This window comes from Callorhinus ursinus, unplaced genomic scaffold (genome assembly GCF_003265705.2).
Source record: "Callorhinus ursinus isolate GAN/ISIS: 27379988/994484 unplaced genomic scaffold, GSC_fseal_2.0 scaffold16, whole genome shotgun sequence".
In the NCBI taxonomy this organism is placed as follows: Eukaryota; Metazoa; Chordata; class Mammalia; order Carnivora; family Otariidae; genus Callorhinus; species Callorhinus ursinus.
Genome location: NW_027397078.1, coordinates 29,476,953 through 29,621,131, shown reverse-complemented (window position 1 = coordinate 29,621,131; position 144,179 = coordinate 29,476,953). Strand labels below are relative to the sequence as shown.

General features: G+C 40.3%; 2 protein-coding genes and 1 long non-coding RNA gene across 16 annotated transcripts in view; all 3 read right to left on the bottom strand.

Moving 5' to 3' along the window:
- Positions 1 to 8,486, bottom strand: part of BEND2 (BEN domain containing 2) — a 132,074-nt gene extending 123,588 nt beyond the window's left edge. For 4 of the 7 annotated variants that reach the window (XR_012381054.1, XM_073902034.1, XM_073902033.1 and 1 more), the window contains exons 1-2: positions 8,287 to 8,486; positions 4,492 to 4,671 (exon numbers count right to left, since the gene is read on the bottom strand). Coding sequence is in view for 6 of the 7 variants with exons in the window: in XM_073902034.1 (XP_073758135.1) it covers positions 4,492 to 4,671; positions 8,287 to 8,302 (196 nt within the window). In the remaining variant the exon portion in view is untranslated. Of the gene's footprint in view, positions 1 to 4,491; positions 4,672 to 7,607; positions 7,704 to 7,959; positions 8,085 to 8,286 lie in introns of those variants that run through there. The other 3 variants (XM_073902035.1, XM_073902036.1, XM_073902038.1) reach the window with 3 other exon arrangements.
- A 16,442-nt stretch (positions 8,487 to 24,928) lies between these two features.
- Positions 24,929 to 116,993, bottom strand: SCML2 (Scm polycomb group protein like 2). Of its 8 annotated transcripts, none has more exons than XM_025857861.2 (15): positions 116,918 to 116,993; positions 99,922 to 99,967; positions 96,206 to 96,274; positions 89,910 to 89,980; positions 88,806 to 89,040; positions 83,960 to 84,048; positions 72,758 to 73,001; positions 46,701 to 46,909; positions 42,457 to 42,580; positions 40,257 to 40,460; positions 39,383 to 39,565; positions 32,229 to 32,342; positions 31,317 to 31,568; positions 27,817 to 27,968; positions 24,929 to 26,742 (listed from the first exon to the last, which is right to left on the bottom strand). In XM_025857861.2, the coding sequence occupies exons 2-15, from the start codon at positions 99,941 to 99,943 to the stop codon at positions 26,614 to 26,616; spliced, it is 2,097 nt and encodes a 698-aa protein (XP_025713646.1). In that variant the 5' UTR covers positions 99,944 to 99,967; positions 116,918 to 116,993; the 3' UTR covers positions 24,929 to 26,613. The 8 variants fall into 8 exon arrangements, with proteins under 8 accessions (XP_025713646.1, XP_073758131.1, XP_073758130.1 ...); XM_073902030.1 differs by having other exon boundaries at positions 40,314 to 40,460; XM_073902029.1 differs by having other exon boundaries at positions 96,227 to 96,274.
- A 10,809-nt stretch (positions 116,994 to 127,802) lies between these two features.
- Positions 127,803 to 138,011, bottom strand: LOC141374326 (uncharacterized). The gene is made up of 2 exons (XR_012381102.1): positions 137,881 to 138,011; positions 127,803 to 128,611 (listed from the first exon to the last, which is right to left on the bottom strand). It is a non-coding gene; the product is annotated as an uncharacterized lncRNA (long non-coding RNA).
- Between the last annotated feature and the right edge of the window lie 6,168 nt (positions 138,012 to 144,179).

Below are 144,179 nucleotides of genomic sequence, written 5' to 3'. Positions count from 1 at the left end.
GTGGGACATTTATATGGCTTCCAATTTTTCACTATTTTGCTATAATGCTATAAATACAATGCAAATATTTATGCACATCTCTGAAAAGCTCCTTATAATGGATTTTTAGGAGAATCACTAGGTTAAAGGCTATGAACATTCCAGGGGCCTCTGACAGGTGTTGCTAAAAGGATTGAGTAACTTATATTTGTAGAGAACTGCAATGAAATAGTTTTTCTCCATTATCAGTAAACTGAATTACCGTGTAAAAATTGCTAATTTTGTAGAGGAAAGTTTAAAGTCTGTATCTCATTTTAATTTGCATTTCTCTTGTTACTAATGCAGTTGAATATTTTCTGAATGTTTTCTATCCATTAAGATTTCTTGTTCTGCCATCTGTTATTTTTTGTGTCCTGTGCTCATTGCCCAATGTTTCCTGTTTGATTTGTATGAGGTCTTTTTAACTTAAGAATAGTAACCCTCGAAAATGTATATTTTCAGCAAATATTTTTCTCAAGTGCTGATGTGATTTTGAAGTCTGATATTTTTAAGATTGGGAGGGGTTCTCTGTTTTTATTTTACCAAATTCATTAATATTTTTACGATTTCTTCAACTGCTGTTACACTCAGTCTTTCACTAGGAATAAAAAAACATTCAACTAGATTTTCTCCTAGTTTTCTATACTTCCATTCATTAGATATTCAACTCTTTAATCTATCTTGAAATTATTTAACTGTGTGATATGAGGTGAAACCCAATGGGCTTTTCCCCCCAATAGTTAAGCATATGTACCACCATGATTTACTATCTATGCTTCTCTTCCTAAAATACTACAGTATATTAACTCCAAATTCTTTGTTTTTATGAGCTTCCTGCTACATTAAATCTGGCTCTTTATTTCAAAACTAGTAGCATCATATTTTAATAATTGTACTTCTAAAATGTTTTAGTGTTTGATATGGTAAATTACCACCTGTCCTTAAACACATTTTCTCAAGATCTTTTTTTTTTTTAAGTTATATGAGAGTGTTTTTTCTCCTCTAGGAACAACTTATATCTCTCCACTTAAGCCTTATTTTATGACCTTCATTAAAATATTTGCTCCACTTTCATACAGATTCTGCTATTTTTATTCATTTATTCCTTAGAATTTTTAATATTTAGTTGTAGCCATTATCAACTGAGTTTTCATCCATATATATATATATATATATTCTTTTTTTTAAATAGGCTCTATGCCCGATGTGGGGCTTGAACTCACGACCCCAAGTCCAAGAGTTGCATGCTCTATCCACTGAGCCAGCCAGGTGCCCTAACCCTATATATATTCTAATTGCTTGATGTTGGTATGTAAGAAAACAATTTGTTGTTGTTGTTTTTTAAGATTTTATGTATTTATTTGACAGAGAGAGGACAAGCAGGGGGAGCAGCAGAGGGAGAGGGAGAAGCAGGCTCCCCACTGAGCAAGGAACCCGATGTGGGGCTTGTTCCCAGGACCCCGGGTCATGACCTGAGCTAAAGGCAGACACTTAACCGACTGAGCCACCCAGGCACCCCAACAATTTGTTTTTATAATTTAAAAAAGTTATTATCTAAAGCGACTCAAGAAAAAATAGAAAATCTCAACAGACCTATAACAGGTAAAGAGATTCAATCAGTCATCATAAACCTCCCAGCAAAGAAAAGACCTGATCAGAGGGCTTCACTGGTGGATCTACCAAACATTTAAAGAATTAACACCAATCTTTCTCAACCTCCTCCAAAAAACTAAAAAGAGGGAACACTTCCTTATTCATTCTATGAGGCCAGAATTACCCTGATACCAAAGCCAAAGCCAGAAAAAGACATTAAAAGAAAAGCAAATCTAATCCAACAGCAAATTGAAAGGATTATTCACCATGACCAAGAGGGATCTATCCCAGGAATGCAAGGGTGGTTCAACAAAAGAAAACCAATCAGCATAACACCTCACAGTAATAGAACAAAGGGAAAAAGCATGATGTTATGTATATTCTACCACAATAAAAAATTACCTCGCCACCTTTTCTGAAATCCCTTATCCTAAATTTTTGCATCACTTAGAAAGATAAAAGGGATCAGACTATAAGTAGTGCATTGCATTCTCCTTTTTTTTTTTTTTTTTTTACTAAATATGTATTGGTCTTTCCAAACTAATACTTTTAGATATATTGCAACCCCTATAACAGCTTCTTAATTTCCTGTCATGCAAATAGGCTATGATTCTTTGAACTAGTCCCTAATTCATGGATATTCAAGTTACTTCTCAAGTTTTGCTCATGCAAAGCACACTGCTAAACAGTCTTACCCTTCTGCGAGTAGTTCTATGGGATAAAGTCCTAGAAGTAGAAATAATAGGTCAAATGGTATCCACATTTGAAAAGTCTCTTCTAGTTCTCTCCCACTAAAGAGGGCTATCTGAATAAGCCAGACGTTGTGTAACACACTAGAAAGTATTCTGCTGGTTCTGCACGTAGTTTTCAAAACCAGAACAGAGGACAAGTACTGTCAAAAATTTTTGGCATCAGTTAGATCTGGGGTTGGCAAATGACAGCCTACAGACCAAATCCACCTTGCTGCCTATTTTTACTTAGCCCACAAGCTAAGAATGGTTCTGTTTTTTTGTTTTTTTACATTTTTAAATGATTAAAAAACGGGCGCCTGGCTGGCTCAGTCGGTAGAGCATGCAGCTCTCGATCTTGGAGCTGTGAGTTCAAGCACCACATTGGGTGTAGAGCTTACTTAAAAAAAATTAAAATGTAATTGGATTTGAAGTGTATAAAATTTGTGTAACTCCTAAAAATGGAGAGTAAATATAAAATATCAAAAAACTATTTCAGGGGCGCCTGGGTGGCTGTCGTTAAGCGTCTGCCTTCGACTCAGGTCATGATCCCAGAGTCCTGGGATTGAGCCCCACATCAGGCTCCCTGCTCGACAGGAAGCCTGCTTCTCTCTCTCCCACTCCCCCTGCTGTGTTCCTTCTCTCGCTGTGTCTCTCACTGTCAAATAAATAAAAAGAATCTTTAAAAAAAAAAACTATTTTAGTTATTTTAATATCAAAAATTATTTTTAAAAATGATTAAAAAACAAAACCAAAAGAAGAATATTTCATGAAATGGAAAAATGATAGGAAATTCAAATTACAGTATTTATAAATAAAGTTTTACTGAAATACAGCCACACTCATGTTTATATATCAGCTGCTTTCTTACTTCAACAGCAGAGTTGAGTAGTTGCAACAGAGCCTTTATGGCTGTAAAGCCTAAGATATTCACTGTCTGGCCCTTTACAGAAACAGTTTGCTGATCTCCAGTCTAAGCAATAACATTTGTTTTTAAGGATTTTATTTATGTATTTGAGAGAGAGAGAGCACAGTAGGGGGAGCAGCAAAGGGAGAGGGAGAAGCAGACTCCCCACCCACTTAGCAGAGAGCACGATGTGGGGCTCAATCCCAGGACCCCAGGATCATGACCTGAGCCAAAGGCAGCCACTTAACCGACTGAGCCACCCAGGCACCCCTAAGCAGTAACATTTTTAAGGAGTAGGAAACCCAATTCTCTAAACAAAGGGCAAAGAACAAATTGTCATATAGCTAACAAAGAAATGTTCCAAGGGGTTAGTGTCTCTTGGCTCTTTGTGTGAGTGAGGAGGTGAATGGCTTCACATTTCCTTCATTACTGTGAGAAGCAGCCATTGGAAGGCCAAGTAGCTACCGCACTTCTGGTTACAAGACTCCACTTTCCGTGGACTATTTTTTGGGTACTAATGTAAATGCTGCTGTGTTTTTAATTTCAAGTTCCAGTTGTTTACTGCTGGTATACAGGAAAGGGATTGACTTTTGCATATTAACCTTGTATCCTACAATCATGCTATAATTGCTTATTAGTTCCAGTTTTTGTTGATTCCTTAGATCTACATAGACAGTCGTGTCAATCTGTTCCATGAACTCTTGATCCAAGTTGTTTTTCCCATAAATTCAGTTTTTCCTTTGCCACCAAATAGTTACAATTAGAGATGCCAGCTATAGGGCGCCTGGGTGGCTCAGTTGGTTGGGTGACTGCCTTCGGCTCAGGTCATGATCCTGGAGTTCTGGGATCGAGTCCCGCATCGGGCTCCCTGCTCAGCAGGGAGTCTGCTTCTCCCTCTGACCCTCCCCCCTCTCTTGTGCTCTCTCTCTCTCATTCTCTCAAATAAATAAATAAAATCTTTAAAAAAAAAAAGATGCCAGCTATAAATAATTTTTCAGAGATAGAGTATATTCTCCCAATGCTTTCTGAGGCTACCTTCGCACTCGATAGAGCAAAAATGGAACAGGAGACGTGACAAAGCTTAAATGAAGAGAAAAAGCAAGCACACATAAACACTGACGTTACCATGAAACTTGCCCTGATTAGAACTGACTAATGTAAAAGTTATAGGATTATTTAAGCAGTTTACCAGATATCAGGACCAGGGAGCAAAATTTTGCAGAGGAGGAAACAGAACAAAATTACCATATGTCATTTGGGATAGTTGCTGATAGTTATCATTGCTGGCTCGACAATTTGGTTCTACAGTCAACATGCCATCAGTGGAAAGTGTGTTCTCAGTAAGTTCTGTTTCAGAATCTTCCATTATCACAACATCAATATCATTGCCATCACTGTCATCCTCAACAGTTACAATAATATAATCTAGGAATAAGCAAAGAGAAAGTTTAGATACCACATAAATCAGTGTCTAGAGGAAACCACCTTATAAAGTTATGGAGTGTTTAAAAACACATTTTTACTGAAAAAATTGCACGAAATATTTTCATGTCTCTAATCCCTGCAAGTCAGCTAAGAAATAAATTGCTTAGTATGAAGCTTTAAGATATATATGAATGTTTATATGCATGTATATACACACATACACTAGTGTCTCTAGTACTTCCAGTTTTATAGAGCAATAAATTTCTTCTTTAAAAAACGTGACCACCTGGCCGTGCTGCTCTGTGTTCAGTGATATGTGTTTAACTTTTAAATGCTACAGCTGATGTTACATAGCCACACTCTACTGACCAAGAGTTCCCAAACTTGGTCTCTAAAACTCAGTATTAATCTTTGATAATAAATAATGTAGAAATAAAGTACAGTCATAACTGTTGTTATGAAACAAATTCAAATTGAATCTCACAGAATGTAAAATAAATGGCCACATATAAACTAGATGTGAAATATCAACTCCATAAACCATTTTAATGAATATGACAAATAGCACACCATGCATAATGTATGCTATATAAACGGGCTTTTTTGCTTTTTACAATTGGCCTGAAAAAGAAGAACATGTTTAAGCTCGAAGTATTAACTCGCCGATCACATGTACACTGCATCACAACTTGGACTCTACATTTATTTGAAATAGACCAAAGCATTACAATCAAGTAATTAGCCAGTGTGTGGGAATGTGCTGGTGTGAAAATGATACTGAATTAGGAATCACATGATGTGGGTTCCAATTCAGGCTCTTTAGCCATCCAGAGGCATGACCTTTCAGCCACATACATTTATTCTTTTGCCTCTGTTTTCTCATCCTTAAAAACATGGCACTGGGTTTGGAGATGTACTGTGAAGTCCACTTAATAGTCTTCATGGAAAAAATGGAACATTAGAAACTATCTAATTATTCAAACAAAAGGGAATTGGTTAAATAAATTATGGCATTTCCATATGATGAAATGGCATACTGCCAATGAGAAACACATTCTCATTTAGTGATATTAGAAATGCTAGTGAAATAATGTCAAAGCAGGGAGAAAGGCTCAAATAGAAAAAATACGATGTAATCCTAACTTTGAGAACAGAAGGAAACATACTAATTGTTATCTCTAAGTCACTATCTCTGGGTGGCAAAATGACCTTCATTAGACTTCTCTGTATTTGTTAAGAGTCTCTACAATAAACTTTATAGAATTCATAATCAGAAGAAAATAACAAAGGTAATTAAAGTCTTATTTTTAAGATAAGCTTTTATATGTCAACAGATTTTTTGCACTGGACCCAGTAAAGCTACTGACAATTCCACCCAGGTTTCTCAGTAAATTTGTAAAATTCCAATTAATTCCTTTAGATATATACATAACCTTCATAAGCCATTTTTAGAAGACATTAAAACATTTAGAAGCTTTTGGAAGGTTACGCTTCTAAGGTGCAAGGAACCAAGTTGCCATGAACTTAATCAGACAAGGCACAGTTCAGAAAGATGCAGGCTGCAACTTTCCTTTCAGATGAGGACCACTGCAAGAAATCCACCCCAAAACACGGCAGATGACAACGGCCAGACTGGTCTGCTTTTCTAGCAAAACTGTGTCAATACATTGAACAACCACTTTCTAAATCTCCTAGCAGAACTCTCAAAAGCAGCCCTTCCACATCCATATCGGAACTTTAGAGACTACGAAGTTGACCAAATGAGAGATAATGCCACCAAAACTGTATCCCAGAGCCCAGCACTTGCTGCAGGCAGGCTTAAAACTGAATTGAGCCCATGCCCTGCTTTAGAAAACATTGTGCAGAAGAGTTGTTTGTAAAATCATTATCAGCAAACATTAAATCAGTTTACCACTTAATGTCTTAAAACCACAAAGCAGTCCCAATTTGGGGAGAGCTAGGTAGAGGCGGAAAGGGGGCAGTTGCCAACACATTAAGTTAGAGCCTTTTCTGTCAAACAACGGTGCTCAGTCGTACAGCAGGTGGGATGGGCCCTGAAGTATGCTTGGAAGTGCACCCCTATGTTCTAGGGGTCCTAACATTTTGTAGTATCCTCTGACTCCTTTTTAAGTCTCATCTGCCCTCTTGAAGCAAAGAACTGGCTCTTTACCCAGGGACTTCGCCACACCTACATCTTTATTTTCTTTCTCCTTCTGTATGTTTTCACAATAAAACAGCAAAGCTGCACAGTCTTTGAGCAAACGCAGTCACCACCAAAGCCTCAAAAATCAACTTCTCAATTTCAAGAGATGTCATAATGAATCAACTACTAATCTGTCAATCTTTTAAACTCAAAATTCTAATAGTCTAAGAGTCTTCGTCCTTTTTTTTTTTAAGATTTTATTTACTTACTCATGAGAGACAGAGAGAGAGAGAGGCAGAGGGAGAAGCAGGCTGCCCGCTGAGCAGGGAGCCCGATGCGGGACTCGATCCCAGGACCCTGGGATCATGACCTGAGCCGAAGGCAGACGCTTAACCATCTGAGCCACCCAGGCGCCCCTGTCTTCGTCCTTTTGGACCCCTACTTCCTCCGACAGGGAATGAGAAAGGATAAAGGATCAACTCGTCCCAGGAAGTCAGCACCAAGTACTTAACAAGTAGCCAAATCTCAAAAGCTTGCACGCACAAGCATCGTAGGAGAGGTGGTGAGAAACAGCCCAAACCACCCCACCGCAGCGCTGCTGAATACAAGGCTGTAAAGTGCAGATTTAACCTTCCGCAAATCAAATCTTCTCCTCCCAGGAGTTCCCCCCCCCACTAAGCCAAGTCACTTTCGTGCCCTAATGGTCCATGCTCCACAGCTGTTTGTGCTGTGCACACATCCCACAAGGCCTTTTGGAAAAAAAAGCTCAAGGAAAAAGCGCCGCTGTACAGACCTATTCTGGCGCCAGTGCCCACCACACTACCTTGCAGAAGGCTCAGGAAAACAGATCACAGCGCCCCCGCCTCCCCTGTGGAGACCGCTGAGGCTGTTTTATGACCACGAGGGGTCCTAGAAAGAACCAACGCCCTCATGCCGGAAACCAAGCCCCGCCTCTCACAATGCGGCTCTCTCGAGACTCTCAGACACCAGGAGCCCCGGAAACGCCATGAGCCCCAGGGACCCCTCAAACCCCAGGATCACCTCAGGCTCCGAGGATACCACTGAAGAATCCAGTGAGCCCTAGGGCCAACTCAAGCCCCGAAGTACACCATTAACCCCAGGGACCCCTCAAATTCTAGAATCACCTTGACCCCTAGGATGCCATGAACTCCAGGGACCCCACGAGCCCCAGGATCAGCTCGAGCCCTTGAAACACCATGAACCCAAGGATGTCCCGGACCCAGGGCCAGACCAAGCCTGCAACACCTCGGTTCCTATATGCCACCAAATGGGGACAGCAGTCCAGAGGTCATCACCGAACACGCCATAGCCGATGACGAGACAATGCCTTAGTCGCCTGCAAGGCCCTCTAGGTAGGCACAGGGCGAACTCTCTGTTTCCCTTCCCCCACCACCCGGTAGGGTGAAAAAAGAAGCAGAAGCGAGTGGAACAGATTTGGAAGGGCTTCTTACCCTCCTCTTCAGACATCGTGAGGCAGGGAGTCCCACTCTGAGTGCCTTAGGCTCGGCGTCTGCGCTGCCCCTGGATCGGCTGGATCGTGACCGTGCCCACGAGGCAACTGCAGCAGAGAGAGGCGCCAAGCGGAAGGCGCCCAGCGGAAGGCGCCCAAACTTCCCCCCCAAGAGAAGTTTCTGCGACTGCGCAGTAGCGCCCAGAGCCCGCCGTGGGAGCACAACTGTTGGGGGGAAGGGCAGAAGTGGCGCCAAGTGTGGTGCCTTGCCTGGCTCCGTTTCTATCTATATGTACACATTTTTAAGCGTGTTTCCCCCTTCCCCCAAAATGTGAACCAGTAGCCACCAGTGTAATTCTGCTCTTCTCAAAATGCTCCTCACACAATACATCATAGAAAAAATGTACAATGTCAGAATTCAGACTTTGTAATGTTTTCCGGGTTGTGTACTCACCGAGTCCAGCACCAGCTTTGGGAACAAATCCGAACACAATCCAACTTTTAAAATGTGTCCGTAATAAAACCCGCTAAATCCACGCCACCCTGCGCTTCAGCTGTCCTACTCTCTACTTGCCGTTTTCCAAAAAGCCATGTCCTTCATCCCAACTTAAAATAGTAATAGCTAACAATTTACTAACTGCTCACCACAAACCAGCCGCTTAGTATGGCTCACCTTATGTGGTCCTCAATGACTATAACAAGTCAGTATTATTGTCCCATTTTATTTACTTTTTTAAAAGATTTTATTTATTTGACAGAGAGAGACAGCGAGAGCAGGAACACAAGCAGGGGGAGTGGGAGAGGGAGAAGCAGGCTTTCCGCCAAGCTTGGAGCCTGACTCGGGGCTCGATCTCAGGACCCAGAGATCATGACCTGAGCCGAAGGCAGACACTTAACTGAGCTAACCCAGGCGGCCTTACCCATTTTAAAGATACAGAAACAGATGCTTAGAGAGTTTAACTTGCTCAAAACCACAAGGCTAGCAGCAGGATTATGATTTGAACACACATACCCCACCCCACAAAGCACATGCTCACATCCCCTATATTATCCTTCCTCCTACTCAGTTGCTTATGGAAATTTTCCACACCCTTCAAATCTTGTTCAGACATCTATTCTTTTTTTTTTTTTAAGATTTTTTAAAATTTATTTATTTGAGAGAGAGCACGGGTGGGGTGAGGGGCAGAGGGAGAAGTAGGCTCCCGGCTGAGCAGGGAGCCCAATTCCCACCCATTGGGGGGAGGGGGGCTCCAGGATTATGACCTGAGCCACCGAGATGCCCCTGCTACACGCACATCTATTTGAATAATACCTGCACCAAGACACTTTGCTACAGCCCCCTGGTAAGAATGAGGACCAACACCATGCATTATTTATATTAAATAGCAGTTCCATCACAAGGTTCGAAGAATTAAAAGTTAGGAAATATAAAGCACCCAGCACAGTGCCTGCTATTCTAGTTCATTTCGCTGTGTCAGTTACACAGTGACTCCTGGCGCCATGCATCTCTTCATCATAGGGGAAGGGAAATCTCTTCGCTTGTGAAAAGGAAAAGTACATTTTGTTAGGTGGAAATATACAGTTGTTTCCCTGTTGTAAGGGAGTGTAAATGTGTGCAGGAGGGTGCATAAGGAAGCTCAAGAGAAGAATGTTTGCACTATACAGTTTGATACATTACCTCTCAGCCAAATTCAGCCCTTTTTCCTGCTCTGAGAAAATGGATATGGGCCCTTTAAATGTTTTCCTTTTGCCAGTAGCACAGTTGAACACTTTTCAGTAGGAAACATGGGAAAGAGAGTGTAGAAGAAACAAGTTGTGCTTCCTAGTCCCCGTTTGCTCTCTAGGCAGGCTGCTGCAGAGTGCAGCCTCCCAACCCAAACACACACCCAACTGGGCATGTTTCCGGCACGTTCTAGAGGGCAGCTCTACAACAAGTCCCACCAATGCTGCACCTACTTACCTCACTCAGTGAGTCAGAGTGGAGGCTCCTTCGGTGTAAAGTCTAGTCCTAGAGGTAGTAGCTCTTGTTTGTAGGTCTTATTACTATACTCTTTTGAGTTTCCTTTTTTTCTTACTAGCCAGTCCCGCATTACTCCAATCCTGATACACTTAATACTTCCTTGTATTAAACATTCTCTGTTCAAATTACTGTGTGGTCTTTCTCTTCATCTTGGACCCAGACTGATATACTCACCCTTTTGAGTTTCATCAGCTAGTGCTCAATGGGAACACAAGGTCTGTTCCTACACTGTAATCAAGCATCCAACAAGATGTTCAACAACCACTTCAGTTTCATTTCTAGTCAATCCTCTCCATTCATTCCTCTGACCCCTTTTCTCTATAGAAAGATGCAGAATGGAAGGATAGACTTTCCTACTGTCACTCCTAAGGCTAGCTCTTCTTCTGGGCTACCTAGGCTGCATCAACCTGAGTAAGGCAAAGTAGAGTGACCAACGGGCAAGGGAGACCTGCCGGTGGTGAAGGAGAAGCAATGGTGGTAGTGCCATCTACATGTGCTCCGTGGAGAGATGATTCCCACAAGCTATTGACACAGCAGTGTTTCTATCAAAACCCTGTGCAGCCATGGGAACCTGGAGTTCTAATTCTTTTTTTTTTCTTTAACATTTTATTTATTTGAGAGAGCAGAGCGACAGACAGAGCCCGAGTTGGGGGGAGGGACAGACGGAGAGGGACAAGCAGAGGACCTACTCAGTAAGAACCCTGACGCAGAGCTCAAGCCCAGGATTCCAAGATCATGATCTAAGCCAAAGGCAGACACTTCAGCGACTGAGCCACCCAGGTGCCCCTGGAGTTCTAATTCTTGCAGTGATGAACTACATAATACAGAGCCACCAGGCCCCTGAGAAAGAACTAAAAAAGCTGGATGAACTGTTATTAAAATACTCTCAAGAACAACAAAAAGCAATTACTGAATTAAGAGCTCTGAAAGACCAGAAACCTAGAAAAATGTAAAAAGCTGGCAGGACTGCTTTTATTCTACGACATTAATCCAGAAAAGTCAGAAAGAGGCCAGGCTGTACTTCTGGTGATTTTGTAGGACTAGAGGCAAAAGTCAGAATCTGGGACCCACCAATGGCAGAGGGCTGGTAAACCACCCTCTGCTTGAACAGGGACCATAGTCACCCCGTCAGAGTAAAAGTGATCAAGGGGCAACTGGGTGGCTCAGCTGGTTGAGTGACTGACTGCCTTTAGCTCAGGTCATGATCCTGGAGTCCTGGGATGAAACCCCACATTGAGCTCCCTGCTGAGCAAGGAGCCTACTTCTCCCTCATCCTTTGCCTGCCGCTCCTGCTTGTGTTCTCTCTCTCTGTCGAATAAATAAATAAAATCGTTAATTTAAAAAAAAAAACAAACAACAGTTAACGCAGATTATGGTTCACTCATATTATAGAAGGATTTAACACACCGAGGTGCCTGGCATAAGCAAACAAAAATTCTTGGCCATGAATATAAAATCAAGTTATTTTTACAAACGGTATCTAAATAGAATATCCAGCACAAAGTAGAATATAACCAAGTTTAGGAGAAGGAAAGATGGAAGAGATAAGCAATAAAAACATCTGTGCTGAGTGACAGCGCCTCCTGCTGGCAGCCACCGCAACAACCACACGGCGCTCGCCCGCACGGTGGTCCTGACAGCCGCACCTTGCTAATGACGTTGGTCCTCTGGAAGCAGCCTAGTCCGTGAGCATCTTAGGACATCCGGGGGAAGGATCCAGATTGAAAATACCCAGGACCCCAAGTTTTCAGGAAGGCGCCTCCTCACCCTTTAGGAATGGATGGAAAACCTTGTTTCGGCAAAGCCAGGGAGAGAGGCTGAACTACGAGCTGGAGGACGGGCGCCACAGACTCAGAGTGCATGGAGCCCAAGCGACAACCCCCCCAACCTTGGTGGGGAGGAGAGAAATCCAGCAGGTGCAGGGCGGTGGGGCTCTTGGAAGGCAACAGGGAAGGACGGAAGGTGAGGTCTCCAAGAGAGCGCGGGCCCCAGACTCGAGCCCCTGCCCTCGAGGGAGTTACACGTTACAGCTGCCACGGGTCACTCTTCTACATGCCCGTTCTTCGCCCTGGCCGCACGTGGATCCACCAGGGGAGCTGTAAACACTGCTGGGGCCCAGGCCTGGGCCCCAGACGTTCCCACGGCCCTGGTCAGGGGAGGCAGGGTGCTGAGCTTGACGGCGTCCAGGGGATTCCCACGGGCACCAGGCTGAGGGCCACTGCTCTGTACGCTTCGTGGGGCCGGTCCCAGGACCATGGCATTGAATTCTCGCGTCCCCCGGGCAGGTTCACGTTACCAGCCTGGTTTATGGGCAGCGGGAGAGGGCAGGCCATGGCCACGGCGCAGCAAGAAGAGGGTGTGAAGTGACCGTAAATGCGACCGACGGGACCATGACCCACTCTGCCCACGAGACAGAAGGGGTGCGACACTCAGAGAGCAGCACTGAGCTGTGTGGTGCGCAGGACACGACCGGTCTTATTCAGCTCCATTAAAACGGGGGCGGGGGATGGATCACAAGGCACGACTGATGACTGGATGCCACTTCAAGATGGGGGCACACGGATGTGTCTGTGTGTGTGAGAGATGGGAGTGTGTGCCTGTGTGTGTGGGGGGAGGGAGGGAGGTAAAGAATGTGTGGGAGAGAGATGGAGGAGACACAGAGATAGAGGGAGGAGGTGGGGCTTCAGTGGGGGCAGAGAATAGGAAAGAGACTCGCAAGGAGTCCGTAAATAGAAGCGGACACCTCCCCTTTGCTGTGTGAGTCTGACCACAGCCAGTCTGCCTTCCAGGCTGTCTGGGCCTCAGACCCCTGGGAGGCTCCCAGCAGGGAGCCGTGGGGACAGCAGGGTGGCCCAGCTCTGGGGAGCAACGTGGCCACAAGCCCCCCTCCGCTCCAGGCTGACACCTTGTCCTGCCCATGGGCCACACGCTGGCCACCAGCTTCACAAGTCAGAAGCTCTCCTCCCTTGCCTTTTTTCTGGTGGTGACGCCAGTCCCACGTTGTTTCCCGGCTGTGGTCCCAGACCTTGGGCAACCCCGAACATGATTCCTTCTCGCATTTTAAAGACAAAGGTGGTTGCGCTTGACTGTTTGCTGGCTATCATGAACCCAACACCTCGGGCCATCCTCAGACGGACACTCCTCCTCTGACGACAGCCCAGAAAAAGGTAAAATGAAATTGCCGGAGTCGCCTCCCAAAAGAATACCTGAATGGGATTCCATCAAGGGCACTGTGCATACTGAATGATGGATTCTGTTCGCTGAGAGCTCGCCCCCTACCCCCAGTAGCTGCCAGAATGATCTGTCCAGAATGCTGGTCTGGCTGTGTGACGCCCACCCCCATTTATAATTCCTGAATTGCTTCCCACGGGCCTTAAGATACCATCCGTAGGTGACCCAAGGGCCTTCCTGTTCCAGGCCTTGTTCAGCTCCCCAAGTTCATAACGACTCCCCAACATCCAGCCCGCGTTTCAGTCTCTCGCAACGCCTTTTGGTTTACCAGATGCCTCAAGACTACACAGCCTGGCAATGACCTGGATGGAATAAGGGAAACTGTCCCCCTTTAAGTGTGGCCCCAAGTGCTCCCGTGGTTGGCTGAGCAGGGGTTCTTGTGAAGATGGAGGATTTGAACGGGACCCAAGGTGGATGGAGGGAATGAACGCTCACAGGCAGAGCCAAGATTCTTCTTTAAAATGTGGGGTTAGCTTTACCTCGCAGATAAATAAAAGGCCGGCCGCTCAAGAGCCCATGTCCCGCGGCCAGAGGGCTAAGGTCTCACACTAACACGGAGGTCACATGAGGCCTGCACGCACATTTTGCTTGGCCTGGGCTTTCATATACTTATGCCTACATCTTACAGTTGGGAGACTTCACATGAAAATCTGCCTTGCTACTTGCTTTGGAAAAATTGGAAGATCTGTAGCATAAGGCTCAAAATTTTGCATGTCCACCACTGCCAGGACCACTACTCTCCTTGGGGGCAACAGGCGGGCTCCAACCAGACACGGCCCCCTCCGGTCACCTGTGCGCACGTAGGCACTGCACCCAGCCAGCTCCTCGGCGAGGCCGCCAACCTGGCCCAGCCCCAAAGCCTGTCTGCCATCACTTTAGTCTGAAAAAAATGGTGCACAGCCTCGTGATAGAAACGATGCTACGTGTTGCCCGAGTCTTCCGTTTTCCTCTTCTTGGGAAAACCACCGTACCCAGCTCTCTTGCCCTTGAGCAGGGCCACACGCTCGTTCTACCAGTGGGCCCTGAGGAGAAGTACCAGGGGTCACCTCCGGGCTGAGGCAATGAAAAGATCCTTGGAGGCCACGTGTTCTGTGAGCAGTGCCGCAGGAAAGACGCAGCAGCCACGGACCCTCGGACGTTGCCTGGGAGAAGAGGGAGACAAAGCAAAGGCACCGAGATGTCAGGGTCCGCTCGTTACTGCAGCAGAGCCTAGTGTATCCTGACCAGTCTAAGCACAGTGACCGAAGCCACACCTTCATCAGGCAGTTTACTTGTTATGACATAATAACAAAGCTTAAAATCTTCTGCACTATTGTCATAAGTATATCCAGGTAGCAGGCAGTTCAAACATGTGGCAATGTCCGGAGGGGTGCTGATTACCAACACTCCCTGCTCGGACCAGTGCCTCTCCATAGCCGGCTGATGGAGGGAGGCTCCTAGTGGCTTTCAGGAAGGGATTGCCTCAGAGCAGTCTTAACTGACCAGAGTCATTTCTGGTGTACCTGCACTTTTTCTAACAGAAACATTGCTGTTGATTTTGCCAGCATCCATGCTACCTTCAGAAATATATTGGTACATAAATTAGTAAAGAAAGGTGCAGGAGGGGCGCCTGGGGGGCTCAGTTGTTAGGCATCTGCCTTGTGCTCAGGTCATGATCCCAGGGTCCAGGGATCGAGCCCCGCATCGGGCTCCCTGCTCCACGGGAAGCCTGCTTCTCCCTCTCCCACTCCCCCTGCTTGTGTTCCCTCTCTCGCTGGGTCTCTCTCTGTCAAATAAATAAATAAAATCTTAAAAAAAAAGAAAAAGAAGAAGAAAAGAAAGGGGCAGGAGTGCCTGGGTGGCTCAGTTGATTAAGCGTCTGCCTTGTGCTCAGGTCATGATCCTAGGGTCCTGGGATGGAGCCCCGCATCAGGCTCCCTGAGGAGCCTGCTTCTCCCTCTCCCTCTGCCACTCCCCCTGCTCCTGCTCTCTGTCTTTCTCTCAAATAAGTAAATCATTTTTTTAAAAAGGTGCAAATCAGAAACCAGGATTTCTCACTCAGTGACTCTTTCCAAAAGCTGACACTCATATGCTGATTACACATTATACGTAAATTTCCCATGGAGAAATGAGATATATACTCTTTGTTTTTGATGACCTTGCACACCGTCCTCTTCGGAAGGAAGTCTACAGGCCCACACGTAGGGCGGGGGCAGCATTGCTCCACCCCCTCGAGTGAGAATCTACAGTATTTGGGCTTCTGCACAGATGTGTCTGTTCCCCCCCCCATCTGTTCATTTCTTCCATCACTTGTTCGCAGCAGTACGCGCTCCTGGGGATTGATTTTATGCTTTGGGTTCTGAGCCGATACTACCTTACTTGTTGCTCAAATCGTTCCAGACTGAGGTACCGGGAGCTCTTCCAGCTGGCTCGCGCAGCCCTGTGAAATGCCCCATCCTTGTGCTTTTTGGGGCACATCCTTCCCACACGACAAGATGCTCCAGACTCATCTGGAATATTCCCTGCCCCGGTCCTAGAATGAGCCATTTCTCCAAGGAGCCCTGGTACCTGTCAGAGAAGAGTATCAGAAATGAATTATTCAAGTGTGACAGTAGTATGGTTCCTTTTGAAAACATTTCTTTCTCTTTCTGATATACATACTGACCTATTTCGATTAAATGGTAAGTCATATTGGCTTCAAAACAACGTGGAAGTGGGGGATGTGGGTGGGTGTATGGATGCAACAAGATTGGCCACGAGTTCGTAATTATTGAAGCTGGGTGAGGGGTCCGGGGTTCCTTTTCCAATTCTGTTTTTGCAGGTGCTTGAAATGTACTATCACAGAGCTTTTTAAAAAGAAGGGAACATTTGACAGAGCCAATGGAAACAGGTGTTTTATAGGAGATACCAACACCAAAAACAACTTTGACCTTCTATGTTTTTATTTTTATTTATTTTTAAAAGATTTATTTATTTATTTGACAGAACACAAGCAGGGGGAGCGGCAGGCAGAGGGAGAGGGAGAAGCAGGCTCCCCACTGTGCAGGGAGCCCCATGCGGGGCTTGATCCCAGGACCGTGAGATCATGACCTGAGCCGAAGGTAGAAGCTTAACTGAGTCACCCAGGCGCCCCTATATTTTTATTTTTAAATTCCAATTCCAAAGCATAAAAAAGTGACCTCTAAATTGTAGAGAAAAATATTAGCCTGGTTCAAAACAAAAAGGGCACCAGCCAGCAATTGGTTTGGAGATAAAAGATATAAATTGTCTGTAGGACATAGGACAGAGGTTGAGTGTTTACAGGTCATAGTTAGATCTTGAAATGCTAGTTAAACACGCACACACACATGCACACGGACACGCACTCGTGCTCATGCGTGCACCCAAAACAGCAAGCCATTTCTTTAAAGCACTTGGTTTGTGTCTTGGACAAACCTTTCAGTAGGAGCGTACAAGGTCAGGACTTCTTCAATTCTCCTACAAGCCCTGTCTGCCTTTGCCCCGAGAATCCCCGGGAACACTCGTCTTTCATTACTATTCAGACATCTGTGAGATGTGTCATGGTAGTGGGGGGGGGGGCACGCGTGGATTATTCAAGTACAACCATCAATAAAAACGAGTTTCTTTCAGACTGGGAGATGTACTGGAAATGGGCATGTTTTTCAGAAGAAAGTTTGGTTTTGCGTTCTTTTGTTTCTTCGGCCGACATTTATGTATCTCTTGTGTAGGTGATACTCTGCTAAACCCTGGGAACACAAGATAAATACGAGCGTCAGCCGTGGAAGTGCTCCCAGGGAAGAAATTTAGCGTTTCCGACATGGCCTCTGGCAGCCAGCTCAGGGGACGACAGACCGGGCGACCCAGGGGGCCAGAGAGTCGTGGGAGGTAGGAAGTGCGGGAGCTGCTGACCGCAGGGCTGCAGGGGCTGTGGGCCAGGAGGCGGACAGTGGCCGCCACCCCATCAGGGGCCTGGCTGCGAGGGCAGGTGACGTGCTGTCAACAACGCAGGACTGGAGAGGGCTAGACTTGGCAAAGAGAAGATGGGAAAAGATTTAGGTGTGATGAGTGGGAGATGTGCCTGGGAGCTAGCAGGTCGGGGCCCCTTGAGGACCACGGGATACACAGCAGTCCCCCTTATCTGCAGCGGATACATTCCAAGACACCCAACGGGCGCCTGAAACACTGTGATTTTCCTATACATACATGTCTCTGATAAAGTTTACCTTATGAACGAGGCACAGTAAGAGATGAACAACAGTAACTAATCATAAACCAGAACAATTACAACAACGTACCGTAATGACAGTTCCGTGAATGTGGTCTCTCTCTCTCTCTCTGCCGCTCAGAACGTCTTATCGTACTGTACTCACCCTTCTCCTTCTTCCCGTGATGATGCGTCAGGATCGTCCGCTTCCAGAGCCGGGCTGACCTCGGGAACCCGAGGTCCGTGGATGTGGGGAGACCACGAGATAGATAGGCGTAGTACCGGAGGAGAATGTTCAGGAGAGAAGCTGTAGCTAGAAAGGTAGGGACGATTATTGTTTTCATTGTTAGTGTCTCAGGACTATCCCCTTAACCTCTAATTTTATGGCCCAGCCTGTAGCCTCTACTAACCTTGCTTTCTGTAATTCAGGGGGTACTTTGTACCTTAGGATGCACTCGATCTTGTGCAAGTTCCATAGATTCCTGAAAACACTGAATTCCCTTTTCCAATCTGATGTCTTTCACTAATACCTTTTCCATTATGTCAGTATCTGCCCTTTAATTTTGCTTACTTAGGTCAAAGGCTGAAAGGTACAGTGAAGTCTTTTTTTTTTCGATTGCATTTCTAGTAACTGATCTGTATGGTCTATCGGGTGTTGCTTTCTACTTGCTGATTCGATGTCATTGGCCATCGATGCCAGTCCATGATCTGTCGTCCCTGTACTCGAACTTCTCACCACGTAAGGACTCCTGATGCGTTGGCTGCTTTCTGCCTGCGATTCTATGGTGCAGGGATCAATATTATCACTGGGCCCTACTCTTGGTTCATCTGCAGATCCCTTTCTCTCTAACCCTTTATTTTCAATGTTGAAAGCAAATGACAAGGTGGGTAAAAGCATATAATTGTTTTGAGAATCCATCCTTGAATTTTTTTAATATGGCTGTTTAATCTGTTCATACGTATCATTAAATTAAGGTGGCCTCCTGACACGGGTTATGCGTTTTTCTTATGCTTCTGCTGTTTCTGCCTTCCACTACACGGCAATGTGTTACTGCCTTTTATCTTCCGCAGGGATTTGGACATGCTATGGCCTGTGTTTCTGTAATTAAACAATCATTATAAGAGCAACACACTGCAGCCAGATCAGAACGAAAAGAAAAGCAAAATGAAGTGAAACAGACCCGGAATCCCACCTGCCCAGGGACGCGCACCGTAAACATGTTTGTAACCGTCTTCCCAAATGTCTTGTAGATCTGTAAACACATCTGTGTATAAACACACAGTAGACTCCTCCGGGGAAGTCGTGCTACCCGTCCGCTTCTGTGACCTGCTTGGATCGACATGTACTGCATGCCTCCCCATGGGAATAGGTCTCCTCGACTTAATTCTGAAAATCCCCTTGTTGTGGACCCAGTCAGGCTTCTTACAGATATTTATTTTCAAACTGCCCTTTGGATATGTTTGTACCAAATTTACTTCTCATCAGCATGAATAATTAATACTGTTTTTCATCTTTGCTAATTTGATAAAAGGGGAGGAACAACATGCATCCTGTTTTCATTCATGCTAGTTTCAACCCTAGGCAAGCTGCACGTTTCTAGGTTTTCTTGGCACTTCTCCTTAAGGATTTAATATACGATGAAGGTGATTTTTTGGAACCAGTTGGGAAAGGAAGCAGTGTTCAGCAAATGATGTGGGAACCACTGATTCACCATGAGGACGAAAGGTTTTTGATAAAATGCTCACCAGATGTATTTATGATGTCTTCAAAAGAACCACAGATCTCCTAGAAGAGACATGGGTATGCTTACAGCAGCTCAGCCCTGCTCGCCGCCCCTGGCCGTGAAAGCACTCCGCCCTGCGCGCACGCATGCGTGTGCGCGTGCGCGCGCGCGCGCACACACACACACACACACACACACACACACACACAGAGCATCATCCTTCCGGTCTGGCCTAAAGCGGCACCTCCTTGGGCCGTGGCTCATCCTCCGCTCCACCAGGAAAACATCATCTGGTGGATCTCCTGCCTACTTGAGTTCTGCCACACGTTGTACATTTATAAGTGACCCAAGCCTTTGGAGCTTTTTCACGCTCTCTTCCCACAGAGGCCGTTAAGGTGCCTCAGGTCAGGGACCTCGCCTCTTTCCGTCCCTCTTCCCCGCCCAGGAGCCTGCCGATCATTTAGCCCCTTTCCGGGGATGCTTCCTCCCACCTCCACTTTTTAAAGTAGTACACGTTAGACATACCATTGCCAGTGCGTGCTCCCTTCCGGGCTGTTCCTGCTTGGGCTTCCTCCTGCAAAGCTCTGCCCGGGGGGTCTCTGGCCCACCTCCCCGAAGAGTGGCGCTCCCCTCCGCCTCCTTCCCGACCAGGGCCGCAGTGCGCTGGCTGTTTGGGAATTGGCGAATGGGAAAGCAAGGGCTGGAGCGCAGCACAGCCACGAAGGCGGCACTCGGGGAAATCTGAGGCCGCCCTGGGGTGTAATGCACACCCAGAAGTCAGACCTGTGCGCGCGGCGGGGGCGGGGGCGGAAGTACCTGTGAAGGTGGAGGTCAGGCCTTTTTTCACGGACCTCCGAGTGAGTAGAAATACTTCCCAAACTCTAGCAAACGCAGGCCTGCCCATCTTTGCACCCAGGAGCAGTGTGCGTTTTCCTCATTTTCCTTTCCTTCCAGATATTTCATCTGGATAATAGGATATTTCATTTCCTATTCCAGATATTTAGTGGGAAGGCAAGAATGAGGGACTCAGGGGCTGCTGGAGAAATGTCATGTTAAACTAGATGACTGCTTGGGAATTCCAGTGTATCACTCTCTTGGGAGCCACGCTGTTCTCCGGTATCTCTCTCCCTACGGTTCCAGTGCTTGGCACTCTGTCCGTAAAACCAACCGGAAAATGATCTGAGGGCCAAATGGTAAGTTATGGTGCTAACCCCCAGACTTGGGGAAAGGCTCAGGGTGACCCTGGTACCAAGAAAAACTCAAGCTAAATTTGATTCCCGGGAGGAGGAGTCAATGCACAAATAGGTGGGCCCTACTCCGGGTCAGGTGCCCATCGGCACACTGCTGGCGCAAGAAACGAGCTGGTGAGACTCACTGCCCTTACGCAGAGTTGGCTCTCGTGGGGAAGACCTCCAAGGCGCCAGTGAGCACGAGGTCAGCAAGGGCCTCAGCTACATTTCACCCTATTTTTGAGTTGTGCTGTCAGGTCCCCCAGACCCAGGAAGTTGCACCCATTGACTTCTTAGAACATTCTCTGCAGGAGGCGCCAGGATGGCCTGGCCCAGCCCCACACGCCTTCTTGCTCCAGAAGCCAGTCTGAAGGAGCAGCCCCTGGGGGGCATGCGCTGTGCTCGGAGCAGAGGGGAATGAGAGAGAGAGAGATGAGCAAGAAGCCACCGGGAAGCTCCTGCTGGGGCTTGATGGGCCGGAGGGCCACTTACGTCTCGGCCAAAGCAGGGTTCAGGGGCAACGGTGGCATGGACAACCGGTTTTGCCTGTAAGAAGGAACTGCTAGCCCATGCTAATGGATGGGACGCAAGATCCTCTGACGGGGAAAGGAGGAGGCGAGGACTAGGCGCAATTATATAACCCACCCCAAGTGTGAGTGCTACGGAGAGGATCAAGCAGGGAGGGAGGGTCAGAGGAGCTGGGTGTGTGAGAGGGATGGGGGGAGGGGAGTACCCGGGAAATTGGCAGAATTCGAGGAGGTATGAATGTCTTACGTTTTGCCGTTAGGATCACGAGGTATGCTTGAGACGGCTGGCTGTTTACCAAAGATCCAATGCCTGGTCTTGGGCACAGACGTTTCTCTTTCTCGTCACCATTTCCGTCTGGTGTGGCCACGTTGTCCTAAATGAATAACTCTTTACTATCATCTCATAGCCACTGGGTGCCCACCTCTCCTGGACCGTCGCATAGACGCCTTTTTACCGTCGGCTTCTCTTAGGCCGGATCTAAACAAGGTCCACGCGTGGCATCTGGATGACATGTCTTTAAGACTGTGTGACTCTACCATCATGGCAACTTCCTCTTTCTTTTCTTCGGTGGATGCCAGGAAATTGTTAAATGACCCGCTAAATGTGATGGCTTCTGTCTAGCATCAGCTGATGCCCGAAGACAAAATAGACACTCATGGCAAGACCTTCTGCTTATGCCATTGGCTACACTTTCACATTTCAAAGTCTCGAGAGTTGCGAATTTCCGGCCGATCTGATTAGATTGCTCTGTTTTACTTTGTGCTGTGGTTGTTACTAAGCTCAGACTAGCGCTGCCCTTTTCCTGCTGTCCACTGGGCTCACATGATCGGTCTTTAGTTCTCCGTTTCTTTGCTTTATCCCTCTAAAACGACCTGTTCAGCTTTTGAGTTACCATTTCATGTCTTAACCCATCCGCTTTTCCCCACCTCCTAACATCTATGAAATCGGCGGCATCGATGACCATGGCGTGTGATTTAAGAGGCAACCTTCTTCTCTCCCGTTTGGTCCATGAAACGATGGCGCATCTGACAGCCAAAGGAGTCTCAGACCTGATTACATAAAGGCCCCTCGCTGTGGACCTTCTACTCCTCCCTCCCAACAGTGGGCAGCTTCTCCGGGGCAACCTTCTGAGGGGGGGTAGACCAGTCAGGGTTTGAGAGGGCACACACGACATTCTAGGTCTTCAGAGTGGAAGTGGTTGGATAGAGATCCAGAAGCCTCTGCGGCTGCTGGAGGGCAGGGGGCCAAGGCGAGGGAGGCAGTTCCCAGAGATCCAGGCGCGCAAGGGTTGCAGAGAAGCCCCCCTCCATGGTTTCAGCCTCCTGCGTGCCTGACCTGGGGAAATCTCCAGACGACATCCAGAAATGCACGTCTGCCTTCTGCTCGGCCAAAGGCCTGTCCTGAACAGCTACCGGAGGGAAACTGCTTCTGCTTACCTCCCACCTTCTCCCTCGCGGGGGGCTCTAACCCCCACCGCTGGCAAGGGGGCCTGGGAAATGCCGCCTCCGGGCTGCTCGGGGAACTTAGAAAGGCTGGGGGCGGGGCGGGGCGTGTCAACACCGCGCAGCGCTTCGGAACACGTCACCTTTGTCAGTCCATACATTCAACGTAAAGGAGCTTCATTTCTCTCATCTTCTCTAAATGTAAAAAGAGCGTGTTGTATATTCTTCCCCTCCCACTGGATTGACTTCTTTCTGTGCCTCATGGACTATATAGACCCCCACCCCCCGACATCGATGAACTTGAGCAGCGCAGGCCAGCCAAAGGCAGGTGCCACAGTGAGGCCAAAGGTGGAGTGGGGCTTCCTGAGGCCATAGCCTGCCCCGCCTGCCCCCTCGCCCCTGAGGGATTAGTTCCCCAGGCGAACGAGCTTAGGTAAGGGCTTTGGTTCTTCAGCTGAAGAGCGGGACGCAGGATTACTGCAGTAGTAGGACACTTAGCACTCATAGTCGCTAGGAACTGGCTCACGTGCTCTATCATGAGCTTCCCGAGGCTCTTCCTTCCCATGAACGTTGGGTCACCTCAGTTATGGTCTAGGCAGCTGGAGGGGAGGACGTAGGTCGCTTATTCCTTAAAGCTCGTCCCCTGGGTTGCGAGCGCCCCTGGAGCCAGAGCAGGGGGCCCCACATGTCCAGAGTGACCTCTAGTATAGCAAGGAGAGTGGGGAAGCTCGAGCTGAGGACGTGCTCACTGTGGAGAGTTGCTTTCAAGGTGCAGTTTCATCAACCTTCGGGAGAAAATTGGGGAAATGTCGGGAGGTAAGGGAAGGAACCCTGTCTGCCGTGCATTGTGAACGTGGGCCCCGGGCGGCACATCCTCCATGCCCGAGAGTCCTCCCTCGTTCCCTGGATCAGCGTCAGAGGACTGAGAGATACGAGCGCGTCCCGGCATCTCACCGTACAAGCAGCCCCAGAATTCCAACCGTACTTCATTCACTCAGCCAACGGTGAATGCAACCCCTTCGTACTTGAAAAGCGGTGCTTTTCCTCCCCCACGACATTGTTCCTAGTCACGAGGTTTAGCTTTTCATTCCTAGTCATGTTACAGAAAGGCGTGGCTTTTTCATGCTTACAGAGGGGGCCTGGGTTTGAAAGTCTGGGAAGTCCTACTCTGGAACGCATACTCTGAAGACGTTGCAATGATCAGAAATCATGCAAAGACGAAAGCAAACGCTCCATGCGCCCGGAGGGCTGCCGAGGTCAGCTTGCAGAATTCCGCCAGCTGGTGTTGGAAGGAGGGACTGAGAGGCAAAACCAGAGGAAAGATCATTTTAAAAGCCTGGAGAGTTCACAAGAGCCTAACGTGGCATGCTCTCTCCGGACTACAAGCTGACAAACCTTTCTCTTTAAAAGAGCAAGTGGTTCTGAATCCCCCAAATCCCAGACGAGCACAGTGACACCCCCGTTCCAGCCACTAGAGCGGCAGCCCTGGAGCCTCGGTGAGGACCCTGTCGTCTCCCAGTGAACTAACAGACACGCTGTTGCAGCGGGATGAGCTTCCGGGTTCAAAGGCATGGAGCAGAAGCTCCTGGCCTAGGGGAGAGGGGCAAGGGGTCAGGTACTGAAGGCGATGCAACCCCAATCCCGAGCCTCTAAGGCTTTTCCGCCCTGTAAGCTGGGAGAGCTGAAGGCAGAAAGGCAGTGTGGCTCCTGGCCCCCGGGGGTCAAAGGGCAGCCAGAACTGCGAGGCAGACGTGAGAACTCGGGGATGGGGACGATACGCGGGGGGCCCTGGTCGTTTCCAGCGCGCTCGCATCACCAATACCATTGCGAGCAACAAGTTTTGAGCAAAGACAAAGCTCACCGATGGAACTTCGTACTGCTCCCCTGGGGTCTCGTTTAGGCCCTCCAAGAGATCGGCCCTTTTTTTAAAAAAAAAAAAAAAAAAGATTTTATTTTGATTTACGTGACAGAGAGAGACACAGCGAGAGAGGGAACACAGGCAGGGGGAGAGGGAACACAGGCAGGGGGAGAGGGAGAGGGAGAAGGGAGAAGCAGGCTCTCCGCCGAGCAGGGAGCCCGGAGCCCGGAGCCCGGAGATCCGCCCTTTGCTGCTAGCGATCTGCTCATCTGTAGAATGAGGGCAAGTGTTCATAGTCAACTCTCTGGGCGCAGAAAACCACAAACTTAGTAGAGCGTTTCTTTATCAACTTTATCAACTCTTTATCGACTCTAATAAATTGAATGCAGTGAGAGCAAATAAAATCAAATCTGAGGCTTTGACATTACTGTGGTTTTAAAACTTTATTATATTTTAAAATCTGAAAACTGTAAAACATAGTATTCATACAAACACCTGAGGACTGTTGAACTGGGCACAGCATCTTCACACAATTTGAGAGAAGACCAGGTTTAAATTAGAATTTTGTCTTCTAACACAAAAGGAATAACAGATAAAACCACCCTTTAAATAGTTGCATTCTTATATAAAGTACATTTGGTTTTCTGAAAATGTACATTCATGCCCCTGGTGTATATTTTATTGGCATTTACAACAAATGGCTAAGACTTTTAGCACAGATTCTCATAGCTTATAAACATTACACCAAACTTATACAAAGTAATTACAACATATAGCACCATTTCCCCTTAAAAGTTCTAATTTTAAAAATAAAGCCTAAAATGAGAAGTCAGAATTAATGCATCTTCCAAAATTTAGCAGAATAGATGGCTCAGAGCTAAGCAAATTAACTAGAAACATTGCATAGGACAGAGAGCTTCCCTGTATGAAAACCAACCTACGGATTGTTTCTTATCCCCTGAAGACAAAGCTGAGAGGTAATAGTAATAGCAAATGATGCACATATTTTTTTACAGAATAAAAACCTCTAACTATATAAATAGTTCACCATTACCTCTGTGGCAGTACAAAGTGCCATATTAAATTCAAAAAGAACAGATTTACTTGTTTGTATACCTACAGTTATAGAATAATACATAAATACGGTATAGTATCCTTATGAGGAATAAACAGACAATAAAATATCTATCTTTAAAAAATTTGGGCACAGGTGTCTTCATATTGAGATGTGAGAAATGAATGCCCAGTTAAATGTCTACACTTAGCGAAAATATGTAATGTTTTAAAATAATAGGTATATTATTGAAAAAAATTTAATCAGACTCCATCCAAACCACCCTTGTAGTATAATATCTCCTGCATAAAACAACCATTCTATTTATCCTATAATTGTTCAAAAGTTATCAAAAACTGATTAAGAACACTTTATGAAAGTTTATAAGCTTGCTTTTTTTCTTTAAATATGAACAAATACAACATACAGAGAAATAATAAACAAAAGGAAAATAACTTATATGGCTTTCCCTTTCTAGAGACTGGCAGGACAGGAACAGAACTGGTAGTAACAGACATAAAATATCTGGAGAAAGACAGTATATCTACAGCTGCATCTTTAAATTCTCTTCTAAGGAAAACTTGTCACAGATTTCATTAGAGAACTTGTCAGTCCCTGATACTTCCCCCTTTGGGATTTAGCTGTTTTGGTTCTATATATAAACATTAACTTAGTGGATCACTACATCAAAAACTAATGATGTATTGTATGGTGACTAATAATAAAATTAAATTTAAAAAAAAAACATTAACTGAAATCAAAGGTGTTTCTCTGTTTCCAGCATGAAAATACATTTGTAAACTGTACAAAATGATAAACTGTAAACTGTAAAACAATAAAAAGACATAACTCCCAATTTGAATATGCTAATACTAACAGGTAAATAGTTTTTTAAAGAAGTAGATTGGACTATCATGTTGTTCTGCAATGCTGGATATAACCTATATTTAGAGGAACTGTCTACCAAACAAAAGCTGCTAGGGGAATTAAAATATTTTTAAATTAAAAGTTATCAGGATAACAAAGAACTCTGTCCAATCTAAACTTATACATTTTTTTTCAATTGTATTTTCCTTCTTTAAGTTTTTCAATGTAGTAACATAACTTTAATGCTGGGCCCAGCTTCAGCCCCATGTACTTCATCATCACATCACTTTTGAGTAGTAGCAGAGCCTTCCCATCAATTTCCTACAGAGAGAAAGAAATTACAATTAATAATGCATTCATATTTTTTCAAGTTATATATAAGAACATGTAAAATAGAGAGCAGTTGTATATTCTCGATATATATTCTCTGAATATGCATTTATTTCCTGAAAACTATTAAAAATATAATTTATACAGCAAGACATCATTTGATAATTTCTAAATTCACTTCAAATTTTAAGAAAAAGGAAATTTAATCCAGTATCTTTCAAAATTGGCCTAAGCACCAAACTATCTCATTTTAAATACTGTGTGTTGAATAAAATACTACATATCTATGACAAAGGTTAGAAAGCTATGAATTGTAGAAATGAATTTCAGACGGTCATTAACTTTCTTAGAAAGGCTGGGAATATGAGGATGTCAGCATCAATGCAAACTGTAAATGTGTTATACAGTGTTGTCTTTATGTTGAAAGCTAATCAGTTAGTTGTCTGAAGCTAAACTAATTAAATGTAAAACTAATTACCGATTTTCTTAGAATACTGAAAAGGACAGAAGATACTTGGTCACTGATTTGTTACAAAAGACTATAAACATTACTTAATAGACACAAGGCATCCTCCTAAAATTTTTTACTTCCTTAATTGACCAATTTATGTCGGAGAAGCATATTATTTGGTATTCATGAGCTCCTATTTAAAATAAAACTGCACTTAATCTTACACAGTTGCTGGATTCATTGGGCAGGACACCCTGTCACAGCTTGTGGTTACCCCCTCCTACTCACGGTCCTGGGGCCGAGCAGGGAGCAGGTGGGGAGGAGGATCCTTGTGGGAGAAGACATCTGAGAGTGGCCATTGCTGAATCATCTTCTCTTGAGAACTTGAAGACTTGTAGTATTTTAGGTACTCGGGTACCCATTTAAAGCACAGATCCAGCCTCTACCATTTAAGAATCTAACTTTGGGCCAAGTAACCTTTCTCACATATGGAAAAATCAGTTGATAGGGTTCCCCCACCATCCACACTAATCAGCATCCATCCAACTGAAGGGCCTGCACAGAGGTCATTGAAAGGCATTACGGCAGGAAAACCGGATCAAAAGATACATTACATGTTGCCTGAAGAGGTCGGCGAGGGGGCCTGATATCTGAGGATCTTTATGTTTCATAAACTGTATCACTTCATCCACAGACCAGGTTGAAGGGTCCTTAGAGAAGCCTTGTTTCAGGACACTGGGGTCAGGTACAGCTATATAACTTGGAGCTTCAATGGGGGGAAAAAAGACAAATCATACTTGACCTGATCATTATCCTGAAAGAAGAGATGTTAGGTAGGGAGAAATGGTCCCATTCCTGGAACCTTCTATTAAGCACCCCAGCAAGGACCCAGGACTCCAAGTGTAGAATCCAGTGAAAGCCTAGATTAGGATGACCTGAGGATGGCTACCCAAGAGCACCCCATCTGACCTCCCCCAAACAATAAAAGCAGCTTCAGAATTTACCTTAAAGCCTCAAAAATCATAAAACAGACTGATCAATCTGAGTCCTTGTGGGCCACAGGCAAAGACAGCAAAAGATCTGGTGCTTGGGGTAAATGAGGTTAATCTAAGCTCACCTATTACTCTTGAATTTCTCTCAATCTCTCTCCTCTTGGCCTGTCTAGATTAGGTTTCTTTTACTAGCTAAATAGAATGGAAAGTCTCCAGATTTAGTTTCATAGTTGCTTAAATTTATTCACTTTAATCAAGGAATCTCAATAACCCCATTATCTTTGAGAACCAAATGAGTTTTACCGAATCTCTCCCATGTATTCAATATGGATAATTTTAGCATCACTTTACTCTTCAAATTCCTGTCTCTTAAGGCTTAAATGGTTATCTGAATTTTGAAGAAAACAGGATTATTTTCTGCTTGGCTAGGTCAGAAGTAACTTTAACATTATACTCGATACCTCTCTCAAGTTTAATTGCATAGTAATAGATACTCTGGTTGAATGTTTATAGGTCGAAAAAAGAAATAATTGAGAAAGAGATTTAAGCACTCACACCTCAAAAAGTTTTAGCTGTGCTGTTCACCAGGTTGTGCTGTAATTTCTTTGTGTCCCAGGTAAGTATTCATTCTATTCAACCAGAGCACTTGACTCTCTAAAGTTAGTGTGTGATAACAGAAGTGAGTTTTGTAATTTGCCGGGAAAATCTGTTTCTTTAAACAAGGACCGTCAACACAAATTTGGTCTTTTTTGGTGTGATTTAACCAAAGATATGTTTTCTTTCCTATCATCTGGGCTCCAGCCATTTTAGGGGCATTTTGAGTATTTACCCAGGTAAAGGGCAAAGAAAAACAGAAGATAAAAGAACTCAGAATGTACGTTTTTTTTGTGTGTAGCTCAAAAGTGTACTTATTTTCTCCTTCAATATGACAACTCTGATGTGAAACAAAAACTCTTTACTAAAACATATCCTCCCTTTCACTTGTCAGAGATAAAAATGTTGGTCCTATCTACCAAGAAATGCTACTGCGCTATTTCAACCCAAATAAAAATGATGATGGTATAGACCATGCCATGCCTAAGGCATTCTAACAATTTAGGCAGAAAAGTCTTCTCCTTTAGTTCCAAGAAAGACTTAAGATGAAAAAACTATTGGCAAAGCTAATCAAGCTAATCATACCTCTAAATAACTTTTTTGTGGCATTTCTGGTTTATGTCATCAGAATCTGATACTGTTATATCTTAAATAACATGCAACCAGTTTTACAGATTACTACAGAAAAACTATAGGCAAATATGTAATTTATGGTATAAAACTAATTTTATATTAAAAATAAAACAACTATAAGATCACCTATTTTTAATTCATTATGGAGAAATCATTTAATTGGGCGCATACCTTCAAAACAATCAGAGAAGTTGTAAACATTAGTGTTATTCAAATAATTACATGAAATAAACTATGTGAAAAACAATCAAAATCCAGTCATGCTTTTCTCCTGAATGGCTTTGTCTTACACTAGAGTATCAATAAGTGTTTCTGAAATGAATAAAAGTGATTTGATTTTATCCACAACGTTATTGGATTTCTTTCCTATAATAAAAATGAACAATTTATTTCATTCAAATAATGGGGCAGGGCAGGAGGTTGTGAGAGCATCACCAGCAATCGGGGTGGACTCAGCTTTAAGTAACAGTTCCAAGACCTTAAGGAAGACAATAGTAATGACACCTCTAGACAGTTTCCAAGGGAAATGCTTACCTATTCTCTGGAGATGGAAGCAGCCCAGCAGTTAAGCGTACAGCCTGGAGTCAGAGTGCCTGGATTCAAGGACTGACCCAGCCACTTTCTAGCTGGGGACCTTAGTCAAGTGACTTCTCAGATTTCTCACATGAAAATGTTTACCAGCACGTACGTCTTAAGGAATTGCTGTAAAGGCTATGTAAAATATTACATGCCTGGCACATGTCAGAGAGTGATGAAGATGATGCTGATTTCTATTACTAATAAGTAAATTACCAGTAAGTAATGTTATTACTCTTAGTCTTTCCACTCCTGGGAAGACCAAAAGCTAGACTTCTCAAGCTCAAATACAGGCTACTTTGGCATAGTAATATTAGTCATACATTTGAAAGTGAGCAATTCAGTATCAGGGGTAACCTTTTATAGCCTTTTGCTGAGAAGGCCTGTCTTCAAAGCTCTCATTTTGTGAAAATACCTAAAAATTCTGGGTATACCACCACTTGATGGGATAAGCATCTACCATCAGACTCCTTGCAAATGTCACTCTGAAAGCAGAGACGATCTACATGAGGTGGAAGATGGGGGGATGATATTAAACATGTCATGGCATGTATACAGCGCAGTTGCCCATAGAAAACATCCATTAAGAAAAGCAATCAAGTTGGATGGTTCCTACTGCCTTCAATACTCACCTTGCCTAGATGCCTACCAAGGAGAAAAAGGACAAAACACATTCCCACCCTTACCCCACCTCGGCCCACCCCTACCCCCACCCCCTTCATCCTTAAAAAGGGTAGAGGGTAACTATCTTTGCACATGGAAAACTATTCTGGCTCTTTCCAAATGGCAAAAGGATGCTGCCCTGTTTACACATGTTATGTATTCCTGGTGGGTCTGAGGGAGTAACTGAAGGTGTGGAGAATGGAGAAACAGCTACAGCAACAGAATACCAGAGCCCAGATCTGGGAGCCACACACAGGCTGGAGTCAGGAAAGGTCTCAAAAGAGACAAGGAAGAGAGTACATCAGAAAGGAGAGGAAGTGCATCTTTCCAGGCCTCAGAGTCAGGAGGTTTCTGAGTCCAGACAGGATCCAGTGAAGTGATAAATTACAATGGAACCATTAATAAGAAGCACTGATCTAAGATGTCTACGAGAGACATGGCTGGTGACCCAAATCCCCAGGGATACTTCTATGCCGCCATGAGGATCGGAGCATCTGTAGTGACTTGACCCTGACAGTAACATAAACAGGGAGGACTCAAACTCCTCAATCTTGGCACTTTCTCCAATGTGATACACTCTCAAGGGATGTTGTTGGGCAAAGAAACCTTAAGGAGAAAGAAACATGTTGGTTGAGAATCACTGTTTTTAAATATACCTTCACTTTTCCTCTGCATTTGGAATTTAACTTCATGGTGACTGCTCTTGGTAGATCTGGTCCCCACTAGTGGTGAACTTGAGATGCCAGGCACACTTGGAGAAAAATTCCTGGAGACTACAGTATGAGTGCTTACAGGATTTCTGCTGGTAGGGCTTAAAGAATTTGCTGGATTTAGTGGTGAGTTTTTGGAATCTTCAGGAAGCTTTTCCTCTTTGGGCATGCCATTTCCCTCAGAAGACAGTAGTTCTTCTACAAGAAAAAAAGACAAGGGCAATTATCTTCAGTAGACTTATAGCTTAAATACTACTAAAAGGTCAAAACATCTCCTAATCTTCAACAGTTCACTTAAGCCATGCTATACTGAACCATAAACCTCTAACATAAAGTACGTGGCCACCCCTCCCTTGGCATTTATAGTAATGGACACTGTCTTAAAATCCAAATTGATTCCACTATGTCACCTGTATTTCTCATGGCAACTGTCCCTTCCCAGTCTTGCTACCAAGGCTGTGAACACCTCACTAAAGCATTCATTTTTAGGAATGCAGTTCTTCACAACCATTATAATATGATCACACAGTTGGCTTCTAACATTTGCTTACTACTTGGACACTTAAAACTTTCAGTGCAGAAAGGCACTAGGCACTAGGTTTTTCTATTCACTTTTTATCAGCTTTCAGTAATACAAAACTGAATGGAAAATGTTACTGTAATTATTTTACTTTTATCTAAGGAGAAATGACAACTGTGTACTTCTGAAGAGAATGAAACTCCTGACAAAGCTACCAAAGTAGTAGCCTAAATGCTCACCTGATTTGGGCAAATACACACCCCCACCCGAGAGCATATAGTTAAGTGGTAGTAGAGTGACTTTTCTTCCCATTCCAGGAACTTGTAAATACTATTTACCTTTAGAGGCATGCATCTTTGTTTTGGGGAGCTTAGGTGACACAGGAACAACATAAGGTATAGGTTCCTGAGAAGGCCGTTTGGGGCTTTTCTTTTCTGTTATGTCTTCTTTTACTGTTTAAAAAAAAGGTGTCTCTTATAACTAACATTCCTCAAGCATTTTCAGATCATCAGCATATAACACTTGTTTCTAAATCATTTGCCTACTGTAACTTCATCAGCAATTTATCAATTACTTGATTATTTATGAATAATATGTGTTGATTTCATCCCATTAAATATTTTGGTGACATCATATTCAACAGCTAAAAGAATTATATACAGGCATCATTTATTCCAGGATCATCAGATATCTCTAAGTATCTCAAGAAGCAGTGAAGCAATCAATTATAATGTGTCTAAAAAGGCCTAGGAAAACTGTTCCCATGAACAAAAAAAGTTAAGAATTCAGAGAAGGAGAAGACAGTGTACAGTGAACATCTCATTTTATAGGCAACAGTCCTGGCCCAGAGCTACCCTTCCTATAACTCTACAGATTATTAAACCAAATGCATTTTTACCTAAAGGACCACTCTTTAAGGCATGATCCTGAAAGTAACGACATCTCAAATTATTAAACTCTAAATATCAATCAGTATCTTGATTTAACCTCCAACTAAAAGGAAAAATTAAGTATAAAAGAAATCTAAATAGTCTGATAATAGAACTTGCGTGAGAAGATTGCAGTGAGAATGTACCAAAGTCAAACTTCATCTGGTTCAAAATAGCTGGGGGTCAGGCATGCTTCTTAAGATCATCTGATAAGCAACTTTTAGCCATCTGGTTACTGATTACTAAAGAGTCTAAGAGAGCTCTTACCACTTGATTTTATTTTTAATCATGGACTACAAAAACCAATAGGCAAAACATATTTCCGTAAATGGCAAATATTTCTATAATTAGGACATTTAAATTCCTATAAAGAAAAAATTGGCTTTTTTCATACTCATTTAATGATATGGAAAATTCAAATACTAATGTATAGTTTTCTACAGATAGATGTTACCTCAGAATCTTAGCAAGATCAGAAAATCTTTTCTTTTACTTGTAATATTTTAATGCTTTCTTATAAAAAGTTAATGAAGCTAGAGTATGGTCTACTATCTGGGGCTGATAAAACATAGAAATGACTCTTGACTTCTGCTCCTGGGTATTGTAGTAAGCTCAGGCATGAAACTTTTCCTGCAGGGATAACTAGAAAAAGCCATATAATTTACAAAATATTTTAAAAGTCATCATAGAGAGGCACTTCCAGGATGACTGATTAAAGACCTGCAAAATCCACTTCATAAAAATAACAAAGAGATTGGCAAAATTAATTTTTCAAAAACTCTGGACATCACATAAAGGCTTACAACAACCCAAAAAGCATTTGTTCAAGAAAAAAGTGGCTGAACCTCAGAAAGAACAGCAAATTCTGTGGCATTTTAGCTTCCCTACCATCATCCCCTTCACTGTTTTTGCAGCAGCTTTGCAAACCAACAGGTTCATAAGTACTGTAGTTGTGAAAGCCAGCAAATCCTAGCAGTCACTGGAGGGAAGACAATGGGTTTGGGGCTCTCAAAAGGCCCTATCCCCAGAGAACTGGCACAATTTGAACAACCTTGAAACTCAATGGAAAGCTCTGATCTCAGGCTTTGTTTTATTGGACCTAAATCAGAGCCTGCTCTGTGTGAACAGTCCTATCTCTAAGGCATTGCTCAAACAATCAAACAAACCAAAAAAATCCACCGTAGTAATTGTTTAACACTATAGCTGCCTGAGGCAGCATCATCATTTGGGGCTGATGGGAAACTGACCAAAAAGCTTTAAAAACAAACCTGGAGAATAAAATGTCCATTAGGAGACTTTGAAAACCATAGAGATACTCCTGGGAATCTAGAAGGCCATATGCATGTGCAAGGCAGTATCCATGCCCAGGAAAGACCTAAGACCTTAATCTTTCTTTTCTTGCTGACCTTGAGGCTCTGCACAAAGCAGACTTGTAAACTGCCTCTTGGAATGTTCAAGGTAAGTTCCAACACATACATGAACTCTGTGGCAAAGGATGGGAGACACACTGGTTGCAGGCATTTATGGAAATCCCTGTCCAATCATTTGTTGAACACTAAGTGAGCAGACTTCAGTGGCCACATATAATAAATGAGCCCAGGAAATCATTAGGTTAGTCCAGGAAAGTCACTATACAAAAGCACCAGCAACAACAAACCCTAGGGAAGAGGAGAAAATCTGATTTTCAGAGTTACTGCTTTACACTCTTTTAAAATGTCTAGTTTTCAATTAAAAATTAGGAGACATGCAAAAAACATAAAAGTATGGCCTATACAAAGGGGGGAAAAACAGTCAATAGAAACTGCCTCTGAGGAAGCCCAGATACTGGAGTTAGTAAACAAGGACTTTAAATCAGCAATTTTATTTATGTTCAAAGAACTAAAAAATAATAATCATGTCTAAGGAACTAAAGGAAAGTACGAGAACAAAGTCTCACCAAATAGAGACTATCAATAAAATGATAAAAAATTACAAATCGAAATTTAGGACTTGAAAAGTAGTATAAATGAAATGAAAAATTCACTAGAAGGGCTCAAGAGCAGATGTGAACTAGCAGAAGAAAGAGTCAGCAAATTTAAAGAAAGGTCAATTGAGATTATAAAGTCTAAGGAACAGAAAGAAAAAAGAATGAGGAAAAATGAACAGACTCCAGACACCTGTGGGATACCATCAAGGACACCAAAATACACATAATGGAAGAGCTCCAGAAGGAGAGGTGACAGAGAGAAAGGGCCAGAAAGAATATTTGAATAAGTAATGGCTAAATGTTTCCCAGATTTGATAAAAAGCATTAATCTGAATATCCAAAAAACTCAACTATCTCCAAGTAGGCAGGATAAATTCAAAGATAGCCACACCTAGAAAAAACACAGTCAAACTATCAAAAGCAAAAGACAAAGAGAATCTTGAAATTACCAAGCGAAAAGCCAATCCCATACAAAGGATCCTCAATAAGATTAACAACTGACTTCTCATCAGAAACTATAGAGGCTAGTAGGAAGTGGGATGATACATTCAAATTGCTAAGACAGTCAACTAAGAATTCTACATCCAACAAAACTAAACTTTAAAAAATGAAGGAGAAATAAGAAATTCTTCACAAACAAAAAGTGAGGGGCACCTGGATGGCTCAACTGGATGAGCACTTGACTCTTGGTTTTGGCTCCCATCATGACCTCAGGGTTGTGGGGTCAGGCTCTGCCCTGCGGGGAGTCTGCTTGAGATTCTCTCTCTCCCTCTTTCTCTCCCTAATCTTTTTTTAAAGAAGTGAGAAAATTTGGGGCGCCTGGGTGGCTCAGTCGGTTGACCATCTGCCTTCAGCTCAGGTTGTGATCCTGGGGTCCTGGCACTAAGCCCCAAGTAGGGCTCTCTGCTCCGTGGGGAGCCTGCTTCTCCCTCTCCCTCTGCCTGCCACTCCCCGTTTGTGCTTGCTCTCTCTCTGTCAAATAAATAAAATCTTTAAAAAAAATAAAGATTTTTTTTTTAAAAAGTGAAAAAATTCCTCACTTGAACAGCTTACCTACAAGAAATGAAATTACATTCAACAGTAACTCAAATCCACAAAAAAATTAAAGAGTACTGGGGTGCCTGGGTGGCTCAGTTGTTAAGCATCTGCCTTCAGCTCAGGTCATGATCCCAGGGTCCTGATTTTGAGGCCAGTGTTGGGCTCCCTGCTCAGCAGGGGAGTCTGTTTCTCCCTCTCCCTCCCTCTGCCCATGCTCATGTTCTCTCTCACTCACTCTTTCTCTCAAATAAATAAATAAAATCCTTAAAAAAAATTAGAGTACCAGTTAAAATATCTGTGGTTAAATATTTATTTATGAGAGAGAGTGTGCACGCAGGGGAGGGAGGGGTAGAGGGAGAGAGAGAAAGAAACCCAAGCAGACTCATGCTGACTGTGGAGTGTGGAACCCAATGAAGGGCTCAATCTCACAACCCTGACATCAGACCTGAGCAGAAACCAAAGTTGGATGCTTTACTGACTGCGCCACCCAGGCACCCCAAATACATTTGTCTTTATAACTCTTTTCTTCTTCTTCTTCCCTTAAAAAAACAAATAGGGGCACCAGGCTGGCTCAGTCAGTAGAGCATGTGACTCTTGATCTCAGGGTCATGAGTTCAAGACCCATGTCGGGAAGAAAGCTTAAAATACAAAAAAATGATAATAATGAAAAAAAAATTACAAAATTATATTTTGGGGCTTATAATGTATAAAATATAATTTGGCAATAAAAGAACAAAGAAGGGAGCAGGAAAAAGAGCTGTAGTAGAGCAAGGTTTTTGCATAATATTAAAATTAAGTTGGTATTGGGCGCCTGGGTGGCTCAGTTGGTTAAGCGACTGCCTTCAGCTCAGGTCATGATCCTGGAGTCCCGGGATCAAGTCCCGCATCGGGCTCTCTGCTCAGCAGGGAGTCTGCTTCTCCCTCTGACCCTCTTCCCTCTCGTGCTCTGTCTCTATCGCATTTCTCTCTCTCAAATAAATAAAATCTTTTAAAAAAAATAAATAAAATTAAATAAAATTAAGTTGGTATTAATCCAAACAAGATTGTTTTAAATTAAGATATTAATTGTAATCCCCACGGCAGGCAACTACTATGAAAATAACCCCTGGACAGAAAAAAAAGAAAAAAAACTCAAAAACTTTAGTAGAAGGAACAACAAAGGAATTAAGATAGTATATAAGAAAACATCTATTTAAAACTAAGATTCAGGGGCACCTGGGTGGCTCAGTCAGTTAAGCCACTGCCTTCAGCTCAGGTCATGATCCTGGAGTCCTGGGATCGAGTCCCGCATCAGACTCCCTGTTCGGCAGGGAGTCTGCTTCTCCCTCTGACCCTCCCCCCTCTCATGCTCTCTCTCTCTCAAATAAATAAATAAAATCTTAAAAAAAAACAAACTAAGATTCATATACAAATAAAAATAAAAACAGAAAAAAAACATTTAAAACAAGAGGAAAGTTATCAAAGAAAAGAAGAAAAGACAAAAAGAAACACTAAGACCTAGAAAACAAATAACAAAATGGTAGATGTAAATCCTACCTTATGAATGAATGAATTCTTACTAGTAATTATATTAACTGTCCATGAGATAACACTCCAGTAAAAAAATTAGCAGAATGGATTAAAAAAAAAAAACCATGTTCCAATTACATAATTAACATAAAAGATACACTTTAAATTCAAATATACAAATAAGTTCAAAGGGAAAGGTGAGAAAAAATATAACACACAAACAGTACTTAAAACTGGACTGGTTATAGTAACATCAGACAAAACAGACTAAGAAAATCCTAAGAAATTCACACATACAAAAACCCCAATGGTAAGTAACAAATTCAGCAAGATCACAGAATAAAGATTAATAATACAAAAATCAATTGCATTTCTACACACTTGGAATGAACAACCCAAAATTTAAGAAAATAATTCTATTTACAATAGTGTTAAAAACAATAAAATGTTTAGGGATGAATTTATCAAAAGAAGTGCCAGATGTGCTTTCTGAAAACTACAAAATATTATTGAAATAAATTAAGGAAGACCTAAATACACTGACATCCCATATTCATAAACTAGAAGACTCAATATTTTTAAGAGATTTTATTAATGAATTGATTAATTAATTTGAAGTGGGGGAGGGAGAGAGAACACGCAAGCAGGGGAGAAGCAGAGGGAGAGGGACAAGCAGACTCCACATTGAGCATGGAGCTGGATGCGAGGCTCAATCCCAAGACCCTGAGATCATGACCTGAGCTGAAATCAAGAGCCACCCAGACTCAATATTATTAGATGGCAATAACCCCCGGACTGATCTACAGATTGAACACAATCTCTACTAAAATCCAGCAGAAAATGATAAGCTGAACTTAAAAATCATACGGAAACTCAGAATTGCCAAAACAATCTTGAAAAAGGAGAACAAAGTTGGAAAACTCATACTTCCTAATTTCAAAAGTTACTACAAAAAGCTACAGTAATCAAGATAGTGTGGTACTGGGGTGCCTGGGTTGCTCAGTTGGCTAAGTGTCTGCCTTTGGCTCAGGTCATGATCCCAGGGTCCCACTCTCCCTGCTTGTGCTCTCTCTGTCAAATAAATAAAATCTTTAAAAAAAAAAAAAAAGGATAGTGTGGTAGTGCCATGAGGATTGACATACAGATCAATGAAATACAAAGTCCAGAAATAAATCCATATATTTACAGCCAACTGATTTTTCACAAGGGTGCCAAGACAAGTCAGTAGGAAAAGAGTAGTCTTTTCAACAAATGGTGCTGGGCCAATTAGATATCCACATGTGAAAGAATGAAACTGGACCCTTATCTCACTGTATATAGAAAAATTCAAAATAGACCAATAACCTAAATATAACAGCTAAAACTACAAAATTCTTAGGAGTAAACATAGGAGTAAATCTTTGTGAAACTGTATTAAGGAATATTTTCTTAGGTATGACACCAAAAGTATAAGAAACAAAAGAAAAAATAGGTAAATTGGACTTCACTGCAATTAAAAACTTTTGTGCTTCAAAGGACACCATCAAGAAAGTGAAAAGACAACCTACAGAATGGAAGAAAATATACGCAAAGGATATTTCTGATACGGAACTTGTATCCAGAATATATAAAGAATTCTTTATATATTAACAAATATAAATATAATGTAATATATAAGAGGAACAAATATATTTCATTTCTATGTAATAAAAAGACGAAGAACCCAATTAAAAATAGAGGATTTAGATAGACATTTCTCCAAAGAACATCTACAAATAGCCAATAAGCACATGAAAAGATGCTTAACAACCTCAGCCATTAGGGAAATGCAAATCAAAGCACAGGATACTTTACAGGTTTTGATTCTCAAGTTCATTATGAATATAAGAAATTACCTGCCCACTTTGAATGAACAAAAACAACTATATATTATACATGTCTAATTAGTTCATGGTGGCTAAAATGTTTACTTTGAGGAGAACATGAGGAAAAACTAAATTACACAAGATTCTCGCATTAATTATAAAATACAAAATAGAAGCACAGTACAAAATTTTACATTTTCTCTCACCTGATTTATTTTTATCATGCTCTGCAGGACTAGGAGTAGTACCTCTGTAAGAGCTAAAAGGCTGGCTACTCAGAAGGTTATCACACTGCAAGCTATGGCATAAGGTCTCAAGAAAGCGAAGAGCAAATGATGCACTATTCACTGGAGGGAGCTGGACAGAGTGAGTTTCCCCATCAAAGGAAGCTATTGGGGGGAAAAGAGATGTCAGAGTTAGCTCATAGAAAGATAAAACTACAACATCAAAAAAAGCCACCAATTTCGGAAATGTATTATAAATCTAAGTCGTGGTTTTTGTAATTTATAAAGGAATATTCTTAAATTATAAAGGCCCCTCTCAAACACAACAGCCTACATTGGTAAAGGCATTCTCATTTACAAAGTATTCCAAGGCAAACAACAACAAGGGCAGCAGCGGCAACCCAGTGATCTCTACCACTTCCGCTACTCCAAGCATTTTGTGGGTATAAACATAGTAACTGATCAATCATGAAAGCCAGTTGGATCTTATCTCATAAGCACTTCTTGAGTCACATTTTCATTTAGAGCTTCCTATAGATCAGTCTGTTTTCTAAAAACATTAAAATATATTATCAACCAAGGTATTTTGTCTATAGTGAGCTTAATACAGCATGTAAAAAAATCTTTTACCTCAATTTACAGTATGACTCTGACCATTGTCTATTTTGAACGTAAAGTTAAACTTTCCCAGAGTTAAAAATCTATAAATAGATATTATATCAATGTAAGTATGTCAATATTATTAGTTAATAGACTACAAATATTATAAAATAATCTATATATTATAAAATCCTTGCCTTTTTAAAATAAAATCAAATTTGTAAGAAAAGCTGAATAAAGGGTTAGTTGAGCATACCAGTTATCACTTCTCCTCCACGATGATCTGGCTTAAGAAATCCAAAAACAGTCTTACTTTGAATGGCACAATCCACACAGGCCTGCACGGTCCTCCGGAGCACCACATTCACGGGGCCCGGGCCAAAGTGGTCAGGCAGCTGCTGGATTTTCTTCGGATCCAGGTGAGGGCCAGCATTTCCATGTTTGTTTACATAGACACAGACTTGAGGAAACGTGTACATAAATATAACAATCAGATTGGTTAAAAGCAACATAAACACTACATAATTAATTACTATATCCCACTAGCCACACTTCAAAGAGACCCAAATATAGTTAATATCAACAATCATTTCTGCTACCTAAAAATATATATGCAAATATATTTTCACATTTGTATAAAGACCTTAAATCTAGTCAACTTTCTAGAATTTTGCCTAGAATAATTATAATAAAAACTATCCAACTTTTAGTAGCATCACAAAACAATTCTTCACACATTCCCACATCATGTAAAATGGTATAAAGATAAATATTTTCACCTTTCAACTGTATACACAGTATAAAAATTTTCTTTCAAAACTGATCATGTTAATACACTCCTTGGACTGAATTTATTTTAAATCACCAACATTGCACCTTCATTGTATTTTCTAAAGTAACCAAGTAATTTAAGATACATGCCACACAGTAAGTTCTAATGACCTAGAGTGATTTTTTTCATTAACTTAAGGAAAATAAAAATGTTCTTTATATACATGCCAAGGTTCACTGAAGAAAATTAAAAAATAATGCTTTCCTTAGTATAATAAAAGTATATGAATTAGAAGCAAATCATCTATAATCACACAAATGTCGTGTTTCCATAATATTTCTTCACTGAGAATCAATAAATATTAAAACATACAATGTAACAATATGAGTACATTATTACCAAGCAGAAAATATACTGTCCCCCTAAATCAAGAAGCACGTTATGTTTATCCATTACCTAATTTATATTGCCAAATTTTACATATATGTGGTCTATATTCAGTACAATAAAAACCCATTAATCTCTCTTTCACTATGTTGAAATACATAATTCAACCTTGTGGCAATAGCCAAAGGAAGGATGGACTTTGTCACAGAAATGAAACAGCTATTAAAAACTTAACCGGGGGGTGCCTGGGTGGCATAGTCGGTTGGGCATGCAACTCCTGGTTTCGGCTCAGGTTGTGATCTTGGGATCGTGAGTTGGGCTCCGCACTAAGCGCAGAGTCTGCTTGAGAATCTCTCTCCCTTTCCCTCTGCCCCTCCTGCTCATGCTCTCTCTCTCTAAAATAAGTAATAAATCTTTTTAAAAAAAATAAAAATCCATGGTGCTGATGGGATGGACAAAGTCCTACTGAACACAAATGAAGCTAAACAAAGATTTCAATGTTTTATCTCCTTTGCGTTATACTTATTTAGCTAGTCTCTCCTGCCAACAGACTAAAAATCAGAAATAATGAACTGACAAAATGAGTATGTTACAATAATCCTTTAAGTGATTTCTATTTCAAAAAAATAATTTCTTTTTAATCAGGGAAGGGAAATTGGGAAGAAAAGTCTAAGGAACAGAAGAGTATAAGAAAGACAAAACTAGGAGAAAAAGCAATGGTACATGCTTTAAAAAATAGGAAGGCAACAAGAAAACGTAGAAGAGATGACAAATAAAAGGGGGATTTGTTCAGTCTAGGTCTGTGTCATTTCATACTCTTCACATAACAGAGAATAATTTAAAGTCATCATGCCCCTGACAGGAAAGGATCTTTCAAGATTTTAAAAGACATTTTAAAAAGATTTGAAGTAGCTTTAAAAGTACATACAAGACAAAAAGACATTGTGAAATAAGATAAAAGGAAAACAGATTTGACAATGATGTAAATTTTGTAAATCTTACTAAGCTGGATAAAATACTTTAAGAGTAGTGAATTTTCAAGTGACTTGTATATTTAAACAGTTTTTCCATAACATCAAAATGAACAACCAGAATCTCAAAACACTTTAATATGAAAAATGCTAAGAAAAAAACAAAAACATGTCTTATCATCTTTTTTTATTTTATTGCTCAAATTTCAAAGACACTAAAATAACACAGAGTAAAAGATTAGTAATTTTATACCCTAATACCCTATATTATGCTATACCCTAATACCCTATACTATACTATACCCTAATACCCTATACTAATTTACCTGTTGACATCACTATTTTAGATGTGCCAGGAGCAGCATCCTTATCATACGAAACACGACGCTTTCTGGCCAGGGAATTTATAGAGGCTGAAGATGTAGAACACAAAACAGGAAAATATTTTTCCTGTAAAAAAAAAAAAAGCACAACTATATATTACACATTTTTAAAAATTCATAGATAAGGAGGTCGGAAAATTATCGGTCAGTGGTCACAAATGATCAGCTGTCAGAAGTCCTTGGGGTTGGAAACCTCTGTGTGTGTCACAAATTACAGTACTTTCCAAACTGCGCTCCTCAGAGGGGCCCATGAGCTGGTCAGGTGGGAGAAAAAGAGACCAAGAGGAGGGGATTCCCAGCATTACCCCTCCTCCAACTGGTCACACCTTAGCCGAATGGCTCACTCTGTAAAACTTGTTTTTATTTTCTGAGGTTCCCTGCCTGGCAAGTTTTTTTCACACTGCTAAAGTCAAGTCTGCAAAGCCAATCCAGCAACACATCAAATGGGGGTGGGGAACCTCAACAAGGCAGAGGATGGACTTTGCCTTTACAAAGCAGTCACTCATCTGGCTTTTACTACATCTGGCCTGCATTTCTCCACATTATATACAATTTTGACAAAATTACAAGTGCTTTGCTAAAGTCCATATAAAATTATGCCTATTGTATATAAGAACCAAAGGTCTTCTGGGCATTGTTAAGTATCACTAGTGTTTTATTTTGTATCAACTCTTGGGGTTTTCTTGGAGCTACCTTCAAACACAGCTCTCCAAAGTCAGAGAAGGGGGTCTTGTACCTAGAAAAGGTAATAATAGAGGATATTTTTAAAGCAGGGACAAAGGAGGATAAAATAGGGTAACATTCATTGTTGTATTTCCTTATTTGTTTAAATTAATGACTGTCACTTGGGTTCACTGTATTCTAGTAAATCATGTTATTTTTTAAGTACTGAATTATAATTATTATGTTGATATATTCTCATTCTTTCAGTATTTTAAAAATCGGAAATCTGAATCCTTTGACTTAAAACATACCAAGATAGTATGCTTGTATTAACACTGTAAATTGAATAAAGGTACATTTATTTGAAAAATGTGCTTCTATACCTCTAGAATCCTTAAAGGGGGGGCATATGTGGACAGTTGACAAAGAGTCTACTGTAAGAATAATTCGTACTCCAGTTCAAAGACTTCCTAAACAATTAAACTATGGGGGCATCTGGGTGGCTCAGTCGGGTAAGCGTCTACCTTCAGCTCAGGTCATGATCCCGGGGTCCTGGGATCAAGCCCTGTGTCAGGCTCCCTGCTTCTCCCTCTCCCTTTGCCCTTCCCCCCTCCATGCTCCCTCTGCTCCTGCTCGCTCTCTCTCTCATATAAATAAATAAAATCTTAAAAAAAATAATTAAACTATGGTGTGACAGTACTGAAAAAGGGATATAGGTAACTGCATGAGAACCTTCATCTTTCCATGACGAAATAATAAAGCTAAGAAGATGGTGAATTAAAATTCTTCCTTTGAAACAAAAAATAGTTTATTATCCAAAAAAATTACAGAACCTGTCCCTTGCCCCACCCTACCACCTTATAAACAATATTTTCAAAAACACCTTCTTAAAATTGTCAAATTAGCACTGGAATTATTTGAAAATAAAGGAGTGAAGAGAAACTTTATGGAGTTATATCTTCATCATTATGCCAACTAATCACAAAGACTTTTTTCAGCAGCTGGAAAATACACATTAAAAATATGCATCAGGGGCACCTGGGTGGCAGAGTCAGTTGAGCCTCTGACTCTTGGCTTCAGCTCAGGTTGTGAGCTCAGGGTCATGAGATCAAGCCCCAAGTCCCGCTCCATGCTCAGCGCAGAGTGTGCTTGGGACTCTGTCCTTCTCCCTCTGCCCCTCCCCACTGTGCTCTCTCTCCCTCTCAAAGAAACAAACCTTAAAAAAAAAAAAAAATGCATCAATGACATCCTTGATACATTCTAGTTTGCAAAATGCATTTAAAATAAAGCATTATTTCCTTTTAAATATCACAACTTTCCTTAATTTTATGCAATTTATTTTGAATTTGAAAATTTTAATCTAACTATATTAGAATAACCTGCTTATTTGATTTTTTCAATGTTTATAATTTTATATTTGAAATATATTCACTGTTATTAACTTTTAATTTTTATTTAAAATTTTTTAATGCTTTCTGAAATAAAAATACCAACATTAATTTAAGCATTTTAAAATCAGGGGCGCCTGGGTGACTCAGTCAGTGAGCGTCTACGGCTCAGGTCATGATCCCGGGGTCCTGGGATCAAGCCCCGAGCAGAGAGCCTGCTTCTCCTTCTCCCTCTGCCGCTCCCTCTGCCACTTCCCCTGCTTGTGCTTTCTTGCAAATAAATATTTATTTATTTGAGAGAGAGAGAGACACAGCGAGAGAGGGAACACAAGCAGGGGGAGTGGGAGAGGGAGAAGCAGGCTTCCCGCCGAGCAAGGAGCCCGATACAGGGCTTGATCCCAGGACCCCGGGACCATGACCTTAGCAGAAGGCAGACATTCAATGACTGAGCCACCCAGGGACCCCAGTAAATAAGATCTTTAAAAAAAATAAATAAATAAATAAAATAGAATGAAATCAAAATGGGATTGTCATTTTGCTCCATACTGTAAACATTAGTTGAAACAAAACAGAAATGTTATATATATTGATATCAGATGGCTGAACTCAGAAATGTTTATTACTGCTAAAATTTACTTTAGTTCTAATAAGATCTAAGAAGATTCTATGTCTTTAATGTTAAGAATAAATCTCTTGTAGGGTCCCTGTGTGGTGCAATCGGTTAAGCATCTGACTCTTGGTTTCAGCTCAGGTCATGATCTCAGGGTTGGACTCCAAGCTCAGTAAGGAGTCTGCTGAAGTTTCCTCTCTCCCTCTCCCTCCGCCTCTCCCCCTGCTTGCTCAGTTTCTCTCTCTCTCTCTGCCTCTAAAATAAATAAATCTTAAAATACATATCTTGTAAAAAAAAAAAAGAATACATCTCTTGTAGAATAGATATATTTGGGTCTTTTTAAAATCCATTTTTATAATCTCTTTTAATTGGAAAATTTAGTCTACCAACTTTTAAAGTGATTATTAATATGTTTGGGTCTGGGTATACCCTTTATTATTTCTTTTCTATTTGTCTCCTCTGTGTTTTATTCCTCCATTCCTCTATTCCTCCTTTCCTTTTTTTTTTGTTTGTTTTCAATTACTTGTTGAATATTCCTTAGAATTCCATTTTAGTTTTCCTACTGGCTTTTTAGCTATACTTCTCTGCATTTGTGTTTTTACAATATGCCCTGGGCATTACACTGTATAACCCACATAGTTAAAAAACTTGCAATGACAGAAATCCATATCCCCTACTCAAAGCCTTTATACTCTGTTATAATGTATTAGATCATGTTATGTATTGATGTTATGTAATGATGTATTACATCATGCCATATATATTACATTACCCCACAAGACCATATTATAATTATAGCTTTAGTCACATTATTATAAAGAAATTAAGAGGGAAAAAAAGCAAAAAACAAATCATTCACATTTACCCAGAGATAAACTTCCTTCAGCATTTCTTACAGTGCTTATCTGCCAGTGTGGAATTCTCTAAGCATGCTTTTATCTGAAAACATCCTTAGTTCACCCTCACCCTTGAAGAGTATTTTTGCCAGATACAGAATTTTGTGTAACACACCTACCTCCTGTGTGTACTGCCCCCAACCACAGTGTGTCTGCTTCCACTCAAGCTCCAGTATCTTCAAGTAGCTGTTTTTTCTATTATTTCCAGGTTCTAAAGTTGTTTTCTTTGGGGGAGTCAGTTAGGTGGCCTAGCATCATTGAATTTATCACTTTGATTCCCCTTTCCACCCGCTTTATTGAGGTATAATTTATGTACAGTAAAACTCACTTCACATTCATTTCTAAAGTGTACTGACTTTTAAATAAATTGGCCTGAACATAAATATACCCACACAGTATGTCCAATGTGGTTTTGAAAAAGTTGAGCACTATTCAAAGTTTTAAGTTTACCCAAGGAAAGAAATACCAATCTTGATAGCTAGCTATGTGGACTTTAAAAAGCTTTATATATGCTCTTCATACAATACATTCCTAAAGGGCCACATCATACTCTTAGTAAATCCTAAACTCTATGTTATAAATAAGGCACTGCAGAGACCTCTAATACAAATTAGGAGGAGATTAACTAACCTTTTTTGGGCCTTTTGTCCTTGGTGTAAGATTTTTAACAGCACTTCCCTTCTTAGGGACTGAAGTCTGTGCAGGTGGTTTAATGCGACCTGATTTCCTGATCTGCTGTGTTGGTAATATTACAGCAGTTTTCTGTGGAGACTGCATTGAACGTTGGGTTGCTTTGGAAACAGAAGACTGTGTTTTTGCTATATTCTTTGTAACAGGCACTGAGGAAAAAAAAAACAACACAAAAATAAAACTAAAGTAAATGACACTGGTATTGTCTTCTTAGGACTCTAAAGAAATTTAACTCAACCATTAAAAATATTCCAAAGGTTATTCATTGAAAACCACTTAAAATAAAAGTACCATTTAAAATGAAGTTTCAGAGGGCACCTGAGTGGTTCAGTCAGTTAAGTGTCTGACTCTTGATTTCAGCTCATATCATGATCTGAGGGGTCATGAGATCAAGCCTCACATCGAGCTCCATGCTCAGCAAAAGTCTGCTTGAGATTCTCTCTCCCTCTGCCCCTCCCCCCACTCACACGTGTGCCCTCTCTCTCTCCCACTAAATAAATAAAATCTAAATACATACATACGTACATATATATATATATAAAATGAAGTTTTAGGTATTTAAGATTTCAGATTATCAGCAAGTAGTCGAATTCTCCAGAAAAAAATAAAGAGGCTTTTATAAGACAAACCAGTAACTTCAAACTTAGCATAGTGAAAATTTCTAGCAATTTACTTTTTGTCTGCTTCTCCTGTTTTTAGTTCTTAGCACAGAAAAGAGTTTTCCCTTCAGAAAATACCATGCCAAAATATCTAACCATGCCATATGCAGGAATCACTTTACCCATCAATACAGAAAAACACAGCAAAACAGCTATCAACTTGTAGTTCATCTTTCAGAGGCCAGAGGAATTCCCTGCATTTGATTTTTAATGGCTCAAGCACATTACGTTCCTATATGTACGTCTAGTAATACAGCTTCATATACTACAATATAGACTCTACATTAACATTGTCATGGAAGGACCATTATCACACTCAAGTAAGCCCTATCCAGACAGTTTGAGCATGTCAAATGAAGTTACCTGCCAGGTTACTTTTGTCTATGTTCATAGTCAAGTAAAAAGAGATGTTTTTAGTATTAATCTCTTAATTTTATTACAAAAACATGAATTTTACATAGTAAGAAGTACTAATTCCAAAAATTCTTTACAGGAAGAGCTGTGTAAGTAAAACATTTATACATTTATGTAAAACTCAACTGCTTTTAATTGGAGGGCTTCATTTTACAACTTGAAACTAATCTATCACTTTGCTCCTCCCATACTCCAAGACTATGTATAAATCTGACCTTCGACAGAGAATAACACATCCTCCCGGTAGCCTTTTTATCTACTTTCTATCACTTGCCAAACCAAGAGGAGGGAACAGCCTTCTCTCAGCTGCCAGGGCAAAGGGAAGACCACTTAACTGCCACCATCATTTCCCCCGCTTATTTACAGTAATTCAGGTACTTACCCCAGTCTCCTTACCTCTTTACCATCATCTACCTCATACTCCACACTCACTTCTCCTTTCTTCAGTAACTCCAGTGACCTAATTCACACTATTTCTCTCTCTCACACAGTCTCCCTGTCATCATCTTCAGTAATTTAAACATCATAATCTGATGCTTCATCATCCTGACCTCATCACCAAGAGTTCAGCCCCTCCCTAAAATGGTTATACTTAGCTACTTCTGGATTCTTCTATCTCCAAGACAACCACTGTGCCACCTTTCTTTACCTCCAATTTTCTTACCTGTCATCTTTGCTTCATACAAACTGACCATGCTTTTTATGCTCATTATGAGCTCTAGCTACCAACCCTCTCCATTTTCATTCAATCTGTTAACTTTCTTCTGGCTTTGCTTTACTACTTATCAACCTCCCATCCACTTCTGCCAATAGCCCTCTAACTAGTATCCCTTACTTTATCACCCCTTGATCTTTGATCATGTCTAGCATGTTGGCTCCCATCTTTGAGGCACACTATCATTTGCTTTCTCTGGTCTTGAGCTACAGAACAAGGGTCAGCAATCTTTTCCTATAAGGGCCAGAGAGTAAGTATTTCAGGCTTTGAAGGCCGTATATAGTCTCCAACACACATTCTTCTTTGTTTGCTTGGTTTTCTTAAGTCGTTTATGAATATAAAAACCATTCTTACCTCACAGGCTACATGGGCTGGATGTGGCTGGCCCTTGGATTGTAGTTTGCAACTCTTGCTTTGGAACATGAGAATATTATTGATTGCTATAAAATCCACACTAACCTGAATTGGGGTGTCACTGCTGCAACTCACTAATTTCTAAGTATGTTCCACAGCAGAATGTTTTTCCCTGTTAAAAGTTTCTATCTCCTTCTCACTCTATTCCATTCAGCAAACGATTATGGGAAGATTAAAGGGTATCTTTGGGAGTGACCATAACCATACCATTTCTCCATCTTAAAATGCTGTTAGTTTCATTCATTTTCATCTTTTCCTCTTGCATCAAATGAAAAGTTTTGTCTCTACTCTTCTAAGTCCAATCAATCCCCTTTACTTATGTCCTAATAACTATCTTCTTTGGTTCCTCTGGGATATTATGGTTTCAATGTCCTCCTCTCTCTTCATGGTATTTAATCACTTGATCCCCAACTCATTGCTCTCTCTTACAACCCTCATAAACCCTTTATTTTGAAGTTAGCTCTCCTAGTTTCTGGTATACTTTCAAGCCCTTGCATGAATCTCCTTCTATTCACTACCAAAATACCAAGAATCACCTATACTTGATACTTCAATTTCCTCATTATTCTATGTTTCCTTAGCCCCCTGTAATAAACTTTTCTTCTTCCAAACATATTTTAAAGAAATTCTTTCCCAAATCAGTAATGACACTTTCCTAGTTACTAAATCCAAATAAATCCTCACCGTCTTGACTAATCTATTCATCTCCACAGTTCTGGTCTCCACCTCTGAATACATGGCATGAAGAAAAGGAAACAGATTAGGCTTTGGACCTGAGTTTAAATTCTTGTGCCAGGTTGGTTTAAGACAGAACCTAGGAGAACAGAAGGTCCTCAAAAAATACTTACTGAATGAACGAAAACTATTTTCAACCTGCAAGCCAATGTTATTCCTCTAAAACCGGTTCAATATGTAATTAAGTTATAACGAATAAAAAGTAACTTCGTGGAACATGGCAAATGTAATGAAATCATTATTTGATTTAAGAATTTTGGCATTTTAAAATTTAAAATGTGGCATTTGAAACTAATAAACCGTGGGACACAAATACTTGAGCTACAGCTTCAAATATTCCCCTAAAATATAATAGTCTATGATAATAAGAGCTCCTTAATTCATGGTATATACATATGTATGAGCAAAATAAAAAAAATTATAAAAAATTTTATGTATGAAAAGAAATTTTCACTTTAGAAAGCAAGCTTTTCAAAGGCAAATACTCATTTTCATTTACTGCCATATCCCCAGCACCTAGAACAAAATACTTTTTCAACTATTTTAACTAAAGAGGAAAGAGTAATCATCCAATATATTAGACATCAAAATTAACCTATATACATTATACATGTATTTACCTCCAAAAAGCAATCATATAACATATACACCATGCTGAAACTCTATTAAGTATTAATTAAATTATTTCCAATACAAAATAAATTTGTTTAAATGTTAAGGCTCAAATTATATATAGCACTATAACCATGTGTTCATAGTGGCCACAAAGTGAGTAAAAACCTTTTTGAAAAAAGTATGTGAAATATATAGAAGGATATACTAACCATCTTTAATAAAATTTTTATGTGAATACCTAACACAAAACCTACCTGGTTCTTCAGCTTATCTTCAGATAGAACAGAGAATGTTCAGCTAAGAAAAATATTCAGGAGATGAGAAGTTAGTGAATTGTGGAAATGCAAAAGAAATTAATAAATCTTGGGAAATGATCAGAAGGCAGTAAATAAAGTCAAGAGGAGGCCTGGAAGCCTGGAACGGGGGGAACTGAAGAAAGGAAACAGATGTCAATATTTATTGGCTACCCATTACATGCTAGGCACTTATCTATCTGCTACCCCATGTAATCCACCCAAACGTCCTATGAGGTAGGGATCGTTTCGCCCACTTTCTACATGAGGAGACTTAGGCTCTGTGAGGTTAGATAATTTAGCCAAGATCACCCATTTGGCTAAGAGAGTTTGGTCTCCTAAGTGCATGCTTTTTCAAATATGCTGCCTTGCTTCCTGTCCTCTAGCAAAAAAAGGCTATTAAAATTCACTCCCCTGAGTCACAGTGCACATGTTTACAAAAAGAGGGTGAGGGGGACAAAAGACAACCTTGTGAATTCCTATGTGATATTTCACTAGAGAGTCCATAGGTGCTGACTTAAGTTTTTTAAAAAACCAGAAGTAGAGGCATACTTACAAAGACAAAACATTAACAAGTACAGACAAAAACATGCTGGTAAAACTTTTCATGCTTGGGGATTTAACCTTATTTAATATTTATTTCCAAATAGTACTCATTAAATATACATTTCTGCTGACACATGAAGATGCTTTATTACTGAAAGATAGTGCTTGCCTTCTCTGAACTGTGAAAAGACAGCTGCACATACAATTACCACAGAAAAGGAAATACACTTAGAAATGAACAGCAACTTCCTGGTTCCAGCTACTGTTACACATGTGCTGGTTTAGCTTACACATGGCTGACTTGAACCTAAACAAAAACGGATCAGAGATATAAATTAATATGTACCTTGCTTTTGATTTAAAAAGACTTAAGAGGTATGGTTGCTTAGTGTTCTTCAGATTTTCCATCCACCAGTTACTCAATACTTAGTGTGTACTTTTTACCAGCCTAGGCAATTTAGGAAATCCAGAAGAAATAAATATGGTCCCAGTCATATAGTTCATGTTTCCCATGAGTATAACTGTGGATCCATAAAATTCCTATTTCCTTAAGTAGAAAGATGATACAGGATTTCCTTCCCCTCAAATAGACTGAATGCTATATGACAAGAACAGAAATTACTATAAAAACAGATTCCTTGAACTTGAGCCAAGAAATAAACAAAATCAAATTCTAAATAGCCAAAAACAGAAAAGTAAGATATGGTCTGGAGAAACCAAAAGTCGTAAAAAAGAAAAATCTGTCATTGTAAACGTTTGACTTTGGAACCTTTTTCAGGGTTAGAAATTCTTTGCAAGTCATCTTCCTTGTTCTTAAAACTACATGTACAATTAAACTATCCTTTATACTAAAATCGTTCATACTGCTAACTACAAACCCAAGGAAACAATATAAACCTCAACTGTGAAAAAATACAGAGATATCAACAGAGATAGTTACACTTACACTATCATTATCCAAAGTACTTGAGGCCTGGTATTCACAAAAGCTCAGTTGAGGTGCCCAGTACCTTTATCTGGAATTTTGCTCCCTGACTCACTGAGCTCACAATGCCACAAACTGACTGGTCATGGGCCGCAGTAAGAGCAAAGGGGAGGTAAGTCAGCTGCAAACCCCCTGATCTTCCTTCATTCACTCCTGCTGCCATCCCATGCCATCACCCTGGCCTCCCTGACTGGGGTTTCAGATTCTACCACATTTGTTCTCTCTTCTCTCCCAACCTGTATTACAGGAGCCGCCCATCCCATCCCAGAAGCCCAACCTTGCTTCAGAAACTAAATGTTCTTAACAGCCAGAGTCTGCTTTTCCTCTGAAATTTTGAATCCCCTAGGATTCTTCTTGTCACATTAAGAGTTACCTTTCCCTTTCCATAAGCATGCTGAGAGTCTTTTATTTTTTTTTAAACATTTAACATCAAATGGATTTTTTTGTTGTTTGTTTTTTAAAGATTTTATTCACTTATTTCAGAGAGAGAACATGAGTAGGGGGAGGGGAGAGAGGCAGAGGGGGAGGGAGAGGGAAAGGGAGAGAGTCCCAAGCAGACTCCATGCCAAACTCAGAGCCCGACATGGGCCTTGATCCCACAACCCTGAGATCATGACCTGAGCAGAAACCAAGAGTCTGATGCTTAATTGACTGAGCCACCCAGGCATCCGTGAACCTCAATTAAGCTAAGAAAAACTCTTAAAGGAAACCACAGGGGGTAGTTACTAGTGGAAAGGAAAACAAGGAAGCATGTTCCTGACACCACAGGAGGCATTTGGAAGCCAGAAGCCAGCTGAGGACTATGAATCTTCTCAGAAGAAGCAAGATAAAGATCAGATGGACATGGGACTCTGGTACCAACTACTCATTATACCTATTCCTTTCTCTGCTTCTCATTATCTAGGGCAGGGACACTGCTTCCAGATTAATTAGGTTCAAATCCAGATTTACCACAAAATAACTATGAGACCTTAGGCAAATTCTTTAAATTCAGCATGTGGTACATGGTAAATACATTCAATAAATGTTAACTGTTAAGTAGCAGCAGCATCACCACCACCACCAGCCCTGTCACTATTCTCATTCACCCTTCCCAGGCTCTGCAGGTGCTCCTGGCCCTCTTTTATCAATGGATAGGGTATTGGGGAAACCTTGTTGTCAATGCCTAGCAAATGCAAGAAAAAAGTTTCCTCCAAAGAAGGAACTCCTATTTACCTACATTCTGTCTAGCTAATACCTTCACTCCTACCTTTCACGACCAAACTTCTTGAAAGACTAGCCCATGTTCACTATTACGGCCATTTTCTTATTTTTCAACCCTCTGCAATTACACTTCCAGACAACTCTTTTTAGGGAACCTCTGGGTGCTAAGGTCACCCACAAACTCCTAACAGCACTAAACACTTTAGATAATGTCTTCTTTTTTAAATTCTTTATTGGCTCTCACACAGCCACTCTCTCCTGGTCTTCCTTCTACTTGTCACTTTTCCTGTGGTGTTCCCCAGAATTAGCCACCTTCTCCCTACCCCCACCTCAGTTTTGAGTGCTTTAAGTTTACTCCCTTCATTTTAGCTACTGCCTACACATAATGATTGCCAAACTGCTTGCTCTTATGTTCTGCTGCCCACTTAAGTATTCATAAGCCACCCCCCACCCATCATAAGCCTCTCTCAAGTTTCAGAGCTGTGTTTTCAATAGCCAACTAGATAATCTAAATAGGCATCTCTTGGGACACCTGGGGGGCTCAGTTGGTTAAGCATCTGACTCTCGGTTTCGGTTCAGGTCATGATCTCATGGGTCCTGGGACTGAGCCCTGCATTGAACTCTGCACTCAGTAGGGAGTCTGCTTCAAGATTCTTTCCCTCTGCCCCTCCCCCAACTCATGGGCGCATGTTCTCCTTCTCTCAAATATATAAATAAACCTTTAAATAGGCATCTCTGATTCAACATGTCCAAAACCAAAATTCACCATGCTTATCCATGATATGCTCTATCTTGAACGACATTACCTTTTACACTCAATTATCAAAAGTCAGAAATCTTGAAGACATCTTCGTACTCTTCCTCCATCCACATGTCTAACCAAGACTACCTAAGTATTTCCTAGTTGTATTCTTCTTTATGCCCATGAAATGACTTGGTTCAGATTCTCATGACTTCTCACATAAGCTATAACACTAGCCTCTAAACTGGCATTCCTGGCTGCCCTTTCCAATCCATACTCGATAGCACATAATCATGATCTTTCTAAAATACAAACTATATGTGGGGCACCTGGCTGGCTCAGTCTGAAGAGTATGTGACTCTTGATCTCAGGGTTGTGAGTTTGAGCTCCATGTGGGGTGTAGAGATTACTTAAATAAATAAAAAACTTAAAAAAAAAAATCCAAACTGTATGTCACTTTTCCTCTTAAAAATCTTCAGAAACGCCTAAGTAACTCAGTCAGTTAAGTGTCCAACTCTTTGTTTTGGCTCAGGTCATGATCTCATGAGTTATGAGATCAAGCCCCGCATCAGGCTTCACTCTCAGCAGGGAGTCTGCTTGAAAATTCTCTCACTCTACCCCTCCTCCCACTTGCACATGGTCTGTCTCTCTCTCTCTCTCTCTCTCACTCACTCAAATAAATAAATCTTCAGTGATGCCACAACATCCATAGGCTAAAATCCAAACTCCTTGGCCTGGTGTCCAAGGCCCTCTACATATCTTCACAGCCTCATCTCCTCTATTCTCCAACTATCATTATAGATTCAGCCATAATCATCTGTTTCAGGTCCCCTGACTGCCTTTGTAGAAGTTGATCCAAGCCTTCCCTCCCTTGTCAATGGCTTACCTACTATACATTTGAAACTCTGCTCAATTATCAGCACTGCAAAATTCTAGCACTAAATTCCCAGGCACACCATAGGACCTAAGGCTCATAAACTGCACATACTGCATGTATCTCTGGCAGCACAGATATTACAGCATCTTATCTTTACTTACATATCTATCTGTCCCACCACACTGTGAATTCCTTTAGGGGAAGCAACTATGTAAGTTCGAACCATTATTATACCTCCAATATCTGGTCTAATGCCTGCCACATAATGGCATCCAATAAATGTTTGTTAAATGAATAAATGTTTAATATCCAAGTTTTGTCTCTGGTCATATATTCCCATAGAAACAGTACAGGTAGTTTATGCATTAAATAGACCACCATGGCTTGATCACAACATTTTACAATTTTCTTGGAAAAATATGCTTCACCTCAACAAAGCAGGTTACAGAGGGAACTCAACCTAATAAAGGCCATATATGAAAAACCCACAGCTGACATACACAATGGTGAAAAACTGAGAGCTTTTCCCCTAAGGTCAGGAATAAGATAAGGATGTCCACTCTTACCACTTTTATTCAACATAGTACTGGTAATCCTAGCTACAGCTATCACACAACAGCAACAAAAAATAAAAGGCATCCAAATTGGTAAGGAAGTAGTAAAACTTTCACTGTCTGCATATGACATGATAGTATATATAAAAACCCTAAAGACTCCACCAAAAAACTACTAGAACTGACATATGAATGCAGTAAGGTCACAGAATACACAATGTACAGAAATCCATTGCATTTCTATACACTAAAAATGAGGTAGCAAAAAGAGAAATTAAGAAAACAATCCCATTTACAATTGCACCAAAAATAATAAATTCCTAGGAATAAACTTAACCAAGGAGGTGAAAAACCTGTACTCTGGAAACTATAAAATACTGATAAAAGAAACTGAAGATGACAAAAACAAATGGAAAGACAGTCCATGCTCATGGATTGGGAAAACCAGTATTGTTAAAATATCCATACTACCCAAAGCAATCCACAGATTTAATACAATCCCTATCAAAATACCAACAGCATTTTCCACAAAACTAGACCAAATAATCCTAAAATTTGTATGGAACCACAAAAGACCCCAAACAGCCAAAACAATTTTGAAAAAGAAGAACAGGGGCGCCTGGGTGGCTCAGTCGTTAAGCGTCTGCCTTCGGCTCGGGTCATGATCCCAGGGTCCTGGGATCGAGTCCCACATCAGGCTCCCTGCTCGGTGGAAAGCCTGCTTCTCCCTCTCCCGCTCCCCCTGCTTGTGTTCCTGCTCTCGCGCTCTCTCTCTCTGTCAAATAAATAAATAAAATCCTTAAAAAAAAAAAAAAGAAAGGAAAAAAAGAAGAACAGAACTAACGAAGTATCACAACCACAGATTTCAAGATATACTACAAAGCTGTAGCAATCAGAATAGTATGGTACTGGCAAAAAAATAAACACATAAATCAATGGAACAGAGTAGAGAGCCCAGAAATAAAACCACAATTATGTGGTCAATTAATCTTCAGCAAAGGAGGCAAGAATAAGCAATGGGAAAAGGACAGTCTCTTCTACAAATGGTGCTGGGAAAACTGGACAGCTACATGCAAAATAATGAAACTAAAAAAAAAAAAAAAAGAATGAAACTAGACCACTTTCTTATACGGTACACAAAAATAAACTCAAAATGGATTAAAGATCTAAATCTGACATCTAAAACCATAAAAATCCCAGAGGAGAGCCCAGGCAGTAATTTCTCTGATACTGAACAGAGCAAATTTTTTTTAGATTTGTCTCCTGAGGCAAGGAAAACAAAAGCAAAATTAAACTATTGGGACTACCTCAAAATAAAAAGCTTCAGAATAGCAAAACAAACAATCAACAAAACGAAAGGCAACTGAATGGGAGAAGATATATGTAAATGATGTATCTGATAAGGGGTTAGTATACAAAATATATAAAGAACTTACACAACTCAACACTCCCAAAAACACAAATAATCCAATTAAAAAATGGGCAGAAGATATGAATAGGCATTTCTCCAAAGAAGACATACAAATGGCCAACAGACACGTGAAAAGATGCTCACCATCACTCACTATTGGGGAAATGCAAATCAAAACCACAATGAGATATCACCACACACCTGTCAGAATGGCTAAATACAAAAACACAAGAGACAAGTGTTGGTGAGGACATGGAGAAATAAAAACCGCTATGCACTGTTGGTGGTAATGCAAACTGGTGTAGCCACTCTGGAAGACAGTATGGAGGTTCCTCAAAAAATTAAAAATAGAATTACCATAGGATCCAGTAATTCCACTATTGGGCATTTACTCAAAAAATACAAAAACACTAATTCAAAAAATATATGCACCCTTATGTTTATTGCAGCATGATTTACAATAGCCAAATTATAGAACCAACTCAAGTGTCTACTGAGAGATGAACGGATAAAGATGATGTGATACACACACACACACACACACACACACACACACATATACACATACATATAATGGAATATTACTCAGCCATAAAAAAGAAAGAGATCTTGCCATCTGCGACAACATGGATGTATCTAGAGAGTATAAGGCTAAGTGAAATAAGTCAGTAAGAGAAAGACAAATACCATACGATTTCACACATGTGGAACTTAAGAAACAAAACAAAAAAGAGACAAACCAAAAAACAGACTCTTAACTATACAGAACAAATTGATGGTTACCAGAGAGGAGATGGGTGGGGGGATGGGTGAAATAGGTGAAGGGAATTAAGAGTTCACTTATGGTGGCTTCAAATACTAATCAACCAAGTTAAAAATCAATTTCTAGGATACACTTTATGAACTATGAGAGACTACGGACTCTGAAAAACAAACTGAGGGTTCTAGAGGGGAGGCGGGTGGGGGGATGCGTTAGCCTGGTGATGGGTATTAAAGAGGGCACATTCTGCATGGAGCCCTGGGTGTTATGCACAAACAATGAATCATGGAACACTACATCAAGAACTAATGATGTGATGTATGGTGATTAACATAACATGATAATAATAAAAAAATAAATAAATGAAGGACTTCAAATCAAAATCACAATTTGGGGGCGCCTGGGTGGCTCAGTCAGTTAAGCATCTGCCTTCCGCTCAGGTCATGATCCCAGGGTCCTGGGATCGAGCCCTGCATCGGGCTCCCTGCTCAGCGGGGAGTCTACTTATCCCTCTCCCTCTGCCTCTCCCTCTGCCACCTCGGGCTCTCTCTCGCTCTCACTCTCTCTCTCTCAAATAAATCTTAAAAAAAAATCACAATTTGGTACCACTTTATACCCACTAAGATGCCTATTAAAAAGGAAAATAGTAAGTGCTGACAGAAATATGGAAAAATTGTAACCCCCATACATTGCTGGTGGGAATGTAAACTGATGCAGCTGCTGGGAAACAGTTTGGCAGTACCAGAAAACGTTAACCATAGAATTCACATATGAACCAGCAATTCCATTCCTAGGTATACACCCCAAATAAATGAAAACAGGGACTCTAATAAGTACATGTACAGGGATGTTCACAGCAGTATTATTCACAGAAGCCAAAGGGTGAAAACAGCCCAAATGTACATCAACGAATAAATGGATAAACAAATGTGTTATACATGCATACAATGGAAATATTTTTCATCCGTAAGAGAATGAAGTATTGATACCTGAAATGGCATGAATGAATCTTGAAAACATTACACTAAGTGAAAGAAGCCAGACACAAAATCACAGACTGTATGATTCAATTTACATGAAATATCTAGAATAGGTAAATCTATAAAACAAAATACAGATTAGTGGTTACCAGGGGCAACAGGGAAGAGAGAATGGGAAGCAACTACTCAGTGGGTACAGGGTTTCCTTTTAGGGTGATGAAATGTTTTGAAATTAGATAAAGGTAGTAGCTGCACAACATTATGCATGTACTAAGTGACCCTAAATTGTGCATTTTAAAATGGCTAATTTTATGTTATGTGAATTTCACCTCATTTGAAAAAACAACACTGGGTAGAAAAAGGAAATGTGTATACTTCAAATGGGCCAGAGACTTTGCATATATTATTAAAATTTGTGTTTATAATTTTGTAAATCAAATATTATCTCCATTTTACATATAAAGAAATAGAGGCTCAGTGTGATAAGTAACATCTTTTAAAAAAAGATTTTATTTGTTTATCTGAGAGAGAGAGAGAGAGAGAAAGCGCACAAGCAGGGGGGAGAGGCAGAGATAGAGCTGAGCAGGGAGCCCGATGCGGGACTCGATCCCAGGACCCCGAGACCATGACCTGAGCCAAAGGCAGACGCTTAACCAACAGAGCCACCCAGGCACCCTAAATAAATAAAATCTTAAAAAAATAAAAAAAATTAAAAATAAAATGAGATTCAAATTCAGGACTGTCTCACCAAAAAGCCCATACTCTTTGCTGAAACTGAATACTATTTTTAATTAGTGAGGGGAAATAATGAAAGGACATGTCTTTCAATTAAAATATTTTCTTCTATAAACCTAGCAAAACAAAATGCAGAATTAAATAGTTGGGTAAACATTTCTTCAGGTTTATATTTGAGGGAGCTTATGTGTAAACCACAAATAAAAATATCTGAAGTACTACTAGAAATAAATTATCAACATGCCCTTAATAATCCAATGTTTAGGGGCTTTCCCTTTTTTCAATTCTCTTGGCTAAATAAACCCTTAAGAAAAAAAAATTGCATCAAATATTGGAGGAGTACCTTCTTTACTCTAAATTTTCTTGTGAATTTTCTCAAAATCAAACATTTATAATGTGAACACATTTTATGTCTATTATTTACTAGAATAACAGTAAGAATACTTAAGTAGATAGGACCAAACCAATACAATTCTGTATACACAGAACAGAATACAACATATGCTTCTGAAGACATCCTCAGCTGGTCTAAATGGCTACTGGCAATTAAGTAACATTTCTGATTTTTTAATTAAAATATTCTGAGGTTTATATACTGAAATATTAGCAGATGGCAAGAATACAAGCAATTTTTAGATTTTACTCTTATCACTTATCTTTGTTTTCTAAATGTTCTACAATACCAATTTTGTCATTAAAATATAAAATGCCCCAACAAAGATAAACCTAGCCACTTTTTTTTTAAGATTTTTTATTTTTTTATATGAGAGACAGACAGCATGAGAGGGAAGAGGGTCAGAGGGAGAAGCAGACTCCCTGCTGAGCAGGGAGCCGGATGCGGGACTCGATCCCGGGACTCCAGGATTGTGACCTGAGCCGAAGGCAGTCGCTTAACCAGCTGAGCCACCCAGGCACCCAAACCTAGCCACTTTTTTGAATAACAGAACAAATCATATCCTCAAAGAAAACAATTATTCAACATAAGCATTATAATATTTTATTTTGATAAAAAGCCATACAACTTGTAGAGGCATACATGAATCCACTAAAAGTAACAGTAGAGACACCCATGCAGGCTCACTGGCAGGCATACTGGCAGTGATCTTTAGAATCTGCACCTGTCTCCAGCAGTTTCAGAATTAAAGAGCAGATACCCTCAGTAGCACAGGCTGACTCAGCAGAATGTAATTGTAAAAGCATCTCTATTGCCCAAGCAGTTGACCAGTAGAAACACGTGGTCTGTACTTCCATTCATAGTAGCAGGTGTACTCTTGGTCTTGGTCAGACACCTCCCACAGGTATTTGCTTATCACTCTTCCTTTTATCGTTAAAGACCTCTAAGATACTTTTTCACTTTTCTCACTTTTCCTACCGTGCCCAAAACAAGTATAAGGTTCTTTTTGAGACCCTCCCCGCCATTTCATTTTAAAAGTTTATTTGTTTTACAACTAATCATTACATGGAAAAAGGATGGCAAACACTGGAAAAGTTAAAACGGAAAACAAGGTCTCCAATTTTTAGTGGTAGCTGTCCCCAGTTTTTATGGAAATGGCACCTGTCTTTTCATATTTTAACCCTTGTTGGACCTATTCTAACTTGAATGTTCTGCCCAATTCCTTGCTCATTTACTAAAAAGAGATGGTTTAGTTGGCATGGTTGGCGTCCAATAGTGTGAACAAGTCCAGCCCTGTTGCCTTGGCTCCTCCATTGTCCTTCCTGAGTTTCGTTGATGACCCAAGTAGGTTTCCCTCTCAAAACCAAGAGCCACAGTTTGACAATATTAAAAATGCTTTAAACGTACAATAAGAGGTAATTCCCACATATAAAAAATAAACCATTTACTCACAAAAGTAGAGATCTCATTTAGAAGAGTTTGTTTTGGGGGTCTGACAGAGCATCCCCGTTTGGGAAATGCTGCTATGTCTTTTCTAGGAGGTTTTAAAAATTACATCTGGATAACTAAACCAAAACCAATATACTGAAAGGCTTTTGTAGCTTTGATTTGCTCTCGTCTCCCCCATTTCAATACAGGGCTTGGAGATCTAAGATAAACAGATTCAAAAAGAGAGAAGAAACTCTTCATACACCTTATAAAATATATCTTAACCTGCATAGAATATTCGATCTTAAGGTTACTGAAAACTTATAAAAATGCTACTGGGAAAAATATCCCAAATGCAATTAAAAGGTTAAAGGATAGCTCACTAACTTAAACAAAATACAAAAGTTTAGTTAAAGCTACTTATCTCTGTACCTAAATGACACTGCCTTTTTTCTTGGCATACATGCTAAATTAAAATGAAATCTAATTTAGTGGAATTTATAAGGTTTTCCTAACCTGTTATATAATTATATAAGTATTCAGTCTAGAAAGGAAATAAAAAAAAAGGCAAGCAGCAGCTAGAAATCACAATTAAAATTTAGAAGGGTTTTAAGAGTGTTCTTTTAACAATACTTGCTGATCACAGATGCTTTGTAAACCGCTCCCTTCAGCTTCATGGGGGGTGCTTCCCATGGAGACCATTATATTTCACAATTGCTACTCCTATCTATCTGCTCACTTCAAAAGAAACCAAGATTTTGGTTACAATGACATTAAAGAAGATGACAATTTCCAAAACCTGTAATATTTTCAGAAGAAAGTTCACATGAAAAGAAGTCACTTCAGCTGTTTTAGGCCAATTCATAACTCCTTTAACAATTCTGAGCTTTTAAAAGCCACTCAATTTTTAAATCATAGCATCTTTTTTCTTACCAAATGACTTCTCTAGAGTGACTTCCATTATGCTGTTAAAAAAAATCATAGCAGTCACTGCTATAATTTCCACAAAACATATTAAATGTATTGACACAATATTTAATTAGTAAAATGTTATCTGCATTTCTGTATCATAAAAATACTTCTAAAAAGTCTCATATAACACTAATGAAAAATAGTGTCATATTCCTCAAGGCTATAGAAAAATATTTGACAATGCTCTTCATCACAAACTGGAGATTTAAATCGTCAATTTTGACTTACAATAGGGTTGTCCCTTTTTATTTTAAACCATTTTTATGGTAGAAATAACTAAAGACTAACTTTTCTCTTGTACCATATAACAGTTTTTAGAAATGACTGATCAAATAAGAGTACCAACAATTTCAATAATTAATATTCAGAAAAAAGAATTTTTTTGAGATAACAGAAATGATTGGGATATTTAGTATACAAAAGCTAACAAAGCAGAAAGTGAATTTCTTTAATCATACTTCAACTACAATATAAAGAAACTTTTGGGGTAATTCCTACCTTTAGAAATATTCCAGAGAAACAAGTTGTTGCTAGATTTACCATTAAGGTGACTTAGGTTCCACTTGATAGCCTTTCTCCTTTACCAGAAATAAAAGTGCCTTTCTGGAGAAAGCGAGTTAACAACAAAGCCCATGTTGCCAGAGCAAGCCTGGATTTCTAGCAAATGGGGATGAAGCTATTTGCATTTGCTGGTTTAAGGGGAGGAGGCAAAGGAGGAGGGCCTAAGAAGACTGTTAAAGTAATTCGCATATTGTCTATGGGCTGTATGGACAGTGATCATCAGTCACCTACTCAAACTTCCTTCAGTCCTGCCTTCAGAGAACTAAAGGTTACCCTGGGTCAGAGAATCTGGAAAGAAATGAGAAGACATGCAAAATCTAACTGCTAACCCATTGCATCTATAGACAAAGTTATCCCCGTTGGACCATATGTCCTAAAACCAAGACATTTCAAAAGTCTCAAAAGAACTTGTTAAAATATATCACAGAATAGAAAAAAGAAAGAAGCTCCAGGCTCTGCTTGCAATTATTGCAGTATTTAGCTGAAATACTCAAAACAGAGAAAGGACATTTGTTGGGGTTTTTTTTCCCAAGATACTTCTTTGCATCACAATAGCCATCTCATTTGCACAAGCAAAACATTTGTTCCAAGCTGTTAATACGTAAAAGAAAATATCAGCTGTTTTAAATTTCATGGCTTTTGAGTGAATAATTTGGGTGATAGCATTTCTATTTCCTTTATACCAAACAAGAAGAATACTAAATTAAGTATAATAGTCTGTATTTTACCATAAGCTACACTAAGGGCAAAAATCTAAACAAATGCTTAAGTGTTCATTCAGAAGCTTTCTGGTGGGACTGACACACCTTGAACTTTTTACAGCCTTAGTTATATGTATCTCTGTTTCTTTTGACCCACTATAACATAAAGGAAAAATGCTGCTTCATGTGGTTTTTACTAAATATACACAGTCCTATAAAAAGAGGAAAAAAGTTGGTAAAGATACATCCTAAAACTATAAAATCTTAATTTTAAAACTTAGAGAAAAGTGAAGCCCAAGTTACAGAAACCACATACAACTCTATGCACATCTGCACAAAAAGCAAAAGCAGCCATAATTTCTTGTTTTGTTTCTTAAAAAAAAATGAGAATGAGGTGGGGGTGGGGAAGAGAGCACTTGTTTGCTCAATGGAAGCTTTGAAATGCTTCTCAAAAGACTAACTTTGAAACGGTTCAATTGGAAAATGCTACATGGGAAGGGCTTTACAAAATAAGATCACTATATAAAATGACTAGTTCCATTTTTTAAAACGATCAAAAGTTTAGATTTTAAAACCCACACTCCTAAATTTTTTTTACACTCCTAAAATTTTAATCAAAAAATCCCTAAACCATATATATACACACCACGTACACGCCACGTACATACACACACCCCCCTCACAAAATAAACCAGCATCAAAGCAGCAGCTAACAGTGCCCAAGATAATCACATTTAAAATCTGTTCAACACATTTTACTTTAATCTTAAGAAGAAAGTTCCTATTCATACAATTTATGTCTGAATTACCAACAAAGAAAATCTAATATGCCAGTTCTATCAAATATCATCAAAAGTGTTTTACAAAGTTGTGAAAGAAATGCCATGTTACCACTGAGTCCCACCTAGAAATTAAAGCTTTTTCTGTGAGAGTTGGGGGGGGGCAGGAAACCCAATAGTTAAAGGATTTTATCAAGAAATGAGTTAAGATAGTCACTGATAGGCCACAGTACCACTAGACAGGAATGCTTCCTGATTCTAGGTTTTTCCCTCCTCCACAGTTCCCTCTGGACCAGAGGAATTCCTCTAAACCCTTGCAACTTTATACTCAAAGCATCTGGAAGTTTGCTGCCCTCCTTCCTGGGCTGTATGGTCACAGCTGCTTAAAAAATTAGGCTATAAGATGACACTTCACACCAGTGTAGGTCATTAGTTTATAATCAATAATGCATAAATCTGAAGCTAAGTTAAATAAAACTAATTCACTAATGTTTTAGAAATTATGTAAGTTCAAAGTTTAATATTCATAGTTAACTTTAAAAGTATTTAAGTGCCTCTAAAGCCAGGTAGAATGGTTTACAACATAGCAATTTATATTTAAAAAAAAAACAACTTTGAATTTCCCACAATATGAGAAAAAAGTTAATATTAGGGCAAATTTTTATAAGAATCCTCTGCTTCTGGGAATGCCTGGGTGGCTCAGTCGGTTAATAGGCTGCCTTTGGCTCAGGTCATGATCTCAGGGTCCTGGGATAGAGCCCCACAGGGAGCCCACAGGGAGCCGGCTTCTCTCTCTCCCTCTGCACCCCCCACCCATGTGCTCTCTCAAATAAATAAAATCTTAAAAAAAAAAAAAGAATCCTCTGCTTCTGAGTATTTCCAATTTCTCAAGACTAGACACCTACATTTACTGTGTTTATAAATAAAATAGTAACCTATTTGTTTAGAAGCTTTCCTAAACAAAGGAAAAATTTAACTATTAAATAAAAAAAAATCACACATTGCCTTTAAAATACTGGTAGTTCCAGTTCTGATTCTAAGTTGCTGGATTTCAGGTCTTGCTCTTTCATGTATTAAATATGTGGACTTTAATGAGATGACTGGCTATAAATCCTATATGTGCCAGAGACAAAAGAAGGGCAATGTGAGAATAAATCAATAGTTTACAGAACATTCTTAAATTTCTATTATTTTTTTCAGAGAGAACCAAGATATAAAATACAAAGGAGGTGGGGAACAAGTTGAAACAGAAAACAGCAAGATCAGATAAATTATTCAAGAAGAAAAAATCTACAATGGGCCTTATTTTAGTTTACTTGACTCAGCCTTCTTTAAGTTGTCAAGAACATAGTAGCACACATACTTCTTTCCTCTTTCTCACCAGATACCCTGTACAGGTCTCCAGAATAAATCTGATGAGCAGTGACAGCACCAACCAGAGGTGAAGGGCTTTGAAAGATTGTAGGGTCATAACAAGGGCCAAGAAAGGAAAACCTAAATAAACAAGAGAAAAAAAAGCCACATAGCTTGCTGAATTTTCTACCCAAGGTATGTTTCCCAGTGGATTCTTCTACCAATGATAAGCATGAAAAGAACTTGGCTGTTTCTGATTATAGAAGTGTTTACACAGGGAGAAAAAAAAATTCGTTAGTCTAAGTTTTAAAGTATATTAAACTTTACTACTATTCTTGGGAAAAAAAAGCCAGTAAAGCTTAAATAAGTAGTTTTTTTAATGTAAAGTCAAATCAAGTGGCATTCATGGATGCCTCATTACATTTCTTTAAGAAACTATGAAAGTTAATTATCTTTAGTCATTAGGTATTTTAAAAAGCTTTAAGTGTTATATCTTTAAAAAATGTTGGAAAAGCAGTTATATAAGGATTGAAAACCAAACATTTCCAGTGTAAGAAATATTCAAAATGAACAAAAACAATACAGATTTTTAAAAATTTATGAAATTCAATTATTTGTGTGCCTTTTAAAATTATTTAGCTAAGACCCTTACTTTAGACCCTTAAATTATTTAATATTCAAGTCAATAAAATTAGTATTTCTGCACATTTTTAATGACCATAAATAATATTAAAAAGCAAATGACTGAGAAAAAAGTTTTACTTTTATGACACCACACACCATACACAAAAATAAACCCAAAATGGATTAAAGACCTAAATGTGAGACCTGAAACCATAAAAATCCCAGAGGGGTGCACAGGCAGTAATTTCTTTAGCAACATCTTTCTAGATATGTCTCATGAGGCAAGGGAAATAAAAGCAAAAAAAAACTATTGAGACTACATCAAAATAAAAAGCTTCTACATAACAAAGGAAACAATCAACAAAACTAAAAGATAACCTACAGAATGGAAGAAGGTATTTGCAAATGACATATTCAATATAGGGTTAGTATCCAAAATATATAAAGAACTGATACAACTCAACACCTCCAAAAAACAAATAATCCAATTAAAAAATGGGCAGAAGATATGAACAGGCATTTCTCCAAAGAAGACATACAGATGGCCAACAGACACATGAAAAGATGCTCAATACCACTTATTATCAGGGAAATGCAAATCAAAACCACAATGAGATATCACCACACACCTGTCAGAATGGCTAAAATCAAAAACACAAGAGACAAGAAGAGTTGGTAAGGATGTGGAGAAAAAGGAACCGTTGTGCACTGTTGGTGGGAATGCAAACTGGTGTAGCCACTCTGGAAGACAGTATGGAGGTTCCTCAAAAAGTTAAAAATAGAACTACCGCATGATCTAGTAACCGCACTACTGAGTACTTGCCCCAAAAATACAAACACACTAACTCAAAAGGATACATGCACCTTATGTTTATTGCAGCATTATTTACAATAACCAGATTATGGAAGCAAACCAAGTATCCACTAACAGATAAATGGATAAAGATGTGGTGTATACACACACACACACACACACACACACACACACACACACACATACACACAGGAATATTATTCAGTCATAAAAAAAGAATGAAATCTTGCCATTTACAACAACATGGATGGAGCTAGAGAGTAATGCTAAGTGAAATAAGTCAGAGAAAGACAAATACCATATGATTAACTCGTATGTGGATTTAAGGAATAAAACAAATGAGCAAAGGAAAGAGAGACAAACCAAGAAACAGACTCTTAACTATAGAGAACAAACTGATGGTTACCAGAGGGAATGGGTGAAATAGGTGAAGAGGATTAAGAGTACACTTATAATGCGGGCGCCTGGGTGGCTCAGTCAATTAAGCATCTGACTTTGGCTCAGATCGTGACCTCAGCGTCCTGGGGTCAAGTCCTGCATCAGGCTCCTCACTCAGTGGGAAGTCTGCTTATCCCTCTCCCTCTGCCCCTCCCCCCTCATGCTCTGTTTCTCTCTCAAATAAAATCTTTAAAATAAAAAAATAATTTTAAAAAAAGTACACTTACCATGATAAGCACTAAATAATGTATGGAATTGTTGGATCACTATATTATACACCTGAAACCAATATAACACTTTATATTAACTATACTGGAATTTGAAAAAAAACAAATGACTAAGTTTTTACTTTTTTTTTACTTTTTTGACATTTATTGCTATGTGTAATAAATGAAGCACTCAAATCAACACAAAAGGTAACAATAAGAAAAAAGCGGGAAAAGGGAATTAGCAGGAAAATTATAAAGGGATATTAATGGCCACGGTATATGGAAAAAAAATCCAACCTCACTAATAATTTAAGAAATGAAAATTTTAAAAACATTTTTTTAAAGATTTATTTGTCAGAGAGAAAGCGCGCGTGCACAAGCCGGGGGTGCAGCAGGCAGAGGGAGAAGCAGGCTCCCTGCAGAGCAAGGAGCCCAATGTGGACTTGATACCAGGACCCTGGGATCATGACCTGAGCCAAAGGCAGACGCTTGACCAACTGAGCCACCCAGGTGTCCCTTAAAAACATTTTTTTAATTAACAGAAATAATAAGATAATGCCCAAAGTTGACCAGAGAAGGAAAAAACCACTTTCACTCTCCTCTAAGGGGAATGGAAATGGGTATTACTTTCTGAAAGACAATTTGTCAGCCGTAGAAACATATCTCCTAACCCAGCAAACTTATTCTATGGAAATAATTAGAGATATGCAAAGATATATTCATCATATCATCTATGTCAAACAAAATAGAAGTTTGGCTAAATTATGGTACAGCCATGTAATGTAATACAACACAGAAATATAATTTTGTAGGGATATATTTTACATGGGAACACAATCACAATGTATTATGAAAAAGTAAGAAACCAGAATATGCAGAATAATCTCTTTTCAAAATAAAATTATTAATTATTTTAAAGTACAAATGTAACCTACAGCATGTTCTTGTTTAAAAAAAAAAAAAAGCCACAGGGACACCTGGGTGGCTCAGTCGTTAAGCATCTGCCTTTGGCTCAGGTCATAATCCCAGGGTCCTGGGATCGAGCCCCACATCGGGCTCCTTGCTCAGCGAGGAGCCTGTTTCTCCCTCTGCCTGCCATTTCCCCTGCTTGTGCTTGCTTTCTCTCTCTCGTTCTCTCTCTCTCTCTGTCTCTGGCAAATAAATAATAGAATCTTAAAAAAATAAATTAATTAAAAATTTAAAATTAAAAAAAAAACGCCACAGATAAAAGCAAAAGTTCCCTTTACCACTCAACACCCCTTCCCAGATATAATTACTACTAAAGATTTGATATATAGCCTTTCAGATCTCCTCTATGTATGAATATACATACATCTATAGTTACACATAGAAATACATTGTTTTGACTTAATAGTATTACACTCTATGTATTTTGAGGGATTGCTTTTTTCACTTAACACATCTTGGAAAGCTTTCATAGTAAGCAGGAATCCTCTCATTCTTCTAAATCGTTCTATATTACTCTAAAGAATAACTATACCACAACTTATTTCAACATTTCTCTTTTGATTTGGCCACATGTGTTCTAAAGCTATACGTATAAGACAAAAAGAAGAAAAAGCAGTACAAAGCCAAGTACAGATCAAACTATTTGTCATGGTTATCTCTGCATGCTTTCCTGAATTTTCTGCTTTGAGCATTACTTTTTCTATTAGAGAAAAACATATTAAAATAATGAAAAATAATTTTAAAGTATTATGATTTTAGAATATATCACATTACATCTAAGAAAGGGTATTTTTATATTATAGCTGTCATTTAATGAATGATTATTGGCTAAAGTAAATGTTTTCTCTACTCAAAGAGTATTTCACCTTGTATAATAAGTACAGCAATAACCCTATTAATCTATGTAATGAATAAGCAATGCTTGGAAAAAAGTAAAAATGAATCATTTATGAAATATCTTCGGGTGAGTATCAACTAACAATCTTTAACCATACTTTTCCCAGAATTCCCAGAATGACTAAAAGAAGTTCTCTAAAACAGAGAGGAAATGATTATAAAAGGAATCTGAAAATCAGGAAGAACTGAAATGGCAAAAATGTGGGTAAATACTTCTCCCGAATTTTCTAATTATGTTTAAGAGTTGAACAAAAACTATAACACTGTCTAATTCATTCTCAATGAATGTAAATATTTAAGAAAATATTATGAATGATGGAGGGTAAAGGGATATAAATTGAAGTAAGGTTTCTAAATTTCACTTTAACTTGTGAAATGTCTAGTGGGGTAAAGGACAGAGGAAGCGGATCTCAGAAAGTACCCATGAAACCACATTTTTAAAAAAATGCCCTGCATCTATTTATTCAGCTCTCTAAATCTGCCTTTTCAAAGTAGTCTAGTAACCACGCTTTTACTTAAGACCACTAATGAGCTCTCCTCTCAACGCTTATGCTGTACTATCTTTCATCTCCTGTTGTTAGGGAAACCAACCTAGTAACTCTCCTACATTTACGTATACTTTTTCTCTTGATTTCTATCTTCTACTCATCCCTTATTTTTGTGTTTCTCAAAGTCTGGGCCTCAAACCATGTGCAATGGAAACACCAGAGCCCCACTCCAGACCTATTGATTCAGAACCCCTGGGTATGAGCTCCAGGGCATCAGCTTTTGAAAAGGTCCCCCCTCCCCGCCAGGTGATTCAAGTGTGAGAATTGTTTTAAATATTCACCCACCAGGTTCCGTCCTTGGTCCTTTTCTACTTCTACCTGTTACACATGCAAAATTAAAGCCACAACCAAAACTTCCCCCACTTACTGCTATCAATTGGATGTGTAAGCTGCCTACCATCCACCCCTCCCCCAGACAGCACCTATAATCCTACCTGACACACAGAATATTTATTTGAATGAGCACGATGGCTCTCAAACCTGCTTCGTCAACTAAGACCTATCTCTTCTGGGCTCCATACCTGCAAGTGCAGCTATCCAATGGACATGTTCACCTGGTATCTTAAAGTTACCCTGAATTAGTTAGGATTAAGTTCAGCTAACAGTAACAGAAAAACCTAAAAGAATAGTGGTTTATATAACACAGAAGTTTATTTCTCTCAAATAACAGTCTGGAACAGGCCAGTATGAAAATTCTGCTCCACAAAATTCTCAGGGATTTTGGCTCATTTCTGCTTCTCACTCCACTATGCCTAGAATATAGTCCCCATTTCATGATTCAAGATGGAACTCCACCCAAAACAAGCACATAACTAGCATCAGGATAGAAGCAGGAAGAAGGAAGACAGAAAGGTACATTCATCTCTAATATACTTCCTATAAGTAGAACATACTAGCTCTACTTTTATCCCATTGACCAGGACTTAGTCTCATGGCCATATATAACTGTAGGGAGGCTGTAAATACAGTCTTCATGGTAGGCAGCTGAATTGTGTTACTAAGAAAAAAAGGGATACCAGATAGTGTAGAACAACAGCATTCTTGGTCATGCATTCCAAAGTCACCATGTTCCAAACTGAACTACCTCATTTTCAGGGTAAACTGTGCGATTTTATACCTTTGTGAAGTGTCCACCCTACCTTTATCTCTATTCTGCCTGGCAAACTCCTTCTCTCTTAATACTCACATCATGTGTCCTTCTGTTAAGTATTCCTTTACCCAACCGCTTTCCCCTCCAGCCTAAACAAACTGGATGTCTTTAGGCCACTTTCATATCTAGCACACGTCTCTATTTTTGCACCGCTGATTCTGTATACATACATTTTTTTTTTTAAAGTCTATTCTTCCATTTATCCCTCTAACTCCTTGAGGGCAGAGACTGCCTTAGTATCATACACACAGAGATCTGGAGCATATTAAATTTTACAAAAATCGGCCATTAATATCTACTTCCTAGAATTATAGCAGCAGGGAACTGGTAAAATACGTCCCTAATAAAAAGGACATCGCGGTATGTAGTATTGTAATATAATGGGATGTGTTAAAGTCCCAAATCAAAAAAGATTCTACCAGCAGTTACAAGAATATGTCTGTATGCTTTTATCTAGCCACTGCTCTCATCCTACACACATTACTTACATATTTTATACACTCATCTTTTTTTCTGGTATAAATTTTAGTTGGATAAATTTTAAGTATGTTTACATTTGATTCTACTAATAAGTTTATATTTAACTTAAGCCAATAATAAGGTTCTATGCTTAGATCCCACTTAAATTTCAGCAGTTATTCCATCACAGAAGACCGGGTTAGGCATGTGTAAGCTCTTGGAAGACACCTAAGGAACCACAATATTTTGGTGATTTTTTTCTGAAAGAAACTATCTAGACGATCATAGAATTCAACTTAGGAAGCACAGCATTACAACTGATAAACACCTGACTGTAATAACATGTTAATCTATGATGGTTTCCACAGTCTAAAATTTTCACTGACACAGGTGCCTGGGTGGCTCAGTCGGTTGAATGTCCTACTCTTGACTTCAGCTCAGGTCATGGTCTCAGGGTTATGAAATCGAGTCCCATGTTGGGCTCAGCGGGGAGTCTGCTTGAGATTCTCTCCCTCAGCCCCTTCCCCAACTCATGCACACGTTCTCTCTCTCTCTCTCAAATAAATAAATCTTTTTTAAAAATAAAGTAAAATTTTCACTGACAGGGAGATTTTACTTAAGACTATCAAACTATCAATTTAACTTGAAAAAACTGACCAAAATTGTGCAAAATACATATAACAGTTGTTATGCCTTACCATTTAAAAACTACCTTTGAGATATAAACAATGGAATACTAAGTATAATTTTAAATTGAAATATCAACTATAAAGACAGCTAAGCACCCCAAAATGCTTTCAGTAACAAGGCTTCAATGGTCCAAGTGTGACTTGTAGCTTGCCCATATTCTCCAATGTGGACTGTCAATTCAGATTATGATGCTGAGTTGGCCCTCAAAAATTCTAATCCTTGCCGTCTCCTACCTTCAGTTCTCTAGCCTAGGCAGTGCCCTCCCTGTTCTGTCTGCTGTTCCAGCTGAGCAATAAGTCCTAACCTCAGTGCCAATAGCAGTTAGATCTAACTTTAATAAAATAAAAGAACATGTAGTTACTTATTATCTTACCATGAGTTCCAGGTGGTTGTAATACATCTCCTGTCAGGCGACACCACCCAACTGGGAAAATATCTCGACAATCGTACTTGCACCAGTAATCAAAAGCTCCACTCCAGCCATCAAATGTGATATAAACTTCATCTCCTCTAACATCTCCAATAGTTGCAGGGCAGATCAGATAAGGGTTCTTTTTGTCTATAGCTTCAAGTTTCATTCCCACTTTAAAATTATTTAGAGGTGGCTTTGGTGGTTCCTACCAAAACATTTTTAAAAAAAGTTTTTTGTTAAGATGTAATATGAAGCATTTGTTCAACTGTATCTCACAACTTTTAGCAACCAAAAATTAAACTCCATGTTTATCAATTAAATACAGGAAGAAAACAGTTCTCAAAGGTCTCTCTGAAACTCTGCTCTACATCTCACTTACTTTGGAGCAGAGCCAAGAACCTGGATGGAAACAAAACCAGACTGATAGTAATTCATTCATTCATCTAAGAAATATGTGTTATATAGTATGTACCAGAAACTTAGGATTAATTAGTGAACAAAAAATAACAAAGATCCCGGCTCTGGTGGAGCTTACCTTCTAGTGGTGGGTGGTAGTAGTGGTTGGGTGTGGGTAGGGGAAAAAGAGAGAAGCAATCAACAAGAAATTTTAAAAGAGGGAATCAAACAAACCTAATAAATGTATAAATTATAGGGTATGTTGAAAGCTGGTAAGTCCAAAGAGAATGAACAGCAGCAGATATTATCTAAAAAAAACAAAAAAAGAAACCACATCCAAGTATAAAATGCAGACACAAGAACATGAAAGTCATATAGTCTGGGGTCATTTATGATATCCAATCCAGAAACCAATATTAAAAAAGCATCCTTTAGTTATAAACATTTAAAGCATGCAAATAGCTAACAGGATTCTTAAAAGCCTAAGTGCTATGTTAAAAGCAACACCTTTTCTTTCAGTTTGCTTTTTATCCTGGTAAATAGCACCATCATCAGCCCAGTCATCCAAGCCAGAAGCCTGGAAATAGTCCTAGGCCAGGGGTTATCAGCCCAACTAAACATCAAAATCACTTGGGGCCACACCCCCAAGATATTGATTTAATTGGTCTGGGGTGGGGCCCAGGCATCAGCACATTTTAATTCCCCAGGTGATCCTAATGTGCATCCAAGGCTGAGAACCACTGCGCTAGACACATCCTTTTCCCGTAACACTCACATTCAAATACCAAGACTTGCCAATTCTATCCCTTAGATTCCTAGGATAACATTAAAAGTTAATCTTCAATTATTTAGTATAAGCCAGGCACTGTTCTAAATGTTTTCCATATATTTAATTCTCACAACCCTATAACGTCAATGCAATTATTATCCCCATTTTATAGATGATAAAACTGATGCACAATTGCCTAAGAATATACCAGAAGTATCAGCTAGATTTTAAACGTAGGCAGACAACTCCTTGGAACATCCTACCACATTCACCTGCTTGGACAACTCTAACTGATCCATTTCAAAGCCCAGCTCTCCTGGTCTCTTTAAGGCTTCCCTGGCCAACTCCTGCCCACTCCTACACCCCCTCAAAGGAGGTGCTCTTGCCTTCAACTGCAAAAGTACTCTTGAAATGTGTTTACTCCTCTGAGACTCAGGGATTCTCAAAAGCAGATATATCTTATTCATACTGTTATTTCCAGAAGAGTACTCAACAGCAAGATCTTTTTATTTTTTTTTTTTAAAACAGCAAGATCTTTTTAAAAAAAATAAATAAATTAACCAAGTAATCACCTGAAGAACAGTAAACAAGCTTTCAACTAATTCTTTCACCAAGATACAATTTAAAAACATACTGGTAGGTTGATTCCTTTTTTAAAATGCCCCCTTTAAACCCATCTCACTGTCCGGTACTTTTCCAGTGATATCCTTTATACCCTTGAAGTCTTAAAGTTCCTTAATTATTAGTCTTCAAAGTCCTTTTAATTACATAATCTTAATTTGGTTCTTAAAAAACACCCAAAAGTCAGCAGGGCAAAAGTTAGCTTGATCAAAGATCACAGTTATTTGATAAACAAGTCGCTGGTAAGAAGCAGAGTTACTGCCACTTCATGAAGGGGCTAAAGGTCAACTAATTGTTACTACATATGAAAGGAGAAAAGGGAGGTGGATTTAATAAAAGACAACTCTGGCAGGTGATAAACTTGTGCTGCACATTCACAGAATAGAGGAAATATTCAAGGCACACATAAGGTTCCTAGGACCTTACGCTATCATATAACCAAATAAGAATAAGACTTTCTGTAGCAAAGCAAACTAAATTCAAATGGCAAGACACATTTTCTGCTATAAAAACAGAATTAAGACAGGAATGAGCAAGAAAGAAAATTTTAAGATTCAAACTATAATCTAAAAAGATAACCCAAATGTAACAGTATGTCATCAATAACACTATTAGCTGATAAGTAAAAAAAAAAATGATTATGGACAAAATGAAATTTATTCTCTAAGATTTTCATACTGTTTATTAATTCTTCTAAATTTCATGAATACTCTATCAAAGTTACTTACATCAGTATAGCCATACAAACATATATTAACAGAGCTCTGGAAGAAAACAAACATATTGATTTTTAAAAAACCAAAGGAACTGCTCCTTTTTCATAAATAAATGAAAGGGTTTTATCTCAAAACAAGCTACCTCTAGATTTAGATAACTGGTAAAATGGTTCCCTCTGCTGTCCACAAAAGGTAATGATATAAAGTAGCTTTTAAAAATACTTTTAAAGAATGTTTTAAATGTCATCATCAGTTCTTGAATGACTTCCTGAATACAAAGATATAATTTGTAGGGGTGCCTGGGTGGCCCAGTCAGTAGAGCATACAACTCCTGATCTTGGGGTACTGAGTTCAAGCCCGACGTTGGGCGGAGAGCTCACTTTAAAAAAAAATATATATATATAAACGCTCTTTTAACCCCTCTCCTTGCCTACCTACCTACAATATGCTTCTCCTTAAAGGCTATTTCTTCTCATATCCCACAGACTCTGAGACCAGTGTGAGCATTATCTGCATTACCCCTCTGCCTGCAATATTCTTATCCTTGTAACCTCATGGTTCCTTCTCTCCCTTTCTTCAGATCTTCACTCCAATGGCATCTTCTCAGCAAGACTTCCCTGGCCAACCTATCTAAAATGTCACCCACCCTTTTCCTTAGCAGATACAACCATCAAACATAATATAGACTTTATTTATTTTGCGTGGTTTATTATGCATTTCCCCAGCTAGGAGGCAAGCTCCATAAGGACAGGAGCTCTTCCACTGCTTTGTTTATGGCTGTATTCCCAGAGTCTACTCCTGACCACAGACTCCTATCCTTAACTTCTACTTCCTTACTTTTAATCAACTACTTCTTTGACCTCATCAAAAATTCTAGTCCTTTAAGCTTCATTTATTTATTCACAAATATTTACAAAGTGCCTACTAATGTCAGACACTACTGAAGGCTACTGATATACATTAAGTAGCAAAATAGACAAAAATCCCCCCCTTGTGGTATTCACATGCTTAGTAAAGAGAAAGATGAGAAACACCATAACATAAGCAAAATATATTCTATGTTAAAAATGATAAGTGCTATGCAAAACAAGAAAGTAAAGCAGAGCAAGGGCGATCCAGAGAAAAATGTAAGGGAGGGGTTGTGCAAAACTTTAAATAGGGTGAGGAGCCTGGATGGTGCAGTTGGTTAAGCGGGACCAACTCTTGGTTTCAGCTTAGGTCATGAGACTGAGCCCTGTGATGGGCACCCCACCCCCTGGCACATGCATGCGCGCAAGCTCTCTTTCTCTCTAATAAAATCTTTAAAAATAATAATAAATAAATCTTAAAAAGAAATACTTTATTTTTTTTAAGATTTTACTTATTTGAGAGAAAGAGAGAGAGAGAGAGGTGAGGCGTAGTGCACGAGTGGTGGGGGGAGGAGAGAGAAAGGGAGAAGCAGATTCCCTGCTCAGCAGGGAGCCTGATACGGGGCACGATTCCAGGACTCTGGGATCATGACCTGATCCGATGGCAGATGCTTAACCGACTGAGCCACCCAGGCGCCCCAAAAAGAAATACTTTAAATAGGGTAATCAGAACAAGCCTCATATGGAAGGTGACATGTGCACAGAACCCTAAAGGTGATTATTAACCACGCAGTTACCTACAGGAAGAGTATTCCAGGCAGAGAGAATAGCCAGGGCCAAGGCCCTAAAGCAGGAGATGTGTCCACATGTTCGAAGAACAAGGAAGTGAGTGTGGCTACAATTTAGTATGCAAGTGAGACAGCAGTAGGAAACAAGGTTAGAGAGAGAATGAGGGGTCATATGGAGAGCCATGGAGGCCACTATAAGGACTCTGAGTTTTACTCTGAGTAAAATGATGAGTCCCTGGACAATTTTGAGCAGAGAAGTGATATAATCTCATTTCTGTTTTAAAAGGAATATTCTGGTTACTGTGTTGACTATAAACTGTAAGGTTATAAATAAAGAGGTCAATGAGGAGGCTACTGAAGTAATCTAGGTGAGAGATAAAGGCAACTTGTACCAGCTGATAGCAAGAGAGATGTCAAGAAGTAGTCGGATTTTGAATATATTTTAAAGGTAACGCCCACAGGATTTCCTTATGGACTGGATGTAGTGTGTGAAAGAAATCATCACCAAGGTTTTTGCCCTGAGCAATTGGAATAACAGTTACCACTCCTTGAGATGGGAAAGGCTGCAGGCAGAAGTTTGAGATGTCTATTGGACATCCAAGTGGGGATGTTGAGTGGATATTCAAGTCTGAGTTGGGAACAAAAAGTCTGAATTGGAAATACGGATTTGAAAGTCATCTGCATATAAACTGTATTTAAAGCCAGAATTACATGAGAACACCAAGGAATTAATACAGATCAGAGTTTCTCAATGTTGGCACTATTGCCATTTGGAGTCAGAACATTCTGTTGTGGGGGCTGTTCCGTGCATTGTAGGATATTTAGCAGTGTCCCTGGTCTCTACCCACTAGATGTAAGTAGCACCCCCCCACACACACACAGCTGTGATGAACAAAAATGTCCCCATATACTGCCAAATGTCTCGTGGGGGGCAAATCGCCCCCCTTCCCGGTTGAGAACCACTGACAGAGATAAAAAAGTGAAGGGGACCAAACACTCTAACATTCTATAAAATTCTTTCACATCCAGGTTACAGAGCATCATGTCACCCAAAATCGACTTATCCCGCTGTCATTTTATTATCTCCAAACCTTAATTCAAGATCACCATGGGACACCTGGGTGGTTCAGTCAGTTAAGTGTCTGACTCTTGATTTTGGCTTAGGTCGTGATCTCAGGGTCACGAGATGAAGCCCCACATCAGGCTCCACACTGAGGATGGAGTCTGCTTGAGATGACTCTCCCTCTGTCCCTCCCCCTGCTCGTGCTCTAAATAAATAAATAGATAGATAAATAAATAAAATCTTAAAAAAAAAATCACCATCCACTTTACCTATTTATACTTAATTGCTGAACGCGGCTGGAGAAAAGTCCCACATGTTTATTACACGTAGTACCGTTTATTTAGTGTTCATCCTTAGCTAAACCCTCCAAAATATTGTCATGTGTCCCTAGGCCATTCCTTTTCCCATCTCATACAGCTGTTGTTCCATTTACCATTCATTTTAAGACAAATTTTATGTATCCTCATTATATGTTTATTATTTTGCTAACTTTCTTCTCAACCAGAGAGTAAGTTCTCTACCCCAGTGCTGAACACAGTAGACATTCAATCTATGTATGAATCCTTCCCTCCAGCCTTTGTCAGTCTCCTATTTCACAGAGTAAACTGAGGCTATCAGGAATGAACTCTATCGATATTCTGCCCCCAAAACTACAAATTTAACTCTACCTGAGGACACTTTTCATCTGGTCATTAGTTCTTGCTAATGTAACCAATAAACTTCCTATCCACCAAATAGTCAAGAATCAGCTTTCCTCTCAACCGACCTTTATTAAGTACCTGATATAGCTACTTATACATCATAAAGGTGAGTGGGTATTTCTCAAGGTTCTAACCTTGATACTCCCCTTTTCTCCTTCTAGGTATTCTCTCTAGACTAGCTTACTCATTCTCAAGGCTTCCATCGTTACCATTTAAACTAAAAACTGCCATATCCACATACCCAAGCCAAACCTTGTTTTTAAGTTCTGAACACTTTACTTCCAACAGTCTGCTAGTAGTCATCCCTCCTCAAATTTCCGTGAGGCACCTTGGCATGTCCAAAACAAAACCCATTTTCTCCCTCTATATGTATTCATCTTCCTGTATTCTCCATCCTTTCTTCATTTAACAAACAAGTATGTACCAAGACCTATGACAGACACCGAGAATACAAAGACATTAACTGTTCAAAAGGAACTCACAGTCTAGGAAGAGACAATGAAAATAATAATATAATCCAATTCCTATAAAGATTGAGATATGCGCAAGGTGCTAAAGAAGCATAAGAATAGAAAGGGGGAATCAGGGAAGATACATTGGAGGATTTAATGCCTAACTGGAAACTTAGCGTTAACCAGAGATAACCAGCTCGAAAAAGGAACATGGTATCGACAGGCTATCAGAAGCAATTTAGAACATAAAATACAAAGCAAAGAGTGGCAGCCATAATCCAGATCACACAGCACCTTAAAGGCCATATTAACAAACTTAAACTTCATCCTGAGTGCAACTGGGAACTTCAAGAGTTTTAAGCAAGTGAATGATGTGGTTAAGGCTCCTATATCAAATATTTCTGGCCGTTGTGTGGAAGGATGAAGGTTAGAGGCAGTTGTAAGGCTAGCTGAACAGTTCAGGCAAGAGGAAAGCTTGCACAAGGGGCAGTGGTGGTAAGGTTAGAAAGAGACATGAGAAAAAATAATTAGGAAGCTAAGTGGGTGGGCCTTCCTAATTAAATGGATATTCAGAGGCCACAGTCAAGAAGGAACAGTGATTTAAGATGGCTCTTGGCAAAGTTTCAAGCTTGGCTGAAAGAGCACCCACAAATCAATGAGTAAGAACAGAAATCCAACAGAAAAACAAGCAAAGGCTATAATCAGGTAGTTCACAGAAAAATAAAAGGCCATTAAACACATTTTAAAAGCTCAGTTTCACTGGTAATCAGTTCAGTGCAAATTACAGCAATGAGATACCATCCCCACCCCCAACTCCCCCAGAAAAAGATATATAAAATTTTTAAAGATCAATGATATTTGATGCCAGTGAAAGTGTAGGAATAGAAACATCTATACAATAATAGTGGAGCATAGCTTGAAACACCCTTTGGGGATGCAATTTAATAGTATATATCAACACTTAAAGCACACATTCCCTTTGAACCAAAAATTCTACTTCTAAAATGTAGCCTTCACACTTATAAAGAAAGCTGTAGATTATAGATGACTTAAACAAGAATATGGACACAACCTAAACATCCATCCTTAGGGACAGATTAAACCAATTATGGTAATCCATACCACAGAATAGTACAACACGACCTAAAATACATATGAAGCAAAATGGAAAGGTTTCCAGAATATACATATTTTAAGGATAAAAATAAATCACAGAACAATATTCACAATATATTCAAATTTATGTTTAAAAAAATAAAAGCCCATATATGTCTGTGAATGCACAGAAAAAAGTCTAGGAGAACACAAATAAAACTTCTATTTGGAGAGGAGGGTGGAAAGGAGGAAAGGATGGGACAGAAAAAAAGACACACATTTTTTACTCTAGCTAAGTGCATATTTTGATATCCCCTCTCCAAACATGAATTACTTTCATAATTTTTAAAAATGAAAAACATAATGCGTGTGACATGTGGCATGTAACCAGCTAACAAAGCAATCTGATAATAAGTAAAATAAATCCGATGTCTTTTCTAAAGCCACAGCCCAAGCTAATAGTGTTTAATAAAGACTACTACTAAACATCTCTTTTGTTACTATTCTCACCTATGTTTTACACATTGCCCAAAGGGCCTGTGTCCCTTGCTGGGAGGTGGTAGGGCAAACCCACTTTCAGGCACTCTTGCTACTCAAAGCAGCACTAAAGAAGTTTTCTTTGCAATGCAAGAATCATATTAATTGATGTTTTACACATCCTTATGTCTTTAAGGTTCTCTAAAACCTTTTAAAACCTTAGCCAAAGCAGTCTTGAAAAAGAAGAACAAAGCTGGAAGTATCACAATCCCAGATTTCAAGATATACTACAAAGTTGTAGTAATCAAAACAGTATGGCACGGGCCAAAAATAGACACACAGATCAATGGAACAGAGTCCAGAAATAAACCCACACTTCTATGGTCAACTGATTCACAACAATGGGGAAAAGACAGTCTCTTCAACAAATGCTGCTGGGAAAACTGGACAGTTACACACTAAACAACAAAACTGGACCACTTTGCTACACAAAAACAAACTTGAAATGGATTAAGAACCTAAATGTGGGGGCGCCTGGGTGGCTCAGTCGGTTAAGCATCTGCCTTCGGCTCAAGTCATGATCCCGGGGTCCCGGGATGGAGCCCCACGTCCGGCTCCCTGCTCAGCAGGAGTCTGCTTCTCCTTCTGTCCCTGACCCTGCTCGTGCTCTCTCTCGTTCTGTCTCTCAAATAAATAAAATCTTAAAAAAACAAGAAACCTAAATGTGAGACCAGAAACCATAAAATTCCTAGAAGGAAACACAGGCAGTAATTTCTTAGACATTGGCCACAGAAACATTTTTCTATGTGTCTCTGTTTTTCTATCTTTCTACTTTTCTATATGCCTCCTCTGGAAACGGAAGTAAAAGCAAAATTAAACTACTGGGACTACACCAAAAGAAAATGCTTCTGCACAGTGAAGGAAACCATCAACAAAACAAAAAGGCAACCTATTGAATGGGAGAAGATACCTGCAAATGATATATCTGATAAGGGGTTAATGTTCAAAATATATAAAGAACTTAGAGAACTCAACACCAAAAAAACAAATAATCTGATTTAAAAATGGGCAGAGAACCTGAATAGCCATTTTTCCAAAGAAGACATCCAGATGGCCAACAGACACATGAAAAGATGCTCAACATCACTCATCATCAGGGAAATGCAAATCAAAGCCACAATGAGATATCACTTCACACCTGTCGGAATGGCTAAAGTCAAAAAGACAAGAAATAACAAATGTTGGCGAGGATAAGGAGAAAAAGGAACCCTGGTGCACTGTTGGTGAGAATGCAAACTGGTGCAGCCACTGCGGAAACCAGTACGGAGGTTCCTCAAGAAATTAAAAATAGAATTACCCTATGATCCAGTAATTCCACTACTGGGTATTTACCCAAAGAAAATGAAAACACTAATTTGAAAAGACAAATGCACCCGTATGTTTACTGCAGTATTGTATACAATAGCCAAAATATGGAAGCAACCGAAGTGTCCACCCATAAATGAATGGATAAAGATATGGTATATACACACATATATATACAATGGAATATTAGCCATGAAAAAGAAAGAGATCTTGCCATTTGCAACAACACGGATGGACCTAGAGAGTAAAATGCTAAGTGAAATAAGTCAGTCAGAGAAAGACAAATACCATGTGATTTCACTCATGTGGAATTTAAGAAACAAAACAAAACAAAGAAAAAAGAGACAAACAAAAAAACAGACTCTTAAAGAGAGAACAAACTGGCAGTTGCCAGAGGGGAGGTGAGTGGGGAGAGGGGTGAAATAGATAAAAGGGGATTAAGAGTCCACTTACCTTGAGATAAGCACTGAGAAATGTATAGAATTGTTGAATCCCTTTTTTAAAAAAAACTACAATATTTACCATTCTTGACATGAATAACTGTAATAAAATTTAAGTGACTGAAAAAGAATCAGGACAGAGGGTGAGAAAGAAATATTTTGACCCATAATTTAACTAAAACTTGGCTTTTATTCACTGTTTCTTAACATAGTGTACTCTTTCAACATTTTCTCAAGAGCATAAACTATCTTCGGAATTTTCCCTCTTTGTTATATAACAAATATTTCCTTTTAACAAATGCTTTCTGATGACTGTTTTTAACATTCTTTTACTTCTGAAACCAAATCTCTCTAAGTAACTTTCAAGTGGTTTTTTGGCCCATCACCATTTTCTCCAATGTCGAAGGATGACTAATACAGCAAAGTGAGGGGAAGCTTCACTTCTGAAGGTAAATAAAAAATAGCAATGAATATTTGCTTCCAGTAGAGCACTCCTTTCATATCCAGGGTGAAGAAAGAGGGTACAAATTCATTTTGACTAGTGGGTGATTATAATTGAGACTTTTTTATGACTTGCTGTTATGGGCTGAGGCGTGTCCCCACCCCTGCCATATTCATATTTAAATCCTAACCCCAGTACCTCAGAATGTGATTTCATTTGGAGACAGGGTCTTTAAACAGGTAATTAAGTTAAAAATGAGGTCATCAGGGTGGGCCCTAATCCAATGACTGGTATCCTCATAAGAGGAGGAAAGGAGGACACAGACACACAGATCATGTGAAGACACAAAGAGAAGACAGCCATTTACAAGTCAGGGAGAGAGGCCTCAAAAGAAACTAAGCCCGCTGATACCTTGATCTTGGACTTCTAGCATCCAGAGCTGTAAGAAAATAAATTTCTGTTGTTTAAGTCACTGTAATGAACTGAATGATGTCCTCCCAAATTCATAAATTGAAGCCCTAATCCCCAATGGGGCCCAGAGATAGGGCCTTTAAGGAGGCAATAAAGGTTAAGTGAGGTCATAAGGGTCAAGTCCTAACCCAAAAGGACTAGTGTCTTTATAAGAGGAAGAGAAACCAGAGATACCTCTCCTTCCTCACAGGCACAGAGAAGAGGCCATGTGAGGACAGAGCAAAAAGGCGGCCATCTATAAGCCGAGGAACGAGGCCTCACTAGAAACCAATCCTGATGGCACTTCGATTTTGGACTTATAGCTCCCAGGATTGTGAAAAAATAAATTTCTATTGTTTAAGCCACCCAGTCTGTGGTACTTTGTTAGGGCAGCTCTAGCAGATTAATACACGTGTCAATCCAGTAATTTAAAAAGAATTTTTTTTTCCATATCGGAGAAGACAAAGCATTTAAGTGCCCCTATTAAAACAACAAAACTACAGCCCAGGTGATGGAAGCTTTTTATAACATCTTTCTTACCTTCTTAAAGAATGTCGCAGGTGCCATTTCAGATCCATTCAGTGTTCGTAAGAGGAACATTGGCCAAGATGACGCATTCATCTGATACCCTATTTTATGAAATAAATCAGCATGAAAAAGTCTCCCTGTGATATTACAGCAAGTTGGTATAAAAAAGAGGTTTTGTTTACCACTCTTCTCCAGAGAATGACTTTCTTATTGAGAAACTAAGGACATAGCTAAGAGAAGCAGATGCACCCTCCAATCAGTTCTACTGTACCCACTGTACTACTTGGCAGCAATGCTACAGTAGGGGTAGAAACTCTCGTTTTAGAGAAGCCACTAGCTAAAGGTCACCAACATACATATATGTACGTTAGGAATGGGCCATAATACTAGGGGTGATCCAAGTCAAAACCCACAAGAGCTTCCAGTCCCCACCAACAGCCACACAAGCATGGCAAAGGCTGCAAAAGACTTCCAGCCCTTCTTTTTCCTTAGAGTCCCTGCTTTATTTCCTTTCAGAAAGACAGTTTCTTGTGAAACTCAGCAAACGTACACTTATGATGCATTTCACTGTATATAAATTTCACCTCAAAATTTTAAAAAAACTATAAACACTGAACTCTAGTTAATGATATGCATGCTAAAGTATTTAGGGGAAATGTACTAACATCAAAAACTTCCTCTGAAATACATTTAAAAATAAGATGGATTGATGAATCGATAGAAAGGCTGATAGACAAGAGATAAAGCAAGCATGTAAAATGACAGTGGTAGAACCTAGGTGATGGGTATGTGGGTATTCACTGTAAAGTATTTTCACCTTTTCTGTATGTTTGAAATTTTTCATACAATGTTAGGAAAAAAGATAGCTCTCACTTTAGCAATCTTTACACACACTAAACAAGATCCTCTCTTAGAATTTGTATCAGATGAAATCAAAATACACTCAACAGGTGTCTTTAGAGATCTCATCAATTAATAGTGAATATCACAGCATCTGGCACATGCAACAGGGGGTAGAGGTCTGCTAGTTGTACTGCCTTATTGCAATCCGTTTCATGCAACACTTGCCTGCCCTGATGCCAGAATTAAAGAGAACTTGCCAGCATTCCTGATGGATACATGCATTAAGATAGGGAGGCACACCAATCACTGGCAATCACTGGCAATAGGTCCATCAGTAGGATTAACCATGCAAAAAAGTTTAGACAGAAAGTCATCCTATAATTATCCTATACCAAAATCCCCTTAATCTGAGGGGGGAAAAATTGGGGGAAAAGAGGATTTATTATATACTCCCTTATAATAAATCAGTATTATTAGTGATATCTAATAAATAATCATCCACAAAATGGATCTGCCACGTTGTGGTTAGAATATTGCATAAAAACAATTCTCTGGTCCTTATGCCTTTCTCTTAACCCCCATCTTATCCTATTACATCATGTAATCATCATCATTGCCATCATCATCATCTTAATTTGACATTTTTCTTATTTCTTTAATTGCCTAGGGGCACCTAGGTGGCTCAGTCGGTTAAGCGGCTGCCTTCAGCTCAGGTCATGATCCCAGGGTCCTGGGATCGAGCCCCACATTGGGCTCTCTGTTCAGCAAGGAGTCTGCTTCCCCCTCTCCCTCTGCCTGCTGCTTCCCCTGCTTGTGCTCTCTCACTATCTGTCAAATAAATAAATAAAATCTTTAAAAAAAAATTCTTTAATTGCCTAAAGTCAAACATCGATTAAAAGGCCAAAAATAGATGAAAGTGCATATAAAAACTCAAACACAGGTAAAACTAATGTACAATGTTAGGAAGTCTAGACAGTGGAACCTTTGGGAATGGGAGGTTTATGACAGGATCAGCAGGAGTGGGGCTTCTGGGGTGCTGATAATATTCTGTTTCTTGATTTGGGTGATGGTTATATGGATGTGTTCATTTATAAGCTGTACACTTACAAACTGTATACTTTTCTGTTTGCATGCTAAAACTTTAAAAAAGCTTTTAAATAATAACCTTTAAGGTTTAAATAACCTTCTAAAAAAGAAAACCAAGTAAGTTGTGTTATAAAATGGAAACTAAACTATTCAAAGCACCGAATGAGCAAATTGGCAGAAATTGTCTATTTTTAATATGTACTATCAAAATATATATTAATCAGCATGTACTGCTATGTATTTCATATTTTTAATTAGAAAACTCTAAAAGTCATTTGAAAAAAGAATGATCGCAAATCTGGCTATGTGTTTGAAATGTTGGCAATCACAGCAGTTAATGCTTCCTTTAAACAAAATTCCAAAAACCTATTACCATTTGTAAACAGAAATCAAATCCAAAGAGGGAAGCACTATGCCTTAGGTTTACACTTCTATCTCTTACAGAATTCTGTAGGATATAAGAGATATTTAAAACAAACGATATGAAGAAAGAAAAGAAGGCAAAAGGCAGAAAAGACACACACCCTAAACCACCTTCTTGGAATAACACGTCTCTAATTAGTTATTTTTTAATATTTTAAACCAAATTAGGAATAATTAATGATCAGAGCAAGAAAGGTATAAAAATATATTGCTAAGAGAGTGGTAATTATTGTATCTTAAATTTTGGGTTCTGAGGAAATTTCTAACTATAGTAGGAAACAAAAAGAAATCCATTCTCTCATTGTGCTTTACACTAGAGAATTTTCATTTTCAGCATTGTAAAGAAGAAACAAAAACTAATATCTACCATCACTCAAGACTATAGAAGTGATAGGGCGCCCGGCTGGCTCAGCGGGTTAAGCGGCTGCCTTCAGCTCAGGTCACGATCCCAGAGTCCCAGGATCAAGCCCCGCATCACGTCGGGCTCCCTGCTCAGCCGAGAGTCCGCTTCTCCCTCTGCCCCTCCCCCCGCCCTCATGCTCTCTCTCAAATAAATAAAATCTTTAAAAAAAAAAAAAGACTGTGTAAGTAATAAAGGAAATCACTTATTTTCTACAGAGTAACAGAGTACATCTAAAAACATTTTGGGGGGGCCAGGCTTTTTTTTTTTTTTTAAGATTTTATTTATTTATTTGACAAAGAGAGAGAGCACAAGCAGGGGGAGCAGTAAGCTGAGGGAGAGGGAGAAGCAGGGAGAGGGAGGAACAGGCAGAGGGAGAAGGGCAGGGAACCTGATGCAGGGCTCGATTCCAGAACCACCCCCACCCCACCCCAGCCCACATCATGACCTGAGTCAAAGGCAGACGCCTAACTGACTGAGCCACCCAGGTGCCCCCAGGGGTTTGGGTTTTTTTAAAGATTTATTTATTTGGGCGGGGGAGTGCACGTGAGCACAGGAGGGAGGGGCAGAGGGAGAGGGAGAAAGAGTCTCAAGCTGACTGCGCTGAGAACAGAGCCCAATGTAGGGCTCGATCTCATGACCCTGAGATCATGACCGGAGCTGAAACCAGCAGTTGTATGCTTAACTAACTGTGCCACCCAGGCACCCCTGGAGTACATCTGAATATTAAGAGAGAACAGGGATGGGGCACCTGGGTGGCTCAGATGGTTAAGCGTCTGCCTTCGGCTCAGGTCATGATCTCAGGGTCCTGGGATCGAGGCCCACATCGGGCTCCTTGCTTAGCGGGGAGCCTGCTTCTCCCGCTGCCTGCCACTTCCCCTGCTTGTACTCTCTCTCTGGCAAATAAATAAATAAAATCTTTAAAAAAAAAAGAAAGAGAGAGAGGACAGGGATGCCTGGGTGGCACAGTTGGATTTTTGGTTTCCTCCCGGGTCATGGTCTTGGGGTCGTGGGATCGAGTTCTGTGTCGGGCTCTGCACTGAATGCTGACTCTCTAAAGTTTCTCTCTCCCTCTCTCTCTACCCCTCCCTGCCTTGTGCACACACGGTCTTTCTCTCTTTAAAATAAATAAATAAATCTTTTAAAAATAAATATTAAGAGAGAACAATTCTGCCCAAAACTGGAGTCACATACTTCTTAGCTTTCAAAAACTTGGTCAAAATTGAGAGTTTTGTACTTAAAAACCTTTGCTCATAAAGTTCCATCAATCTCCTTTTCAAAGATCTAAAGGTACGGACCCCTACCCCCTCACTATGATTTCTTCTCATTGTAGTTATAATGAAACTTCCAAGTTTGAAACTGGGGTCTGGACGTGGAATCATACCCTTCACCTGGGCTCCCCGCCATGCCAAAAATGCTGAATGGCTCAACAGACAATAATGAGGGAGGAAGTGACTCAGTAACAAATGCTACAAACTTCTCCTCCAGAAGGGTTTCTGAATCTGCATGTGTGACCTAGTAGAGCTGCTTCTGACATTTCAAGTTTGAAGACAGCATATGTCTTGCCCTGGAGTGGAGAACCTTCAGCACACATATGCCACATGTGTACTGACATGAAACTCTGTAACATATGGTACTGAGTTGATCTCTCATACATTCTCCACAATAACCATCTATTTGCAAAGATGCCTAGAAGAGATTTCTAAAAGGCTACTTCAGGGGCATCTGGCTGGCTTGGTCGGTAGAGCATGCGACTTGATCCTGGGGTTGTGAGTTCAAGCCCCACATTGGGTGTAAAGATTACTTAAAAATCAAATCTGGGGTGCCTGGGTGGCTCAGCTGGTTAAGCAGCTGACTCTTGATTTTGGCTCCGTCCTGATCTTGGGTCATGAGATCAAGCCCCACATGGGGCTTGATGCTCAGTGCAGAGCTCCCTCCCCCTCTGCCCCTCCCCCTGCTCACACACACTTTCTCTCTCAAATAAAAAATAAAACCTTTAAAAAAGTAAAATAAAATGTTAAAAATAAATAAAAGGCCACTTGAAACTTTTTCTCCTGAATATTACGTTAGAAAGAATATGTTACTTTAAAAATTGTTTATCCTTACCCAGTGGAGGCTGAAGTAAGTCCCCTTCCTTTTCACATGTCCCAATAGGCTGTATGTCTGGAGAATCGACAAGTCTCCAAAAATCATTTCTGTTGTCACTACCATCCAGTCTTAAACGTAGCCTGGCACCAGTAATTCCAATGACCGTGGCTATACATACTGAAGTCATATTGCGAGGGTCATGGGCTTCCAATTTCATACCAACTTTGAAGTCATTAGCTGGTGGAACCTTGGACTATATATGTTACATATGTGTGTGCACAGCACACACACATACACACACACACACACACACACGCAAATAAAGTTTTGTTAAAATGCATCAACTGTAAGAAAAACAAATGGTCAATTATGTTACCAGAATACCTGTGAAATGTTTTAAGTAACAGTCATAGCAGATGGTGAGCAAAAGAACTATAAGGGTCAAGGAAAAGATCTTCTCCAAACCCTTTCCTTGGCTTGACATGCAGCGTAAAAACACTGCCCATTGCTGATCTTATTCCTTTGTCCACTTCCAGGCAACCCAAATACAGCCTATAAAATGTACCCTCAGTGGCTTTCTAAAGTAAGAGTCTGATTAGGCCATTCCCCTTGAAATAAACCAACTGGCAGCTCACCACTGCCTAAGTCCAAGTCCTCAATACAGTTTAAGAGCCCCCACACCTTTAACCTTATTCTCACACTATCACCTCTACCTACTTTGACCTCCAGCCACTCCATGCTATACCTCAATATTCAGGTTCTTCTACATCCATGTGCCTTTGCTTTGGATGTTCTCTGCCTGGAATATCCTTCCCCTCATTCCAACCATCTCAGATATCACCTCTTCTGTGAGCACTCCCAGTATAGAGTTATCATACTTTTCATAATTAATTATTTACATGTCTGTCTTTCCCTCCAGATGGACAATCATAAGGGCTTAGTATACCTGACACAGAGTAAATTCTTAATGAATGAACGCAAATAAACCATCTGGCCCTTAAGTGGCATTACCACAATCCCATTATCTCCTCACACTGCTAGAACCTAACAATCACACAGATATCCCTCAACAAATTAACAGTTCACATTAATATATACAACATGTATACAATTTTGGCATACCTGTCTGAAACACTCTGAAGGGGCACTCAAAGATCCAGTCTCTTTCAAGTAATTTTCCCAGTGGAAATCATCTGAAAAAAAATATATATATACACAAAATAGGGGGTTTTTCACACACACTAACTTTTAGGAGTAAAATGGGACTTTAGTTCCATATCTCGTTTAAAAAGGACTTCCTAAATTTCCTGATCTGCATTTGATTACCAGCATAGAAATAAAAAGACAACTTTCTGATAATAATGGCTCTGATATAATTACACTCCAGATCTTCTCCATGTAATGAGGAATTAGCACAATGATTCTAAAAATGTAGACTCTAAGAACAACTAAAGGATTTTTTTTATAGAGTAATAGCAAATTCTACTCATCTGTCTCTAATATAAATTTATTCAAGACATGTGTATACTCGGGGTGCCTGTTTCAGTTGTTAAGCCTCTGCCTTCGGCTCAGATCATGATCCCAGGGTCCTGGGATTGAGTCCCACATTGGGCTCCCTGCTCAGTGGGAAGCCTTCTTCTCCCTCTCCCACTCCCCCTGTTTGTGTTCCCTCTCTCGCTGTGTCTCTCTGTCAAATAAATAAATAAAAGCTTAAAAAAAAAAAGACGTGTATACTCAAGACCATTTCATCCCATTAATGTGATGCCACTTCTTTTTTTCATGGAGAACTAAAGGTGTTTAGGTATGTGGTCTAACAGAATCTTACCTCTGTAATGCTTTATGGAAAGAAAAAAATCTGAGAACCAGAGTTGCTTCTCAATTGACTATTAGATCTCCATACATGGTATCAAGAATATGGTGGCAGAACAAAGCAGTAAAGCAGTCATCAGTACAGTCATGATATGAATTATTTTAATGATCTATATTTTCTACAAATGCTTGCTGTTCCTTCTCTCACTCAGTCTTCATGATATATTACAATGGTATTGAAGGTCATAAAGCAGTGTACTTTGCCTGGCTTGCACCCTTCAATTCAGTGTCCCAGTCAGACTGCCAAGGCACTGAGAAAATGACTTGATAGCAGTATCAAAGGTACTATTAATTCATACAAAGCTTTTTTGTTTTTTTAAAGATTTATTTATTTATTTTAGACAGACAGAGAGAGAGAGAGAGAGAGAGAGAGCGCACAAGCATGTGCGGGCGTGTGTGCAAGGAGAGGCAGAGGGGAGAGAGAAGCAGACTCCCGGCTGAGTGGGGAGCCCACATGGGGCTCAATCCCAAGACCCCAAGATCATAACCAACTGAGCCACCCAGGCACCCCATAATTCATACAAAGTTTAATTCTCTTCAACCATCTATGCTCTTGTTTAATTTCCTCACTATAAAAATACTGGGTTTGACAGATTCCCTTCCTGGGGGAATCCGAATTACCAGCCTCTTATACATCCTTCCAAGGGTAGAATACTTATACACACATACACATACACACAAATGGAGCGCTGTTAAATGTTTAACAACCACCTTTCCAGAATATACAAATAAAAAGCCTGACTGATAGTGTTTGCAGATTTCTATGGTATAAATACTACCACCATGGCTGATCACAAGGTGACAGGGTGAAGTCACCAACTACAAAGCTGGGAAGAGATGTGCACAAGTGGCTCTCCCAAGCTGGTGTGAGCCAGCTTCAACGTACCACTGTTATGTGTGTTTATGCATTTATATGTGTATGTACACATATTACATATGGTATTAAGCATGTCTTACATAACACTGTGCACCCTGCTTTTTTTTTTTAAAGATTTTATTTATTTATTTCAGAGAGAGAATGAGAGATAGAAAGCACGAGAGGGAAGAGGGTCAGAGGGAGAAGCAGACTCCCCGCTGAGCAGGAAGCCCGATGCAGGACTCGATCCCGGGACTCCAGGATCATGACCTGAGCCGAAGGCAGTCGCCCAACCAACTGAGCCACCCAGGCGCCCTGCACCCTGCTTTTTTTAACGATAAATCTGAGAGATTATTCCATTAAAAAAAAAATACTGGGTTTAATTCTCCTTGTAGATATGAAGCTAGCACTACCACAGTGCTTAATGGCATGCAGGAGAATGTCAAGAATATGGGCTCTGAGGTCAAACCTGCCTTCTTCCAGTCTGGCTCTGCTTCTTACAAGCTATGTGACCTAAGCAAGTCATTTCAGTTTCTCAGCCTCAGTTCCTACCAAATGAGGAAAAGTAATACATACGGTACAAGGTATTTTGAGAATTAAGTGTTGAAGCATACATATGTCACTCAATAAAAGCCATGCATTATTATTCTAAAACTAAAAGTCATAGTTGTACCTCAATTTATTAATACTGGATAGCTTTGTCAAAAGTGAAAACTGGGGGGCACCTCGGTGGCTCAGTCGTTAACCATCTTCCTTGAGCTCAGGTCATGATCCCACGGTCCTGGGATCGAGCCCCGCATCAGGCTCCCTGCTCCGTGGGAAGCCTGCTTCTCCCTCTCCCACTCCCCCTGCTTGTGTTCCCTCTCTCATTGTGTCTCTCTCTGTCAAATAAATAAATAAAATCTTTAAAAAAAAAAGTGAAAACTGGGGTGCCTGGGTGGCTTAGTCGGTTAAACGTCTGCCTTCAGCTCAGGTCATGATCTCAGGGTTCTAGGATCAAGCCCCACATTGGGCTCCCTGATCAGTGAGGAATCTGCTTCTCCCTCTCCCTCTGCCTCTCCCCCTGGCTCATGCTTTCTCCCTCTCTATCTCTCTCTGTCAAATAAATAAATAAAATCTTAAAAAAAAAAAAAGTGAAAACCGAGGGGCACCTGGCTGGCTCAGTCCATAGAGTGTGGGACTCTTGATCTCAGGGTCATGAGTTCAAGCCCCACAACGGGCATGAAGCTTACTTAAAATAAAAAATTTTTAGATATATATTTTGGGGGGCCGTGCCTGGGTGGCTCATTTGGTTAAGCATCTGCCTTCGGCTCAGGACATGATCTCAGGGTCCTGGGATAGAGCCCCACATCAGGCTCCCTGCTCAGCAGGGAGTCTGCTTCTCTCTCCCTCTCCCTCTGTGTATGCTCTCTCTCTCTCTAGCTCTCACTATCTCTCAAATAAATAAATAAAATCTTTTAAAAAAATAAATAAAAGTGAAAATGGAGATCCATGGTTCCAAAATTAACTGACCAGGATATTTTAGTGACCTCCTAAGACCAACCTGACAATCAGGAAACCCAAGATTCTAACTGAAGCTCTACCATCATATGACCTTGGAGAGCATTAAAAAAAGAAGAAAACAGGGGTACCTGGGCGGCTCAGTTGGTTAAGCATCCGACTCTTGGTTTTGGCTCAGGTCATGATCTCAGGGTCATGGGATCAAGCCCTGTGTTGGACTCCATGCCCAGCATGGAGTCTGTTTGGGATTCTCTCCCTCTCCCTCTGCCCCTACCCCCACTTGCTCTCTCTGTCTCTCAAATAAAATGTCTAAATATTTTTTTAAACCAGGGGTGCCTGGATGGCTCAGTTAAGCATCTGACTCTGGATTTCAGCTCAGGTCATGATCGGAGTTGTGGGATCAAGCCCCACATTGGGCTCCACACTTAGTGGGGAGTCTGCTGAAGGATTCTCTCTCTCCCTCTCCCTCCGTCCCTCCCCCTGCTCATGTCTCTTTCTCTCTCTCTCTAATAAACAAATCTTAAAAAAAATAAAAAGAACAAAACACGAGTGGAGGGGAAAATCTGACTATGGTATCATTAAGGAGCCAACATCCCAGGAAGAAAGAAGTGTAAGTTGAAGATAATGACAGGGAAACTAAAATCATTTCACAATAATACCTCAAATAAACCAGCTACATTTGTAAAATTTTTCAATGACACTAGAAAAAAATTCACTTAACACAATTTTTTAAATATTTTATCACCACTTGCGTCTGAATGGGCTATAATTTGAGCTAGCAAATCCTTTATACCAGTATTCTGCAATATGACCATTTTCTATCACATTGCTAGCTAATGACCCTATTTAGCATTTAATCATTGGAGCCTTAACTTTTTTCTTTATTCTTAAGGCAATATTTTCAGTCCCCAAAGCTGTTCAGTTTGGCTGCCCACGTGCTGACACCCTACCAATAACATAGAGAAACATACACAGCAACAGGCTTTACTTAGATTTAGATTTGACATATCTTCAATAATACCACAGCTGGAATTCCTGAGCAGGAGCCAAAATAGTCAGAAAGTCTTACCCAAACCTGAGGACCCAGTCTGCCTATGCATCTTATCCTCATGGACAACCTGGAGCAGGGGAATGTTATTCTCCCTCAGAAAAGAGGTCTGGCAACTGACAGGTTTGTTCATGAGACAGTTGTACACATATAACCATGTGATCTGACTGTTATTTGCACATGTCCGTGGTCCTTCTTGTTTGCCTTGTACTCTATTCTAGTCCATACATTAGCCCAAACACCTTTTGACAAACTGAACATAATCTATATGAGCCACCTTGGTCTTCTCCAGAGTAAATCAGAATCCTAATGTCTCCCAGCAGTGCTAGGCTTGGGTTCAGAGGCTCTGTAAAGAAGATGGGCAAAATATCTAGAGTTGGAAGCTTCTCAGCTGAATGATCAGCACCTACTACTTCATAGCAATTATCACAACTATAACTGGGGATTTGTTTAATGTCAATCTTGCCCCCTAAGCTCAAAGAGGGCAGGAATCATGTTTGTCTTATTCATCACTGGTTTTCCATAGAAGGTTGCCAGTGTGTGCCAGGCACTGTCCTAGGTACTGTGGACACAGCAGTTAATAGAACAGAAAAAAGTCCTGGCTCTCTTGGAGCTCACCTTCTAACGGTCACTGATTTCTAAGATGAGATGTTAGGGTCAGGGCCCTGAGAAATATCCGCAGATGTCTGTAAAATTTGATTAGGTAATCTCATTTTTTCCATCAAGTTTGAGAATTTTGAAAAGTTACTAGTTTCAGTCTTTAAGAATATATTTTTTAAATTTGTTTTTATGAAATGTCCAGAATAGCAAATCTATAGAGACAGAAAGTAGATAAGTGGCTGCCTAGAGCTGAGGGAAGGAAGAGGCATTGGAGAAAAACAGGGAGTGACTACTAACTGGATACAGGATTTCTTTTTAGGATGATAAAATGTTCTAAAACTGATTGTGGTGATAGCTACACAAGTCTGTAAATATACCAAGAACCAAAGAATTGTATACTTTAAATGGGTAAATTCTATGGTATGTGAATTATATCTCAATAAAATGGTTATATTAAAAAAATAAAACAGAGACGAATTTGTAGGGATGAGGAAGAACATTTTAACCTAATGGCCTCCCTTTCCTTGGAGGGTTTTGGGGGTTGGAGGGAATTGCTGAAGAACAAATAAGGCCAACGGAAAAGGGAGCTAAGGAAGCACTGGAGGCCGAGCCACAGTGAGGAAGAAGAATGATTCCATGCGGATTACCGCTATAGGCAATCTTCCTGTAGGAACAGAAAGTCATAGGTGAACTACCCCAAGAGTGGGGCTGGCAGGACAGGTACAACAAAGAAACAAGGGGCAAAAGGTTTGCCTGGAAAACTCTGATAAACACAGTAAGTTTGTTATAGTTATTTTTTTATTCAGCTTTTTGTGTGCATATGACTAATTTTTTTGTTTTCCTTAAAAGCAGGTACAGATGCTATCTCCTGAGTCTCTGATACAGTGCTATACACTTGCTGTCCACAATAAGGAACTTAAAACATGAATTAATAACTCAAGGTTAATAAACATTTACTGAACATTTACTGTATGCCTAGGCATTATATTAGATGCTTTACATTCATTTTCTTTATTTAATTCCAACAGTCCCATGAAGTAAGTAGTATCATCCTTGTGCTACAGAGAAGAAAAAAGAGACTAAGAATATTGAGTAATTTGCCCAAGGTCAAAAAGCCGGTAAAAAGAATGAGGCCAGGATTCTAGAAAAGGTCTGTCAGACCTCCCAATGCCTAAGCTTTTATCCAATGAACTATCTTTTGACCAACAAAAAATGGATTTTCACATTGACTCTAATATTAGAAGAGTTTTTATTAATCAAATTATCGTTTTTAATTGGTAATAAATGGTAATTATTAACTAAGTATCTTTAATTTGGCAAAAATTGCATTGAAATGCATGATTTTTTCTACTTTAATCCCATACCAATTTATCTCTAAAATAAAACCAAAGTAAAATTTTCAAAATAAAATCTTTTACCTTTCCTATTGCTCAGGTTTTATATTTACAGGAGTTTACTATACATAGACTATACCAAAAGCAATGAGTTCATACCAACACTGAGTGAAGAGAAAAATATATTGTACTGAACTACTTTAAAACCTACCATTTTGTACAGAAGATGTACCTGAGTGAGGAGCTTTCTCTTGATTCTCCTTCTTGGCATCCATTGAATCTAAAAAATGAAAGAAAATATCAACACTGGAAGGCCATAGCAAAAGTCTAAAAGAGCTCTTAGAAAACCTATAAACTAGGGTGCCTGGGTGACTCAGTCAGGTGATTGTCTGACCCTCGGTTTGGCTCATGGGTCATGGATTTGAGCCCTGCATCAGGCTCCATGCTCAGCAGAGAGTCTGCTTGAGATTCTCTCCCTCTGTCCCTCCCCCCACTCACGCTCACTCTCTTTTTCTCTCTAAAATAAATAAATTAATCTTAAAAAAAAAAGAAAACCTATAAACTAAAACTATTTTCTAATAGGACCCAGTTTTAATTTTATAATTAATATCCTTATTTTCTGCATAGGATTTCACTTTCTAACATACTGCATATCTTACAATTTGCTCATTTATTTTGTCTATTGTATGTCTCATTCCACTCAAATGTAAGCTCCAAAAGGGAGCTTACCCCTTCTCTCCCCCTCTATAAAATAAAAAAAAAAAGAATTAACGTACCCTAGAAATAAACTGCATGCTTTTAAGAGTTTAAAACGTAAGAGGGAAATTGGAATACATGTAATTCAATAGACAATGTAATAGGCAGAGATTTTTCTCTGTGCCAAGCTGAGGAGCTCCAATAGCACCAGACCTTGTGACTTTACAAATCTAAGACATTATTTTGCCCATATATATATATATACATATCTTAAAGGACTCATTTTTTAAAATTAATTATAATACTGTTATTATGCTGAAAAAAATTAACCATAATTCCTTAATAACATCAAATAAGCAGTCAGTGTTCATATTTCCCCAAATGTCTTATTTTAAGTGTGTGAATCAGGACCCAAATAAAGTCCATATATAGCAATGGATAATAAGTGTCTTAAGTCTCTTTTGATACTTATAGGCTTCTCCTCCTCCTCTTTTTTTTTCCCCCCTTCCTCTGGAATTTTTTTTTGCTCATGATACCAGTTTAGTTTTAGTCTGGATTGTGCTGACTAGCTCCTATGGTGCTGGGTTCTTCTGGTCCTTATCTTTTCTCTAAATATAAGCTATTAGTGGGGCACCTGGGTGGCTCAGGTCATGATCCCAGGCTCCTGGGATCGAGCCCCACATCAGGCTTCTTGCTCAGTGGAGAGCCTGCTTCTCCCTCTCCCTCTGCCTGCCACTCCCCCTGCTTGTGCTCTCTATCTCTCTGACAAATAAATAAATAAAATCTTAAATAAATAAATAAATAAAAGATATTAGTGTGTTGAGCTTAATCAGATTCAGGTTTGGCTTTTTTGAGGGGAGGAGAGAAGAAGGTGACTTCACAGGTGGTGTTGTGTACTTCTCACAAGAGGCTCCTAATATCTAGTTCTTTCTCTTTTTGTGATATGAACAGCCACAGATGGCTATTGCTTAGATCCATTAGTCCATTAGTGGTTACAAAATAGAGGTATTCTAACTTTATCATCCTGTCTTTATTAGCCAGAAAACTTGTATAGAAACCTCCCCTCTTCAATCATTCAATTACCTGAGGTACAAATCACATAGGAAAGTCACAAGCCAACACTTCATTCTTTTCCTTTACTTTTTTTTTTTTTTTACTTTTACTTTCTAATTTTCAAAATAATGAGCTGGATCCCAAGCATTCTCCAGATAACCAGTAAGTTTTGTTCTGCTGTCCCATTATGAACTCATGAATTTTTTTTTAAAGATTTTATTTATTTAATTGACAGAGAGAGAGAGAGACAGAGAGAGAGGGAACACAAGCAGGGGGAGTGGGAGAGGGAGAAGCAGGCTTCCCGCCGAGCAGGGAGCCTGATGCGGGGCTCGATCCCAGGACCCTGGGATCATGACCTGAGCCGAAGGCAGTCGCTTAACCAACTGAGCCACCCAGGCGCCCCTATGAACTCATGAATTTAACCATACTTAATGTGTTGCCAATCTAGCACTGTTTTACTCTTATTGATACCCAAATTGTCAAACTTCTTGAAGAAGGATCTATGAATGATACCAGGTATCATTTTAAGGTAACAATTTAAGGTAACATCTACTTTCTGGTTATGACTCAGTGCCTCTTCAAGATGTGTGAACATTTGAGATGGATATATAAACTACTTTCTATTTAAATGATTTGACTAGTACAAAGAAAGTACATACATATTTATTAAATAGTTCTACAGTAAGATTTTCTAATAGGAAAGAAAGTAAAACTGTAAAGGCATGGCTCCTGCTCTAGAGAAGCTGAGACTCTAGTTACAGAGACTACACTAAACACTTGACAAAACTGGGAACAGCAGAGGACAACATTCAGCAGTCAGCCACAGAAAAGCTCCTAAGAGACACAGGACTTGAACTGGATTTGAAGGAAGAACATGATTTAGGATGGCAAAGGTGTGTAGGATGTACTATAGAAAAAAAAATACAGTTGACCCCTGACCTGAGTAACATGGAAGTTAGGGGTACCCATCACCTTCAGTCGAAAATCCACAAATAACTTTTGACTCCCCAAAATCTTAAGTACTAATAATCCAGAAATGGTTCACTTGAGAGTTTTTTCAAATTGTCACAAATCTCCAAAAAATTTCCCAATATATTTTTAAGAAAAAAATCCACATATAAGTGGACCCATGCAATTCAAACCCATCTTGTTCAAAGGTCAACTATACATTCAAAAGAGAGAGTGCAAATGAGTGGCATATTCAAGGCAAGGTAAGCAGGCTTCTCACTAAAGCAAGACAAGATGAAGCTTATTTATTTGTTTGTTCGCTTGTTTGTTTATGGGGATGCGCAAAGGGAGAGAGAGAATCTTAAGCATGTTCCATGCCCAGCACGGAACCCAACATGGAGCTTGATCTAATGACCCTGAGATCATGACCTGAGCCAAAATCAAGACTCAGTCGCTTAGCCAACTAAGCCACTCAGGCACCCCAGGATGAAGCATTTTTTAACCAATCATATTAGAGTTAGAAGATTTGGATTCTGATTTTAACTTTGTCACAGGTTGTTGTATGACCTGTTCACTTAAACTCCCTGAGTGTCAGTTTTCTCACTTACAAAACTAGGAAGAAAGGGTGCCTGGGTGGCTCAGTCGGTTAAGTGTCTGCCTTTGGCTCAGGTCATGATCCCAGGGTCCTGGGATGGAGACCCGCATCATCGGGCTCCCTGCTCAGCGGGGGGCCTGCTTCTCCCTCTCCCTCTGCTGTTCCTCCTGCTGTTCTCTCTCTTTCTCTCTGTCTCTCTGTCAAATGAATAAATAAAATCTTTAAAAAAAAAACTAGTAAGGAAAAACATAATTATCTTTAATAGCTATTCAGTTCTGAAATTCCAATTCTAAGTACCTAACATCTCCTATGACTTTATTTCTAAAAGGACTTTTTTTCAAAAGTTCAGTCTACTAGAAGGTACTCATCCCAAATGAATAACTAAAAATATCATCACGGCGGGCGCCTGGGTGGCTCAGTTGGTTGAGCGACTGCCTTCGGCTCAGGTCATGATCCTGGAGTCCCAGGATCGAGTCCCACATCAGGCTCCCCGCTCAGTGGGGAGTCTGCTTCTCCCTCTGGCCCTCTCTCCTCTCATGCTCTCTCTCTCACTCTCTCTCTCTCAAATAAACAAATATCTTAAAAAATAAAAAATAAAAAAAAAAAAATCATCACGTTTAGGAAGTAAATCTTACCTTCGTTCACTGTTCGCCCCATGGTATTCTTTTCTGGTACTCTTTCCTACAAGGAGAAAGATCAATTAATGCCTCCTTTTAGCATATTTCTGAAGGGCATTATTATTAGAAATCAGTTATAGATTTAGATGATTTTAATTTATTTCCCTTTAATAAAAATAAGTTCAGTAGATTAGTAGTTGGCAGGGGCTGGAGAAAGAGGGACTAGGGGAGCGACTACTAATGGGTGTGGGTAAGGGGTCTCTTTTTTGGGGTGATGAAAATATTCTGGAATTAAATAGTGGTGATAGTTATACAACCTTGTGAATACACTAAAAACAATTGAATTATAACACTTTAAAAGGGTGAATTTTATGGTTAAATGAATTAAAAAGAGCAGATGGTAAATTGGTAGAGTTGTGATTCAATCTGAGGCCTATCCCAAAAACCCACTTGAGCCCATATTATGGACAGATGGAAGAATCATGACTGTGTTAGTAAAACTTGTAAGAACTGCAAGAGTCAAGTCTTCTAACAAGACAATTACTTGTTCAAAGACCTGTGTATTGTGAGCCATTAATTCATTCATTAATTCAAACTTTTCCTGCATGTCCTCAATATGCCAGGCAATCTACAACAAAGATAAATAATACACTGTCCTTGCCCTCCAACAGCTCCATCCAGTCAGAAACAGGCCTATGAATAAAAAACACAATATGACTGCTATAGAAGAGGTATGTACACAGAAATATTTAATATGGCAATTGGATATCCATCTCCCATTACTCTGTGTGCCTGTGGTCAGGACATGATAATGTGTATAATGGAAGATAATTTGTTATTTAAAGAAGCCCATGGCGAACACATTCATTAAGCCACCCAGAATGCCTTCTGCATCTCTGACTCAACAGACTTAAACTCAAGCATCATCTCCTCAAAATTTGCTCCTTCTGACATTTTTGTTTCTCCTACCAACACACTACTCTTCCAGGTACTTGGGATTTAAAACCCCAGGTATGACTGAATGTGTGAAGTTCTCTTCTTTCACTCACACATTCAATCAGTAGCCAACATGCACTTTCTCATTTCTCTTTCCCCTGGCACTAACTGGTTTATATGCTCATTAGCTCCTGCCTGGTCTAATACCATAGTCGCCTAACTCATTTTGCCACAAGGGTCTTTCCCCACCACAATCTACCCAATACCTGTCAGATATGGACTAAGCTGCTTTCTGCCCAAATCACCTACCTGCTTCAGTGATTTCACTGACTACTGAATTGAACAAAAAATCTTCTGCTGGGCCTATTTAAGGTCCCTCACAATTTCAAAGCCACCTGACATCTACCACCTACAGCTATGCTGTGGCCTAGTTCAAAACTCATCATGTTGTTCTATATGCATGGGATACCCATTCTTCTGCTGCTTCTTGAAATCCTATCCATCCTTTAAGACCAAACATAAATCCCACCTCTTTCTTAAAGCCTTTCTTGTTCCTTTCTATATCACCACCATCTGTTTCCAGGTGTGATATAGTCATTTATTTAACAAATATTTACAGAATTCCTTTTTGCTTGGTGCTATGTAGACAGAAGATACACAATCTACTACAAAAGACCTTGGAAATCTAGTGAGAGAGACTTATTAACAGACTAATTATCAAACAAAGAATAAAATACAAGCTCTAGTAAGAGAGGTAAAAGTGGTGCTCTGTGCAAAGACAAAAACACAATTAACTGGGAATATAAAAGAAGCCTTTTCAAAAGAAGTGGCACTTGAACTGGTCCTTTAAAGATGAGTATTTCAATGAGCAGAGAAGAGAGGAATTTCAGGCTGAAGATACAAAATGAGTGGACACTGAAGAGGCTCCTGCCTCCTCTACTTGATTATGAAATGCTAGAGTTGCTCAGGTTCCTTCTGGGCTCTTATTTCCCTCTACAGTCTCGCAGGGCCCATGCCTTCAGAAGCCACCGATACAGAGATGATTCACAAAGCACTACCTCCCCTTTTGAGACATCAGCCCTGAAAGTCAGATTGGAATAATCAAATGAATTAAATATTCAATACCACTGTGACTGAGGATGTTTTCAATTAAAGACCATAGCCAAGTGGCTAAAGAAAAAGACAAAGTGAGGGTGCCTGGGTGGCTCAGTCAGTTAAGCCTCTGCCTTCAGCTCAGGTCATGGTCCCAGGGTCCTGGGATCGAGCCCAGCATTGGGCTCCCTGCTCAGTGGGAAGCCTGCTTCTCCCTCTCTGTTTGCCCCCCACCCCGCTCGTGCTCTCTCTATCTCAAATAAATAAAATCTTAAAAAAATAAATTTAAAAAGAAAAGAAAAAGACAAAGTGAAATATATAGAGGGTGCTGAATCCAAGCAGAAAGTAAAGGAAGATGAGCTGTAATCCAGGTAGGGAGTGAAGGCACTTACCAACTCTAATCAGAGAGCAAAGAGTTGTGAATTACATTAAAATAAGTGCCTCTACTACACAAAGGGGCTCAGTTGAAAAACTGAGGGATGGGTCCCACATAGAGGGTATACCCAGGTTCCTATGCCCTTCTTTCAAATCTCTAAACTATAACTGAATTCTTGATCTCAACTGTTACCACTTGCTCCCATTAGTTGAGTAAGTAATCTTATAATCCTAGGAGGTGAAGATATATGTATAGAGATGATTAAAAGTAAATCTTTGAAGACCTAAATAAGTAAATCCATGTACCATGCACACAACTTGGAAGATTTCTTAAATAGGCATAAAAGTGCACAAGCCATAAAAGAAAATATTAATAGACTGGATTTAATAATTTATCCAAAGGCAATATTTAATGAAGATAGAGTGGTATTGGCATAACGACTGACATACTGAACAATGGAACAGAATAAAGTCCCAAAAGATACATACATACATATATATGTATATGATGAATAGATTTTTTTTTTTTTTATTTGACAGAGAGACAGAAAGAGAGCACAAGTAGGCAGAGCGGCAGGCAGAGGGAGAGGGAGAAGCAGGCTCTCCGCTGAGCAAGGAGCCAAGGGCTTCATCCCAGGACCCTGGGATCATAACCTGAGCCGAAGGCAGCCGCCCAACAACTGAGCCACCCAGGCACCCCGTGAATAGATTTTCAACACAAGTGCCAAGGTAATTTAATGGAGAAAGGATAGTTTTGGGGTTTTTTCTTTTTCCAACAAATAGTACTAGAACATCTCCATGTACCAAAAAAAGAAAAAAAGAAAAACAACACTTATCTCAGAAGTTAATACACAAAAATTACCTCAAAAAAAGATCATAAATTTAATGTAAAGCCTGCAACTATAAAATTTCTAGAAGAAAACACAGAGACCTTGTGACTCTAAATTAAGCTATGACTTCTAAATATGACACAAAGAAGCACAACACATCAGAGAAAAAACTGATACACTGGACTTTATCAAAACTAACAACGGCTCTTCAAATGATACTGTTAAGAAAAGGATAAGCCACAGAATAGGAGAAAATACTTGCAAAATATGTATCTGATAAAAGATCTGCATCCAGAATATATAAAGAACTCTTACAACTCAATTTTTAAAAGGCAAACAGCCCAATAAAAACATAACTGGCAAAAGATTTGGACGATCACTTTACTAAAGAAGATACACAAATAGCCTGTTAAGCATGTGAAAAGATGTTCAACATCATTAGTATTTGGGGAAGCACAAATTAAAACCACAATGAGATACGACTACATAAAATGGCTAAAATTAAAAACTGACAGTACCAAACGTTGATGAAGATATGGAACAATTAGAACTCTCATATGCTGCTGGTGGGTATAAAACAATTTTTTAAAAGATTTTATTTATTTGAGAGAGAGTAAAAGAGACAGCAAGCGAGCATGAGTGGAGAGGGGGCAAGGGAGAGGGAGAAACAAGCTCCCAGCTGAGTGCAGAGCCCAACGTGGGGCTCAATCCCGGGACTCCAGGATCATGACCTGAGCCACTCAGGTGCCCCTAAAATAAGTATTTCTATAAAAAAAGAACTTTCTTAGAGTTAAATGCAATGCAAATATTCTTAACTTCAAAACCAATGCTTTGGAATCCAAACCACTTATTTTAAAGGTAGAACCACAGACCAAGGAATAAAATAAATACTATTTATCCCCAGATAAAGACAGGAAGAATTCCAGATCCCTTTCGTTTGAGATTAGGCATATTAGATAAGATCAACTCTTTCAGAGTTTGGAAACTTTTCCTTTTCAATTATCATAGTCACTCAGCACCAGTGCGCAGATGTATCTCTTGTGAATTCCAAAGTCATGCCAAATAAAGCCTTCAATACACAAAAAGAACTCAAACTGTTTATGAGTGCATGAGTCAGTGACTCAATAAGCTTTCCCTTTCAGCCCTCACGGTGTTAAAGTGCAGTGAGTTGTTTGAAGACACCATTCAGACTCTTAACTATAGAGAATAAACTGAAGGTTACCAGAGAGGAGGTGGGTAGGGGCAATGGGTGAAATAGGTGATGGGGATTAAGGAGTGCACTTGTCATGATGAGCACTGAGTGATGTATGGAACTGTTGAATCACTATAAAATATTTGTTTTTACAAATATTCTGAAATTCATATATTTCCTTGATTCGTTTTTCTCTCCTAACTCTCCCCAATATTTCTACTATCGAAGGTTTATATCTGACATATGCAAATGTGTAAATTCATTTTTCTTTTTCTTTTATGGGGGGGTGCCTGGGTGGTTCAGTCGATTAAGCATCTGCCTTCGGCTCAGGTCATGATCCCAGAGTCCTGGGACCGAGCCCTGTGGTGGGGGGGGGGCCCTGCTCAGCGGAGAGTCTGCTTCTCCTCTCCCTCTGCCCCTTTCCACCACTTGAGCTCTTTCTCTCTCTCCCTCTCTCTCTCACTTGAGCGCACTCTCCCTCAAATAAATAAATAGAATCTTTAAAAAAAAATAAAATAAAAGGAGAGCATACCGCAGGGGGCTTGGTTAGGGAAGGACCGAGGGAGAGGGAGAGAGAGACTCTTAAGCAGGCTCCACCCCCAGTGCGGACCCCAATGCAGGACTCAATCTGAGGAACCTCTGAAATCAAGAGTATGATGCTCAACTGACTGAGCCATCCAGGCACCACACAAATGTGTAAATTCTCAATCTAGGCACTAGATGTAAAATCAAGTGAATGCTTAAACTTACTTTTTTAAAACATATTTTTTTTTAATTATAAGACAGATAAGAAAAGGGGGAAAAAATCACCTATAACCCTACCATCAAACAATACCTGCTGTTAACCATCTGGTGTATATCCTTTCAATTGTTAAAAATCACATACGTAAATCTGTATATAATATACATTTGAACCACTTTTAAATATATACTTTCCAAATTCCATACATCAATAATCTTCTCATAAAATTCTGCCCATATTATAATTCATAAAGCCAATATTTTTAGCTAAAATAAAAACTGGACAATAATAAATGCCTTTTAAAAGTTCATGCCTTGGGGTGCCTGGGTGGCTCAGTCGCTGAAGCGTCTGCCTGCAGCTCAGGTCAGGATCTCAGGGCCCTGAGATCAAGCCCCGCGTCCGGCTCCCTGCTCAGCAGGGAGTCTGCTTCTCCCTCTCTCCACTCATGCACTCTGTCTCTCTCAAATAAATAAATAAAATCTTAAAAAAAAAAAGTTCGTGTCTTAAGGAAAAACTCCATTATTCTCAAGATTAACACTTAAAATAGGAGAAAAATTAGTGCTTATTTTATAATCTAAAAAGTGATAGAACACCAGGGCACCTGGGTGGCTCAGCAGGTTAAGCTTCCAACTCTGAATTTCAGCTCAGATCAGGATCTCTGGGTCATGAGATCAAGCCCCGCATCAGATTCTACACTCTGGGTAGAGCCTGCCTAAGAGTCTCTCTTTCCTTCTCCCTCTGCCCTGCCCCTTAAAAAAAAAAAAAAAAGTGATAAACACCAAGTTAGACAAAAATACATTTACTAGGGCATTGGGTTAATTTTTAAGTTTATGACATATTTATCAAACATTTTTAAAATTGTTTGATCACCAAAACTTTTCATCATTTCTATAGAATTGTTTTGTCCTATACTATTTTTAAGAAGGATTCGTAGTTCCAATATAAAAACATAGAAGGATGAGGCTTTTATTATTTTTTTTAAACTTTTTATTTATTTATTCATGAGAGACAGAGAGAGAGAGAGAGAGAGGCAGAGGGAGAAGCAGGCTCCCAAGGAGCAGGGAGCCTGATGCGGGACTTGATCCCAGGACCCTGGGATCATGACCCGAACCGAAGGCAGACGCCCAACCATCTGAGCCACCCAGGTGCCCAGGCTTTTATTATTAAAAAGAGCAAATAGGGGCGCCTGAGTGGCTCAGTTGGTTAAGCAACCAACTCTTGATTTTGGCTCAGGTCATGATCTTGGGGTCGTGAGATCCAGCCCTGTATTGGGCTCTGCGCTGGGCGTGGGACCTACTTGGGATTCTCCCTCCCTCTGCCCCTCCCCACCCCTAAAAAAAAAATAAATAAAAGAGCAAATAAAAATGTACTAGTTGGAAAAAAATTAGTACTCAACCTGAATGATTAATTTCTCTCTGGTCTATGTAAGTTTCACTACAAGATAAAAATACAAATTCAATGGGAAAAATAAACATTTTCCTAGGGCTGAGTACTAGGAGGAATATGTACAGATCTTGATGTAAAGGAATGCTGGTTAATTTAATAGAAACTATGAGTATAATTTGAGAAAACATAAAAGTTCTATTGTCCCTCTTAAAATGCCCCAGCATTACACTGTAATTCACCTACATCCTTTCATCACAATACAAAGGTAGAGATTATAGAAGCCAAAGGAACAGACCATGATCTACTGGTAAATACTGCTAGCGTTAACTCATAGTTGAATTCCCAGTGCCTCAAATAAAGATATGCCGTGGAGCTAAGAACATATCTATATGACTTACATACCAGATATGCAGATAGCACAGCTGCTGTCTTTCTGGAAAAAATTAAGAGCCTAACATTCTTTTAGAAATAAAAACGCATCTCACACAGTTGTCGTCTGCACAGGAAACAACAGAAAAGCTTAATTTTGCTCTCAATATACTTTGAACTGCTTCAGCACTTTTAAGAAAGACTCAAGTAAGACTCCCAAAGTAGTTCTCCATGTTACATGAGAGAGAAAATTTGGGCAAGGAAAAAAAAAATTAAAAGCTTTGTTTTGTTTTTGCCAGCATACAGAGAAGTTGCTTCACTAAATGCATATAAGGAGCAACTTCACTGTGTTAAAAAATTTTTTTTTCAAATATAAATCAGCCAAAAGAAAAGTATTAGGTTAGCACTATTTTTTTCAAAGATTTCATTTATTCATTTGAAAGAGAGAGAGCACACAAGTATGAGTGGGGGGAGGGGCAGAGGGAGAAAGAGACACCCTGCTTAGCAGGAAGCCGGATGCAGGGCTCCATCCCAGGACTCTGGGATCATGACCTGAGCAGAAGGCAGATGCTTAACCGACTGAGCCACCCAGGCACCCCTGGTTAGCACTATTTTATAATAAGTGTCTGACACTGACATTTCCTTTACCAACATACCACAGCTACACTAAATCTAGTTGCTGTATCTAGCAAACTGAACAAGCATTGATATTCTGGGACCTTTTACAAAACCATTTGTTTTGAAGACTGTATCTTGTTATAGAGTTAAGAGCTGCGAAGAGATCAACAAATGCTTTGAAAATCCCTGCATTGTCTTCAGCCATTTCTCAGTATGATTAAACAATGATTAATAGTGGAATTATTTTTTAATTATTTTTTTATTTATTTTTAAGATTTTATTTATTTGAGAGAGAGAGAGAGAGAGCACAAGCAGGCAGAGGGAGAAGGAGAAGCAGGCTCCCTGCTGAGCAGGGAGCCGGACATGGGGCTCGATCCCAGGACCCCGGGATCATGACCTGAGCTAAAGGCAGATGCTTAACCAACTGAGCCATCCAGGCACCCTAATAGTAGAATTATTAAACCTAAAATTCCCATTGATCTTATGTGATCTTGGAGAAAATTCTAGGTTTTTTTTTCTTCTTTGAGAAAGACAAAGTTTTAAAGAACTATTTAGCAAGTTAATGGGTCTATAATTCTAAGATTACAGGGCCTCTCCATTACTTGTTTATTTCAGGTTGTTGGTTTTGCTTTTCCATTTTTCTTTTTTTTTTTTTTTGGTTTTGTTTTGAAGGTAAGGTAATACACCTTGAGTCTCTTATTAGAGACCACTATGTGAAGAGTCAATAAGGGTAAACATTTTGACAAGGACAGGAACTTAACAAGTCTGACAAGGAAGAAATCTCCCAGGGCCCTTTTCAACTTTAAGCCATTGGTCAGATGTTATAAAATGGATGGAATTATATAGCATCTCAACCTGAGAAGGTATAAAAATAAACAAAATACAGCTGAAAAAGATAAGGTTGTTCCTGCACCAACAGCAAAATTTGCTGCATATTTCCCAGACAGAAGTCTCATAGGTGGGAATACGTAATGTCCAAACTTAAGCATTTATTATTAGACTTGTTTGCTGAACCTCCCCCATTTGGCAGATATTAAAATCCACATTTTTTTAAAGAGTAAAGTGACCTTAAATTGAGACAACATCAAAGTTTTATCAGTGTAGAAAAGATTTTCTACTATATTATACATTTACCAGACTAACATTTTCCTGGTAACTGAGATTTTGGTAATAAATAAAACAACACTCAAAACAAAAAGAGTTGCTCTGATACTTTACTTTTTGCAATCTGGCCACTACCTTCCTTCTTTTCCCACAACTGCTTTCCAAAACCCTAATTACTTCCCAGGCATCAGACCCCATTTCAGTGTTTCAGCCCTGATTCTCTTGACACTTCAGGAGTGACAGGTCACCCCTCATCCCAGACACCTCTCGTCTAAGCCTCAGGTTCTCTGATTGCCCTACCCCTATTATCCCTCTGTGTCTACCTCCTCCTCCTGTCCTAGCCGTTGATCTTCTCTGTTCTCTAGTCAGTCTCTTTCTCTAGATTCTAGTAATTTTAGAGTCTAGAATCTCATTCTATTCCGTGGTGATGCAACAACCCTATGTGGATGACTCCCACATCAGCATCTCTAGTCTCAGTCTCTCCAAAATTTCTAGTCTAGCCAATTGAACATCATCAGTCTAAATGCCTCACAACCACTTCAAACATTACATATTTAAGAAATCAAACTCTTCTGCCTTCCAAAATAAGTGACTCTTCCTCTGCTTCCTTTTTTAATAAGCATTACTAATACCCAATCTTTCTGAATTAGAAGTCATCTTTAATTCTCTTCTTCCTTTGTCCAGTATCTTTTTTTTTAAGATTTTATTTATTTATTTATTTGAGAGAGAGAGAATGATAGAGAGCACGAGAGGGAAGAGGGTCAGAGGGAGAAGCAGACTCCCCGCTGAGCAGGAAGCCCAATGTCTGGGACTCGATCCCGGGACTCCAGGATCATGACCTGAGCCAAAGGCAGTCGCCTAACCAACTGAGCCACCCAGGCGCCCCCTTTGTCCAGTATCTTATCAATTACCAAGTTCTGCTGATCCTTGAAGATCAGAAAGCTGGTAGTGAAAGAAAAATGATTCAAACCTAAGTCTGTTAAGACTCCAAAAAGACAAGGTTTCAATACACTGTCCATGCTTTGAAAGGGAAAAGGAGACACACCATGCACTTTGGATAGAATGGATCCATGAGGCATAAGAAAGTAAAAATTATGGTCCCTAGGGTCTAATGATGATAGTGATGAAAATGGTAATAATAAATACTATGAGTTGTCACTTACTGAACTCTTGCTAAATGTCTGGTACCCTACTAGGGCCTTTATATACATTTTTCCTATCTAAAGCCTATTACAAGCCTGGAAGGTTGTTACTGTTATTAATGTCCATTTGAAAGTTAAGAATATTGAGGCTCAAAGATCTGCACAAGATCACCCAGTTAGATGGGACATAGGTCCTTGAATGCTTAACCATTTTGCTAGAATTTCTTCTGTTGTGTTTGTGTACATGCTTTATCTCCCCTGGTGGAAATAAGCTTTTAGGGGCAGTATTATGCCTGGTTCATCTTTGTATTCTCCATTGTCTATCCACAGTGTCTTTCATAATGTAGGGCCCCCAAAATGTTTGCTAAGTGAGTAAGTATAATCTGCTATGCTACTGGCTACTTATACCTAAACCATACAGTCCCAGGACATTGTGATTTAAAAAAAATTGTGGGGGGGGGGTGCCTGGCTGTCATTGTTGTTCTTCTCTGTTCCTTCCTGCAATGTTCAATCTGCTATGGTTTAATTTACACAAGTCTAAGTCAACAGGCCCAGGAGAAAAATTCTGTGAGATCTGAGACAGTCCCCTACTCCTCACATCATCCTCCTTCCCCACATCTGATAAACCTTTAATTTTTTACTCTGAATTTGATTTCTAGGATGTTTGAGGTCTCAAAAAGACAGGCCCCAGTGTAAATTGGTCACTACTGTAAGTGGTTTTTTTTGGGGGGGGAGGAGAACAGCTAGGAATATATGCTGTACCAGAATTCAGTTTATAAATTCAAATTACATTACAATTGGAACTAAAACACATGCTTTAAACCAATATTCATACACACAAAAAGGAAAAGACACTGTTACTACACACAAAATAACTTATTTGCATAAATATTTCATTATATTCCCTTGAGTATATCAATAGTATAAGAAGTTTCAAGGCCAGAAGAGGTTCACAGATATGCTTGCTGGTAGTTTTAAAGAAAATGTTGGAATAAGTGATAAAGTTACACACATACATAATTCACCAGAAAATATTAATGGAATAGCATAAGTGGAACTTCTTTTCTTTTTTAGTCTATCTTGTTATAAAGACACTTTTTAAAATTGAATAACAAACAAAAAAGCTCTTCTTTGCTGCCCAATCAATATGTAAGAGGATGACAGGGAAGCCTGAGTTAACTGCATTAAGATAGCACCTTTAAGTTTTTCATTTTGACTTGAAAATAGTTTATTACTTTGGTTGCAAAAAGTACTTCACATTTCTACCTAAATGCAAAAACTAATACTGATTTAAGTGAAATACATTATAGCTATATATTTTCCTTTGACAAAGAGCAGCTGGCTCTTTTAACTTTTTTAACTTTTTTTTTTGCTTCTGGTAATAGTGATTATCCTAATAGAGGATAGGAAAAATGTACATATCCATCATATAGCCATATATAACTTGTTGGAATTGGACGTGATTCATTACTTAAGGATAGCACAAACACCTACTCAATTCACTCAAGTAAATAATCAAATTTCCCATTTTCTGATATATCTATAAAAGTAATCAGAAAAAAAAAACCTCTGAATTCTAATGTTGCAATTACCTTTAAAACTAAAATTCCATCTCTGAATTGTGAATAATCAATATTAAGAATGAACATTTTTGATAGTGAGGATTTATCAAATCTAGCCTCCTGGAGGAAATTAAGGTTTCTAGAGGAGCAATTTTAATGATGCTTTAGTAAAGTCTACCCCAAAAAGTTAGAAATTCATCTTTTTCGTATCAAAACAAACCCAAGAAGAAAATAACTATTTTTAAGAATTTTTAATTTATCTCAAAAATTAATAGCTTACAAGTTGAAATAATTACTTGCAATTTTAAAATAATCTGAGAGCTATGCATTTACTTAAGTATGTTATGTCAGAAAACAGATAAATGAAAGACAAGTCAAGGGTTGCCAAAATCCCAGTTTATAGTTGCAAATTCCTAAGGTTTTAAAGCACAGCCACAGGCTAATTGCCCAAAGACCTGCTGCCCACCGACATTTGCGGAGGGCTGAAGTTAATAGCAGGGCATGTCAATTTACTACAGGCAGCTCTCAGTGCGACATTTTGACAAAAGAACTGGGTCAGGTTACAGCCTGTTCCTATTATCACAGCAGTCTAGATTTATGGTTTCTAACACCAGCCCTACAAGAAATAATGGAAATGATGACAACAACAATCCCTGCTAGACAACAGACTACAGAAAAGCATGCAATAAACCACAGTCTGAAGTGACCAGAAAACTAAACATCCCTGACAATACTTAAAACGTGAGGCAGGTGTCAGTAAATTATTCATTTAAGTATTTCTAGAACCTCTCAAAATCTCAACCCCAAAATATCTCAAATCAGAGTTTCTAATCTAAAACAAAGCAATATTTAAAGGTACTTACCAGTATTGAGTACTGCATTTTAGTTCTTTTAGTAACTACCAAAGAGAATGTGTTTCATTTGAACAGATTTATGAAGCTCTACCAAATCAATAAAAAATAAAGATAATACTGATCATTATTTTTCAAATAACATTAAAGTATATTGAGAAATACTCCAAATAATACTTTAAATCTTTCAAATGGAAGAAAAAAGACAACAGTTTCACAGCAAAAAGCACGTTTACAACTGTACAGAGAAGCGAGATAACAGAAAAAAACAGATGTGATTCAATCACAATCAACTTAAAACTAAATATATAAACAAAATCTTAAACTAAGAATGATGAAAGGTGAGAAAAGCGACAAAATGATAAAGAAAATAAGAACTCTCTCAGTACACATACTAAATTTAAAAGATCATGTCAAGGTTACAAGGTACATACCAAGCAAATGAAGCTGTTTATGACTGGAATTCTGCACCAGTTAATCCTTATGAGAAACGGAGGTTGAGAAAAATCGAATATGTATTCTAAAGACAAAAAGCAAAGAGAGTCCCACCAACTTTTCCCTGAGAAAAGAAAGTATCCTAAAGGTATGCCCAGAATTGCAATATATCTGCCCCTTCTGAAGTTTACAATGGCACATTACCACAAAAGGTGGGCACTCTTTCCGCTCTTACAACAATTTGCTCCTATAAACTTAGGAAGGGGCAGAGCCACAGCCATAAACACAGGTCACAAGTAGTAGGTAGTCAAATGCTATCTTCAAATGCTTCCCAGCTCTTTACTCATTAAAAAAAAAAAGCTTATTCTTTTTTTTTTCTCCTTGGTTAAATAAGGAATTCATCTAGCTTAGGGAGATGAGTATGAAATTAAATGGAACAGCACCATCATATAAACTGCTTAAAGGATTCTCAAATATTTCACTTTTCACACAAGATATCCTCATTTTTTACGTCAAAACCTTTCCACCACATGCCCAAAAAATGAAAGTAGGGGAAGGTTTAGGGATATACATTTAGTAGAAACCATTTAGCATAAAAATCACTCCTATTATTATTTCCAAGGTGGCCAAGGCTTACTTAGACAACATAAAGACAAAATAAGCAAAAATGCCTTACTCATAAAAAGCACAGAATATATATATGCACACTCCAAATATTGGATGGTTTCTAAAAATTTTTTTTTAAGTTATCCGGCTTTAAGAACCATCACCTCTGTTATCTTTTTAAAAATGAGATGCTATCACTATAGTAAAGGCATTTCTATACCTTGAGTAACCAAAGCCCAAACTAGTTAGAGCCTTGGAACACTTACCACTAAATTACACCAACCCATTCTAACATAAGATAAACAGCAGTGGTTTCTTTCAACCATTTCCCTAAGACAAAAGGATCACAAATATTAAGACCCCAACCCAGGGAAGGGTGAACTTTTTCTTTCAAAATCATCAACATCAGCCATTTTCAAAATTTCCAGGTTTTTGGTTCCTGAAATTAACTACCGCTTCAAATCCTAAGATATTATGTAGTAATTTTCAGACATCAATAATGTTCTTAAAATTCTTAGGGCTGCTTGATTTGCTCACTCCAAGCTACAAAACATCTCCTGGCAATGCCAGACCTATATTCACAACCACAGCCTCACAGCTCTAACACTGATGGCTGGCAGAGCTCACTTTGTTCATATCTTGTGTATCCTAAAAACCAGGAATATGACTATGAGGAGACAATGAAACTCCCAGAGAGGTGAACTAAAAGAGAAAATGACCTCAGATTTCCATTCACAGCTGGAACCAGAACAGAGCTGGGCATAAAGGGGAAAAGGGGAGCGGACAGGGTAACCTGGCAAAAAAAAAAGACTAGAGGCAACTAATAAATAGCAGAGGATCCCTTGCATCCTCCAGTGTTCCAGTTACTAAAGTTACAACAATCATTTCTATTAACCCAAAGAGAGGGACAATAAAATATTCAAGTGAAATTTTCCTCCTCCTCCCTCTGCCCCCACCCCACCAAGAGCACAAACTAAAATTGGGATTTGGATTTTCCTTAAATGGAACAAGGGGCTACATCATTTTCATTCAAAAGACTTGGTATTTACTCAGCCTTTTCAAGGCACTTCACTATCATCAATTATTTCTCGGTGAGGCAGCGCAGGATTACCCTGACCATTTCACTGATGCGGAAGCAGACACCAACAGCAAAGGGAACGGGGGCAGGAAGAGGGGAGATAGGAAGCATCTGGGGGGAACAGGCAGGCAGCTAAAAAGGAACAAACCCAAAAGAAAATGAGAGTCACATCTGGCTTATTTAGCTCAGAGATTTTTGAAAGATTTTGAAAAAATAAAGTGCTCTAAATTATGAGTCAGTTAATATTTAGTTACAAACTAAACTACTTACTTGGTCATAGAAGCAAAGTTGTTTAGCATTAAAAAAAAAACCCTCAATCTCCAGAGCACATAGAGATTTCAATTTATACCAATAATTCATTTTTCTTCCCAAGCCTAATCCATATGTTTATCTCTCTGACCTAGAAAATAATCTCATAAAAATGTACAGCTTTCAACCCAAGTAAGAAATAATTCACAGTTACACCCAGAATTTTATTTAGAAAATTTATAAACAAAATACCGATTCCCTGAATTTGCCCTTGAAATAAAATAACTACTTGTTTTACATTCATATTGATTTTCTTAGCTATAACTTGGAAATTTTCAGGAATAAATTACTGATGGGCAGCCTTAAACATCCAGAAGCCAACATTCACAGCCTCTGAATAAATGCACCTTGAACTCCATACTACAGACAGCACAGGCACTTCAAAAAGATGTATTGATTGAAAGAAAAAGACTGACCAGTTGCCTCATGAGAAAAACTGATACCACCTCTTTAAGACTGACTCCAATGATTTTTGTAAATATCATGACATCATTAGCTTTAAAGCAACCTCACACATAATGTAGTTCAGTTACATTAATCTTTTTTTCCAAACAATTTCAAAACAAATCAGGTTCTCTAAAGGAAACAGGTACACACCCTTAAGCTTATAAGGTTGTGTGATATATATGCTATTCATTCAAGAGTTTCAAAGCTGTTTTAAATGTGTTTAAGTTTTTGAAAAGATCTTTCAGACTGTTTTGAAGACTATGGATAAAACTATAGCCAAACAAATACAAAGCATCAGGTGAGTGCTCATAAATTCACTCCTTTCTCAAAGTCCCAACTGGACTTTTTTCCAAAAGCTTATTTTCACCTTCCTCCCATTAAATATACAAAACCAAAGACTGAAAAAAAAATTCATCCCTGGAAATACGTTATTTAATGAGTACTTAAGAAAAAGAATGGCAAGAAAGGCAAAATAGTGATTACTGAAGAACATTCCCAAGCACTGCTTTTGAAAAGAATCAAATGAATCTATGAACTATTGTTATAATGCAATTGCCTGTCACAGGAAGTTGTATTCCATAAATGATATACATCTTATAATACCGTTTCCCCAAAACAGAAACATGAATAGCTCTGGGAGCCTTAAAAATGCAGCAGCATCCGCAGTTGTTTTGGTAAAGAAAACTATCCCTGATAATTTCATAAATCATATGATCAAAGTATCCACTTTCCCTGCCTTACCTTCCCCCTACTAACAGATCCACTCAGTTTCCAGAGATATCCTAAAGTCACCTTAACACATAATTGATAAAAGCTAATCTAAATCTTCAAGATAAAAGCTAATTTCAAATTATAATCACACTTTGTAATGAATGACAAATGTTTTACAACCCTTAAAAACATCAATAGTCTTAAACGGGGATTTGTAACTACCGGTGCTGGCCAAACGTTTGGGGGCCGGAGAAGGGGGCAAATTACAGACCTCAAAGCTATGTATAACATCAAGGCGCAAAATCCATTAAATTCGCCTGCTCGCTCTCTGGCGATTTGGCGATTTACACCAGGATGCAGCACAACCACTAGTCAGGTGGAAAAAGCAAGACCGCTGTCCCTTAAAGGCACCAATGGTCCCTAGACCAGGTCACGCCGCGAGAGCACAGCGGCCGCCCTGCAGCTCCTCGGGAGAGTTGGAGCCCCCCTCTCCGCCCCCCCCAACACACACACGCAAGGAGGGCCGCGCCCTCCCGCCCCACCTCTACCCGGCGGCCGAGCCACCGGTGCCCCCCTCCCCAACCGCCCAGAGCCCCGGGGCGCGTGTCCGATGGGCACCTGGCACCGGGACCGAGCCCGCGCTCCGCCACAGGCGCATCCTTCCGGGCTAACGTTTCCCTCCCAAACTCCAAAAGTTATCTCACAACTCCCCGGAAGGCAACCGGGCGGGCTTCAGCCCAGACCACTCAAAGTCATCGCTGCTCCTCAGCCCCACCGCCCGCCGGCGCGCCCCGGGGCCCCAGCTCGGTCCCCCAGCCCAGCTCCACCCACAGCAAGAGGATGCTCAGGAGGGTGCTGTCCGTACTTTGGGCCAGGGGGCGGCTAGAGAGCGACACGGCAACCAAACGCCGCGCAAGGGATGGGCCCGTGACCAGCGACGGGGCCCCGGGGGAATGCGAGGGGCTGCGCAAAAGCAGCTGTGGGGCGTCGTGGAGGGCGCTAGGTGGGGCAGGGGAGCCCTGGCCTCTGGGGTGAGGCTGCCAAAGGTGGGCGACGGGGGTGCGGGGCCGAGCTAAGGCCGGACCCCGCGGAGCGGTAAGGGGGCGTTACTCGCGCGGGACGCGCCGCGGAGGGCTCCCAGCCACCCGCCCGCCCTCGGACAACGACCAGAGACCGGATGCCACGGCTCCGCCTCTCTGCTCCTCACGGGGCCCAGAGTCGCCACGCACCTCGGGTCTCGTCGGCGAAAGGAGCGAAATTGTCACACTGGTCCCGCGAGCCGGTACCGGTCTTCACACCGCCGCCGCCATGTTTGAGAAGCCGCGCGCGGAGACGCGCATGCCCCGCAACCGCCACCACCGCCCCGCCCCCGCCCCGGCTGGCCCGCGTGCCCTGCGGTTGCCGCAAGCACGCCCTATGACCGCTGCCGCGTGCGGGGCCCGAGCTGGGGGCGCCGCCGGAAGGCAGTGTGAGCGGCGGCGGGCGACGAGACGCTACAAGCCCAGGAAAGCCCTTGGTAGTTTTCCTCCATCCTCCCCCCCACCAACTACCCTCCCGCCAAAAAGAAGCCAGTCGCAGCCCAAGCACCCAAGACTGTGATGGGCCCCCAACTGAGACCCCGGGGTCCGCGTCAAGTTCCATTGCGGGAACTTGCTCCCCTTGGCCATCGCCTTTGACTCTTCGGTCACGCCACCGAAAAGGCAGGCGCTTCCCTAGGAACTGAAGCAAGTTCGATGAGCAAGGAAAATGCAACTCTTTAGAGCAGCTTGAGCAAAGCCACTCCTTCGCGGGTTGCAGCATATTCCTTGAAATGTTTTTGTTTTTTTTTTCCATGGGTTTTTGCCACGCATTCCCCTCCAGCTCCACATTCTGAACTTAGTTGTTCCTCTAAACCCAGGCTTGAGCTAACGGGACTAGATTAACCCGGAGGAGAAAATTTGCCCACTGGTTTGACAGTGCTTGGGAGCGTCCTCGAGAATGCATTTTGGGGTCTCCTCTGCTGTATCTTCCTCGCCCGGGGGCAAGCTGTTGTGCAGGTGGAGGTCGCACCGAGGGGAAGGGGGCGGTCGTAAAAATAACCCTGAAACAGCCCACGACTCTCCCCGCACAAAATGTAGCAAACAGAAAACCCGAGAAAAACATCCCATCCCTCGTTGTGAGGTTGGGTATAAGCAGATTTAAAACTTTTGTTTGAAAAATAATACAATGTGCTGTGTTAGCGAAAAGTAACTCATTGGCAGGCCTTCTCTCTCCAACTCTGAATAGCTGGATGTAGGTTTTTCACTTGTGATCGCCTTAACTTAGTATATAGGGCATACTGTATTTTTAAAATCATAATTAGGAAATTGAAGCCTAAAACTAAAAAACAAAACAAACAAACAAAACGCGGAATATATCCATTTTCCACAATACAGAAATTATTTTCATAGAGGACCTCTGCAATATTAAACGAAGGCCAAATTAAAGTTGTTTTTTGTATTGTATCTAGGTATTGAGGAATGGCACTAAATCAAACTGCCGAAATAAACGTTAGTGCAAATTTCATAAAAACTTTACAGCGAAACAGAAAACCTAGGCCACTGTTATGCAAATATTAAAGAGAGATTTGGCCATATCGATTGTATAATATATACCACGTAGAAGGGAATGTTGAAATGGTCCAAGATGAAGGTTCAAAAATGTTTTTAAAAGCCAGAAAGGTACCTTTAAGAGAAAAAAAATTAAACAGGTTAAATCGAAGCAGACCCTTAGTATGGGCTACAGCAGGGCTTGGAGGGATGAGGGGACTGAAATTTTTACTTACTGGCCATTGTCTTTCTAATCTTGATGCAATGGAAATATTTGAAATTCATCTCTACATTCTGTATTAGAAAGACTTGGGTTGTCACTTACGAATCTTTTACATCTATGGACTCTTTATCAAGTTGTAGAAATACTACTCTGATTGTTAAATTGCCTGACAGGCACCCCATCTACTTCCCATATTCCTGTTTTTAATATGAAATTACTGAAGCCCTTTCTCTAAAAACATACTTCGCATTATCTATATTAGAACATCTTATCAATAACTACGTTCATCAAAGCATTTATAAAAGTGTGACTGTTACATTAAATATGAGTTATTGATAATGATGACAGCTACCATATGCTGAGAATCCTGCTAGTCTCTTTAAATACATAATTGTCAATTTTCATCATATTCTTTCACAAAGTACTTATGAGGTAGGTGCCCTTATTCCCAATTTATAGATGAGGAAATTGAGTATTAAATAGCAAGTAAGTGGCAGAATCAGCTTCTGAACATACATATACCTAAGCCTTTCCTATCCCTTTTACCCTGTCCTGAATCATATATTTTCATCGTAGACTTTGTGTATAAGCATTTAATAATAATTCTTTTATGTACTTATACTCTGCTTTTCCTTTTGCCGCTTTGCCAAAATAAACTTGAGACTGCTTTTTAATGCTGTTAGCATAGGTCAGAATATCACTGTTTCTTTTCCATCATATGGAAGCACCTTGAACATAGTAGGAATTTGGTAAATATTTGTTAAATGACTGAATGGATGAACGAATACCTACTATTATGACATTCAATTAATTTTGCCTGGAAAACATGAAAAGGAAACTGCCTCAACTGAGAGAATAAGAACTAAGGCTGGTAAAATCCAAATTTTCATGATTATTTTTCAAGTCTCAGATTTGTTTCTGTCCATTTGCTCCTATAGTTCTGACTCAGCCCAAAAACTGTGACAACCTTGAAAAAGATACGTCATCCTCACCCCTGCCCAAATCCAATGCAAAATACTTCTGTGTCACAAGTGTGTTTGATTACTACCTTTTGTACCTTTCTCCATAATTTAATATTAGTCCATCAGAATAAAAAGATGGTCTTCTTTCCTAGATAAGCAAAATTTAATCTAGATTTCCATCAGCACACATGTCTGTATTGAAATGATATTACTTGCATAGATACAGTTCAGGATGATTAGTGAAGACTCCCTCTAGTTTTCCCACTTCATGCACTCCTTTCTCCCTAAAACACAGAAGCCTAACTAAACCTGGCAGAGGCTAGAGATCCGAGGTATTCCTGGTAAACTCACCAGTCGTATTTTAACCTTAGTGGAAAAAATCCATATAGTAGGTACTAAATAACAAATTGATATAGTAACTAAGTTGACAAACATCTTCAGATCCTTGTTTCTAACAAATCGCCCTTTTTCCCCTATTAAACCAAAAACACATATCAGTAAGATATAAACTGTTTCTAGTATTGCTGTGGTTGGTTACATTAAACCTCTTTTCCTAACTGCAAAATAGTAACTTCCTTGGAAAAATATCAAGAGAGACTCTAGTCTAACAAGAAGACTGTCTTGTCAAAGGACAAAGCTGTATCAGGAAGTCTGAACTCTTGTCTTGAACTCCAACTCTATCATCCACTACTTAGATTTCTTTAGAATCTTTCCATGCCTCAGCTTTTTTTCATTTTAAAACGAAGGTAAATAGAATCTGTCACACTTACTTCACAAATGAGAAAGTGCTATTCAAATCTATCAGAAAACAAAACCATGGCCTTTCCTTAATGGATTCCACATTTTTTAAAAAGATTTTATTTATTTATTTGTCAGAGAGAGAGAGAGAGAGAGCCAGCACAAGCAGGCGGAGCTGCAGGCAGAGGGAGAAACAGGCTCCCTGCTGAGCAGGGAGCCTAATGCAGGACTCAATCCCAGGGCCCTAGGATCATGACCTGAGCTGAAGGCAGACGCCCAACCGACTGAGGCGTCCAGGCATCCCCATCCCACATTAAAAAAAAAAAAAAATACATTAGTCTTTTACCAACAAAATGTATGAAATTGAAGCCGACTTTGGCCAAGTCAAGTATTTTATATGCTGTGAAAACTGGCATAAACTCAATGAACATTATAAACTACACTTGGCCAGTATTACATTCACTCAGTCCTTCATTCAAACACCAAACATTTTTTGAATGCTTGTTGTATGTGGCTCTGCTAAAAGTGAGGATACCAAAATGTCTAAGACAAATTCAACACTCCAGGATCTTACACCCAGTCCAAAGAGGAGAGAGAGAGAGTGCTCACAGAGATTTTAAGATGTTCAAAAGAAGTAGGGTCTCTTATCACACCTTTCATCATATCAAACATTTTTATTTTTTTAAAGATTTATTTATTTGAGAGAGAGAGAGAGAGTGAGGCAGAGGGGCATAGAGGGAGAGAAGCAGACTCCCCGCTGAGCCTGATCCCACCACCCTGAGATCATGACCTGAGCCTAAACCAAGAGCTGGACTTGTAACAGACTGAGCTGCCCCGGTGCCCCTCACAGCAAACATTTTTTTAGATGTCCCCATATAATATTGTGTAACTAGATGAATGAAACTGTAGCTGGTCAGCTGACAGAAAGTTCTTTGCACATTTAATTAAAACATTTACTAATTTTGATTTTACACCTTCTGTGCTGGTTATTCTGCATTTGAGCCATCCTCCACCCCATGAATTTTTACTCTTCTTTGCCTTATTCTGTGCCCCAGGGGACTTAACCTTCAGTAGTGTATCACTCTCTACAGCTGGTTTGGCCAATGGCAGGTACCATCAGGAGTAATGGAAGTCCCGTATATGGCACGGGGTTAGGGGAGGGCGCAGTTCTTTCCCAAGCACTTCCTGCCTAGGATCTCCGTCTGCCGGTAGCAGTGGCTCCATGACAGCTCTGGGCAAAGGCTTCCCTTTCCAGCGTTGTCCTCACTGGATCTTCAGGAAGTGGGAGGAACAGGTACAGCTTCCAGCTTCCAGTTTTCCCTAATCCCTGGGCAACTTCAGCATCCCTTGTTAGTTCCCTTAAACCTCCCCACACCTCTGTAAATAATTCATTCAATTCTCTTCAAAATCACATGTGACTGTACTTTCTGTTCCTGCTGGGACCATTATTGAAATGCTTCTCTTTTCATATATCAAGCCGACCAATTAAGAGGATAGGGTAGGGTCTTCAAACATTTCTGTAAGCCCTTTGAGAATTTATATTCAAGGCACTGTGTAGGGCACCTGGGTGGCTCAGTCGGTTAAGCCTCTGCCTTCGGCTCAGGTCATGATCCCAGGGTCCTGGGATCCAGTCCTGTGTTGGGCTCCCTGCTCAACGGGGAGTCTGCTTCTCCCTCTCCCTCTGCCCCTCCCCCATCTCATGCTCTCTTGCACGTGCATGCATTCTCGCTAATAAATAAAATCTTAAAAAATTTTTTTTGAAATAAAAAAAAACAAGTATGGTATTGTCCTGGGCTTTTTTTTTTTCCAACTGAACTTTAATCTACGTGCAATAAAGTGCACAAATCATAAATGTACAACTCAATTAAGTTTTACACAGGTATGCACCTATGTACTCAGAGACATAAAGGTATAATTTTCAGCACCCCAGAAAATTTTACAAATCCTCCCAGTCAAGAACACCCCCACCACCAAGTAACTACTATTCTGGCTTCTAGCATTATAGATTAGTTTTGCCTGTTCTTGGATATCTTATCAATGGACTTAAACAGTACATCCTCTTTTGCGTCTAGCTTCTTTCACTTCATGGCATGTCTCCAAGATTCACCCCTGTTGTTGAAGCATCACCCTCATACTTACCAAGTCTTACAGACAATTTCGCTGTCCCCTCTTTTCCACAGGCTGTTCTTGATTAAAGCTACTGTAATTTCTCTCACAATTATTGTCTCCTTTCTTATGATGAGTTCTCTTTAAGGCAGTAGTTGGGCCTCCAATTATATTAAACCTTATTATTTTGAGAGTGAAAGCTTTGCTTTCTTCGAAGTCAAGGGCAGGTTTCACCTCATACGTGTGCCAGGCACTGTGTAGGTAAACTACTGACTCTTCTTTTTTGGGTCCACTCTCTAAATACAGATTTGTAAACCAACACGGTAGTTGGAAAGACAAATATTTAGAGACCCTTTGCATTCCATGTATTCCATAGATTTGGGCAGTTGGGTTTTGTTTGTTGTTTGCCCCTGCCTTGCCAAAAACACACAAGTAAAAACTAAAGCAAACAACCAAGAGAAATTGATTGGAAAAGTTGAAAGGCAAACTAACACAGGTAATAATGGATATAGCAGGTAACGGTATCTGACAAAGGGAAGGGTATAATTAGGGGAGTGTGAGTTCAAGAGAACTGGAAAAATGGTGGATAGAAGTGGTCACCTACCTACCCTTGAAGGCCAAGGTGACTGGGAGCCTAAGAGATAGCACACAGCATTTTTTTGCCCTGTGAAGCATGCAATGTCCTTTGCTCCTTGACCGGTTCAATTCACTCTTTCTGTTCTTTTGTGCATCCTGCTATCTTTGCTGGTTTACCTCTTCTACTTCCCTGGGGCCTCACACCATTCATTCCCCTTCTATTCCCTATCTTTCCTGGGCTGGCCTCCTTAGGTCTTCTTGAGTCCCAGGGCCACCTTGATAAATGGCCCTTCTCACTACTGGTCCTAATAATACTTTCACTCTGGCTGTGTTACCACTCCTAGTACAGCTTGGATTTCACCAACCTAGGTCTTTGGAAGTCTTTTAAGTCATAATACTTAGACTTAACTATTTTTTTTTCTTATGTGTATATGTGTGTTTAATTTTTTAAATACACAAAAGTAGGGGTGCCTGGCTGGCTCAATCAGTAGAGCATGCAACTCTTGATCTCGGGGTTGTGAGTTTGAGCCCCCTGTTGGGTGTAGAGATTACTTAAATATAAAATCTTCAAAAATAGGGGCGCCTGGGTGGCTCAGTCGGTTAAGCATCTGCCTTCGGCTCAGGTCATGATCCCAGGCGCCTGGGATTGAGTCCCACATCAGGCTCCCTGCTCAGTGGGGAGTCTGCTTCTCCCTCTGCTTGTTCTCGTTCTCTCTCTGTATCTCTCTGTCAAATAAATAAATAATAAATAAATAATCTTTCAAAAAAATCTTCAAAAATAAAGGGGCACCTGGGTGGCTCAGTCAGTTAAGTGACCAACTCTTGATTTCAGCTCAGGTCACAATGTCAGGGTCATGAGATCGAGCCCTGTCTGCACTGGGCATGAAGCCTGCTTGAGAGTCTCTCTCTTCCTCTCCCCCCACTCACGCTCTCTCCTTCTCCCTCTAAAATAAATAAATAAAATCTTTTAAAAATAAATTAGGGGTGCCTGTGTGGCTCAGTCATTAAGCATCTGCCTTCAGGTTGGGTCGTGATCCCAGAGTCCTGGGATCGAGCCCCACATCGGGCTCCCTGCTCAGCGGGAAGCCTGCTTCTCCCTCTCCCACTCCCCCTGCTTGTGTTCCCTCTCTCGCTGTGTCTCTCTCTGTCAAATAAATAAAATCTTTAAAAAAATAAAAAATAAATAAAAAATAAAAATAAATTAAATAATTAAATACACAAAAGTAGAGTAGTATAATGGACCCTATGCACCCTTCACTCAGCACCTACAATTATGGCCAGTCCTGTCTCATCCAAACCCCTCTGTAATCTACCCTGACTCTTATTATTTTGAAACAAATTCTAGACATCGTATCATTTATTTTGTAAATATTTAGTTGTCTATCACTAAAAGATGACTCTTTAGGGGCACCTGGGTGGCTCAGTCAGTTAAGCATCTGACTCTGGGTTTCAGCTCAGGTCATGCTGTCTCAGGGTCATGAGATTGGGCCCCACACGGTGCTCCGAGCTGAGTGTGGAGTCTGCTTGGGATTCTCTCTCCCTCTCCTCCCCGCCCCCCTGCTCATGTGCATGTGTACAGGCTCTCTTTCAAAAAAACTTTTAAAAATAATAAAAGTTGACTCTCTTTATAACATAATTGTATTACTGTTCTATTGCTGCTATGACAAATTACCACAAATTTATCGGATTAAAACAACAGAAGTTTAGGGGTGCCTGGCTGGCTTAGTCAGTGAAGTATGTGACTCTTGATCTAGGGTTTGTGAGTTCGAGCCCCCCGTTAGGTGTAGAGATTATTTAAAAATAAAATCTTTTTGGAGCACCTGGGTGGCTCAGTCAGTTAAAGGTCCTGGAATCGAGCCCCACGTCGGGCTTCCTGCTCAGTGGGGAGCCTGCTTCTCCCTCTCCCGCTCCCCCCTGCTTGTGCTCTCTCTCTCTCAAATAAATAAATAAAATCTTTAAAAAAATAAAACCAGACTTTTTTTTAAAGATCTTATTTAGGGCGCCTGGGTGGCTCAGTTGGTTAGGCGACTGCCTTCGGCTCAGGTCATGATCCTGGAGTCCCGGGATCGAGTCCCGCATCGGGCTCCCTGCTCAGCGGGGAGTCTGCTTCTCCCTCCGACCCTCTTCCCTCTCGTGCTATCTCTCATTCTCTTTCTCAAATAAATAAAATCTTTAAAAAAAAAAAAAGATCTTATTTATTTGAGAGAGAGAGAGAGAGTGCACGAGCACACAAGCAGTGGGGAGGGGCAGCAGAAGAGGACTCTGGGAACATGACCTGACCCGAAGGCAGATGTTTATCCGACAGAGCCACCCAGGCGCCCCTAAAACCTTTTAAGATTCATTTATTTGAGAGAGCTTGAGTGAGCAGTGGGAGGGGCAGAAGGAGAGAGAGAGAAATCCTCAAGCAGACTCCCCACTGAGTGCGGAGACCGACGAGAGGCTGGATCCCAGGACGGAGATCATAACCGAAGCCGAAAACAAGAGTCAACTGCTCAACCAACTGAGCCACCCCGGTGCCCCCAAAGTAAAATCTTAAAACAAAACAAAGAAAACCCCCAGTAGTTTATTCTATTATAGTTCCAAAGGTCAGAAGTCCAAAATGGGTAGGCAGGGCTGTGTTCTTTTTGGAGGCTCTAGAGGACAATCAGTTTCCTTGTCTTTTCTAGCTTTAGACACCACCTGCATTCTTTGGCTGTGGCTGCTTCCTCCATCTTCAAAGCCAGCAGTATAGCATCTTCCAAACTCCCACTCTCTCACTCTAACCTTTGCTTCACTTGTCACATCTCCTCTGACTCTGACTCTCCTAACCCCTCTTTCTTTCATAAGGACCCTGTGATTATACTGGACACACCTGGGTAATCCAAATAATTTCCCCATTCAAGATCCTTAATCACATCGGCGAAGTCCCTTTTGCCACATATTCACAGGTTCCAAGGATTAGGATGTAGGGGAAAGGCATTATCCTGTCTACCACAATACCCTAATTAAAAATAATTAGATTTCAATACATAATTAGAAATAATTTCCCAACATCATTAAATATCCATTCACTATTCAAATTTCCAATTGTCCCATAAAATATCATGTATCTTTTGACACCTTAGGTAAGACAAAAAAAAGGATGCAAATAAGGTCCACACACTGCAACTGAATGATAGGCCTTTGAGGTCTTTTTTTTTTTTAAGATTTTATTTATTTATTTGAGAGAGAGAATGAGATAGAGGGAGAGCACGAGAGGGGAAAGGGTCAGAGGGAGAAGCAGACTCCCCGCTGAGCAGGGAGCCCGACGCGGGACTCGATCCCGGGACTCCAGGATCATGACCTGAACCAAAGGCAGTGGCTTAACCAACTGAGCCACCCAGGCGCCCTGCGGTCTTTTTTAATTGACAGATTCCTCCTCCATCTCTCTTTTTTCCTTGCAATTTATTAGTTGAAGAATCTTGGTTTCCGATGGTCTAGACTTTGCTAATTGCATCCCCATAGTTTAATGTGTTACTCTGTCCCTTATATTTCCTATAGATTGGTAATTTAGAGCTTGGTAAGATTCAAGTTCTATTTTTTTTTTTTCCCTGCAAGACTGCTTCCTGGGTAGTACATACTGTGCCCTTCCAGCAGGAGGCACATAATGCCTGGTTGACTCTCATTTTATGATATCAGCAGATGTTGATGTGCAGTGCCTCAATCTTTTAGGTCAGCAGTTCTCAAAGTGTGGTCCTCAGACCAGCAGTATCTACTTCACCTGGAAACGTGTCAGAAATGCCAAGTCTCTGGGGCACATGGGTGGCTCAGTCAGTTGGGCATCTGCCTTTGGCTCAGGTCATGATCTCGGGATCCTGGGATTGAGCCCGGCATCGGGCTCCCTGCTCAGTGGGGGGTCTGCTTCTTCCTCTGCCTCTGCCCCTCTCTCCGTTCATGCTCTCTGTCTCTCTCTCCCGCTCTCTCTCAAATAAATAAATAAAATCTTAAAAAACAAAACAAAAAAACAGACTGACTGAACCAGAAATGTTGAAGTGGAGGCTAGCAATCTGAGTTTTAACAAGTCCTCTAAGGGGTTTTGATGCAGCTTAAAGTTTGGGAAGCCTCGCTGTTAGTTCATCAAGGGCCAAAGCGGGTATTTAAGACTGACATTAACGCAAAAAGGTTTAGGCAAAATAATGAACAACCTCCAGAAGAAAGTAAGACCATGCTCAAAAGAGGCAACTAGAAGAGCAAACATATTTTTAAGTAATTCAAAAGGCGTAAATGAGGAATCAACACTGCTTCATTGAAAAACACACATTAGAAAAACCAAACTCACCAAATAGAACACATTGGCGGTTGTGAAGCAGGGAGCAGGGGAGGCTGAAATGGATGAAGGTGGTCAAAAGGCGCACACTTCCAGTTATAAGATAAACGAGTCTTGGGAGATGTAATGTACAGTGTACTGACTATGGTTACTAATACTATATTGTATATTTGAAGGTTGCTAAGAGAGCAGATCTTAAAAGTTTGCAACTCAAGAAAAAAAATTTCATAGCTATATGTGGTGATGGAGGTTAACTACACTTATTGTGGCAATCATTTTGCAATATATATAAATACCGAATCATTATGTTGTACACCTGAGACTAATAAAACATCGTATGTCAATTATACCTCAATAAAAAGAAAAAGAAAACAAAAGACTGAGAAACACTGGTCTAAACCCCTGAAAAAACAAAACAAACACAATAGAGAAACTCAAAAAGAAAGGCTTACTCTTTTAAAACATTTTAAATTACTTCTTTGAAATAAGAGGGTAAATAAGAATGCTTTAGAATCTACACAGCCTCTAGTCAAGATTTTTTAAAACAGAGAACAACAATAATGTTGAGTTAATGAACAAGTGGATGAAAAGACTAAAAGGCAATACTTTGGGCACTGTGGCATTCACAGGCTTGAAATCAGAAAGATACAACCACAATTCAAATTATTCTGCACAGGTTTTATAGCAGTTCCTCTATTTCCAACATACACGGTTTCTGAATAGAGAAAAATAGAGAAAGCATAAGCATGGGGAGTCAGGGGGTCTGGATTAAATTCGGCTCTGCCCCTTTCTGGGACTGTGACTAACTTAAAGTGCCCTGGACTGTACAGTGAGTGGAAAACAACCCCACCAGCCAGCCATAGCCCCTCTCAGGCTGGTCCAGACCACCTGCCTAAAGCCAGCATCTGGCATCATGATGCATCTACGCGACACCTTGCACGTTAATTTCTCATTCAGGCCAGAAGTATTTACTGAGCCTACTACATGCCAGGTCCTGGGCTAGAAGCATAGAGTCTGCAGACAAATAAACAGGCGATCTCAAGGGTAAGGGCTATCAGTGAGGTTAACACATTGATTACAGGCACCAATGGGTATTCATTTGTTGAGCAAATGGACCCTTACATGTGTATGTAAATGAATAAAAATAACCCTTCACGCAAAATCCTGCAAACTTTGAATACAGGACACGGTGAAATCAGACAAGCTAACATGAAATTCACTTAGAGAACATTTTCCTCCTTTTCTTAAAGAAGTTCTTTAGCTCCTGGCTTCTGGAAATTTCCACCCAACTCTTCTTCATACATTCTCAGCAAGTTGTCTTTCCAAACCTTGCCTCTAGGCATCTAGAGGGAGGAAGTCAGTCAACCACATGGTCTAAAGCCTGGGGTCCAGCAGGTCTTGAATAGCATGGTGCTCTCAATGGCCTCTCTTCTCCTGTCCAGTGCCAGGAACCTCAACCCAGGTGCCTGAGAAAAGAAGATGGAAAGTTGTGGTTTTGTTAGGATGCTCTGTGTAAACCCAGTGTGCAAAACCTTTTTTATTATATAGTGTCAACTAGGAAACGGGAAAAAAATATACCAAGCCTAAGTCTGCAAGCTTCCAAAGCACGACACAACACATTAAAGGTTTAGTGTCAGGAACAATCAGGTCCTTGTCGTCTACCCTTTTGCTAGCACAGTTTCCACAAATAACAGGCAAGCTCTAAATTTTCATAAAACATTTTGGCAGTGCAGGATGGACCAGCTTTCTGGCGGTCTCTCTAAGGAAATGACTGCAAATGTTTTTTGGTGTGAACAGCCTTAAGTATTTTAAATCCTTGGTAAATATAGTTGCCAACAGTCCCAAATATGTTTTACTAGTTCTGAATTGGACATTAAGGATGATTTTAGGGGGAGCTTTTTCAACAACAAATATTTCAATAAATGAGTTATCCTAATTCCCTTTCTTAAATGTTGATGACTCTGGGAGACTTTGTAAATGAGAAACAAATTTTAGTAGCCAAATTGCAAAGGCTGAGATAAACAGAAATTTCCTAGAAAGACAACATGGCTATTGAGGCTTCCAGGAATAATATACACCCAGTTTTTACTCTATGAGAATACTGACTTCTAAATCAAAGTTTTGAGAACCGAGCATAACTTTACTAACCTGAAATGATTCTAGGCTTCTTTCAGCAAGTTATCCTGAAGAATGTTTGTTCTAAATCTGGCCAAAATGGTAGCCACTAGCCACATGTATCTATTTCAGTTTCAATTTCAATTAGTTAAAATGAAATAAAATTTAAAATTCAGTCCCTTAGTCATATTAGCCTCATTTCAGTGTTGTACAACTCTATGTGACTGGTGGCTGTGGTACTGGACAGTGTAGAACATGTCTATCTCAAAGAAAGTCATACTGAACAAAATTGTTCTAAATCCTTACTACTCACAGGGTAGGCTAGCAGCTTCAGCAGCACCCAAGTGCTTGTTAAAAACACAGAATCTCATGCCCCCCACAAACCCACTTCATCAGAATCTTCATTTTAACAAGAGGCCCAGACGATTTGTGGGCATACGAAAGTTTGAGAAGCACTGGTCTAAATCAGTGTTTTCCAAACTGGCTTGATCCTAAGAATCACCTAGAGCACTCATTAATCATTCAGAGTCCAGGGCCTTGCCCTCGACCTACTAAATGTGACTCTTCAGAGCAGGTATATGGAAATCTGTATGTTAAACAAGCACTCTAGGTGATTCTTATTGCCCTGGAATTGGGCATTGATATGTTTTTAAAACTCCCCAGGATTCTGATGGGCAGCCAAAGTTAAACACCACTGCTATAAATGATTTCATCTCAAAACTGCTTCTGGTCTTGGGGCGCCTGGGTGGCTCAGTTGGTTCAGCAACTGCCTTCGGCTCAGGTCATGAACCTGGAGTCCTGGGATCGAGTCCCACATCGGGCTCCCTGCTCAGCGGGGAGTCTGCTTCTCCCTCTGACCCTCCCCCCCATGTGTGCTCTCTCTCTCTCTCTCTCTCTCTCAAATAAATAAAATCTTAAAAAAAAAAAACCTGCTTCTGGTCTTAAAATTGAATATTAGATTTTTAAACAGAGGTAAAATGAATGACATTATAAGTAAATCTATCAGTCTGTGCATCTTAGAAACTCAGTTAAAAATCTCCTTATTCTATATTCCATGAGCTAAAACAAGAAGTACTGATATAAGGTTTTGGCTGGGAATTTTGCCAATTTCTAGCTTACATAATCAGACAGAATTCTATATGGTATTTTTCTGGTTTTGTTATCTATTTTTTTAAGCCTCGGCTTTCTGAATAAAATGATGACTTCCTTGAGGATAAAAATGAGGTTTTCTATTTTTTTTGAACCCTATAACTCCTACCATAAAGTACATACTTGTTGACTCTAACCAATAATGAGACCCAGATACAACAAAGTCACAGTATTTTAACAGCAATAGTGAGCAGATAAGAAATCCCCAGACAAGGGGCGCCTGGGTGGCTCAGGCAGTCGGGCATCCGACTTTTGATTTCAGCTCAGGTCGTGGTCTTGGGGTCATGGGGTCGAGCCCTGCATTGGGCTCCGCTTTCAATGTGGGGTCTGCTTGAGATTCTCTCTCTCCCTCTGCCCCTCCCCCCACTCAGGCATGCACACGTGCGCTCTCTAAAATCTTAAAAAAAAAAAAAAAGAAGCCCCGAGACAAAAGACCACCCACTTATGAAGAAATAACAGTCCTATAAAGTTAAGGAATGGGTAACAAAAAGAGAAGTGGCAAAATATGCTATTAATAAGGAAAAGATGAAAAGGAAGTGTTCAGAATCAGAAAACAAAAGATAGGTAGTTGGTTCCCAGATCCTAATTTTATTGTTATGTGTTATAACTTAACTTTTATAGTCCTAGATGCTTAGGGTAGAAAAGAGGAAAGACTTAAAATCAATTAATTACCCAACCTAAGAAGTCAAAAAAGAAAGAATAAATCCAAGGAAAGCAGAAGGAAAGAAAAAATAAAAGCAAGTGAGAATATCAGTGAAATAAAAAACAAACAACAGACTAACAAAGCTGAAAGTTGGTTCTTGAAAAAAAGGAAACACACTTAGAAATGATTCACATACTCAATATCTGTAGATTCAGTGCAATTCCAAACAAAATTCCAGGGGGGCTGGGGGGCAGGGGACTGGGGTGGTGCAGTTGGTTGGGCGTCCAACTCTTGGTTTCAGTCCGGGTCATGATCTCAGGATTCTGAGGTGGAGCCCCACATCCTGGCACCACACTCAGCGGGGAGCCTGCTGAAGACTCTCTCTTTCCCTCTCCCTCTGCCTTCCCCCCCACCCCACTCGCTCCCCCACTCTAATAAATAAATAAATCTTTAAAAAAAATTCCAAGGGATTTGTTTCCTGATAAGCTGATTCTAAACTTTGCATCAGGGTTTCTCACCCTTGACAGTGTTGATATTTAGGGCCAAATAATTTTTTGTCCTGGGGAGTTGTACTATTGCATTGTAGGATTTGTTACAGCATCCCTGGCCTCTACCTACTGTATGCCAGCAGAAACCTATCCCCCAACCCCAAGTTGTGACAATCAAAAATGACTACAGACACTGCCGATGTCCCGGGGCGGGGGGGGGGCAGGTGATAATATCACTCCCACATGAGAGCAACAGCTTTGTAGCTCTAAAAGGTAGGAACCAAAAATAGCCAGAATACTTCTGAAGTAGAACAGATTGGTCTCCCAGATCTCAGGACTAATTATGAAGTTAAAGTAATTAGGACAATGATATGGTACTAGAATAGACCAGCGGGCCCAGATATAGTCCTCCTCCTGAATTACAAACCAGGAGATATTTGCAATTAAGACAACTAGAATATATAAAGAACTCCTACAAATGAATAAGAACAACACAAGCAACCAAATAGGAAAATGGACAAAATTGTTATGGACTAAATGTTTGTGTCCCCCAAAATTCATATGTTGAAATCATAACCCTCAACATGATGGTATAAGGATGTGGAGTCTTTAGGAGGTGATTAGGTCATGAGGGTGGGGCCCTCACGAATGAGATTGGTGCCTTCATAAAAAAAAAAGACCCCAGATAGGGCACCTGGGTGGCTCAGTTGGTTAAGCATTTGCCTTTGGCTCAGGTCATATTCTGAGTCCTGGGATCAAGTCCCACATCAGGTTCCCTGCTTAGTGCAGAGTCTGCTTCTCCCTCTCCCTCTGCCCCTCCCCCTGCTTGTGCTCTCTCTCTCTCAAATAAATAAATAAAATCTAAAAAAAAAAGACCCCAGAGAATCCCCTTTCCATCCACAATGAGAAGATGGTCACATACAAAACAGGAAGCAGGCTCTCACCAGACACCAAATCTGCCAGCACCTTGATCTTGGACTTCTCAGCCTCCAGAACCATGAGAAATACATTTCTGTTGTTTATAAGCCACCCAGTCTATGGTATTCTGTTATAGCAGCCTGAAGGGACTAAGATAGGCATAAAGAGACACTTCACAGAAGAGAAAATACATATGACCAATGGACATGTTAATAGATGTTAAACACCATTAATGATCAGGGAACTTCAAATCAAACCACAGTGTGATGCTATTTTACACCCATTAGTTGGCAAAAATTTAAAAGTCTGGCAATACCAAGTGTCGAAAACGATATAGATCAAGAGAATCCTTTATATATTGCTGATAGGAGAGCATATTAATATAACCATCTTAGGAAATAATAAGTTTGACCTTATATCATGAAGTTGAACAGTCACATGCTCTATGATCCAGTAATTCTACTCCTAAATATATCACAGAGAAGTTCTTATAGAAGTATCTTAGGAGACCCATGTACACATATGGTCATGGTGGCATTGTTCACAATAGTAAAAACCTGAAAACAACCTAAATATTCATTGACAGAAGAGTGGATTGATCAACCATAGTATATTCATACAATGGAGTATTATACCCCATCAAAATAAACTACAGCAACATACACCAACAAGGACAAGTCTTAGCAACATAATACTAAGTAGATTAAGTCTGCAAATACTCCATACAATTTGATATTCTTTTTAAAAGTTAAAAACAACTGGGGCTCCTGGTTGGCTTAATCAGAAGAGCATGTGACTCTTGATTTCGGGGTCATGAGTTCAAGCCCCACGTTGGGTATAGAGATTACTTAAAAAAAAAAAGTTAAAAACAACTAAAATTAAAGATGGACTTTTAGGTCTGAATATAGATGGGTCAAGGAAAGCAAGAGAATGACTAACATAGGATTCAGATGGTTATCTCAGCTCAGGAGCGGAGTGATGAAATGGCTGAAGACCACGTAGTTGGATGAACATTGTTGACTAAGTCCTAGCTTTCACAGTGGGTGGTAAGTTCACTGGTGCTTATCTGCTTATAATTTTTTCTTTAAGTATAAAGCTCTATGCCCAAAGTAGGGCTTGAACTCATGACCCCAAGATCAAGAGTCTCATGCTCCACAGACAGAGCCAACTAGGTGCCCCTATTGATCTGTAATTTTAATTAGATAGGACGCCTGGGTGGCTCAGTCGTTAAGTGTCTGCCTTCGGCTCAGGTCATGATCCCAGGGTCCTGGGATCGAGTCCCACATCGGGCTCCCTGCTCAGCATGAGGCCTGCTTCTCCCTCTCCCACTCCCCCTGCTTGTGTTCCTGCTCTCGCTGTCTCTCTCTGTCCAATAAATAAATAAAATCTTTAAAAAAAAATTTTTAATTAGATAGATGGAGGGATAAATACATAGACAGACAGAAAGACATAGTTGGAAAGGGTTATGAATGGACCAAAGATGAGAGTTGTCTTCAACCAAGGATTGTAATTAATCCAAATCTGTGTACCAAAAGTCCATTAAAAACATATTACGTCAAATATTTAATAATTAAGGAAAATGGAAAAATAAGAAAGCTCATTCAAATTGTGGATATAGTTCTGAAAAACCATACACAAATTTTTTTTTTTTTGCCACTGGTATTGAAATCAAATTTCAAATGTCTTACTAGACCTTGCCTTTTGTTATTTTTGGTTTTTTTAAATATTTTATTTACTTGAGAGAGAGAGAGAACACAAGCAGGGGGAGCGGCAGGCAGAGGGAGAAGCAGGCTCCCCGCTGAGAAGGGAGCCTCATACAGGACTCGATCCCAGGACCCTGGGATCATCACCCGGGCCAAAGGCAGATGCTTATCCGACTGAGCCACCCAGGCGCCCCTGTTTTTGTTTTTAATAGCAACCTTACAACAGATCTTTTCCTAAGGTAAATAATCACTGTGCTGTGCATGTAATTATCCTCTAGTTTACTTATTTAGTAAGTTTTCACCTCCAGCCACTTTCTCACATCTCTCTCTGTGTTTTTGTGTGTGTATACACACACATATATATAAAACCTCTACATATATAATCTCCTTCTTACAAATAGCTACCCAGGGGGACCCTGCACAAGTCCCCTTCTCTCTCAATTTTGCCAGAGTAGGGTTTCCATCCCCTCAACACAGCTTACCCTGCTCACCCTCCTCTAGCCCGGCATCTCTCTGACTTCCCTGGCCCTGGTTTCTCATCTCATCTCATTGACTGTGCAGGTCTTTGGGACCAGGACTATGCTCTTTGGTTTATTTTATTTTAAGAAAACTCTACCCTCAAAAGGGGAGCTTGAACTCAAGGCCCTGAGATCAAGAGTCACATGCTCTACCAACTGAGCCAGCCAGGTGCCCCAGGACTCTGCTCTTTGAATCCGCAGCTCCTTCTACATCCCCAACAACCACACCCCCATTCCCCATCTCTCCACTCCAGAGACCCAGGCCTATTCCTTTCCTCGCTCAACAAATATTTACCAGCCACTTTCACTATGAGCAATGCACTGAATTAGGTACAATGGGAGATACGGGTGAACCAGAGGAAACCCTGGCCTCAGAAACATGCAGACCAGTGGAGGAGGTAAATATATATTGCAGAAGTAATTATGAGAGAAAAGAATGTGTCAGGTCTTGCCCACACCTATAAAACCAACATTGATTCAGATCCCAGGATGAATTTGACTTAAGGCCGGGAGCAATTAACAGACTCCGGCCCCTGGAAGGCTGGATATAAGCACCCAGGTGCCCTTCCTCCATCAATCAGTTCTGTCGTGGGGCCTTGATTCTTATATACAGGATTCTGACTTCTTCACTGCACCCAAGTTCCTGTTCTGGAAACTTGCTTAACATCTCAGTGCCCTACTGGAAGCTCCAGGCCTTATCAATGGACTCGATCTTGGCCTCTGCCCCTCGTTTCTGATTCTAGTAACTTTCACAGTATAATGTCTTTTCTTTGGCTTGGGGGTCCTTGAACCGGAGAACTGTTCCAGAACTGCAGCTAATAGATGGAGGCTTGTTAGTTCTTCCTGATGATACTCTCTGATGCCACATATGTGTGCTTTCAAATTGCACCTTCCTGGGATTATTGTGATTTACTGAGGATGCCTACTACTTCATCCTGCCGTCCCCTATGCCCTATTTCTGTCCGACTCACCCGTAATTGTTCTTAGACCTCAAGCCCCTTCATATGTCCACCCTCCAGTCATTCCAGCTCCCCCAAAATGTTGTCCTGCAGCTAGGGAGGGGTCAGCTTCAGGCCCTGCCTCCCAGCCAGCCACATAACTGACCCTGTCCCCACTGAATACTGGGATATGACTTGAGATGCTGGAACAGGTATAGGTCAAGAGTTCACAGAGAGTTAAGCCAAGGAAGAGAGGGATTTCGTTCTAGACAAAAGGAGGCACTTCGTGGGTAAGCTCCAAAGGACTTTTTCAGGCAAAAGCGTGAAAGTGAAGAAATTGGTGAAATGCATAGGAAACAGCAAATCATTCCATTTGGCTGGAGCAAAGAGCATAGAGCGGAGTGATTTGGTAAAAGCAGGCTGATTCTATTTTGTGGAGGACCTTGAATGACAGGCAGTGGAGTTTGGATGTTATTCACTAGAAAATGGGGAGTCACTATAGACTTTTGAGAATATGATTAGAGTTGCTCTTTTCCAGTATCTGGAGCATGTGTAGAGTTTATATACTGGAGACCTGTATGGGTAGTCATCTTTAAACAGTCACAATGGGAAGGGAAAGGGAGGGACAATTACAAGAGCTGTAGAGGAGACAGAATTAAAAGAAGATGCCATAAATGATACTTCCCTCTTCTTTGGTTTCAATATTCATAGATGACTTAGGTTTGTAACTTGCAAACCAGGATAATGGTACTGTATATTGAAGAGAAATAAGAAATTCAGGTGATTAGGGTTCTTGTCACCAATTCCAATGTGCGTGGGTAGATCCCCCCAACACCAACAAACAGTGCAGACACCAGCTGGGTATCCTACAATTTAACTCGATCCCGACATGATCTACCTGGATGTAGCATTGATTCCACAGGTTACGGGTGCAGTCCTACAGGACTGCCCATTCCCCACACTTCAGATGCCCCTTGCAAACCCAGATTATCACCAGTGCTTTTGACCTGACCAGCCACAAATTGGAGGTTCCAACAACCACCTGCCATTCAGGATGCCAACTGCAAATTCAGGTTGTTACCAGTACTTCTGACCGACTGCCTATAAATCAGAGGTTTCCAGGACCCCCTCCTTGGTACAATTAATTTGCTAGAGCGGCTGACAGAACTCAGGAAACATTTTATTCACTAGATTGCCAGTGTATTATAAAAGAATGTAAGTTGGGAACAGCCCAATGGAAGGGATGCACAAGGCAAGGCGCAGGGAAAGGGCACGGAGCTCACCTGCCCTCTCCAGGGCACCACTATTCCCGTACCTCCACATGTTCACCAAACTGGAAGCTTTTTGAACCCTGTCCCTTTGTTTTTGTTTTTTTTTTAAGATTTTATTTATTTATTTGAGAGAGAGAAAGAAAGAGCACGGGCAGGGGGAGCGGCAGGCAGGGGAGAAGCAAGCTCCCCACTGAGCAGGGAGCCGGACCTGAGCCGAAGGCAGACGCTTAACCAACTAAGCCACCCAGGCGCCCCCACTTTGGATTTTTATGGAGGATTCATTACCTAGGCATGATTGATTAACTCATTGGCCATCAGCAATTGATTCAACCTTCCCCCCCCCCGGAAGTTTGTTGGGGGGGTGGGTATTACAAGTTCCAACCCTCTAATCACAGGTTGGTTCCCCTGGCAACCAGCCCCCATTCCAGTTAACTAAGGGCTTTCCAAAAGCAACTCATTAACATAACTAAAGACACCTTTGTGGCTCTTATCACAGGAAATTCCAAGGGCTTTAGGAAGTCTGTGCCATTCCTGTGGAAGACCAAATATATATTTCTTATTATAAATCCCAAATCACAGGAGGAGGAGGTAGTGGAGGAAAATCAGAGCCAGCTTACAACTGATGATGTTAAGCTGGAATCTTAGAGAAAGGTACAAATCCAGATAAAAATTTCAAAGTCATGGATTTGGGGGAGATTTATAAGGGAGAGGTATAGAGAAAGAGGAGGTTAGATCAAAAGCAGAACCTGGGTCGAGGCAGGAAACAGGAACCACACCAGTGATCCCAACAGTGAAAACTGAGTATAAGGAATTGTTAACTAAGCAAAGGGTGGTTAACTACTGAAATGCAGAAACCTCAAAGGTGTAACAGAAATAACTACTGTGGAAAGAGGCTTGCCACTTCCAGGGCTGAGGGAAAAGTCAACAAAGAAGTACCTCAGAAAATCCGAGGAGTCCCCTAACCCCCACCCCCGCAGAGCTGAGATTCAGACCTCTGGAGAGTTGGTGCCACTGCTGCAGGAACACATCATCCACCGCAAGAGTGAGGAAGAAACACACTAGAGGCAGCTCCACAGACCTGTTAAGAGCAGCCCACCGCACGGAAACCCCTGCTGGGACCAGTTGCACACGGAGCCAAGCAAGCCAATCACAGCAATGCGAAGACAAAACAAATAAGCAAACAGGAAGCAGAAAAGTCCTCCAGCGCCCCCTATTGACAGAGCCTAACCTAGAGCCAGCTGCCAAAGGAGAAAATGTGGTTTGCAGGGACCCACTCCAGTTTTACAAAGTGGGGGGAAAAAAGAGTGGGCTTGAAGCCCTGAGTGAATAAATTAATAACCGGGATATTGGTATTCATCTAAACTTAGAGGATGAGAGAAAGAGAAGCGAGACAAGAAACAAGATAAACTAGGTCTTTATTTTTTTTTAAGATTATTTTTTTTTAAAGATTTTATTTATTTATTTGACAGAGAGAGAGACAGCGAGAGAGGGAACACAGGCAGGGGGAGTGGGAGAGGGAGAAGCAGGCTTCCTGCGGAGCAGGGAGCCCGATGCGGGGCTCGATCCCAGGACCCTGGGATCATGACCTGAGCCGAAGGCAGACGCTTAACGACTGAGCCACCCAGGCGCCCCTAAGATTTTATTTATTTATTTGACAGAGAGAGAGAGAGAGAGAGAGAGCGAGAGCAGGAACACAAGCAGGGGGAGTGGGAGAGGGAGAGGCAGGCTTCCCTCCGAGCAAGGAGCCCGATGCGGGGCTCGATCTCAGGACCCCGGGATCATGACCTGAGCCGAAGGCAGACGCTTAACGACTGAGCCACCCACGCGCCCCTAAATAAATAAAATCTTAAAAAAAAAAAAGAAAGATAAACTCAGAATTGCAAGTGGGAGCGCTGTCCACCAATCAAAGCCTGAGAAAACTCCACTATAGTTAGGTAACTAGGAGGTTATCAGCGATATCTGGCTTTCTTCTTTTTAATTTTTTTAGGCAAAACTAATCTATAGTTCCACCAGTCAGAACAGTAGCTACCCTTGGGAGATAGGATACTGAGTGGAGACCTGAGAGGGACTTCGGAGGTGCTGGAAATACCTTGTGTATTGATCTGGGTCGTGGTAACACAGTTGTAGACATAAGTAGAAATTAATCAAGCTGTACACTACAGATCTGTGCACTTTATGTATGTTATATCTCAATTAAAAAATTTTAATAACATTTGTTTCAACACTGTATGTTAACTATACTGGAATTAAAATAAAATAACCAAAAATGCCTGGGTGGCTCCATTGTTAAGCGTCTGCCTTTGGCTCGGGTCATGATCCCAGGGCCCTGGGATCAAGTCCCACATTGGGTTCCTTGCCCAGCAGGGAGCCTGCTGCTCCCCCTGCTTGTTCTCTCTCTCTCTCTCTCTCTCTCTCTCTCTCTCTGACAAATAAATAAATAAGATCTTTAAAAATATAAAGAAATAGAAACTACTGTCTTCTGATCAACATTCTTCCTGATTCAGTAGAAAGGCTTGATTTTTTAAAGGAATAACAGCTTTGTTTTCTTTCTTTTTTTTTTATGTTTTAAAGAGGGCGGCTGGGTGGCTCAGTTGGTTAAGCGACTGCCTTCGGCTCAGGTCATGATCCTGGAGTCCCGGGATCAAGTCCCGCATCGGGCTCCCTGCTCAGCAGGGAGTCTGCTTCTCCCTCTGACCCTCCCTCCTCTCATGTGCGTGCGCTCTCTCTCTCAAATAAATAAATTTTTTTAAAGATTTTATTTATTTATTTGTCAGAGAGAGAGAGTGCACAAGTAGGGGGAGCAGCAGACAGAGGGAGAAGCAGGCTCCTCACTGAGCCGAGCAAGGAGCCCAACCGGGACTGGATCCCAGGCAAAGGCAGAGCTTCACCGACTGAGCCACCCAGGCGCCGCAGCGGCCGGAGCTACAGACAGCATCTGCGGGCAGCCCGCCTCAGGGCGGGCTCCACCAGCGGAGCTGGGGGCAGGGGCAACACTCCCCTACCCCAGAGCAGAAGTCCCCAGGGGAGGGGGAGAGCCGCGCACCACCCTCGACTGTCCGCCCCACCCCAAGCGGCGAGCGAAGCTGACTGACCCGCCCGCCCCACCGACGAGGGTACGCCAGCGGCCGCGTGGAGAAGGGAGGAGATAAAATAAAACAAGAACATTTGCTTCTAAGTTTGAAGATGATTTTTTACCTTCCCTGAGTAAATTTGGAAAATAAGGAAAAAGGACATCTAGTTTCTGCCGTGGTAGTCCATATTATTTGGAACAATTCTCCTTATGAAAACAACTACAAATTCTAAGTAAAATATTGTTTTTAAAACTTCATAAAGACAGGGACACCTGGGTGGCTCAGTTGGTTAAGGTTAAACATCTGCCTTCAGCTCGGGTCATGATCCTAAGGTCCTGGGATCCAGCCCCATATGGGGCTCCCTGCTGAGCAGGGAATCTGCTTCTTCTCCCTCTGACCCTTCCCCGGCTCCCACCCATCCCCCCAAGCTCTCTCTCTCAAATAAATAAATAAAGTCTTTTTAAAAATTCATAAAAACAAGCAAACAAAAAACTTCATAAAAACATCAAAATGTTGGGGTGCCTGGCTGGCTCAGTTGGAAGAGCTTTCGACTCTTGATCTCGTGGTCATGAGTTTGAGCCCCATATTGGGTGTAGAGATTACTTAAATAAATAAAACTTTTTAAAAAATCAAAAAGCTGACAGGATTATAAGAATCAGGTGAAAAAAAATTTTAAAGATTTATTTACTGGGGCGCCTGGGTGGCTCAGTCAGTTGAGTGTCTGACTTCCGCTAGGGTCATGATCTCAGGGTCCTGGGATCCGGGCCCATGTTGGGCTCCCTGCTTCGTGGGGCTTCTGCTTCGCCCTCTCCCTCTTCCCCCTCCCCCTACTCTCTCTCTCTCTCTCACTCTAATCTATCTCTCTCAAAAAAATAAATACATTCTTTAAAAAAAAGAAAAAGAGATTTATTTATTTGAGAGACAGAGAGCATGGTGGGGACAGGGCAGAGAGAAAGGGAGAGAGAATCCCCAACAGACCCCGCTGAGCACAGAGCCCAATGTGAGGCTGGATCTCATGACCCTGAGTTCATGACCTGAGCAGAAATCAAGAGTTGATGGCCAACCGACTGAGCCACCCAGGTGTCCTGGAATCAGGTGAAAATCAGGAATCAAGTAACCAGGGAGGTAAACATGGCACTTCTTGCTGCTTTTGCCCTAAGCAAAAAGCATTCTACAAAACATTAAGTTGCAGAAGCAGACTTTCATTTTGAAAGCCAAAAGTGAGGAGTCCAATAGGAGACCATGGCCACATTAAACTGGGACAAAAGTGAACCAGCAGTAAACCTACCACTGCTTTTACCTCCAGGAGCCTGTAGTAATGCTTGCCTTGACTCAGAACAGGAGGAAAAAAAGAGTAGAAAACTTGATAAGGAAGTTTCACCCACAGGTTGATCCATGCAGGGAATTGCAGCCCAAATTCACATCACCGGGCTGTCCACAAAAACCTCAAGTCATAAATATAGTTTATGGCCATCAGATACTAGACTCCTAATGCCCGTAAGCCCCAGACAAAAGAAAAGCAAATTCTCAGTGGAGGGAGTTTCTGTCATCTTAGACTGTCAGGGAATCCTGACATATAAATGTTCAGGGGCACCAACAAATGTCCAGTCAAAGATAATCAAGCACACAAGGAAATAAGGCATCATGAACAAGAAACAGCAGAAACCAACTTCAGATGTTGTGGTCATCTAGTGCATATTAAACAAAAATAAACAAACTTGTGCTTACTTTAAAAAAAAATAACAGATAAAATTAACTCCAGAAAAAAAGATATCATTAAAAAATGAATAGCAGATAATAAAAAAAGCCTCTAGAAATGGAAAATATAATAACTGAAATTAAAAGCTCAAACTGGACAGTGATTGGATATAGTTAACAAAAAAAGTCTTATTGGATAGAATAGGGGTTGGCAAACTATGGTCTGTGGGCAAAATCTGGCCTGCCTGTTTTTATAAATGATGTTTTATTGTAACACAGCCATACCTATTCCTTTACTTATAGTCTATGGCTGCTTTTGTGCTAAGATGGGCAGAGTGGAGAAGCTGTGACAGACCCTGCATGGTCTATTAAGGCTAAAATATATACTCTTCGACCCTTTGCAGAGAAAGTTTGCCAACTCCTGAACTAGAAGAAACATCAGAAGAATTTATCCAGAATTTAGCACAGAGAGACAAAAAGAAGAAAAATATAGAAGAAAGTTTAAGAGAGGTGGAGGACAGAGTAAGAAGATCCAACATGCATTCAATTATAGCCCTGAGAGAAAGAAAAAAGAATGGGGTAAAGGAATTATTTAAAGAGAGATTGGTATATCCAATGTAATATTATGCAGCCATCAAAAAAATGAAATCTTGCCATTTGCATTGACATGGATGGAACTAGAGGGTATTATGTTAAGTGAAATAAGTCAATTAGAGAAAGACAATTATCATATGATCTCACTGATATGCAGAATTTAAGAAACAAGGCAGAGGATCGTAGGGGAAGAGAGGAAAAAATGAAACAAGACGAAACCAGAGAGGGAGACAAACCATAGGAGACTCTTAATCTTAGGGAACAAACTGAGGGTTGCCAGAGGGGAGGGGAGACGGAGGGATGGGGTGGCTGGTGATAGACACTGGGGAGGGTATGTGTTGTGGTGAGCACTGGGTGTTGTGTAAGACTGCTGAATCACAGACCTGTACCCCTGAAACAAATAATACATTATATGTTAATAAAAAAATTCTTTTTCTAAAAAAAAATAAAAAGATACTGGCTGAAAATCTTTCAGACCTGTTGAAAGATAACAACCCACAGAATCTAAAAGCTTGGTGAATCCTAAGCAAGATAAATGAAAAGAAATTCAAAGCAGTCACATCGCAGCAAAACTCCAGAAAAGCAAAAAGACAAAGAGAAAATCTGAAAAGCAGCAAAGGAAAAGAGACCATTTCAAAGGAGTAATGGCTAGACGGACAGGTGAATTTTCAACAAACAAACAAAAACCTGGAAGGCAGATCTTTTCAAAGTGCTGAAATAAAATAAAGGCCAATCTAAAATTCTATGCCAACTGAAAATATTCTTCAAGATTGAAGACAAACAAAAACTGAGAAAATGAGCTTCTGGAAGACCTAAACTAAAGTAAATACTAAAGTGAATTCTCTGGACAGAAGAAAAATGATCCCGGGGCAGCTGGTTGGCACAGTGGGTAGAGCATGCCACTCTTAATCTCAGTGTTGCGAGTTTGAGCCCTGCGGTGGGCAGAGAGACTACTTTAAAAAAAAAAAAAATTACCCCACAGGGAAAACCAGAGATACAAAAAGGATTGAAGGCTAATGAAATAGTAAATACATGGGTAAATCTAAATGAATACTGACTGCACGAAACAATATAATAATGTCTTATGGGATGTATATCTGTACTCCTGAGCTTGGGGGTGTCATAATAAAATACCACAGCCTGGGTGGCTTAACCTGCAAAAATTTCTTTCTCACAGTCTGGAGGCTGGAAGTCTGAGATCCGGATGCTGCCACAGTTGGGTTCTGGTAAGCGCCCTCTTCCTGGTTTGAAGATGGCCTCCCTCTTGCTATGTGCTCGCATGGCAGAGAAGAAGCTCTAGGTGTCTCTTCCTCTTCTTAAAAGGGTAATAATCACATCATGGGAACTCCACCCTTATGATCTCATCTAAACCTAATCACTTCCCAAAGGTGCCATCTCCTAATACCATCACCCTGGGGCATTCAGGCTTCCACTTATGAATTTTGGGAGAACACAAAATATTCAGTATATGTGTATCCATACACACACACAGAGAGAGAGAGAGGGACAGAGAGACAGAAATAAAGAGAATAAAAATATACAAAACAAAGACATATAAGTGGGATGACCATATTATTTTATACACAACCCAGGACAGTTTGAGAGTGAAAGGAGGAGATACTACTTATGCCACAGGGACAGCAGATGTAAACCAGGGCTTGGCTGGGCAAACTGGGGTATATAGTCATCCTGAATATAAATCAAGAGGTAGGTAAGTAGAATTAAAGTGTCTTAAGGTCTATGAAATTCCAGGAAAAAGGAAAAAATATGATAGATTTTTGTTGGTGTTATGAACGGTATATTTACTTAAATTTCACTTTCTGTTTTTGTTTTTAAGTATAAACATACTAAACAGTCATCAACCTCATTAGCAATCAGGGAAATACAAATTAAAGTCACAGTGGGATACCACTACAAACCCTCCAAAC

Bases quoted from the DNA above. Each gene is read 5' to 3' on its own strand.
- SCML2 (XM_025857861.2), bottom strand. From the start codon at position 99,943: ATGGGGCGAACAGTGAACGAAG. The intron at 73,002-83,959 runs GTAAGAAAGATG...ATGTTTTGGTAG, and splicing joins CTGCGACATTCTTTAAGAAG to GAACCACCAAAGCCACCTCT. The intron at 40,461-42,456 runs GTAAATTAGTAT...CGTTTCCTCAAG, and splicing joins TAAAATAGTGATGTCAACAG to TCTGTGTCTATGTAAACAAA.